Source organism: Phaseolus vulgaris, chromosome 7, assembly GCF_000499845.2.
Source record: "Phaseolus vulgaris cultivar G19833 chromosome 7, P. vulgaris v2.0, whole genome shotgun sequence".
Lineage (NCBI taxonomy): Eukaryota > Viridiplantae > Streptophyta > Magnoliopsida > Fabales > Fabaceae > Phaseolus > Phaseolus vulgaris.
The window spans coordinates 8461715-8605893 of record NC_023753.2 but is presented as its reverse complement, the minus strand read 5'-3'; the positions used below and the strand labels follow the sequence as shown (position 1 = coordinate 8605893).

Below are 144179 nucleotides of genomic sequence, written 5' to 3'. Positions count from 1 at the left end.
CTTCTCGAGCGAAGTTTCATAAGCTCTGACATGCATCGTCTGTCACATCAGATCTGGGTTGCTTACAAGGAATCAAACTTCATTAGCTCAATTCTGTGGATTGTTTTGCTTGTTTGCTTTGGAAGGTATCATTTTCTATCGTTGTTTGATTTTATTTTAATTGAATAATAATATGTAATATTGCTTCACCCAGACTGTATTAATATGTAGAACATATTATGGGAGCTATGAGCAAAAACTTTTTACAAGATCTCTACTTTTACTATGACTTTTTCCAAATTCTATTACATTATTCGTCTATAACTGTCAGACAAAATAAAAATCCAATTAGATGTCATGGTTCCTTACTTTTGGTTTAAATATAACTCTCAGTGATATATAATTGTGTGAGGAACAAGTGGTTCAAGGATCTGATGGATAATGCTAATTTCTTCATCTTTGAAATGAATTTATGTAATGCATAATAACTTTTTTCTTATGACTCATCTAAAGATTAGTTAATCTTGGTTATTTGTGTTATACTAATAGTAAGTCACATTTATCTTTTCATATTTCGTACTTAAATTTTTTCTGAGGAGAGAAGAATAGTCTACTAGATTCATTTCTTTTTATGTTTTCCTATCATTTGTTACACCTATGGAGAAGCTGGCAACAATACTCTGATTTCATAATACAAATAAAATGTTAGGGTTCCTCTCATATGTATAAAAGCTCTGATTGATTATTAGTTTCTGTGTTGTTTCTTATCTTGTTTATGGTCATTCAAAAGAATCTCAGAAATGCTAATTCATCTTTTTGGTATGTTTTTCAATTGTTTCAGCATCACTACATCTGCCTATATTGTTGTGCAATTTTTGAAGCTGTCTTCTCAAGAATCTTCACAGGATCCTATGTATTATGTTCTGTTGCGGCATCCAAACAAGTATATCTACAGAATCACTAGTAAAGAGTCGAGTTATCTCAATATTTGCCATTCTTTTTTAAATCTTGTATATTTTCTTGATCATACATAATGGTGTCACTCTAGAGTCTAGCTGTCATCCAGCTTATGCTTCTATTTTTTTAGTAATCTTCTTGGATAGTCCGTTGATTCTGAAATGTATATATTAATTTTCTTCCTTTAATCAATATGAGGATAGTTAGGTTTCTTGAGTTTGATTAACAGTTAGTGAAGCCAAAAAAATGAACCAGAGTTTTTTCTTTCTGTTGCTAAAGTTAATTGTGTTATTAATTATTTTTGTTCCATGTCCAGTAAACTATACATATATGAATAAAGGGTGTTGGATGATATGTACAGAGGCCAGGTTCATGGTCTACTTAGCTGTGTGATTTTGTGTATAAATCTTTAGATTTTCATCATCGGTTCTAATTGACTCACATTTACTTAGGAATGACACAGCACCACAAAGAAAGCATTCTTCGGTCATGATTCTAAGAATACTTTTCAGCATTTTGGGTGCCGTCATGCTTGTAACTTTGGTGTACACTCTTGTCACTGATGGTTCTCCTTTCCGAGTAGAACTTTTAACTCCGTAAGTGCTTCATATTATTTGTCAACACAAGAATGATCGAACCTTCCTATATAAGCTCAAGTTGCATGAATGAGATATGTATCTCGTGAGATGAAACATTCCTTTTTCATCTGTTTTACTGGTTTAATTACCTCATTATCACTTTATTTGTGTTATCTTCTGCATTCATCAAGTTATTCTGTTTTCAATTTTGAGGTAATAGCTTCAGTTTTAAAGTAAGTTTATCATCATGCAACAAGAACCTTCTCAAGCCTTAGAAAAACAAGTTTTTTAGGAAGCTGAGGATATATTTGCTTGATGTGTGGTAATCTTCATTATTTGAGTTTAGTGCCAAAATGCATAGTTATATGTTAACTTGATCTCAGCGTAATCCAAATACAGATAGTAAAGCAGTAACAAAATAACTTGCTCATGTAAGCAATGTATCTGATGTAACTGTAATGCTTATGCATAGAGGCGGACTACATTATTTTGAAATATACAAATCTAAGAGGTGTTTTTTGGTCTTCATTTCCTAAATTAAATATTCACCAAGACTACTTGCTGTGTCTTATTCAAGCATAGATATTTACATCTTTGCATTTGCATGCTCGTGTTAGAAAATTTTCTTTGAAGTTGCAGCTTGTCCAGTTATTTTTCATTAAAGTGAATATGATAAACTCCAAAATGTTTGCAGGTGGTTGGTAGCAACACTAGTTGACTTCTACATCAACGTTGTGGCTCTAGCAGTATGTCTACATTTTTTTTAATTTTAGCAGCTGTAAATCATACAGATGCAAATTTATTTCATAAAACAAAGAATTAAGGTTCAAGTAGGCAAAACAATTTCTAATAATATTTATATTGATATGCTTGGAATCACATTTTTTATAATAAAAAGTCTAAAACTCTATATGAAAAATTTTGTTGGTAAAAAACATATGTTTGGTCTCCCTATTCTATAATAAAATCACATCTCACTCTTATAATCTGGTTGGTTAGAAGCATTTATGCCCCATTTAAAGTTAAAGTAGGTGTATTCTCTTTGTTTACTGATTAAACAAGTATTGTTCTAGAGAATTATTCTCGAAGACCTTTTAAATGACTCTTAATTACTTTCACACATTCAAGGGCATGTATTGGTGTTACATTCTGTTAGATGTATTCAAGTTAATTGGTTTTATCCGTTCTGAGTGTATAACTATCAAACTTTCCGAACTCAGCTATTTGATTTTCTGCATTCTGTTTATTGTAGTAAGATAGGACAAGATTCAAGAGAATGTAAGGAAGTGGTCTGTTTCTTCTGGAAATCATAAGTTAATTGTGGGAAAAGAGATTTGTTTTGATTTCCTAATTTGAGGCCATTTGATTATGTAAAATTACCTGCAATGGGGTTTCTGCTTGGTTTCATTTAATGCCTACCTGAGAAGTCAGCCATCTAGATATATAAGCTACCAATTGCATTTTGGAGCTATAGCAGAAAGATTTTAATAAGTTGAGGAGTAGTAGTTTTCATTGGCAGTAGTCCTGAAAATGATCTATTTGAGCACTCTAAAAAATGTTGAGATTATCAGCGTCAAAATATTTTTGCATGCAAAGATGTTCAATTCTATAATGCTGAAGTTTAATTTCCGTAATCTTGTCTTGGATCAATTTAGGTATCCTATTCCTAATTATTCAATGCAATATCAGGTCTGGGTTGCCTACAAAGAATCTAGTTGGATTTCTGCAATCTTCTGGATAATTCTATTGATATGTTTTGGCAGGTTTGTTCTCACAATTTTAATTTTGCTCATTGGTTGGTAATTAAAACTAGTTACCATTAGAAAATACCTTTCAAGAATTTTAACTAGCCGTAGTTTTATGACAGATTCCAATTGTCAATGAACAACCGTTTAATTTTTATCTATACATTGATTTTGATATCAAAACTAGTCTTTTGGAGAAACGTGTGTATAATTTATATATTTTAATAAAAATGTGATTGTACAGTGTATTAGTGCTTATTAGTGGGATATTCCAGAAAATACACAAAATAAGGAAAGATTGATTTATATTTTTCTTGTTGAGATTATGGTAGACCTGATTACTTCTTTACTTTCATGAACGGTTTATGCCAGTTAACAACACATACACATAGACTCATACATTTTTTGTGGTTGACATTTAATTTACTTTCCAAAATTTTCAGCATTACTACTTGCTTCTACATTGCATGGCAGCTGTTTCAGATATCTGCTCAAGATCCTGCTTACCTTGTTTTAGTGCAACACGGGGACAGGCAAGCAAGCACATGGCACTCTGTTCTTTTTATTTTTGAACATTTTGTATTGGGACTGGAGTAGGCATGAAGTAATATTTTTGGGGTGGCAAAATCCTTTAACTGTTAAGAAGTTAGTGTTCTGTCTCACTGATACTGTTATCACTGGTTACCTCACTATTATAAAGTTTATCAGAATGAGCTAGAACAATAATGTGTAAAATTGAAATAGTGGTGGTTAAGGTTAACGTTTCTTCATTATGTAAAACCCAAGATTCTTGCCAAGAATTTTTACACAATCCATCAAACACTGAATCCGCTATGTCAGCCACGTGTTTCAGATGTTTATTGTCTTCATACTCATTTTTCGCAAAATTATTCTTCAGCGAGTTATCTCCTGTCGTGCTGTCTTTTCCCCATCATCAAGCTTTTGAAAAATGTTAGTTTCTGTCGTGGTGTCTTTTCATTATGTTATTATATTTTTTACCAAAACAAATTGTAAAATTAAAAAATTCTTGATATTGTAATATAAGAACGGTATAATTTTCCTAATTTATATCTAGTAGCGGAACGTAGGTGCTGCGCTTCTGTATCTTTTATTTTATCGTAGGTGTTGCGCTTCTGTATCTTTTCTTTTATTATTTATATATAATAATGTTTAATATTAAAAATTAAATAAAAGAGATTATATATATCTATTATATATTTAATAAGATTTATTAAAACTAAATCTTTAATTAAATATACAAATAATTTTTTTTTTAATAACTTTAGTAATCATATTCCAGTAATCTTTTCTCTTAATTCAATTAACAGACCAAACTTAATGCGCTTGATGATGACATATGTAAACCAATACAAAATCTTATATACAAAAACGCAATGCAGGTAAAAAAGATGAAAAAAATTAGAATGAGAATAGTGAGAAGTTTTTGATACAGAGGATATGCAAAAAAAACTATTTATATATATAGGTATAAATATTTAAAGTTTAAAATGAAATAAAAAATATAATTCCAACATGAATGTAAATTAATATATGCAAAATTATTCTGAATTTAAAAATTAATTTTAAGTTAAAACAATTTTAAAATATTTTATGCAAAAATAAAATAAATTATATGTTTATTTTTTTTAATTATATCATTAAATATAAATGAAATCATTTTAAAAGTAATTTTAGTTAAGGAGGATTACTTTCTTAAAACATGTCTCAATTTGTCTTATCCTTATTTCCCACATTACCCCTCACTATTTCAGTGACTTCACCTCATCAATGGGCCCTCACCACATTCTATATAAATCCAGCTGTTTGTGTTTCAATTTTTTTTTTCTGTTTATTTCTACACCCTGCATTTCATACCTAATCACGCTTCTCCCATGCAAACCACACAACAGAGAGACTGTTGCATAGAATTAAAGATAGTTAAATAACAAACAAAAATTAAAGAGAGAAACAAATTAACAAACAAAGATAGTTAAATAGAATCTCCCATATCATTGAAGTATTCTATGTACCTAAGCTAAAAATCAACTTATTGAGTATTGGACATTTGCAAAAGAAGGGATTCACAATCCTCTTCCAACATGGAAGATGTAAGGTCTATCACTAAGAGAAAGGCTTAATCATGGAAGTAAGAATGTACTCAAATAGAATGTTCATTTTATCTGTTAAGCCTCAATCAAATGCGATAGCTTGTTTTAATACAATTACAGAAGATTCAACTCAGTTATGACACTGTAAATATGAACATTTGGGCTTTAAAGACCTGAAGACTCTTGAGCAACAAAAAATGGTGAATGACATGCCACCACTCATGATGTGATTCCACTAGCCATATAGAGAATGATTCTTGACATTCTTAGGAATCACCTTGAGCTGGACATTATAGAAGCACTTTTCTTAGAGTTGGATCATTGTTCTAAGACAAGAACTCACCAAAAACTAGTACCAAATCCCAAACTCATTTGGATGCTCCACATATTGTCAAATTGAATCAACAAAGAGAGGTACAATTAAAGGAACCGAACAGAATTGAATAAGCAAACATTTGAACCGAACAAAAGTGTAATTAAAAGGCAAGAACAGAACATAGGTGCTGGAAAAAATAGAAAAGCCGAACCAAACAACTCAAGAACACAAGACAACATGAACAATTGAAAGAGAAGGAAGGAAGGAGAAGAGAGTGCTCATGAAGATGGAAGGATGTTGGATGATCTCGCCACTAGAAGTGTGGAATGCTCCTAGATAAGAGTGATGCCGCCACTTGAGGACTCCATTGATCCATCAAGATAAGACTAGAGAAGAAGGCTCCAAAAGCTCTCCAAAGTTCACTCAAAATTTGAGTAGAGTTTTCTTAGATTAATTCCAATCTCCAATTTACAAAGAGAGCACCTCTATTTATAGCCTAAGGTGCTGAAATGTAAGCTACACAAATTCAAAAAACTCCCTCCCAAAAAGCTTCTAGAATTTGCGCCTAAAACAAAGCATGAGGAAGGTGTGATCCTTTCTCTCACTTTGGCACCTCCTTATTTACTCCTACACCTATCTACTAACACCCCCCCCCCTAAGACTCTTAACTAAAGACTAAAAGATGCTTTAACAATAGAAGTTTCTAATGTTTCCCTCTAAGCACCTTTCTAAACAATATTTATTTAAAACTTGGCCTTGCCCTTCATGGGATGGTCTTTGGGCTTTTGTGGGCTTTGGCCTTCTTGGGCTTGGGCTTTATCTTTTGCAAAGATTAACAAGAAAAACTTTAAATGTGAAGGCGAATGATCTTGTTCTTCATTATAAAAAGTCACCTTTAGTTGATTCTCATCAACTCAAGTCCCTCTCCAAAATTTGTAAAGACTATCTAGCGAGAAAACTAACAAAGGGATCGATTTCCAAAAGAGAGCACATGGAGAGCTTCTCAAAACCTTTGGTACATGCTGGCATATGCAACCCTATTACACCCATTTCCAAAAAGGTAGCTAACTACTTTCATTGATAATTATAGTCGTAAAACTTGGATATATTTCTTAGCAGAAAAATTAGATGTTTTTTATACTTTCAAAAGCTGTGTAGAGAAAGAAACAGGTACATTCATAATGTATAAGTACTTATAGAAATGGTGAATTTACTAATTTTTGCAAGAAAAATGGTATAATGGTATAAGTAGAAATTTACACAAGTATCAATCCAATTATCCCCGAATCTTTCTTTGTCTAAATCACCATAATCTCTTCAGGATAAGGAATAACAAATCTCTATATTTTGACAAAGCAATATGTCATTCAAGGACGGGTCTTTCAACATGAAGGATAATAGGTGAACCTTAATGTCATCATTATGGATGAGAAAGAGATTATCATATTTATATAACCAATGATTTAAATTATCACCATTAAAAATAGGAAATTGGATTCTTGATGTTGTATTTTTTTGGAACGCCTCTACCCATGCAAGAATTATATTCGACTAAAGAATATTGATAAATAAGTCGTAGTCGCATCTCTTTCAAAGACTCGAGACTTCTTAGAACAGATATTGTTGATTCAGCCAATCTTACTGGTTCAGAACTGTTCTTCCATTTCTTTTAACATTCTTTAAATAACACTTCAAAATTAGTCATTGTTCTCGACATTCACTCCTCATATTGTTGAAGCATACTTTGCGGAGTATTACTTACTACGTCTACTCTCGTCAATGGAGTTTAAATCTTTTATCCTTCCACGAGGAGAACTATCTTGGGAGGCCAATTCCGTCATATATTTTAATATATATATATATATATATATATTTAATTATATAATAGAAAAAAATAAATTATTGTTTTATTTTTAATTAAAAAATGGATCAACAGATTTTGCCTTAGAAACTTGAACTGAACTGATGGACAAAATGTGTTAACCTATTCTGTAAAATTAGTGACAAACTAACCTTTTAAGTATGATTCACATTAGCAGCACCCTTGATAAACATTGATAAAAGAAAAACAATAAAAAATAAACTTGACAATCACTTTTTAAAAAATAATTAGTTATGTAGCATGGAATGGTTATTTTTTTTTAACTATTTTATAAGAGTTAATTTATATTAATCACGAAAAGAACTTCAACTTATTGTTAAGAGTTCATTCCTTTAATTTATTAAATATATTATTTTTGAACATTTATAAATCTAAAATATAATGAGCGCAAAAGATTAAGTTAAAAATATAGTAAAATGTTTAAACAATCAAATTCGTAATAATATAAACGTATGTTCATAAGCCTTTAAAAAATGAAAAATTACAGAAAAAAATATTCCAACACTATTTTTAAGACATAAATAATAATTATATCATAAAAATGTTAAAATTATACTCTCATATTGAATATATTTCGTAATATTAATTTTATGCTGCATAAAAAAAGTTTTTTTTATATTATATTAAACGAAGTTCAAGACTATAAAAATAATTAACTTAGAGTTGAAGTTTGATAAAGTTGTCATGAGAAACTCTCATACAAAATAATAACAAGCTTTTCTCATACAAAATAATAACAAGCTTGCAGACATGACATGTAAGTTGTTTGTAATAAAAAAATGTGTTTTGATCTGATTTTATATTTTTCAAGTTTAATATGTAGATAACATATTTGATTAAAAATTATAAATTTATTTAATTTTGAAAAACAAATATAATCAAATTAGTTTAATTCTATTTTCAATGATTCCAAATATATTTAAAATATTAATATTAGATTTAAGATATCATATTCAAGATGCATATTTTGAATATGAGTTCTGAATAATGATCTTACGTATATCCTATTTTAATTAGTTATATTATCATAAGTGGTGGATTTTAGGTTTTAGTAACAGTATAATCCAATATTCGAATCACGCCAATAGCAACAGCTAATGCTAATAATATAATATATCATTTTTATTATTTTGTGTACTAATATGCATACTAATTTTAATAATTATTCATCATAATAAGTATTATTTTTATCATACATATATTATTTAATTGATTAGATTTGATGACTCATAAAATCGTTGTAGATGTGCTAAAAGAAAACTTATTAAGATAAAACCTAATTCAGTCAGTTGAATTTAAGGATGGAACATCCTAATTTCAACTTTAACCTAAATCGTTTAAATATTTATTTATTTTATATTCTTTTTTTTTTCAAATAACTAAATCGCCTGAATTTTTTTACATAAATAGTATCACATCTTTTTATATCCTTTTCTTCAATTTTTCAGATTTATTTTAATATTAATAACAAAGAAAGTTTTATATACTTTTCTATTCATTATATTAATTTTGAGAATTTAAAATATTCATAAATTTACAATAGTTACCTTATCTACCTTAATTCGATGAGTCAAATTCAAATGATGTATTTACTTTATTAATTCGATGAGTCAAATTCAAATGATGTATTTACTTTATTAATTCGATGAGTCAAATTCAAATGATGTAGTTTACTTTATGGTTTATTCAGTCTTGTGTGGTCACATTTAAACCACAAATTGCATCTTTGTTCTTAATTTTCTTCGCTGTTATTTGCAATTGCTTCTCTCTGTGAATCTCAATGGCGAAAATTTCAGTGGCAACCGGTTTGAGAACTCTCTTCACTGTTGTGGGACTTCTCATGCTTGCTACCCTTCTTTACACTCTCTTCACCGATGGTCTTCCGTTTCATAAAGAACTCCTCAAACCGTAACCTCTCTCTATATTTCTTTAGTACCGGAATACAACGATCATAGAATTATGTTTTCATATCATAAACACGAAAACATAAATTATTTTTTAAATATTAAATCAATTTATGTATCTTAATTTTTTGAAGTTAGACGAAGTTTGTTTAATTTTGGTTTTTCTTGTGATTGCCATTGGGAAAGTTCATCCAATCGGTACTTATTTTCTGTATTTTAGTTCACTGTTTTCTCTCGGAATGAACAAAGTTTTGGTTCAGGTGGATGGGAGCAACTTTGATTGATTTCTACATCAACGTTGTAGCTTTGGGTGTAAGTCAACGAACTACTTGACTTCGTTAATTGCTTCAGTATTTTATTTAGACTGCGAGTGACAACACGTATTACGTTTATGATTTTAATTGAAACTGCGATATTTTACTCCATGAGGAATCTATACATTATTTAAAGTGATTACTGCAATGACAGAATAAACTAAGATATTTAGTGATGCTAAGATACCAACAGCAGTTTTAGATAGAGAAAGGGACATGACTAATGATAAACTTTTGCGAAGAGAAGTTATTAAATTCTAATTTAAAATATGTGCTGCACTGGATTTGTCAGTGGACTGATCTTGTGTTGAGTGAGAAATAAAGTTGACACTTCATGTCTGGTTTTAATTGTGCTAATGCGAAATTTCAATTGTACAACTTCCTCTGAAAAGTTCAGTGCAGTTTCTCCTGGAAACTCATCACTTGTGCTATGCACTCTTATAATTTTTCGTAGGAATTCAAGTCAAGTTGGGGAGACCTTTATAATGTATTTCCTACTCTTTTTTTTTTTTTGTATATTATGTCACTTATCTTTAAAACAAATGACTAGCAATTTTCTAATTATGTGCATTTGTTGGGTTGTTTTTGGAGAAATGACCACTTATTTCTCAGAATGTCTCATGAAGCTAACAAAAGTTTGATTGTTTCTCCAAAATAAGCTGACTAAATATGGACTTAAAATCACTCTAATACATGCGTAATGCTTAAAAGAACTTAGCCTAATTGATATTATGTTAAAATCACTTCTCGAGCGAAGATTCATAAGCTCTGACATGCATCGTCTGTCACATCAGATCTGGGTTGCTTACAAGGAATCAAACTTCATTAGCTCAATTCTATGGATTGTTTTGCTTGTTTTCCTTGGAAGGTATAATTTTCTATCGTTGTTTGATGTTATTTTAATTGAATAATATGTAATATTGCTTCACCCAGGCTAGTATTAATATGTAGAACATATTATCGGAGCAATGAGCAAAAACTTTTTACAAGATCTCTACTTTTTCTATGACTTTTTCCAAATTCTATTACCTTATTCGGCTATAACTGCCACACAAAATAAAAATCCAATTAGATGTCATGGTTCCTTACTTTTGGTTTAAATATAACCCTCAGTGCTATATAATTGTGTGTGGAACAAGTGGTTCAAGGATCTGATGATAATGCTAATTTTCTTCATCTTTGAAATAAATTTATGTAATGCGTAATAAATTTTTTCTTATGACTCATCTAAAGATTAGTTAATCTGGTTATTTGTTTTATACTAATAGTAAGTCACATTGTAGTTATCTTTTCATATTTCTTACTTAAATTTTTTCTGAGGAGAGAAGAATAGTCTACTAGATTCAATTTTTATTTTTTTTTTATTTTTTATGTTTTCCTATCATTTGTTACACCTATGGAGAAAACTGGCAACAATAATCTGATTTCATAATACGAATAAAATGTAAGGGTTCCTCTCATATGTATAAAAGCTCAGATTGATTATTAGTTTCTGTGTTGTTTCTTATCTTGTTTATGGTCATTCAAAAGAATCTCAGAAGTGCTAATTCATCTTTTTGGTATGTTTTTCAATTGTTTCAGCATCACTACATCTGCCTATATTGTTGTGCAATTTTTGAAGCTGTCATCTCAAGAATCTTCACAGGATCCTATTCAATATGTTCTGTTGCGGCATCCAAACAAGTATATCTACAGAATCACTAGTACAGAGTCGAGTTTTCAATATTTGCCATTCTTTTTTAAATCTTGTATATTTTCTTGATCAATGCATAATGGTGTCACTCTAGAGTCTAGCTGTCATCTAGCTTATGCTTCTAATTTTTTAATAATCTTCTTGGAGAGTCTGTTGATTCTGAAATGAATATATTAATTTTCTTCCTTTAATCCCTTAATCAATATGAGGATAGTTAGGTTTCTTGAGTTTGATTACAGTTAGTGAAAAAAAATGATAGAGTTCTTTCTTTCTGTTGCTGAAGTAAATTGTGTTATTAATTATTTTTTTTCCATGTCCTGTAAACTATACATATATATATGAATACTGATGATATATATAGAATCCAGGTTTATGGTCTACTTAGCTGTGTGATTTTTTGTATAATCTCTAGATTTTGATTTTCATCATCGGTTCTGATTGACTCACATTTACATAGGAATGACACAATACCACAAAGAAAGCATTCTTCGGTCATGACCCTGAGAATACTTTTCAGCATTTTGGGTGTCGTCATGCTTGGAACTTTGGTGTACACTTTTGTCACTGATGGTTCTCCTTTCCGAGTAGAGCTTTTAACTCCGTAAGTGCTTCATATTTGTTATTATTAAGCATTATTTGATGTTACTATCCTTGTTGTCAACACAAGAATGATTGAACCTTCCTATACAAGCTCAAGCTACATGAATGAGATATGTATTATTTTTGTACTTCTCGTGAGATGGAACATTCCTTTTTCATTTGTTTTACTTGTTTAATTAGGAGAAGTTTGATTACCTCATTATCACTTTATTTGTGGTATCTTCTGCATTGATCGAGTTATTCTGTTTTCAATTTTGATGTAATGGGTTCAATTTTAATTAAAGTTTATCATCATGCAACAAGAATCTTCTCAAGCCTTATAAAAACCAGTTTTTGAGGAAGCTGAGGATATATTTGCTTGATGTGTGGTAATCTTCATTATTTGATTTTAGTGCCAAAATGCATAGCTATATGTTAACTTGATGTCAGCATAATCCAAAAACAGATAATAAAGCACTAATAAAATTACTTGCTCATGTAAGCAATGTATTTGTAATGGTTATGCATAGCGGACTACATTATTTTCAAAGATGCAAATCTAACAGGATAACAGGTGTTTTTAGTCTTCATTTCCTAAATTATGCCTTGTAGATATTTACATCTTTGCATTTGCATGTTCATGTTAGAAAGTTTTCTTTGAAGTTGCAGTTTGTCCCGATTATTTTTCATTTAACTGAATATGATAAACTCCAAAATGTTTGCAGGTTGTTGGTAGCAACACTAGTTGACTTCTACCTCAACGTTGTGGCTCTAGCAGTATGTCTACAGTTTTTTAGTCTTAGTAAATCATACAAATGCAAATCTATTTCATAAAATAAAGGATTAAGGTCGTTCAAGGAGGCAAAACAATTTTAGTAATATTTATGTTGTTATGCTTGGAATCACATCTTTTATAATAAAAAGTCTAAAATTCTATACGAAAAATTTTGATGGTAAAAAATATATGTTTGGCCTCCCTATTGTTTAATAAAATCACATCTCACTCTTATAAAATTCTGCTTGGTTAGAAGCATTTATGCCCCTTTAAAGTTAAAATAGGTCTATTCTCTTTGTTTACAGAAATATTGTTCTAGAGAATTAGTCGAAGACCTTTTTAAATTACTCTTAATTACTTTCACACATTCAAGGGCATCGTAGTGGTGTTACATTCTGTTAGAAGTATTCAAGTTAATTGGTTTTATCCGTGCAGAGTGTATAACTATCTAACTTTCCGAACTCGCTATATGATTTTCTGCATTCTGCTTATTGTAGTAAGACGGGACAAGATTCAAGAGAATGTAAGGAAATGGTCTGTTTCTTCTGGAAACCATAAGTTAATTCTGGGAAAAGATATTTGTTTTGATTTCCTAATTTGAGGCCATTTGTTATGTAAAATGGGGTTTCTACTTGGTTAATTTAATGCCTACCAGAGAAGTCAAACATCTAGATATATATGCTACCAATTGCATTTTGGAGCTATAGCAGAAAGATTTTAATAAGTTAAGGAATAGTAGTTTTCGTTGGCAATGGTCCTGAAAATGATCTATTTGAGCACTCTAAATGTTGAGATAATCAACGTCAAAATATTTTTGCCTGCAAAGATGTTCAATTCTATAATGCTGAAGTTTAATTTCGGTTATCTTTTCTTGGATCAATTTAGGTATCCTATTCCTAACTATTCAATGCAATATCAGGTCTGGGTTGTCTACAAAGAATCTAGTTGGATTTCTGCAATCTTCTGGATAATTCTATTGATATGTTTTGGCAGGTTTGTTCTCACAATTTTAAAACTAATTACCATTATAAAATACCTTTCAAGAATTTTAACAAGCCATAGTTTTATGACAGATTCCAATTGTCAATGAACAACGGTTTAATTTTTAACTATACATTGATTTGGAAATGAAATCTAGTCTTTTGGAGAAAATTGTGTATAATTTATATATTTTAATAGAAATGTGACTGTACACTGCATTAGTGCTTATTAGTGGGGTATTTCAGAAAATACACAAAGTAAGAAAAGATTGATTTATATTTTTCTTGTTGAGATTATGGTAGACCTGATTACTTCTTTACTTTCATGAACGGTTTATGCCAGTTAACAACACATACACATAGACTCATACATTTTTTGTGGTTGACATTTAATTTACTTTCCAAAATTTTCAGCATTACTACTTGCTTCTACATTGCATGGCAGCTGTTTCAGATATCTGCTCAAGATCCTGCTTACCTTGTTTTAGTGCAACACGGGGACAGGCAAGCAAGCACATAGCACTCTTTTCTTTTTATTTTTGAACATTTTGTATAGGGACTGGAGTAGGCATATTGGGGGTGGCAAAATCCTTTAACTCTTAAGAAGTTAGTGTTCTGTCTCACTGAGACTGTTATCACTGGTTACCTCACTATTATAAAGTTTATCATATAACAGAGGAATGAAGGTCACCTCTATCGTTCTTTCACATTTTATAGTTTACTTAGAAACGTTAATAATTTTTTTATAACAGGGCAGAAAACAAATATATGGGGATTTCTGGTGAGGCAACATAGCAATGGTATTCAAGAACCAAAGGCATGTAAGAGGCTCATGTGGTATGTTCTAGCAGATGTGAGTGGATTGCCATAAAGCTTATGTTACGGCATTTACTTTGTTTGATAATTGCAGGAAATTAAAAAGGGTATGGGATAATCCCTGATCAGAGACAAGATCCCTTAATATGTGGATTCCAATGATTGTCTTTAATTGTGTGAATTCTTGTAATTATTGTAATGTCGTGTCGTGATACTGGGTATTAATTGTTATCTTATTTGTTGTTATCTTATTTGTTATCTTATTTGTTGTAGTGTCGTGATACTGGGTATTAATTGTAAGATTATATATTGTCAGGTTTTGACTATATATGTATATTGTAATCAACAAATTTAAATACAATATTCTTTCTCCTTTCATTACTCTTTTCTCACTTGATATCAGAGCTTTTGATCCAATTCAAATCATGACATCCGCTGCAGATTCAAAATCCCAAAATTGTCTTCCATTCACTGTATCTGTCAAGTTGGACAGAGACAACTATCCATCATGAAAATCCTTGGTGATTTCTACAGTCAAAGGTTGCAGGCTCGATGGGCACATGCTAGGAGATGGAGAAGTGCCTTCATGAATTGTAGAATTTGTTGATGATCGGCGAAAGCACAATGGAGGTTGACGTGCAAGGCCCTCCTAAGAGGTGTGGTGGCCTTGAAGGTGCATGTTAGGTAGGGAAGAAGAGTGGTTTGGCAAGGTGAGAATTGAAGATCAATAGCCTAACCTAAGAGCTTTTGGACAAGAAGTGAAATTGGCTCATATTTTGGGCAGCAATTCACTAATTATATTAATCTTGAATTTACATGACCCAAGCACCTCATTATATAGCAAGTGAGGGCTGGATTTGAACAAGAGAATTGGAGGGAAATTCAAATGAAAAAGAATTTGAAATCGGCGCCTAATTTCCACTTAGCACATGGAGCACATGAAGCATATTTAACATGTGATGGAAAACGTTTAGCACATGTTAAATATGGAACATGTGGAAAATGTGTCTTGGTTAATCATAACCGGCCTTGGTTAAAATTAGGTGTTTTAGAAATCCTAATTTAACCAAGGTTGGTTTTTAGGTGCCAAATTTCATCTAAGGAAAAATTACAAATAAAATTCTTAATATAATTTTGACAAGAAATTAAAGTCTACTCTACACTAGAGTTTTGGCCTCTTTGATCATGTATTGGGAAGTTTCTTTGTTGTCAATAGCCATATCCCAGTCTTCTTGGATCCTCTTGGCTTTAACTCTAGTGGTTGGCCCAAATCTACCCTTTGGTGGGCTTGCATGTGGCTTGTGCTTGGGCCTCTTCCGTCACTAGGGACAAAGGAGTGTCTTGAAGAATTCATAGTTTTTGCAGATTCAAGCAAGAAACCAAAACTCGCATTTGGAGATTGGCAGGCTCATGATTCACAACTCCTTGGATGGTTGATGAATTCAACGACTATTGAAATAGCAACACAATTGTTGCACTGTGAAACCTCAAAACAACTTTGGGATGAAACCCAAAGCCTAGCCGGTGCACACACAAGATCTCGAATCACCTACCTTAAATCTGAGTTTCACAGCATCTGGAAATGAGAAATGAAGATGGAGGAATATTTGGTCAAGATGAAGAATCTCGATGACAGACTTAAACTTGCAGGGAGTCCCATTTCCAACTCAGATCTAATCATTCAAACCCTAAATGGTTTGGATTCTGAATACAACCATGTGGTGGTCAAACTATCTGATCAAACTAGTCACTTGGGTTGATCTGCAGGCCCAATTACTAACCTTTGAGAGTATACTTGATCAACTGAATGGTCTTACCAAACTCTCTCTTGATGCATAAAAAATGTTGCTAATAAAATTGATTACAAAGATAACAAATTCAACACAAACAACAACGAGAGATGCTCTAACTTCAGAAGTTGGAGAGGAGGCAAAGGAAGAGGAAGAATGTCTAAACCAACATGCCAAGTTTGCAATAAGGTTAGGCACACAACTGTAAACTGTTGGTACATGTTTGATAAGTCTTATTCAAACTCAAATTATTCAGCAGACAGTGACAAACAAGGAGCACACAATGCCTTTCTAGCCTCACAAAGCGCTGCTCAAGATTATGATTGGTACTTTGACAGTGGTGCAAGCAATCATGTGACACACCAAACTGAAAAATTTGAGGATCTAGCAGATCATTGTGGTAAGAACTCGTTAATAGTTGGAAGTGGTGAGAAATTGTAGATTGTTGCCACAAGTTCCTCAAAACTAAACTCACTCAACTTACATGATGTCTTATATGTGCCCAACATTACAAAAAATCTATTAAGTGTGTCAAAATTAACTGTTGACAATAACATTCTTGTTGAGTTTGATGCAAATTGTTGCTTTGTGAAGGACAAGTTAACTCGGAAGCCAATTTTAAAAGGGACACTTAAAGATGGCTTGTATCAACTCTCAAGGACTGAAAGGGACTCGTGTGCTTATGTATCTGTCAAGGAGAGTTGACATAGAAGGCTTGGTCATCCAAATAATACAGTCCTAGATAGATTCTTGAAAAGTTGTAATGTGAAATTATCACTTAGAGATCATTTTAACTTTTGTGAGGCTTGTCAATATGGCAAAATGCATTTTTTACCCTTCAAAACATTCCTCTCATGCCAAGGAAATCCTTGAATTAGTTCATACTGTTGTCTGGGATCCTGCACCAATAATATCTTCTTCTGGTTTCAAATATTATGTTCACTTCATTGATGATTTTAGTAGATTTACTTGGATTTATCCTCTGAAACAGATATCGGATACTGTACAAACCTTTATTCAATTTTAGAACATGGTAGAAAGTTTTTTTAACAAGAGAATTAAGACAATCCAATGTGATGGTGGTAGTGAATACAAAGTTGTGCAAAATCGTGCAATAGAAGTATGCAATTCAGAATGTCATGCCCTTACACATCACAACAAAATGGTAAAGCTGAGAGAAAACACAGACACATTGCTGAATTTGGCTTGACATTGCTAGCACAAGCCAAAATGCCCTTACATTTTTTGTGGGAAGCTTTCTCCACAACAATTTATCTCATAAACAGATTGCTCTCTCTAGTCACTCAAAATGAAAGCCCTTACTCATTGCTTTTTCAAAAGGAACCTAACTACAATTCCTTAAAACCCTTTGGGTGTGCTTGCTATCCCTGTCTTAAACCCTATAATTAGCACAAACTACAATTCCACACAACCAGATGTGTGTTCTTGGGGTATAGTAACTCTCACAAAGGATACAAATGCATAAATTCTCATGGAAGAATCTTCACTTCAAGACATGTTGTTTTCAATGAAGAACATTTTCCATTCCATGATGGGTTTCTTAATACAAGAAGTCCCTTGAAAACACTAACTGAGAGTTCATCTCCCCCTTTTTCTTTGCATACTACAGGTAACCCACATATTGGAGCAGCCACACTTCCAGATGATAACAATCTTGGTGATGAACAAGAACAACCAATCCAACTGAGAGTGCAGTTAATTTTAGCAGAGATTAGGCTGCAAATAATTCAACAAGGAGCAGTCCAATTTTTGAAAATAATTCACCAAACAACATTCAAATTCCTGATCTCACAGAAACAGTTGCTGGAGATCACCAAGATTTTGTTGAACCAAACATCAACACTCATTGGACCAGGAGCAAAGCTGAAATGCATAAGGCAAAGAAGCCATGTGTCGGGTTTGTTGAAACTACCACAGATGAGAAGGAACCAGAAAATGTCACAGAAGCACTCAAGACCACAGTGAAAAGAAGTTATGGAAAAAAGAGTATCAGGCACTCATGTCAAATCAAACTTGGCTCTTGGTACCATATCAAGGCCAAAAACTCTTCTGATTTTGGCCAGCCATCGGGAAGACCAGCAAAAGCAACTTCCAAGTCAGCGGGTATTAGCCTGACAGCCCGACCTCACTCAGGAACATCATTGGTTCTAAATGGGTCTTCAAGACCAAGTACAAAGCAGATAGAACAATTGAAAGGAGAAATGTAAGATTAGTAGCAAAAGGATTTCAACAAGCAACTGGATTGGACTATGAAGAGACCTTCAGTCCAGTTGTCAAGGCCAGTACAGTTCGGATCATACTCTCAATTGCAGTACACCTCAATTAGGAGGTCAAATAGCTAGACATAAACAATGCATTTCTTAATGGCTATCTCAAAGAAACTGTGTTTATGCATCAACTAGAAGGATTTGTAGACTCAACTAAATCTGAACATGTTTGCAAGTTATCCAGGGCAATTTATGGATTGAAATAGGCTCCAAGAGTCTGGTTTGATAGCCTAAAAAATGCCTTAGTCAGCTGGGGTTTCAAGAACACATAAAGTGATTCCTCACTATTCACTTCAAGAGGTACAAATTACATTAACTTCCTACTTATATAAGTGAATGATATAATTATCACAGGGAACAACACCAAGTTCTTGGAATCCTTCATCAAACAACTCAATGATGTGTTTTCACTTAAAGATCTTGGTCCACTACACTACTTCTTAGGCATAGAAGTTCAAAGAGATGCATCTGGCATGTACTTGAAGCAATCAAAATACATAGGAGACATTATGAGAAAATTCAAAATGGAAAATACTTCATCTTGTCCAACACCTATGATAACCAGCAAGCAGTTTACAACTGAAGGGGAGAAATTACAAGACCCAACCATATTCAGACAAGCTATAGGAGCTTTGCAATACTTAATAAACACAAGACTCGATATAGCATTCTCAGTTAACAAGCTCAACCAATTCATGAGCTCTCCCACTATAGATCACTGGCGAGGCATAAAAAGAATATTGAGATATCTTCAAGGTACCATTCAACACTGCCTACACATCAAACCATCAACTGACTTGGACTTGGTAGGATTCTCAGATGCAGACTGGGCAACAAGTGTGGATGATAGAAAATCTATGGCTGGTCAATGTGTCTTCCTTGGTGAAACACTTGTTTCTTGGTCTTCGAGGAAGCAAAAGGTAGTCTCAAGATCCAGTACAGAGTCAGAATATAGAGCATTGGCTGACTTAGCTACTGAAATAACATGGACTCGTTCACTTCTTGCTGAATTGAAACTCTCCCTGCCAAGAAAACCAACATTGTGGTGTGATAACTTGAGAGTGCTAAGGCACTAGCTTCAAATCCAGTTATGCATACTCGATCCAAACACATTGAAATTGATGTGCACTACATCAGAGACCAAGTACTGCAAAATGAGATTGTTGTAGCCTATGTTCCATCAGTTGATCAAATAGCTGACTGTCTCACTAAAGCATTAACTCATACACGATTCAGCCAACTCAGAGACAAACTTGGGGTGACTCCCTCACCCATCAATTTGAAAGGGGAAATTAAAGACAAGATCTCTTAATATGTGGATTCCAATGATTACCTTTGATTGTGTTAATCCTTGTAATTATTGTAATTATCAATCAATGGTTATCAGCATTGATTGTTACCTTATTTGTTGTAGTGTCGTGATACCGAGTTTTAATTGTAGGATTATATACTGTCAGGTTTTGACTATAGATGTATATTGTAATCAACAAATTAAATACAATATTCTTTCACCTTTCATTACTCTTTTCTCACTCCCTGAACAGATATTGTAACACCAGAAGACAAAATTAAATTACTATACTAGTGCCATAGATGTAGTTTGGAGATCATCACTTCTGTCAACACTACTGTCGGGTGGACGATGTCGTTCTTCAAGCAGTAACTGTAGACTTATACTTTCTTGTCTCATAAATGCTCAATTTTTTCCTCTGTATAACGCTATAGTTGTAATTAATTATAAAGTTTAAATGTCAGAATCAGAGAAAAATGTTCAGATCACTAGTATCTATTCTTTTGTTAATTGCATGAATATCCATTTATTTAATTCTATGGCACTTCCTGTTAAGTGATTCAGATTGTAACTGTACACTCATATATAGGTCAAAAGGTCATTTCTTGATAGTTGTCGATTTATTGTTCGGCAACTTTAACGTTTCTATAACTGTCACTAATTTGAATCATGTTTTTTCTTTCCTGGGGCAAGTAGCATTTCACATGAATGAGCTGGAATAATAATGTGTAAAATTGAAATAGTGGTGGTTAAGGTTAACATTTCTTCATTACGTAAAACCCAAGATTCTTGCCAAGAATTTTTACACAATCTATCACCCTGAAGGCAATTTCTTCCTACACATATAATTTATGACATACACTCAACGCAAAATTTATAACTTAACATTAAATTTATAACTTAACATTGTCTTGATTTCATTTTTGCCTATGGATGCACAAATTTAAAAGTGATTTTTATACATTTCAGATTTTGAAATCTAAAAGGTTATTTTTGTATTTCATTTAAACTTCTAGATAATCATATCCGAAAGTGAGTTATGAGTTCTAGATTTTCATATTCAAAATGGTGTGCTATAAATGGTGCTAAGGATTGAGATCCGGAACTCATTTATGTTGTCTAGGTAAATTTTCGGATGCTAAAACCCATAAGTAACATATTAGTTCTGGATTTATATATCCGAAACTTTGTGATTTATCTTATAGATATAAATATTTAAAAAAACAAAAATTTTAATTCATTAAGAAAAAAAACAAACATTTCAGTCAGTACGTTGACTGCAAGTCTGAATTGATATGCTGCAGGGAGAATCAGCCAACACTGAATCCGCTTTGTCAACCATGGGCTTCAGATGAATATCGTCTTCATACTCACTTTTCGCAAAATTATTCTTGAGTGAGTTATCTACTGTCGTGTTGTCTTTTCCTCATCATCAAGCTTTTGAAAAAATATTAGTTTCTGTCGTGGTGTCTTTCCGTTATGTTATTATATTTTTTTTACTAGAACAAATTGTAAAATAAAAAAAATTCTTGATATTGTAACATAAGAACTACATAATTTTCCTAATTTGTGTATAGTAGCGGAAACGCAGGTGTTATGCTGCTGTATCCGTATCTTTTATTTTATTATTTATATATAATTATATTTAGTATTAAAAATTGAATAAAAGAGGTTATATATATTTATTATATATTTAATAAAATTTATTGAAACTAAATCTATCAATTAAATATACAAATGAGAAAAAATAAAAATATTTTAATAACTTTAGTAATCATATTTCAGTAATTTTTTTCCTTTACATAAAAAAGTCAATAAAAATAAATAAATAAATAAATAAGCACTCATGTTTCATGTTCATCTTTGTACTTTTACACCTTCTTATCTAAGAAGTCTGAGAACAAAACAGAAGCATGTAAATAAACTAAATAAAAACTAGTTGAGATGTCAAGTAGTATAGTGATGCTTAACATGAAAGTTTTTTATAAAAAAAAATAAAAATAAACTTAATAAAATATTTATCTCAAAAAGCTTAAAAAATTTATCTTTGAAGACATAAAAGAATTAGTGAATGGTTAATGTTTATAAAACAATCATTTTAGTATTTTGGATAAGAAAAAAAAAATCATTTGAGTCTTCAATAAAAAGAGTCTTTAATAAAAAGAAAAAAAAAATTAGGGAAAAATAGTGAAAAAAAATAAGCAACAAACGTCAGTGAGGACACAAAAAAAAAAAAAAACGTAGTTAGGTTTACCGTTATAGTGTCTTAGAAAAAAAAAATTGAGAAACTTACTCATTTCAGAGGAGAGTAAACGAAGTGAATGAGGGGAAGTGAAGAAGAAAACACATTGGACGAAGAGTCACTAGTCTGAATTTAACTAAAGGATCAAACTTTAGAGTCACTCGTCTTAATTCAACCAAGGAACCAAACTTAACGCGTTTGATGACAACAACATGGTAAAGCAATACAAAATCCTATATATAAAAACGCAATGCAAATGCATGTAAAGAAAATGTAACAATTAGAACAGGATCAGATAAGGATGTGGGAAATGGTTAAGAAAGTTACGTTTGTTTGGTTTGCAGATTATAAAATTAAAAAAATAGAGTGAATATAAAAAAAATGACAAAAATGTCCAAGATAATAATAAAATAAAATAAAAATTATTATTATATATTTTTAAAATAATAAAATAAAATATTGATATAAAGATAAAATGAAAAAGTAAATGTGCGCAACAAAAAGATATTTAAAGCTTAAAATGAAAAAAAAATATAATTCCAGCATGAATGTAAATTAATATATTGAAACAATTTTAAAATATTTTATGCAAAAATAAAATAAATTATATATTTATATTTTTAATTATAACATTAAATATAAATGAAATCATTTTAAAATTAATTTTAGTTAAAGTAGGAGGATTGATTTTTAAAAATATTTAAAGAGGATTACTTTTTTTAAAATTATGTTTATTTCTTATATTATAATATTTGTCTTTGTATTTTTCCTAAATTATTTGAAATTTTAAATAAATAAAAATCCTAAATTATTTAATGTCTTACTTAAATAAAATATCTGAAATAAATAAAATTCTTAAATTATTCAAAATATTAATAAATAATAATTCTAAATTATTTAATTCCCTGTTTAAAAGAAAAATTTAAAATAAAATAAAATATCTAAAATATCCAAAATACTAAATAAACAATGTGATACATACATACAATTTCAAAAGTTTTTAAAAATCCTAAATAAATACAAAATCAAAAATTATTTTATTTCCTACTTAAATAAAAATATAAAATAAATAAAATTTCTATGTTTTTCAAAATTTTAAATAAATAAAAATCCAAAACTTTATAAACATCAAAAATCAATAAAATTTCTAAATTAATCAAAATTTCTAAATAAATTCATATCCTAAATTATTTAATGTGATTTTCAGATAAAAATCTAAAATTAATAAATATCTAAGTTTCCAAAATTCTAAATAAATAAAAATACTAAATTATTTTATTTTCTGCTTAAATAATAATCTCAAATAAAATAAATATTGTAATAAAATAATATTTCCTAAATTATTTTACTTACCAGAATTATTGTCATTTGTTTTTATAAAATACCCGTGCCAGTGGGTACAGGGCTAATTTCCCACATTAGCCCTCATTATTTCAGTGACTTTACCTCATCAGTGGGCCCTCACCACATTCTATATAAACCCAGCTGTTTGTGTTTCAATTCTCTTTTTTCTGTTATTTCTACACCCTGCATTTCATGCCTATTCACGCTTCCCCCATGCAAACCACACAACAGAGAGACACAAATTAACAAACAAAAACTAAAGAGAAACAAATTAACAAACAAAGATAGTTTTGTATATTTTATTATCTCTTCCGATAAAGGGGGAAAGAAAAGTTCCTTTTTTATGGTATGTTATGTTTGTTTCGTCTGTAATCTGATTCCTCATACTGGTGTTGGAAAAATATTGAGGCAGGACTAGGATACCAATTGTGGTGTTGATGAAATGTGCAAAAGGGGTGTGAGGAAATTCGATCGTGGTGTGGTGGGTGGTTTTTGTTGAATTGAATCAAGTTTGAAGTTGAATTGAATCAAGTTTGAAGTTGAATTGAATTTTGAATTGAGGTTGGTATCGGGACATGTGATTGGAGTGGGAGTGAGAACGGGTAAGGGATGGCGCGGGATGGGATCGTCGTCCCTGCGGATCCGCAGGCAATGGCGGTTGTGAAGAAGAAGCCACAGTCTTCGAGAAGTTGGATTCTGTTCGATGCAACAGGGCGGGGTTCATTGCTCGACGTGGACAAATATGCAATCATGCATCGGGTTCAGATTAATGCGCGTGATCTCAGAATCATTGATCCTTTGCTCTCTTACCCCTCCACCATTCTCGGTCGTGAGAAGGCCATTGTTCTTAACTTGGAGGTCAACCATATATTTAGTTTTGTTTCTTTAATTTTTTGTTACAATTTTTTTTTTTGTTTTTTCATTTTGTTCTTTGTTTGTTCTGATTCTGTGTTTCAGCATATCAAGGCAATTATCACCGCTGAAGAGGTTAGTCAAGTTTTTATCCTTCAATATTTTTATTTCTCAAGGGGCGGGATTAGAGAACATGAACAAGAACATTATGAAATTAGTTTGGGAGACAAGATTTAACTCTTTTTGTTTTAGGCTAGCCATAATTGACAATCTGACATTTGACTGATTGAGATAAGAGAATAGGAGGGATGGTGGATGGGGTGTTGTTCTCTGAGCAGTTTATCCTACTCTTGTATTTAATGTCTTGGCTAATCAGAGGATTGATTGAAGTTTTGTTTTCGTTGTCAAGTTCATTGAATAAAATGGGTAGGAAGACAGTAAACTACATGTTGACTTCTTTTGCCTTGCTTAACATAGTGGCTCTTGTGCAAGAATATACCTTACATGACTTGCACAAGAATATCTCTCAGCAAAGGACATTTTTTTCATATAATTAGAATATTGCAGAGGCAGCCTCAAATGGTTCATTGGCTATCTCTCTGACCTGGTTTTTATATTTGTGAATTCCTATATCAAACCTGTGGTCCCTTGTAGAATGCATAATTGTATCTAGAAATTGAGATGCCATTGCTTCCACATCCTGAATTCCTGATTGTATCTAAATTATGGTATAGGTATTGTTGAGAGATCCAACAGATGAAAATGTGATTCCTGTTGTCGAGGAACTGCAAAGGCGGTTGCCTCAATTAATTTCCAGTTTTCAACATCAAGGAGATGGTAAAGAGTATCTTGGTGGCCAACATGATGCTGAAGCAGCTGAAGAGGATGGTATGTTATAATGATGACGAACCATAAGTAATGAATAAACTCAATGATTGCATTTATTCTTATAAATATTTCTTTTTATTTTGCATTATCTATTGCCCTTGTTATCTGAGTGGTCTAAATTATGCAATGTAGAGTCACCCTTTGAATTTCGGGCCCTGGAAGTTGCTTTAGAAGCCATTTGCAGTTTTCTTGCTGCGCGTACAACAGAATTGGAGATGGCTGCTTATCCTGCATTAGATGAACTTACCTCCAAGGTACATATATTATTTAATTCTTTCTCTTCATGTCTACTTTTTAATCTGGGATCCCCTGGCCCGTACCGTATAACACAGGCTAACAAATTATGAAGCTGCTTGAAAGTGGCTGAAGGAAAATTTATTTCCTCCATCTCAGTTACTATCCTTTTCATTTGTTATAACTCATCATCGCCTGAGGTGTTCATTCTAGTTATGCCTGCTTCTTAATGATTTTTTTTGTTGTTGTCTGGTTTAAATGTGGATGCTCTGCTCCCCTTTCTTCCTTTTATTTCTTGACCTTTTCGGTTCTGTCATGTACTTTAGTTTAATGTAATCTGCAGATTAGTAGTCGTAATTTGGACAGAGTTCGTAAACTGAAGAGTGCAATGACAAGACTGACAGCTAGAGTACAAAAGGTTTGTCAAGTTTTCCTGTCAAGCCTGTGAAAAATTTTCACCTGGAAAAAGCCTATTTTCTTTATGTAAATAGAATTGATTTAATGTGACCACTGTAAACGGCCTTGATCAGTTTTAAGTAGAAAACATGTATCCCTTTTTCCTCTCCCATCACCAATTCTTCTTATCTGGAACAGGTCAGAGATGAGCTTGAACAATTGCTGGATGATGATGATGATATGGCTGACCTATACCTGTCAAGAAAAGCAGGTTCCTCGTCACCAGCCAGTGGAACAGGTGCTGCAAATTGGTTTGCTGCCTCCCCCACCTTAGGATCAAGGACATCTAGGGCAAGTAGGGCAAGTCTAGCAACAGTTCGTTTAGATGAAAATGATGTGGAAGAGCTTGAAATGTTACTTGAGGTTATAAACTTGCTTTAGAAAATAGTAGGAAAATATCTTCCATTGTTTTAATGAGGAAAACTTGCTATTAATGGTCTTTATACATTTTGCAGGCTTATTTTAGTGAAATTGATCATACGTTGAACAAATTAACCACAGTAAGTATCATGTATGTGTAAACTTGTGCAATAGGGAGCCGTAAATGTTGAATTAACTATTTGGGAAGATTGTTTCTTTGTAAATATGGGAAAAAATGGTTTCTTATTAATTTAGAAGCCATGATTTGTTAAGTATTCTAATTATTAGACAGTTAACTCAAGACTTTTAGTTTCAAACTAGTAAGTTTGTTAATGTTTGGAAACGTTAATACTACACTTTGGAATTTTTTTTATTAATAAAGCAGATTTTCATTTTGCTCTCTTCCTTCTTCCATCTACTGCTGTTTTAAGTTGAACTTTGTGGTTTATATTCAAAATCTTGATTTGGAAGTATTTTGTGCAACCTTTTAAAATTCACCACATTAGTTTTAAGAACTTGTGAGATGATATACTCTTTGTTGGATTCCTTGATTGAGTGATTTGTGCTATTTTTCCTTTTGGATCAAGTAGACCATCTTTGCTGTACCACTTTTGTCTTTGAAATTAAATGTTATGATAATTGTGATTCAATGTCTAATTCACGTTGTCAAGATCCCTGAATTTTGTGGTGGGATGTGTTAAGAGACTCTAGGCCAATTAGACCAAACTCTAGTGTACTGTTTTCATATTTGTTTGGTCTCTTTAAAAGTCTGTGTTATTTACTTGAAAAAGTTTACTTACTCTGAATCTTCTGTTTAGGGTAGCTTTATTTTTACCTAACTATTTCTCTTTTTTTTTCTTTTCATTTAAAGCTGCGAGAGTATATTGATGATACTGAAGATTATATTAATATTCAGGTAAGTGGCAAGCAATTTTCTGAAAATATCTATCAGTATATGTTGAATGACACCAAAATCAAGTGATATTTTTCCATTTTGCAGCTTGACAGCCACCGTAATCAGCTGATTCAGGTGCTTTTTGTATTTCTGCACTTGCATGAAATATCTACCAGTATTTTGTTATGTTTTTTTTAATAAAATTGCTAAATGGTCTTCAACTCTCATGCAGTTAGAGCTCTTTCTTAGCTCTGGAACATTTTGTCTAGCTTTCTACTCTTTGGTTACCGCTATATTTGGCATGAATATCCCATATACTTGGAACGACGACCATGATTACTTGTTCAAATGGGTATGCAAATGATTACTGTTTACGCATGTGCATATATATATATATAGGATTTGCTAACTTGCAACAATTTGTTTTCTTAGAAAGAATATATTATAACAAGCTGTAATCAAGATTATCTTAAAATACATCAAAGATGTAACTTGTTAATAGATTCCTTCTTAAAAAACAAGGACTTATATGTTAATAAATACTTGTATGGAGTTTGTCAATATACGATTATGCCTTGTTGCAGGTAGTTATTATCTCAGGAGCACTTTCTGCTTTGATGTTTGTCATGATAACAGCCTATGCTCGCAAAAAGGGATTAGTTGGATCGTGAAAATAATTTACTGGGAAAGTTGTACATAATAGTCTAATAATTATGTTGTGCAGCATTTTTTTAGAGTTAGTTCAACATATGGATGAGGTATGGGTATGCTTTATTACCAATAACTGGAATCTATATATTTGTTTTGATATCTGATTCACTCATTGTCATGACAGATTGTAAATACTGTCTGCAGAGTCCTAGTTGATTCTTCTTTTGAATAATTTTAAGTAATTTTAAGTTCTTTATACTTAATTAAATTATAATTAAGTTGAATATAGTGATTTTTACATGATTTATGTTGATCTACTACTATTTTGTTTCTGTTCACTTCTAACTTTTATGTAAATAAGGATAACATGGCGATCCCAAACTCTCTAAACACAAACCATTTCAAAGGTTTAATTTTCTTTAGATTTCCAATTTTAGTCGGAGAAATAATAGGTATTACGTTCGAACATGGGATAAATTCCCTATCTAGCACCATTTACATTTTTATTTCCCTAAATAACATCTTTTTGCTTTTATTTCTCTATCTAGCACATTTTTTTTATTTCCCTATCTAGCACCCTTTTATTTTTTATTTCTCTATCTAGCCCCATTTCAAAAATAAATAAATAAATAATAAATTATATTTTTTTTGATAATTTTAATTTGGAATGCATTAAAAAATAAGTATTTTTAATGTTTAAAATAGTTAGAAATATAATTAATAAATAAAGAAATGAGATTTTACAAAAAAAAAATTAAAAATGTTTAGTTTAAATTTTTTTTTTTTTAAGAATGAAGAAAATAAGAAATTAAACCCTACAACAACATAAAAGTTGAATCTATAAACATAAATTAATATTTATTTTATTATTATTGATGATGTAATCATGTTAATTTCAAGTGAAAAATACAGGACATAATTATAAAAAAACAAAAGTCAATTAGTATTAATTAAGGACACACAACTAATATTGAGGTGACTATCCTAAATGCAAAATCCTAAAAAAAAAACTAATGCAAATACAACACTTAATGCTTAAAAATGAGAAGAAGAAAAAATACAAAAATAAATAAGTATAGAAAATAAAAACAGCAATAATAAAATAAAAACAAAAATAAATAAACAATGGCAGAAAAAAATAATAACTAAAAACATAAATATACGAGATATAAAAAGAAAATTCAAACAAGATAAAGATAAGAGATATAAGACGATATTAGATAAGTAGATGTTGATCATAAAAAGAAAAATAAATGAAAGATGATCATTTATTTAATATTTTCTTCAATGGTACATTAAATAGTTTGTGTCAAAATTTATGATCATTTTTTTGTTCGATCATGTTATTCTCTTATGTACATATCAGTCCTTATTTGACTTGACTTAAGTCTCCCATTTGAGGTTATTTTCATGTCGGGACTTGGACATAGTATTTGACCAGTGTATGCAGGCCAATACTCTTCATTTATGAGTTCCATCAAATAGTATTTCGTAACATGCATGAATATCCGGGAGGAAAGAAAGATCTATTGCAATGTTGTTGTTTTTATTTTCTATATTGATTTATTTTTACATTTTTCTTCTTCTCATTTTTAAGCATTAAGTGTAGCAATTGCATTAGTTTTTTTTAGGATTTTGCATTTAGGGTAGATAGACACTTTAATATTGATTGATAAAGTAGTACAGTGTATAGTAATACTTAATAAATGAATTAGGAAAATAAGATAAGGATGATAGATAATAAAATAATAAAGATGATAGATAATGAAAGAACAAAAAAATATAATGTAAAAGATAAATTAATTATTACTATTAAAAATATAATATATTAACTTATTTAATTAATTTAATAATAAAAAAGATATATGCGCATTCTGTATACAATTTCTTTAATCATAATTTAAGTTAAACTTTTGTCCTCATTAGAGCACATTTGTTATGCATATATTAACTTAATATTCAATGTGGGGTTATTAATACAATTTTATGATTTATGTAAATATAAGAACTCAAACATAACATTGTGATGAAAAAATAGGATAAAAACATCAAAAGTATGATTTTATAAATTTATTTTTAATTTTTATTATGCTCACTGAATCGTTTTTATATTTTAATTACTTTAAAAGTCATGATTTTTGTAACGACATTTTTTTTTTTAAAAAAAAAGGCAGAAACAGCGTGCCCACACTATCACTTTCTTCTCCATTCTTCCAAATCACTTTCTCTCTCTACCAACTTCTCTCCTCTCCCTTTTCTCTTAATTTCTCACTTCATACCTCATTTATTTTAGAATTTGATCATACCACGCTGTAGCAGAGGAGTTAAGGAACATTTCTACCCGATCAGATTTTCAAACAGAGTAAGTTCATTTTTACTATAAATATCCTTTGTTCTCTGTTTTTCCTTAGGATTTAGTCATCAATCTTGGTGGGGTCAGTTGAGAAGTTTAATCCTCTCAACTTATTCTATTATATACTGAAATTTTGTTCTGTTTGGATAATTTGCATTAGGCCCGTAAATCTTGAAGCTTATCCAAACAGTGGGGAATAAAATTCTAAAAGTTGCTTGGAAAGCAAGCAATTAAGGTAAGGGAAGCTAAATTTAATTTTTAATAGCACCTAGGATAGAAGATCTGAATGCGGAAGGGACGTGGTCTCAATATTCAATTTCTCTTGCAGGAATGTTGTGTGTTTATATATTGGGTTGTTTGTTTGTATATTATTTAAATTTGTAAAAATATTATATGGAGACATTTTCTTTACGGAGTTAGTTTTAATGTGTTTAGTGATCATAAAAGCTTGAAGTATTTGTTTGATCAGAAGGAGTTAAATATGAGGCAGAGGAGATGGATTGAATTTTTAAAAGACTATGATTTCCAGCTAATATATCATCCTGGGAAGGCAAATGTTGTTGCAGATGCGTTGAGTTGTAAAAAGATACAAATGTCTTCGATTATGATTAAAGAGTTAGCATTGATTGAAGATTTCAGGGGTATGAATTTGGAGGTTTCCATGTCTTCAAATTGCATTAGTTGTAATACCCTTGTTATAACTAATGAATTTCTAGAGAAGGTGAAGGAGAAGCAGTTGGAAGATTCAAAATTGAAGAACTTCATGGGCTTATTAAATACTAACAAAGCTAAAGACTTCTCTTTAGGAGTGGATGGTATTTTGAGATTCAAAAATAGAATATGCATACCAGAGGATAATGAACTAAAGCAAACAGTATTATCTGAAGGTCATAAAAGCAAACTCAGTTTACATCCAGGAATGACCAAGATGTATCAAGATCTCAAGAAGTCTTATTGGTGGCATGGCCTGAAGAATGATGTAGCTAAGTTTGTAGCTGCTTGCTTGACTTGTCAGAAATCAAAGATTGAACATCAATGACCTAGAGGCATGTTAACTTAGTTAAACATTCCAGTGTGGAAGTGGGATAGTATCTCAATGGATTTTGTTACCCACTTACCACGTACTTTGAGGAAGCATGACTCTGTTTGGGTCATAGTGGACAGGTTGACAAAGACGACACACTTCCTACCTATAGACTTGAGAATCTATGCGGAAGTTGGCCCAGATTTACATAGATGAAATAGTCAGATTGCATGGTGTACCCTCCAGCATAGTTTCAGATAGAGATCCCAGATTCACCTCCAGATTTTGGCAAACGCTTCAAGAAGCTTTGGGGACTAAACTCAGACTTAGTTCAGCATATCATCCTCAGACTGATGGACAAACAGAGAGAACTATACAGTCGTTAGAGGATTTGCTTAGGAATTGTGTGTTAGATCATTTGGGCAGTTGGGATGAAATTCTACCTTTGGTAGAGTTCACTTACAATAACAGTTACCAAGCTAGCATAGGAATGGCTCCTTTCGAGGCATTGTATGGAAGAAAGTGCAGGACACCTCTTTGCTAGTTTCAGGATGGTGAAAGTGTGTTAATTGGACCAGAATTAATACAACAAACCAATGAGAAAGTCAAAATGATTCAAGAAAGATTGAAAACATCTCTCAGCAGGCAAAAATCTTATGCAGATCAAAGAAGAAGACCTTTAGAATTCTCTGCGGGTGAACATGTCTTTTTAAGAGTTACACCATTCACTGGTGTAGGAAGAGCACTAAAATCCAAGAAATTGACTCCTAAGTTCATAGGACCTTATCAAACTCTCAGGAGAATAGGCCCTGTGGCTTATGAAATTGCTTTGCCTCCTTCTTTAGCTAACATTCACAATATTTTCCATGTATCGCAGCTAAGAAAGTATGTACCTGATCCTAGCCACATTCTAGAGTCTGATTCCATCCAGGTCAAAGAAAATTTGTCGTTTGAAGTGAAGCCAATCAGAATTTTAGATTCACAAGTGAAACAACTTCGTGGAAGAAGTATTCCCATGGTGAAAGTATTGTGGGATCTCACCTCTGGAGATTCCACTTGGGAAATTGAAGAGGTGATACGAACATCATACCCTAATCTCTTTCTTGGTAAGTTCATTTTCGATGACGAAAATTTTTGTAGTTGAAGATAATGTAACGACACTTTTTTTAAAAAAAAAAACAGAAACAACGTGCCCACACTATCACTTTCTTCTTCATTCTTCCAAATCACTTTCTCTCTCTACCAACTTCTCTCCTTTCCCTTCTCTCTTAATTTCTCACTTCATACCTCATCTTAGAATCTGATCATACCATGCTGTAGCAGAGGAGTTAAGGAACATTTCTACCCGATCAGATTTTCAAACAGAGTAAGTTCATTTTTACTCTAAATATCCATTGTTCTCTGTCTTTCCTTAGGATTTAGTCATCAATCTTGGTGGGGTCAGTTGAGAAGTTTAATCCTCTCAACTTATTCTATTATATACTGAAATTTTGTTCTGTTTGGATAATTTGCATTAGGCCCGTAAATCTTGAAGTTTATCCAAATTGTGGGGAATAAAATTCTAAAAGTTGCTTGGAAAGCAAGCAATTGAGGTAAGGGAAGCTAAATTTAATTTTTAATAGCACCCTAGGATAGAAGATCTGAATGCGGAAGGGACGTGGTCCCAATATTCAATTTCTCTTGCAGGAATGTTGTGTGTTTATATATTGGGTTGTTTGTTTGTATATTATTTAAATTTGTAAAAATATTATATTTTGATGATTTAGTATTAAAGTGTTATTTTTTTCATGCCAAATAGACTTTTGAATATTGTGGATCAATTTTTGAATGATATTGTATGATGAAATGGTGTGGAATTGAATTCATACATTTGGGATAATGTATGGACTGATGTTTGATGTGTATTAAGTATTGATGCCTATGTGGTAACAGAGATCTCCGAGCTTCACTGATGATCTAAGTCATATAGACTAAGATATCAGGTGGTGAGAAGCTGATGGGGGAGTTCATGCACACCGTGACATATGAGATGCACGACTTGGGTTGTATTGAACTTACCCTGATCCTTTCTGTTGGATTCGCTGGTAATCTTTGGATCAGGTGTTAGTCTCTGGTAGGACTTACTTAATACGGGTCTTCCGGAAGACGTTGTTTGTTGAATATCTTGGATGTGTAGATCCATGTGAGATCTATGTGATTGTTTTAATGTTGGGATTTGAAGAAGATTGTATAATTTGAGAAATTGATCATGTAACTTGGTTTTCTCTTTTGATTTAATTGCGTATATTATAAAATTCTATTTTCACTAGCTTACCCTTGTTTTTCTTGTTGTGTTTGAACTGCGATGACTGTACTACGTACACAAGCAGATGATCTTATAGGTGTCTGATGATCAGAAGAGTTTTAAGGCGTTGATTTTGAAACTTATATTGTAAATATTTGTATTTCTATATGTCCTAATCACGTATTAGGAATGTTTTGAAAAACTGTAAGCTTGTATAGAAATATGTAAAACCGGTATTGTAATAGTTATATGTAAATTATGGGTGTTACAATTTTTATTTTATGTTATTTTCATGATTACGAGTGTCCACATACATAAACTTATCATAATTTTGTTTTTGTTTTTTAATTTCTCCATAAACTTTAAATTAAATGAGTTAGACTTTGTAAGAATTTTGTGTGTAAGTATGAATTCTTTTACTTTAGTTTTTATCTTAAAAAATGAATATATTTAATAATTCCATCTATTATAAAGATACTTTATGTTTTCTCCATTTATTTTCTTAAGTCTAATTTAGTTTTATAATTTTAATTTATTGTACGTTCTTATTTAGTCAAAAACTTTTTAAATTATTATTTTTAATCTCAACTCAGTTGAGATAGTATTATTAAGTTAATTATTTTATTTGAAATATTTTGTATTTTGAAATTTGGAATTTCGTTACAATTTGATTTTGTTAAAAAACGTTTAAGTGTGTAAAAATAAACTAAACTTACTTTGATCTTATTCCTATTCTAAGCGTAATTATATTGAAAATATCAAAATACCTATTTTTAGAATTTACATTATTGAAAATATTATTTTTAAGTTCACAACAATACTTATTTAAAATTCATTCATATTAAACGTGGAAAAAATATACATAGTTTAGTTTGAAAAAAAAATCTGAATCAAGCTAAACCAACTTTTGTGGTTTAGTTACGATCAAATTTTATGATTTTTAATTTTTAATTATATTTTTTTATTAAAAATATTCTTTCTTTTTATCTTTTAAAATAAAATAATACCAAAAAATACAATCAATTTGAAAGTTGCAATGAAAAGAATAATATAAAATTAAAAAACAAAATTTGGAAGTTATAATTCGAAATTCTCAAAAGAGAGAGGGATGAGGGAGGTAGGAAACTATTCTAGCTATAGATGGAAAGGTTTGAAGATTTTTATTACAAGTTTCATTTTGTAATGAGATTTTTTTTTTGGTTACACAGCTATAACAGCAAAAAGCTACATGATTATATTTCCAACTAGTGTTCCTTTTTTTCTACAAGTGTTATATAAAATTTATATTATTCTATTTTCCTTTCATATTCCAATATATAGGATATTGTTTGAATGTTTCATATTCCTAAATATAGGATATTGTTTTAAAGCCTTATTTATTTATTTATTTTTTGGGTTAAAAGTTAATTGGAACAAAATCCAAATCTTCCTCCCTAACTTTCTCCTTTTCCTCGTTTCTTTATTTTGAGAAGCAAAAAAAATAATGAAAGAAAAAAAATCCTAAAAGGATAAAAAGAATCCAAATTATATAATATATTGGTTCTCATATTTTCACTTCTTTTAAAAATCATAATTCTTATCCCTTATTTTCAGTTCATTTTAGTTGAGTATCAGTTATTTCTTTTGCGAAAGAATAGTGATACGTGGATTCTCTTTATATTTAATTGAATTATAAAAAGAAAGTTTATTAATATTATTGTAACATTCTGTTGCGTGAAAATTGCACTAAACTTTCCTTTTTCTTCCTAGTTTAGACTAGTCTGGATGATTGATTCTGCCAGGATAATGGCTCATTTTGTTTAGACTAGTTGTTAATTAAATGTCTATAAATATCTCCTTGTTAATTACAAATAGATTATAAAAATAAATTTATTGCACAATTTGCAATTTAGTCTCATAAGTTAAAAAAAAGTTTAATCTGTCAAAATTCTTTTATTGGATCACATATTTCTTTTATTCAACTATAACTCAGTTTTTTTTTTTTCAATTTGGTTTGTGAAATATTCTTGATTAGTTCTAAACAAAAAAAAAATGTAAGTTTTCATTGTTAATTTTAATTTTAGTCTATGTAGTTTACAAAATTTGTAAATATTTTTTTTTTCTTAATTTTATTCTTGGATTTTATTTTATTCAATATTGATAATTTAATTTTTAATTAATTATAATTTTGTTTCAATTTAATTATTCATACCATTTTTAAAAAAAAATTAGGACATTTCAATTGCAAAATCATCCATAATATCATAAACTTCAAATTTTCTCGTTAAAGTATATTGATATAACATAACAGTTAATATCTGAAAGCATAAAATAAATATCTTTGGAACACACATTTCTTCTTACAACAAATAAATCATTAATTAAAATATATGTTTTATAAGATTTTGCATTAAAATAAAAATTAAAAAAATACTTTAATAAATATATGTGATAATAAAACCTCCCGAATTAAATTAAAATATTATCAGAAACACCTTCCCAATATAAATGACCTAATAAACTTTAAAAAGAAAGTACAATATTCTCACTATATGATTAGAAAATATGTCATTTAGATAAATTATTATCACAATAATGATTAAATATAACTTTTTTTTCAATTTCCAAAATTGAACAAAGTAAATAATGATTAAATTGAAGAGATTTAAATTGGGTTAATAAAATTTATAAATCAAACTTATGAATAATGTTAAACAATTCTAATTTATTTGAGGTAAAAGTAATTTTTCTTCTCAATGATTTTAAGAGATAAAATGGAGTACCTTAGTTCTCATATAATTATTTAAGCATAAAATAGTGAAATACAAAATATTGATATAATAGAACTTCTTAATCACATTGTATTCATTTGATTAAATGGAGAGATAAACCACTGACCTAAATTGGTTAGACTAATCCACTTTTTCGTAAGTTATATATTTATTTATATAGTTTTTTTAATTATAAATTTAATTAATTTAATGTTATTTGAGGTGTCAGTCGTTGATATATTAAGTTATATAATGATATCTAACATGAAAATTTTTATAAAAAAATTGGTTAATTTCATTATTTATTATATATATATCTAGTAAGAATATAATTTTATTGAGTATTTGAATATTGAGATTTTACTCGACACTTTGGCATCTCGACACATCACACAAACTCACAGAAAACTTATGAAGTTTAACTAGGAGTGGCAAAGCGGTCCGACCCAGCTCGCTTAGTCCCGCCAAATGCAGGTCGGGTTGGCCCATCTCGCATGTGGGTTGGCCCACCTAACTTTTATAAGTTGAAGACACCATATAAGTGAAGACCAAGAAAACAAAGATGACTCTCAACAAAACTAGACATTTTGCATAATGCAAGCTCAACCCAACATACACTTACATACATAGGATTTGCATTTTCTAGCATCCATAACAAATTATCAAGGAGGAAGGGATAAAACCTGGAGGAAGATGGTGGTGTTCGCGGTGGAGGACGATTCGCGGTGGAGGAATCTGGTGGACGACGATCGCAGTCGCAGAGATGGTGGTGTCCGCGTCCCAGTGGAGGACGAAATCGAGGTGCTGGAGGAATTGTGGTGGTGGTTTGCGGTGGTGGTTCGCGATGGTTGTTATCGAAATCGAGATCTGGCAGTATGCTACGGATTCATCAATCCAAAACTGAATATATTTTTTTCTAGATGAGGGAGTGTTTCAGAAGCAAATTTTGCATAAATTATTGATTTTTGATTGCTGAATCTGGAAGCTTAATTTTGTTACGAATTGGTGAATCCAAAATGCTTTTTTTTAATTATGAATTTCTGAATCCAAAATGCATATTTCTGTTATGGATTGGTGGATCCGAAATACTTTTTTTGAATGATGAATTTTTGAATGTGAAATTCATATTTTGAATTACGGATTGGTGAATCCGAAAATTTACGGAAAGTGTCAATTCAAAAATTTTCCGAATTCAATAATCCAGAATGCAAAAAAATAAATACAGTTCAAGTGCATTTTAGAGTTTTTAAGAAATAATAGAGACAATTTGATCTTTGCATAACATTATGGGGGTGCAGTAAGAAAAATGTAGGGGTGCAAAAAGAACCTGCCCACATTTTTTCGTACGGGCTACGGGTTGACCTACACCGTCTGTCCCGTTTTGCGAATCCTAAGTTTTTTTTTTTTTTAAATAAAAGCTTTCATGTTAGGTATCACTATGCCACTTAAGATCTCAGTTAGGCCGACACCTCAAGTAACAACAATCATTTACCATCACATGAAAAAAAATATTATTAAACAAAAAAAAAGAAAAAATACAAAAATACGGAGGAACTAGACCAAAATCCATATGTTAACAAAAACGATACATAGGTAGACTATACCTATTCATAAAGAATTATAAGAACATGCGAATCCTAAGTTTAACACCCATATTTACTACCATTTCACATTAAACACCTAACAACTTATAATTAGAGACATTTGAACCTATCAACTTAATCATCCGTACAAATAAATACTAACATAATCACTATAAATAAAACACCCAGTAATGAAAGATAATAAAATTATGATTTTAAATATATATCTTAAACTAACTTGAAGTATAATCACAAATACCACCAAAAACATTCGAGAGATTGAAGACTTAAAAACTCCAAAGATCCAGTACCAATAACATGAAAAGAAAAAAAAAATCTAATTCTACAGGAACAAACATAAATTATTTATTCTTAATCACAAGTTAAAATTAGAGTTACAATAAAAGCTAATATATTGTTGTGTTTTGCTATCACAACTAATAAAAATAGACAATCCCCAAATATGAAATCTTCTTGAAAAAAAAAAAAGACTTTTTCTCATGAGATATTATAATAGTGCTATGGGAGTGACATCTAACAAAGGTTTTGAAGATTTTTAATATAGATGAAAAGTAAATATATCTTCTACAATAACATTTAATGAGATTAAAAAAATATAAATTGTAATTTCATTTTGTTAGTTAAACAGTTATGACACCAATATTATTCTAATTTCCATTCATATTCCTAACTATAGGATATTGTTTTAATGCCTTATTTATTTTCATTTTTTTAGTTAAAGCTTAATTGGAATCAATGACACTAACTAGAATAAAATAAAATAAATCCATAAATAATATTAATGTTAGATTTGAATTATAAATTAGATGAGAAATCATAAATCAAATCACTAAATATTTTAAAATTAAATCAATAAAACTCAATTATAAAAGGGAAATATTTTAAAATTATTGACTGATTTTTTTTAATCACTAAATATTTTAAAATTAAATCAATAAAACTCAATTATAAAAGGGAAATATTTTAAAATTATTGACTGATTTTGTTTTCAAATACAAAAGATCCTTCAAGTAATGATATAATATTAATAATGTACTTGATTTAGTAATTTACTTTACCATCTACTTAATGCAACTAATTATTTAATATTTATACATATCCTATAATAATAATAATAATAACAATGATAATAACAAAACAATTAATAATATAGATGATTTTGAAAATTAATAGGAGAAAGGAGTGAAAGTAGTTGTAACAATGTTTTGGTATTAGGATAACAGTACGAGTAATATATTTTACTACAACGTTTTAAAAAATTATTTATAAAATTCTGAAATTATATTTTAAATTATTTTAAAGAGAACAACAACTACAAACCATTATCTTTAATTTAAACTCTAAACTATAATTTTTTTTTTAATTTTACAAAATTAAAAAATATAATTTAATAAATTAAATATTTATCTTAAATTATTGATATTAAAAATTATTAATAACATAATCCATTAGAGAATGGTTGAAAAATATCTATATAAATTTATTCTAATTTTATTTTTTAACAATAATTTACATAATAAGGATGACAACTCATAAGTTGGAATTCACTATTCAATCTCTATTATCAAAGTAAAATTTCATCTTCATCTCCATTATCTCCATGCACGTCTACAATATCTTCATTTCTGTCGGGAACCATTTCTATTCCAAATATTTGAAAAAAAAATAAAGATCATAACAAAGAAAATAACAAAGAAAATATGATATTAGCAATTGTTTAATTTCAAAAGATACATCTCTTCTTTTATCCACGTCAAATGTTAAAAAAAATTATAATCGTATAAATATCAAATAAAGTATATATAAATGTCAAATGATTATATAAAAAAGTAAAAATCATCAAATGTGAAACCTAAAAATTATTATATAAAAGAGTAAAAATCATCAAATGTGAAATCTAAAAATAAATTACAAAACTAAGAAATTAATATAAATTTATTAAGTTATATTATAAATTAAATGTATTTTAGTAATTTAAAATAGTATTTATACGCACAAACATCTTTCAATAAAAAAATTGAATATTATATTTGTATCCGTACCATTCAAACACACATTCCCCTTAAAATCAAAACATGTTCGGACAATTTCCAGAAACAATGATAAAACTTTTGTTACCCCAATTTTTATATATATATATATATATATAATAATAATAAATTAACAAATAAATAAAATAATTTTATTGGCCATTATTTTTCATCCCAAATTATTCTATGAATACAACATCTAAATAAACACTTTTGGTATTTTTTTAAAATTAAAAAATGATAACAAACCAAAACTTATCACCAAAAGTATTTTTTTTTATAAAGTTATAATGTTAGACACCACTATGAAATTTGACATCTTAGTTAGGTTGACACCTCAAATATCAATAACCATTTGTTATCACTTGAAAAAAAGTATTATTAAAAAAAGGAAAAAAAAAAAGAAATACAAACAAATATGGAGCGATGAAGACAAAATCCATATATAAAAAATCTAATAAAAACTATATTTAGGTAATTTGTACTTGTTAATAAATAATTTTAAGATAAACTAGATAAAAGTCTATTATATCAATAAAATTATTTTCTATGAATGAACCTAAGGTAAAAAAACTTGTAAGTACATGCATTACCTCCATGAAAGATGTGAGAAATCTTAAACCTGATTTTTTTAACCTATTTCACCTATTATGAAAAATAAAAATATTTGATAGAGATTCAATTTACTTTTATAATTAATATCTTCTCATAACAATTACACCAAACCAAAATGTATTCTTCATATATTAATAATATTCATGAGTTACTTATAATATTTACATGAGATCTTTCTATATAATCCTATAAGGTCAGGTGAGAGGCACAATTAATACTGTTCCTGCACCATACACCCTGTACCAGAATGGCCCCTTAAAACATGCCTATAAAAACAAATATTATTTTCCTTTTGAAGATCCCTTGCTCAATTCCAAGAGGTTATACCTACAACCAGTTATCAATCCCACCATACAATAAAACCATCACCCTATTTCTAGCAGCAGCTTATCATGATCACAGTAGTTATCAACGAATTGTGTTACTACCACCATTCGTCATATACTAATAATATTCATATGAGTTACTTATAATACTCACATAAGATCTTTCTATATAATCCTGGTCAGGTGAGAGGCACAATTAATACTGTTCTTGCACCATACACCCTGTACCAGAATGGCCCCTTAAAACATGCCTATAAAAACAAATATTATTTTCCTTTTGAAGATCCCTTGCTCAATTCCAAGAGGTTATACCTACAACCAGTTATCAATACCACCATACAATAAAACCATCACCCTATTTCTAGCAGCAGCTTATCATGATCACAGTAGTTATCAACGAATTGCGTTAGCCATGTCATTCCACCATCTTCTCCTATCCATTCATTTGACTCCAAAAACACTTTCGAAAATATGATTTCACCCTCCACAGTGAGGGCAAACTCTTCACACATTCACCAATCATTTCATCAACACCTCATCAATACCTTCCACCCTTTCCAACTTTCCACCCTTTCCAACCTTTTATCTGGCATCCTCCCCTCAAAAGATATTTCTAGCAGTAACCGTGCCACGACTTCTTTCTTCATGTGGCACTTCTTTCTTCATACGCACTTCAATTGTGCTTAAACAAGCAATCTTTGCTCCATAAGACTTTGAGCACCTTACTTCATCCACCTTTCAACCTTCTGTAGTTCAGACCAGTACCACCACTTTGACCAGTTGGCATAGTCTCCTTATTCTAGACTCCAACATGCCAATCACACATCACCACTGTATATTTAATCACTGTTGCAGCAAGGCTCGTGCACCTACCTCCAGTGCCTACAACCATGTAACTTCCTGTACCATTCCTTGTTGCCAACACCACTCACCTATACCATCTGCTTTGCCAAATTACTGGATTAGGGGAGCCCCAAACCTGCACCTACACATCCTGTAATTCTCCACATCAGCTCCTTACCAGGTCACCCTACCAGCATCCAACCAATGTGAGCTGCCTTCTGATGCTTCTGCATAGCTCCAGATTAAGTAGTCATTATCTTTTCCAACTTGATAATCTCTAGTCTTTCTTCATACCTGTACTTTTCGTCTAAACATTCCACAGCAAGGCCTGTACCCAGCCATACATGGGCTTAGGCTAAGGATACTTTGAGTTACACTAGTTATAGCTTCTGATACATAATAATAGATTCAATACCCACTCTGCAAATGAGTGACTAAAGAATTGACCCCTATGCTTTAACCACATCCAAGACTTGAGGTGCGCCATTTGAAGGATCTCCTCCACGTCTACTACTCCTTGTTTAAACACTATAAAGGACGGTTGATAAGTTATAACAGACAATTTGACAAGTTATAAAGGATCGTTGACAAGTTATAAAATACAATTGAAATTATCTTCTATGTATACATTTAAGTTAAAAAAACTTGTGAGCACATGCATTACCTCCACGAAAGATGTGAGAAATTTAAACCTGTTTTTTCACATATTCCAACTATTATGAAAAATAAAAATATTTGATAGAGATTCAATTTACTTTTATAATTAATATCTTCTCATAACAATTGCACCAAACCAAAATGTATTCTTCATATACTAATAATATTCATATGAGTTACTTATAATATTCACATGAGATCTTTCTATATAATCCTAATAAGGTCAGGTGAGAGGCACAATTAATACGGTTCTTGCAGAGGATTTGTTGTAACATAACTTTCGACAAGAAAGCAGATGATGATTTTAGTCTAAATGACCACAACTCTAAAATGGTGATCACTACCACATTAGCCAACATTCAATTTAAAAAGTTCTTATTCATCAGGAAACCTTATTTAACATTTTATATCGGTCTGCCTTTCAAAAGTTGGTATCCCTTTCTCTCACCAGCCCTATTCATAACCTTTGATTTAGGTAGCAGGAAATCAGTTGGAAACAAGAGGATGTGTTAGTTTGCTAACAACATTCGGTACCAAATAAAAAAAATTAAAACTTTAAACAAAGTAAATAATAATGAAAAATTAAGAAAGTAATGTCTAAAAATGTAGAATTAAAACTATAAATTTATAAAACTAAATCATAGACAATTACTTAAATATTGATAAATCAATAAATTTATTTTAATTATTGAAATAAATTTTGCATTCAATATATATTTATTGAGGATCCCAAATTATTTTATATATCCTTAGATAAGTTATAACGGACAGTAGATAAGTTATAACGAACAGTTGATAAGTTATAACGGACAATTGATAAGTTATTACGGACAATATATAAGTTATAACGGACAGTTGATAAAAGTTATAACGGACAGTAGATAAGTTATAACGAACAGTAGATAAGTTATAACGAACAGTTGATAAGTTATAACGGACAATTGATAAGTTATTACGGACAATATATAAGTTATAACGGACAGTTGATAAAAGTTATAACGGACAGTTGATAAGTTATAACGGACAATTGATAAGTTATTACGGACAATATATAAGTTATAACGGACAGTTGATAAAAGTTATAACAGACAGTGTTGATAAGTTATAACAGACAGTTGATAGTTATAACGAACAATTAATAAGTTATAACGGACAGTTGATAAAAGTTATAACGGACAGTTCATAGTTATAACAGACAGTGTTGATAAGTTATAACGGACAATATTGATAAGTTATAACGGACAGTTGATAAAAGTTATAACGGACAGTTCATAGTTATAACAGACAGTGTTGATAAGTTATAACGGACAATATTGATAAGTTATAACGGACACTGTTGATAAGTTGTAACGAACAGTGTTGATAAGTTATAATGGACTATTTTGATAAGTTATAACAGACAGTTGATACTTATAATTGACAATTGATAAGTTATAACAGACAGTTGATAAAAGTTATAACGGACAGTGTTGATAAGTTATAATGGACAGTTGATAGTTATAACAGACAGTGTTGATAACTTGTAACGGACAATATTGATAAGTTATTATGGAAACTGTTGATAAGTTATAACAGACAATGTTAATAAGTTATAACGGACAATGTTGATAATTTATAACAGAGAGGGTTGAAAAGTTCTAAAAGACTATGTTGATAAGTTATAACAAACAATTAATAATTTATAACGGACCATTGATAAGCTATAACAGACTATTGACAAGTTATAACAGACCGTGTATAAGTTATAAGTTATAACAGATAATTGACAAGTTATAAAGGATCGTTGACAAGTTATAAGATACAATTGAAATTATCTTATATTAAAAAACTTGTGAGCACATGCATTACCTCCACGAAAGATATGAGAAATCTTAAACCTGTTTTTTTTACATATTCCACCTATTATGAAAAATAAAAATATTTGATAGAGATTCAATTTACTTTTATAATTAATATCTTCTCATAATATTGCACCAACCCAAAAATGTATTCTTCATATACTAATAATATTCACATGAGTTACTTATAATATTCATACTATATAATCCTAACAATGTCAGGTGAGAGACACAATTAATACTGTTCTTGCAGAGGATTTGTTGTAACTTTCGGCAAGAAAACAGATGATGATTTTAGCCTAAATGACCACAACTCTAAAATGGTGATCACGATCACATTAGCCAACATTCAATTTAAAAAAAAATTTATTCATTAGGAAAACTTATTTTACATTTTATATTGGTCTGCCTTTCAAAAGCTGATATCCTCTTTGTCTCACCAGCCCTATTCATAACCTTTGATTTTGGTAGGAAGAAATCAGTTGGAAACAAGATGATGAGTTAGTTTGCTAACAACATTCGGTACCAAATAAAATAATTTTAAACTTTAAACAAAGTAAATAATAATGAAAAATTAAAAAAATAATGTCTAAAAATATAGAATTAAAAATATAAATTTATAAAACTAAATCATAGACAATTACTTAAATATTGATAAATCAATAAATTTATTTTAATTATTCAAATAAATTTTGCTTTGAATATATATTTATTGAGTATCTCAAATTATTTTATATATCCTGAGATAAGTTATAACGGACTATTGATAAATTATAATTATAATGGACAATAGATAAGCTATAATAAACAGTGGATAAGTTATAACGGACAATTGATAAGTTATTACAAACAATTGATAAGTTATAACGGAAAATTGATAAAAGTTATAACGGACAGTGTTGATAAGTTATAATGGACAATTGATAAGTTATAACAGACAGTTGATAAAAGTTATAACGGACATTGTTGATAAGTTATAATTGATAGTTATAACAGACAGTGTTAATAAGTTATAACGGACAATATTGATAAGTTATAACGGACACTGTTGATAAGTTATAACGAACAATGTTGATAAGTTATAATGGACAAATTTTGATAAGTTATAACGGACAATGTTGTTAAGTTATAACGGACAATGTTGATAAGTTATAATGCACAATTTTGATAAGTTATAACGGACAATGTTGATAATTTATAATAGAGAGGGTTGAAAAGTTATAAAAGACAATGTTGATAAGTTATAACGGACAATTGATAAGTTTTAACATACAATTGACAAGTTATAACGGACCGTGTATAAGTTAGAACAAACCGTTTGATAACTTATAACAGACAGTTGACAAGTTATAAAAGATCGTTGACAAGTTATAAGATACAATTGAAATTATCTTCTATGAATACACTTAAGTTAAAAAACTTGTGAACATATGCATTACCTCCACGAAAGATGTGAGAAATCTTAAACCTGTTTTTTTCACATATTCCACCTATTATGAAAAATAAAAATATTTGATAGAGATTCAATTTACTTTTATAATTAATATCTTCTCGTAACAATTGCATTAAACCAAAATGCATTCTTCATTTATTAATAATATTCACATAGTTACTTATAATATTCACATGAGATCTTTCTATATAATCCTAACAAGGTTAGGTCAGAGGCACAATTAATACTGTTGTTGCAAAGGATTTGCTATAACATAACTTTCGGCAAGAAAGCAGATGATGATTTTAGCCTAAATGACCACAACTCTAAAATGGTGATTACTGCCACATTAGCCAACATTCAATTTAAAAAAGTTCTTATTAATCAGTTTTAACATTTTATACTAGTCTACCTTTCAAAATGTGGTATCTCATTTCTCTCATCAGCCCTATTGATAACCTTTAGTTTTGGTAAGAGGAAAAAAGTTGGAAACAAGAAGATGTGTTAGTTTCCTAACAACCTTTGTACCAAATAAAAAAAATGTAAACTTTAAACAAAGTTAATAATAATGAAAAATTAAGAAAATAATGCCTAAAAATGTAGAATTAAAACTATAAATTTATAAAACTAAATCATAGACAATTACTTAAATATTGATAAATCAATAAATTTATTTTAATTATTCAATTAAATTTTGCATTGAATATATATTTATTGATGATCCCAAATTATTTTATATATCCTGAGATAAGTTATAACGGACAATTGATAAGTTATCACAGACAGTTGTTAAGTTATAACGGACAGTTGATAAGTTATAATGGACAATAGATAAGTTATAACGAGCAGTTGATAAATTATAACGGACAATAGATAAGTTATTACGAACAATTGATAAGTTATAACAGATAGTGTTGATAAGTTATAACTGACAGTTGATAAAAGTTATAATGGAGAGTGTTGATAAGTTATAACGGATAATATTGATAAATTATAACGGACACGGTTGATAAGTCATAACGGACACTGTTGATAAGTTATCATGGACAGTTTTAATAAGTTATAACGGACAATTATGATAAGTTATAACGGACATATCAATAACGAATAATGTTGATGAGTTATAACGGACAATGTTGATGAGTTATAACGAATAATGTTGATAAGTTATAACACACAATATTTATAAGTTATAATGGACAATTTTGATAAGTTATAATGGACAATGTTGATAGTTTATAACAAAGAGGGTTGATAAGTTATAACGAATAATTAATAAGTTATAACGGATAATTGATAAATTATAACAGACAATTGACAAGTTATAACATATTGTTGATAAGTTATAACAGATTGTTGATAAGTTATAACAGACAATTCAACTTATTTTCTATGAAAACCTCCTAAGTTAAAAAACTTTTGAGCACATGCATTACCTCCATGAAAGGTGTGAGAAATCTTAAACTTCATTTTTTTCACCTATTCCACCTATTATGAAAAATAAAAATATGTGATAAAGATTCAATTTACTTTTATAATTAATATCTTTTCATAAAAATTGCACCAAAGCAAAATGCATACTTCATTTACTAATAATATTCACATGAGTTACTTATAATATTAAGCAAGAAAGCAGATCATGATTTTAGTCTAAATGACCACAACTCTAAAATAATGATCCGGCCACATTAGCCAACATTCAGTTTAAAAAAGTTCTTATTCAACAGGAAAACTTATTTAACATTTTATATTGGTCTACCTTTCAAAAGTTGGTATCCCTTCCTCTCACCAGCCTTATTTATAACCTTTGGTTTTGGTAGGAGGAAATCAGTTGGAAACTAGAGGATGTGTTAGTTTGCTAACAACATTCGATACCAAATAAAAAAAAATTAAACTTTAAAAAAAGTTAATAATAATGAAAAATTAAGAAAATAATGCCTATAAATGTAAAATTAAAACTATAAATTTATAAAATTAAAGCATAGACAATTATTTAAATATTGATAAATCAATAAATTTATTTTAATTATTCAATTAAATTTTGCATTGAATATATAATTATTGAGGATCCCAAATTATTTTATATATCATGATGAGATATGTTAGGTGAGAGAAAAAAAAATTGTCATTACAAAAGCTAAAAAGAAGGTATCACGTTGTACAAAAGCCAAATCTTTCTCGCTAATTTCTTCCTCTTCTTCAGTTCTGTATTTTGAGTGGCGAAAAAAGAGAAGAATTTTTTTTTCCTAAAAGTCAATTTTTTTTATCTTGACACATATATTAGTTTTATATATCTGATATAAAGAAAGGAGAAAAAAAATAAGAAAATGATATATTTTATTAATCAATAATGGTTAGTTATAACTGACACTATATAAGTTATAACGGATAGTAGATAAATGATAACGAACGGTTGATAAGTTATAATGGACAGTAGATAAGTTATAACGGACAATTGATAAACGGACAATTGATAAGTTATTACGGACGGTTGATAAGTTATAACGGACACGATTTATAAGTTATAACAGACACTGTTGATAAGTTATAACCAACAGTGTTGATAAGTTATAACGGACAATGTTGATAAGTTGTAATGGACAATTTTGATAAGTTATAACGAACAGTGTTGATAATTTATAACAGACTGGGTTTGATAAGTTATAATGAACAATTAATAAGTTATAACGGACAATTAACAAGTTATAACAGACCGTTGACAAGTTATAACAGACAATTGATAAATTATAATGGACAATTGATAAGTTATAATGAACAGTTGATAAGTTATAACAGATAATCTTGATAAGTTATAACAGATCGGGTTGATAAGTTATAACGGAGAGTGTTGATAAGCTATAACGGATCGTGTAGATAAGTTATAACGAACCGTGTTGATAAGTTATAACGAACCGTGTTGATAAGTTATAACGGACAATTAATAAGTTATAACAGACAATTGATAGGTTAAAATGGACAGTAGATAAGTTATAACACACTATTGATAAGTTATAACGGACAATTGATAAGTTATTACGGACAATTGATAAGTTATAACAGACAGGGTTAATAAGTTATAACGGACAATGTTGATAAGTTGTAATGGACAATTTTTATAAGTTATATGATAATTTATAACCGACTGGGTTTGATAAGTTATAATGAACAATTAATAACTTATAACGAACAATTAATAAGTTATAACGGACCATTAACAAGTTATAGCAGACAATTGATAAGTTATAATGGACAATTGATAAGTTATAATGGGCAGTTGATAAGTTATAACAGACCATCTTGATAAGTTATAACATATCGGGTTGATAAGTTATAATGGAGAGTGTTGATAAGTTATAACGAACCGTGTTGATAAGTTATAACGGACAGTGTTTATAAGTTATAATAAATAGTTGAAAAGTTATAACGAAAAGTTAAGAAGTTATAATAGACAATTGTCAAGTTACAAGGGACAATTGATAAATTATAATCGTTGATAAGTTATAACGAACATTTGATAAATTTGATAAGTTATAAATAAGTTGTCACATAATAACCGATGATGGAGAGGTTTAGTCTGAAATCAATTGAATTCCAATTTATTTGTGGTAAAAGAATTTTTTCTCCTAAAATGGAGTAAATTAGTTCTCATAATGATTGAAGTATAAAATAGTTAAGAATAAGAGATTGATATAATAGAGTTTTTTAATCACATTTTACTATTAAGATTTTAAGGAGTACATTCAACTCTTAGACATCACATCACATAAGCAATTTTAGTCAGATACGAAGTATAACAACATTAAAGAGCATTTCGCGTTAAACACCTTACCAATCATAATTAAGTACATTTAAGTCTAATTGAAATCAACTTATCTCCCACATATCACAATAGGTGAATCTTAAGATGAAAGATAATAAATATGATTTTTTAACCTATATACATATATCATAAACTAGCTTGAAGGTTGAAGTGTACAAATATGAGAAATTGAAGACCTAATGACTTCATATACTCAATACTAATAACATGTAAAAAAAAATTCTAATTATATAGAAACAAACATAAATTATTTATTTTTAATTGTAAAAGTAAAGTTAAAGTTAGAGTTACAATATATTTTGTGTTTTGCAATCACAATTAATAAAAATAAAAGAGAAAGTCAAATAGAAAAAATCTTATTGCAAAAAACAGTTTTTTCTCACTAGAGAATGACACCTAACAAAGGTTTGAAGATTTTTACTATAGATAAAAAGTAAATATATTTTTCTATCCTCACATTTAATGAGATTTTAAAAAATATAAATGGTATATTATTCGATTTTCTGTTCATATTCCTAAATATAAGATATTGTTTTAATTTCTTAATTATTTTTTAGTTAAAAAATAGAACCAATGATACTAACTAGAATAAAATAAAATAAAACCATAAATAATATTAATGTTAGATTTGAATTATGAGAAATCATAAATCAAATCACTAAATATTTTAAAATTAAATCATTAAAATCATAGAAATATAAAAATAAAATCAATTATAAAAGCAAAATATTTTAAAATCATTGACTGATTTGTTTTTTCAAATACAAAGATCTTTCAAATAATGATATAATATTATAATGTACTTGATTTAGTAATTTACTTTACTATCTATTTAATGTAAGTAATTATTTAATATTTACACATATATATTTTATGTTAATAATTAAGGATTATATAATAATAGTAGTTATAGCAACAATAATATAAACAATAATATAGATGATTTTGAGAATGAAAAGGAGAATGGAATGGGAGTAGTTGTAAGTTAATATCAGGATGATAATAGGAGTAGTATATTTTACAAAAAAAAAGTTTTCAAAAAATTAAAATTATTTTTAAAATTCTGAAATTATATTTTAAATTATTTTAAAGATAACGACAACTACACATCATTATCTTTAATTTAAACTATAACCTATAGTAAACCAATTAAAGTTGTAATTTTACGAAATTAAAAAAAATATCATTTAATAAATTAAATATTTATCTATAATTATATATATTCAAAATTATTAGTAACTTAATCAAACATTTATTCTAGTTTTAATTTATAACAATAATTTACAGAGTAGGATTAAGTGTGAGATTCACTATTCCATCCCAATTATCAAAGTTAAAATTCATTTTTGTTTAATGGTATGAATATTTTGTTTTACTCCCATTTTTTATGGAGGAATGATGTATTTGTACTTATACTTATAAACAATAAACATGATATTATAATTTTTTATATCAAAATATACATTTTTTTCTTTTTCATATGTCAAATATCAAGAAATAAAAAATTATAATCATATAAATATTAAATAAAAATATTAACAAATATCAAATAATTAGATAAAAAAATAAAAATATCAAATATATGACTTAAAAATAAATTATAATCAAATGTATAATCGAACATATAAATTACGAAACCAAGAACTAAATAATAATAATTAATATAAACATTTTAAATTACATAATAACTTAAAGATGTTTTTGTAATTTAAATATGAGATAAGTATTTAAATAAACAAATAAATATGTACATAATTATTCTTGTTTCCATAAAATAATTGAATATTATACTTGTACCTATATTCAGCCAATACAAATATTTTCTGTTAAAATTAAAACAGGTACGGAAAATATAAATAAAAATAATTTTATCTCCGATTATATTTTCATCCATAAGTATGCATTGCATGACTACAACATCTAAATAGAAAAAAATGCAAACTTTTTAATGATTAGGAAAGATAACAATTTAAATTAATAATAATGAAAAATTAAGATGTAGAATTAAAACTATAAATTTATAAAATTAAATCATAGACAATTACTTAAATATTGATAAATCAATAAATTTATTTTAATTATTGAATTAAATTTTGCATTGAATATATATTTATTAAGGATTCAATTATTTTATATATGATACGTTACTGAGAGAGAAAAAGAGAGAGAAAAAAAAAAAAAAGTTGTGATTACAAAAACTAAGCAGACGTTCTACAAAAGCCAAATCTTTCTCCCTAACTTCCTCCTCTTCCTCAGTTCTCTATTTTGAGTGGCGAAAAAAAGAGAAGAAAAAAAAAATCCTAAAAAGGAGAATGATATCTCCAAATTATAACAACTAGAATTCATTTATATTAATTTTTTCACAAATTTTCATCTCTCTTCAAATTTATACTTGCTATCCCTTTTTATCATCTCCTTTCCATTGAGTATCAGTTATTTATTTTATTTTTGCCAAAGAATAGTGAATGGCAGCAGCGGTTGTTTCCTCACCGATGACTCAGTCTGTGACTGCAACAGCGGCTCCGTCAACAGCATTGGGCGGAGGACCATTTTCGAATGCCTCGCTGTACGTGGGTGATCTCGATGGCAATGTGAATGAGGAGCAACTTTATGATCTTTTCAGTCAGGTTGCTCAGATTGTTTCAATTAGGGTTTGCAGGGATCAGAGCAAGCGATCCTCTCTCGGTTACGCTTATGTCAATTTTTCGACCGCTCAGGATGGTTAGTTTTATTCTAAACTTATTTATTTTTTATAATCTTTTGTATGATATGTGGATTCTCTTTATATTTAGTTTTTATCATGATCGGTATTGAGGGGAAATTGATTTCTTTGCATCGAAATGTAAATCATTTAATATATACATATATATGTGTGTAAGATATAAAAAATAAATGAATTAATGTTCGATCTTTTTTCATACTAAAAGAGATGTCCTTAGTGTTCATGTTGGAGTCGATGTTTTATAGGATAGAAGATTCATCATATCATAAGAACAACTGATAGAATAGTTGTAAATGTGTAAGATTGGCTTGTTGTTTGACAGTTTGAAGGACGTACACTTACCTGCATTGAAATGTTTTTGCTGTTTTTTTTTTTCTTAATCTGTATTTTTTATCCCGAGGCTGTCTAACTTTTTGACAATTTTATCACAGCATCCAATGCCATGGAACTTTTGAACTTCACTCCTGTTAATGGAAAACCGATTCGAATTATGTTTTCTCAACGTGATCCAAGCATTCGGAAAAGTGGACATGGCAATGTGTTCATCAAAAACCTGGATACCTCAATTGATAACAAAGCATTGCATGACACTTTTGCTGCTTTTGGCACTGTACTTTCTTGTAAGGTGGCTACTGATACCGTTACTGGCCAGTCAAAAGGGTATGGATTTGTTCAGTTTGACAACGAAGATGCTGCTCAGAATGCAATCAAACAGTTGAATGGCATGTTGATCAATGACAAGCAAGTTTATGTTGGACTCTTTATTCGGCGTCAGGTTCGGACAAATGGATCACCCAAATTTACTAATGTCTATGTGAAAAATTTTTCTGAAACATTCACTGATGACGACCTTACTAAGTTATTTGGATCATATGGTACGATAACTAGTGCCACTCTCATGAAAGATATGAATGGGAAGTCTAGAGGTTTTGGTTTTGTAAATTTCCAGAGTCCAGATTCAGCAGCTGCTGCAGTTGAAGTGCTAAATGGCTCTACCATTGATGACAAGGTTTTATACGTAGGGAGAGCTCAGAAGAAAGCAGAAAGAGAGGCCGAGTTGAAAGCTAAAATTGAGCAAGAAAGAATAAGTAGATATGAAAAATTACAAGGTGCTAATTTGTATTTGAAAAATCTTGATGACAACTTCAGTAATGAGAAACTGAGAGATCTTTTTTCTGAGTTTGGGACTATAACATCTTGCAAGGTATGTGACATGAAAAATATTCATATTGTGTATGTCTTGTTTTATATGTGCAGTGTCAAATACTACACAACATTTTTGTTCATCCTTATTTTTGTCTATCTCATGCATCCACTTAGCTTTTTATTTGTTGTTTTTTTTATATTATTTAACTGAATGGTCATTATTAAACGAATGTTAATATTGGTTCATTTTATCATTATTATTTGAGCAAATGGAAATTCCTGTTGATTTTATCTGTACTATTTGAGCTTATCATTACTATTTGAGCGGATGACAATACTGATTGATTTTATCATTATAATATAATTTGAGCAAATGATTGTACATTGAATTTGTTAGGTGACTGTGGATTCAAATGGACATAGCAAGGGGTCTGGTTTTGTTGCTTTTTCTACTCCGGAGGAAGCAAGTAAAGCTGTAAGTCATAATTTTGTTTGGTTAAAAAAATCTAGCATATAGATTAGGTGATGCTACCTGTTATATTTTGTTATTGGATGGGTAACCTTTTTATCATGTGTTGTCTAGTTGAATGAAATGAATGGCAAGTTGATTGGACGAAAGCCTCTTTATGTTGCTGTGGCACAACGTAAAGAAGAGAGGAAAGCTCATTTACAGGTTACACTTTCCTTTAATCTTATTGTTAATTATTCTTATATGTTTTAAATTTTAAATACTTTCTTATTGAGTAAATCACAGTGGTAGTTAACTGGCTTTTTTTAATTGTATTTGTTGAAATATTCATCTGTGCTTTATGATGTATGTGCCTTATGATGTTAGTGTCTTATTTTGGTTCTTTGAGTTTTTCTGTTTTGCTGTTTTTATTTATTTATTTTGAATCAGCATGTTGTATCCTAAAAAAATATTATTCTTTTTATAATCATCTTAGCAGTTTTCCTTGAATTTGATGGACGGTAACAAATTGATTTTGTTCAGGCTCATTTTGCTCAAATCCGAACATCGGGTGGAATGACACCTCTGCCTGCTGGCATTCCTGTGTATCATCCAGGGGCACCAAGACTTGCTCCTCAACAATTATATTTTGGTCAAGGCACCCCTGGCTTCATACCACCACAGCCTGCTGGATATTCATTCCAACAGCAAATTTTGCCTGGTATGCGGCCTGGATTTGCCCCCAATTTCATTACTCCTTACCACCTTCAAAGGCAGGGTCAGTCTGGACACAGGACAGGAGTTCGACGAAATGGAAACTTTCAACCGGTGCAACAGAACCAGGTGATTATTCTATAATTCTTTTGGAACTAAATAGTTGTAATCTTACAATTATGTTGTCATTATTGAAAACAATTCATTGTTTCAAAGCTGATGCTACATCGTAATTCCAACCAAGGGTTTCGATACATGTCTAATGGTCGAAATGGTCCAACTACTATGCACTTTGATGGTTCTGGAATTAATGCAGCACCTAATGATGGTCAGCGTTCTGGAGCAGTGTCTACTACACTTGCATCCGCTCTTGCATCTGCCACTCCAGAAAACCAACGCATGGTATGTATAAATTGTATTTTTAGTTTGAATATGTAAAGGACAAATCACACCCACTAGTTAAATCTATGAATAAATATAGGATTGAAATTCAGTTCCTCTAAAGATGAACTAAATTTGAATTGAAGTGTTATCTATAAACACATGTATGAAAATAACAGATTTCATATGCCCACTTTAACTAGTTAATTCAGTGAACATTTTGTAGGATTAAACTGTCTTTTATTAATTTATCTGTTTGCTTTAAAAGGATAAGTTTACAATGACGTTGACTTGCTATTCAATTTATAACTACAATTTTTGTAATAATACTTGTTTGATAAGTGTACTGATTGGTTTAAATTGTTGAATTTAACAGATGTTGGGGGAACATTTATACCCTCTTGTGGAGCGTCTCACATTAAACCAATACACAGCGAAGGTGACTGGAATGTTGCTGGAAATGGACCAGTCAGAAGTAATCAATCTCATTGAATCTCCTGAGGACCTGAAGACAAAGGTGTCTGAGGCAATGCAGGTATTGTATGAGGCTACACCTGATTCTGCAGTTGGTGATCAGATTGGATCATTGTCTGTGAATGAATGAAGCAACATCAGGTCTAACGAGTAGACATTTTCACCAATATCATATCATTTTTTTGTGGGATTATTAATTTTTCAGATGATATAGGGGGTGATGATATTGGAGGGTTTTAAGGTTTTGTTTTGGTAGTAGACTTTTTAGCAATTTTGTCTCGGTATTTAGCATTTTTTCGACTTTTTCATCATTATTTTTATTTAGGACTGAGTTTGCAGTAGAGTTCGTTTTATTAGCTTTGGAAACAATTTTGGCTTTTCAGACAATTGAAATGGGATTTTGTTAGACTCATCCTTCACTCTTTTAATTTATTAAGTTATTGATTTTATGTGTTTCAATTGGAAAATCCAACTAAGGTGGATTCTGTGGTGATGAATTACAAATGCAACTTAGGTTTATAGTCTGGTACTATCATTATAGCAGCAATGGTTTATACGGATTCGTCATTACTATTTATCAGTGTATTTTGTGCCTTAACCTTTTCTGCAATAGTTGTGCGTATTTACCGTAACGAGTTATTCGCAATAGTTGTTTATATATAAAAGTTATTTTAATATAGATCATGTACGTATATAAAGTGTAGAGATATTTATATAAGTTTTTTTTTATTATTTAAACAATTATTTTATTAGAATAATATTCTTATTTATAAGAAACTTTCAATCAAAATGGTGTAATAACATCCCAAAGGCTTTACTGAACTCTATCGGGTGCCTATTTCACAATTCGTTTCACCTTTTTCTTTAGGCACCCGATCAACTCTAACCTGCATCCTATAATTTTTGAAATTTAAGAATTGCTTGTGTTTCATGCTATCTGGAATTGAAAATTATGTTCTGAAAAAAGAAATTCAGAATAGTTTTTTTTTTTTATGTTTTAGAAATGAAATTATGGAATAGAATTGGAAAATCAAAATCTCATTCTAGAAAGACAAATTCAACATATAAATAATAAATTATAATTTTTTTTTTCTAGAAACATATTTCAGAAAAGGAATTATTGAAAAACAAAATTCGAAAACATATTATAAAAAGACTTACACCCCATACCCCTATTTAAAAATTAAAGATGACATTCTATCATTTCACATTAGCATTAGTGATAGGGTATAGGTTAGAATTATTACGTGCATGAAACAAAAGCATATACAATTTGATTTAAAATGTTTTTTCGGAGAACTAATTCCTCCCATTTATTTAAATCTCATCATAGTTCGATAGTATCTTATAGTTGTTGGAGAGTCAAGGGACTGTTTAGTTTTGCTGAAAGTTATATTGGATGATCTTTGCTGATGAATTTAGAATAGGATGTATTTTAGCTAATAGTGCTTGTGTGGTATGTATAGTCTAAAGTTCGAATAGGATGTATTTTAGCTAATAGTGCTTGTGTGGTATGTATAGTCTAAAGTTCTTCCTTTACATGTTGAGTCTAAAATTTTCTCTTTTCATGTATTTGAAATTCTCCTTTTGAATTAGTAAGATAAATTCATTGATTTTATTTTGTAAGAAATAATGTTATGTACTGTAGTAAGATTGCTCTTTTGAGTTAAAATGTAGTAGATTTTTGAAATTGTCTTGGTGTTGATGCATAAGTATCTTTTGAGTCATTTAAGTAAGTGTATCATTTAATACTCTTATTCTGTGAAATTATGGTTATTTACAAAAATGTATCAGGTATTGTTTAAACGAGTGTGTCATCTAATACCATCACTTACAATTGGCTCTATAAGGGTGGTTGAATGAAGCCTAAAACTCAATTCGCTTAATAAAAAACACAATCAATCACAAATTATAATAGGCAAGGGATAGAGAAAAGTATGCACACTGGTTCACCCCAAAACACTAGAACTACATCAAATCCCCTTAAGCAACCAGCATAAGAGTCTTTACTAACACAAGTATTATACACCTTTTTTGGGAGTATTCTCAACCTCTTCAGGTAGAGTATTCTACATCTCTTTAGGTAACAAGTATTTTTCACCTCTCCAGGTAACAAATATTCTCCACTTCTCTAGATAATGAGTATTCTCACCTCTCCAGGTAACAAGTATTAATCACCTCTCCAGGTAATAAATCTTAATCTCCCTCTGAGACAACAACTTTTCAACAAGTGAGAAACATTCTCAAACAGAGAGCAACAATAAAAGCACACAAGGTTATCTTCACACAACGAAGGATTTACTGTGCAAGACTCATTCCCCAAACAATAAGTGTTTTAAACAACAAATATACAAAATTTTCGCACAAAAGATTACACACTACAATAACTTTGATTGCTTTGTATTCTCTTGTATCTAGTGTAGTTGTGTGTTGTCTTTTTCATCTTCAATGTCTTTATATAGTATTTAGATTATGACCGTTGAAGCTTTGACTCTTCTCCTTATTCACATGACTGTTAGACGCTAGATATGGGAATTCTTCAATCTGATTGATTCTTTTGTGTCTTGGTCTTTAATGTAATTTGATTTGTTTCTTCTTTGATTCCAAATGTGAACGTTGATACTTAAATATTATGATCTTGAATATCTTTAATGATATCCTTCATCATAATGTATTGTTCATCATCTTCTTATTGTTAGACGTTGAATATGACAACTTCTGCTTTGATTTGATTATGCACGTCTTTGACACCTTATAATGTTTTGTTATAATCAAAACTCTTAGACTCTCAGTCTAACTATCGTATGTTATCTTTTAAAACAAAATTATGGTTGTTTAAGCAAATGTATCGACTGAGTTGCTCAAATGTATGTATCCAATGATATTGTCACTCAAAAAAAGGTATTGTATGATATCTTTATTCACGTGAGAATAGCATATGTCATATGAATTACGACATCTAGTGGCTTCATTAAAGAAGAGTTTATTACACATTTAACACGTCACGAGTTGTGAATTTTGGATGTCTTAAACTTATCGTATAATGGAGCTAAAGTATGTAATGCTAATATGAGAAACAATTTAGTTTTTGATAGAATTTGTTTAATTTGTGTCTAAAAAAACATCAATATATATATTTTTATAAATATTCTTAAGAATTAATTTAAGAATTTTGGTATGAAGATAGAAAAAGATAAATACGGAAGAAAATTTCAGGACAAAAAGAATGACAATATAATTTATTTTCTAAATTATTCAAGAAAAACACACACAACACACATGTTTTTATTTTAAAAAAAAATTAAAATAAAGCTTCCCTTCTCATATGGAATCAAAATATATACATATACACATTTTTAAGAAAAGGAAATAAAAACTTCAAAAATACACACACACGCACAAATATCTATTAGAAATCAAATGTTTATTTCACAACAAAATTGTTACATCTCATGCTATGATCTACTAACATCATACATCATAGACTGTTGACTCTACTCCTGAAAGACTCATGCATTGAATTTGACTCAAAGATTTGCATCTGTCATACTACATTCACTAAGTTGTTACCATAACAAAGCTACAAAATAGGAATTCAATCCACTCATATGATAGAGTAAATCCATATAACCCACCAAACACAATTCTTTTTCACACCGCAGACTAGGTCATAGAATTTTTCATCATCTCTCACCACCTAATATTTTTCTCTATATGAGTCCGATATCAGTACAGTCGGGATCATTTTCATCAAAATCTCAAATTCAATACATGACTTCTCAACATAGTATTTTATCCTTAAAAATAAGTGTGTTTACCACACATCGACATTTAAAAACATGTATTTTCAAAGTTAAGAAAACATTGTCTCGCTCAATCAATACATGACTCGCTAAACGAATTTGCAATTTGCCTAGCCACCATTCTCCTCTTTCAGACAAAGGTGTCAACATGTTCAATGAATTTTAGTCTTCCAACGAAAACTATGCTAATCCAACGACCAAAGTATTTGCCCAATGGCTAAACCATTGAAACTTTTCATAAAAGCAACACATTGATCAAGAATTTACTCGTCCAACAACCAAAACTATCAAGTTTTTAATTAAATAAATTTTGTTCAGTGACCAAATCACTAGGATTTTTTATTTAAATGACTCATTCAACGACCAAAACTCTTAAGTTTTCAATTGCTTAAATTTCGCCCAACGAAAGTTTTGTTTGTCCAACAACTCTCCTTAACTCAAAAATTTTGCATAATTCAAAAATTCTATAAAATATAACAAGGAAACCAATTTGTTCAAACTAAGATTTTTCTTCAATTCTTATGCCTAACATGAAATATTTTGTTATAAAAGAATAAGAAGATGATTCACTTTGACTCAATTGAAATATTATACTTTTCACAACTAAAATATAAAACATAACCCATTTAAAATCTATTCACTCAAATTATACAAATTTTATCTTAAACACTTCCAACTCTTTATATCTCAAACATACCATACATAACTAATCATTATCTACAACAACAAAAAAACATTTATTCATAGTACACCACAAACATCTTAAAATTTAAACAATTTGAATATATTCAAACAACACACATTTCATGCATAAAATCAAATATTGTGACCACGTCACTTGCACATCTAGATCATCTACCCTGAGATACTATCAAAACTTAATTAACTTTTCTTACTTGTTATAAGTTGTTTAAATTTAAACTAACTATCACACAGGAAAGCTAAACATGTATTTAAAATACTTTTATTCATGATCTGAACATATCTTTATGATCCTGAACTAACAAAAAATTAAAAAAATAAATATATATATATATATATATATATCCTAGAAGGACCACATATAAGACCCTTAATCTCTATACATGCAAAACATCCTAAAACCAACTCAAGACTTCCTAAAACCAACTCAAGAAGATGGACAAAGAGTAATTTATTCTAAAACAAATTATAATCAAGCAAACTTGTTCTCTTTACAATTTTTTTTTTTTGGTATGGATAAATCTTTCATAAATATAAAGAAAAGATAGAGGTAAAATATTATAGAAAAATAGTGAATTAAAGTACACCATTTTTATATTTTATTAAAAATATAATAATTGATATTAAGTAAATTATTTTTTACTATAAAATTAAGTATTAAGATTTTTATGCATTTATTCTTTTTAAAATATTATACTAAATCTTTTTGTTTTTATAACATTTTCAGTCAAACATTTTTCTCTATTAATTTTGACATCATTTCAGGCCTTCTATTATACTTCACCAAAATGTTGATTAAACATTTTATTATTGTATATTCTTAAAATATTTACTTTTTGAGTTCGAAAATAATAGTATTTTAATGTTACAGTACACTGGCTGAAAATTTTTTGTTATACAAATTTAATAGAAAATACTTTTGTTAATATTGTTAAAAATTAGGAACTAATTGAAGAAAATAAAAAAGGCAAAAGGTTGTAGCAACTGTAATTGCATAAAATTGTAAAACTAATCTTATTCATTTTGATTTACTCAATCATATATATATATTAAAATTACAATTACTGGAAGTTATATAATAGGAATACTAAGAGTTATACAAATAGAAATACTAACCTGTAAAAAATAATTTAAGAGTAATAAAATCTAAATTAATAATAATAAAATCTGAATTAATAAAAAAAAAAGTCAGCCAAAAAAAAGAAAGATAAAAATAAGTCATCGATTTTGTAAAAAAGACTACTATTTTAAAATGAAAGAAATATTTACGAAAAAAAAACTTTAGAACATTGAGTGAGTTAATTAAGACTTGTGAGTAATTTGGTAAGTTAAAATTTTCATATATTTTGAGGTAAAAATAAATAAAATATTTTAAATAAATGATAGAAAATAAAGTATATAAAAAAGAAAGGCTTACTTATGTATTTTCAATTGATTTTCTATAAAATAAATGTAGTCTATTGTTTACCCAAAAATTTCTTTTATATTTTTTAATTCACTTATTTTTATTTGATTGCTTTATTATATAGAGTAGGTGATTATTATCATGTTTTATTATTTTGTTTACTTGTGTTATGTATTATTAAAAGATATAAGGTTTTGTTGTAAGACAAGTAATTTTTATTTTTTTAATTAAATGAAAAATATTTTTCTCATCATCTATATAAATGAGGATGACGAAGACAATTCATTTCAACACGTTTTTAATTTAATTAATAAAAATTATTTATCATTTTACGTTAAAATTTTGAAAAATTTACTACTTAATTAAGAAAAAAAATTAAAGGAATATCTAAGGTTTATTCCAATAGAATGAGAAACGGCACGGAATTAAAAACCCTAGTGTGGGTGGAAAGCATATCAGAAACCCTATCTGTTGAACATGGCCATGCATTCCCACATTGAGAGGATTCTGTGGAGCGAGGACCAAATTTCTCGCCGTGTCTCCGAGCTCGCAGCCGAAGTCTCCGCCGACTTTGCAGGTTGTTCTCTACCGCCCATAGTCGTCGGTGTGGCCACTGGTGCCTTCCTCTTCTTGGCAGATATTGTTCGCAAAATCGAATTCTCTGTACCCGTTGATTTTGTCCGAGCTGAATCCTACGGCTCCGGAACCGAGTCCAATGGTGCACCCACCCTTTCCTTCGATTTGAAGGTGGACATCAACGCTCGTCACGTCATCTTGGTATTCCCACTATTTTGCACTCGCGACACTGTTTTCAAATTGCTGAAATAAACTAATACTTTTTATTTTCAAATGAAAGTAATTAGCTAATTCACTCTTCTTCTCAATTGAATCTGTGCTTTTAATTTCCGATTTTCTTATTTCTCGATTTCTTTTTCTATTGGTTGATACCCCTATGTTGTGTTTTATATTGGACATGATTGTAGGAGCTTTAATGGAGGAAAATGAAAAAAAAAATAGTAAATTTGAATTTTACTTGAGCTAGTAAAATTAGTCTATGTATAAGTTAAAAGTAAAAAAAAAATCAAATAAGCCACACAACAATTTTTTTACAAATTAGTTATAATTTTAACATAATTTTTTTTAATTTTTATTTGATTTTTCAAAGAAAGAGATTGTGGAGAAACTGCTCCAAATTGTTATCCATGTTTTAATCATTAAGATTGGATTGAGAACTAGGTTGAAGACATTGTAGATACTGGTCATACCTTGTCTAGTGTCATTAAGCACTTGAAATCAAAAGGAGCATCCTCTGTTTCTGTGTGCACTTTCCTTGACAAACCTGCAAGGAGAAAAGTCAAAGTTCAGCTGGTGGGTGAAGGAAAATTCTACCGGGGATTTGAGGTATGATGCTTGTTTTTGGTTATTACAAGTATGGATTTTTTTTATGCACAACAACACATGCCAATGAGCTTCTTTCATATCTTATAGCTGTTGAACTTAAACAGTGTTCTTAACTTCTATGAGACTTGCTTTGATAAACTTGTCTAGTATAAAAGTAAAAAGGTAAGAATGTAAAGTCAATCAAATTTATCTCATACCTTAAAATTAGTTATGCAACTCAACTTTTGTAGAGGTTCTCTCATCCAATTTTTCTTAAAAATGTCGTGAATAACTTTATTTTAACTTATGAAAGAAATTTTATATATTTTAGTTTTTTATTTTGAGTTTTTTTTTTAAGAAATTTATCCAATAGTTTACTCTCTATTTTCTTCTTTATTTACATGGTATGATAGAAAAGTACATACCTTGTTCTGGTATCAATGGCTAGTTGACCTTTGGGGTGGAAATGTATTATAGATATGCAACAGTTATGATAATTTTTGTTTTCAAATTTTCTGCTTAAGCTGATTCTTTATTCCCTAGATAACACTTTTAGCACGAGTCTAGATATTATGTTGTAAGCAGCAATAGTGTCTATATTTATGGTACTGACATGAAGTGCTATGGTCTAACTGCGAAACAGAATGAGTTGGGAGTGATATCTATTGATTCTGTCTACATTTGTTTTGTATGCAGTGCCCAGACTATTTTGTTGTAGGTTATGGAATGGATTTTGCCGAACAGTATAGAAATTTGCCTTACGTTGGTGTTTTGAAGCCTGAACTTTACAAGTGATCTTATATCTCTTAAGCTTTCTGGATTGAGGAGTAGATTTGAGGGTGAGGAAAAAAATTGATTTAAGGGAAAATAAAGCGGAAAGGAAGGGAAATGAAGAAAATATTTATGAAAGTTTGTGAAAGGATATGATTGAAATTTTTGTTTTTTTTAATTGATACAAAATTAAAATTATAAATTTGCCCTTGGGATTATTAAAAATAATTAAAAAAATAAATATAATTTATTTATTTGTGTATTTTAGTAGTTTGCAATTAAAACATTGTTTTTGGTATTTTTCAAGAATTTTTTCTGTTTGAATTAAAAATAAAATTATAATATTCATAATTTTAAAAGATGTCTCCCAAAATTTGGAAATGTAATAATATATATATATATATAATATAAAGAATAGGAAAAAAATTGATATTAGAATAATGTTTCATAAAATAATAACAATCATTTGTTGTTTGGTTGTGTGAATTAAGATAAATAAATTTAGAATGTGTGTTTGGTTGTTTGGAATAAGATAAATAAATTTGAAAAGTGAAAAGGAAAGAAGAAAAATAAATAAAAAATTTATGAAAGTTTTATAAATGGTTTAATGAATATGATTGAAATTTTACTTTTTTAATTTGATAAAAAATTTAAGATTATAAATTTGTTCCTGTATTTATTATTAACAAAATATGATTTATTTATGTGTATTTTAGTTGTTTTCAATTAAAACATTCTTTTCAGCACATGATTTTGAAAAAAATTCGTTACATAGTTGGATCATGCAAAATTATTAAACTTTTTCCGGTTTGAATTAATATAAAATTTTAATATTTTTAATTTTAAAAGATGTTTACCAAAATTTGAAAATGTAATAAATTTTAATAAGTTAAAGCACAATTGATTCACAACGTTTCTGCGTAACGAATATTAAAGAATGTCCTATTTCAATTCAATGCGCATCAAGAATAGAAAAAAAACTAATATTAAAATAGTGTTCCATAAAAAATAAGAATCATACTTTCAAATTTCTATCATTCAATTCAAAGAAATTCGTCTTTATCATTCATCTGTAATCAAAAGAATATTTCTCTTAATTATTGTATAAAAATCAGATTTAGTGTTACTTATATTTTTTGTGAAGAGAATGCATATACTGATAAATTGACTAATTTAAAATTTATTCATAAAGAATTATTTCATTAGTATATAAGTTTCCATTTAGTCCTAAAAGTATTTATGAATAAATATAATCTACTTATATATCGTTTTTGTTAAATATATAAGTTTTGGTTTAATCTTTCCTTATTTTTGTATTTTCTTTATTTTTTTAATAATACTTTTTTCATGTGATGGCAGATGATGGTTATTATTTGAAGTGTCAACTTATCTTGTAAACTTACTATGTTTAACATGAAAACTTTATAAAAAAAATATCTGTCATTCAAAAGATTCTTCAAAGTTATTTACTAAATTTGTTAAAAAACTATTATTATTTTTATATCTTTTAGTACTTTTGAATAATTTTTGTATATTTTAGATTTTTAGTTTAAATTTTAAAGTTTAAAGTTTTATGTAAAAAAATCAATAAAGTTTGTACCATGATTTCAGGGTAATCTTTAAAAAAAATTGTTAATCAAAATCGTAAAGTTGTGTTACTTATAACTAAAATTATGTTACTTTGACACAATTTTTCTCTACACAATTTTTCCAACTATTTTTTTCTAAATCAGTTCCATTTCGATAATAAGCTTGTAAAAATTGTCCCCAACATGTAAAAAAACCTAATAATGATGGGGTTGTTACGCTTCTTACACAATTCTGCTATGTATTAAATATATAATAGAGCCTAGGCATAATATTTGGAATATATTTTGTGTGGCTGGGCATAGTGAATTTTGATAATTTCTTTCAGACGCGGGTTTAAACCATGCACGGGTTTAATCTTGAGATACTAAGGCAGTAGTAATAAAGTTTAATTTTTATAAAATGAGAAAATTTGTATACTCTCAAGCTCTTTAAAGAGACTCTCATGTATGCTATTCAAGATAGTAAGTGTAAAAAATAAATAAGATTACTGCGTATAATAATTTTGTAATTTGGTGACAATAAAAATAACATTAATATTTGAGTGTAATTTAATTAAATTCATAGAAATAAAAACACAAAAATAATAGATAAAGGAATAGATAAAGAAATAAGGCATATAGATCCATAACTTTATTTGTCTGATTATATAGTCACGTTCTAATTTGACTTATATATGTAATTTATGTCTCACTTCAAATCCAAAAGTATAAAAAAAAAAAATGAATATTTATCAAAGTATTTATATATATATATATATATATATATTACAAAATTTTGATACAATATGGATATGGAGAGATACATATAATTTTTAAAATGTAAAATACCAGAACACAAGTCTATATATTATATAAATATAAACTATATAAATTTACAGTAAAGATTTATCTGTACAACTATGTTTTAACTTCTTTTGAGTAAATAAATGTTTTTTATGGCGGGTTCCAATAATTGTAATTTTATTATATATATTATTGAAGTAAATCAAAATAAATAAGAATCAGCACAACAGTAATCTGGTGCAATTATCTTCAATTAGTTTCTACAACCTGTTGTCTTATCTTATTTTCTTTAATTAGTTCCTACAGAAAGGGATTTGTTTCTTATTTTTATAATTATACTAAAATTTATACTAAGTTTGAATTTTTAGAAAATTAATGTATTTCTCCGTTTTAAAATTATGTTAGAATCATGCTAAAATTGTTAGAAATTCAATAAATATTTTTTGAATTTGACACTTCATCGATACGTGTCCTATGAGTGTTGTACAAGTCGGTGTCTAATATCGGACACAAACACATCAGTTAAGAGGAGTGTTTAAGTACACTTATTTTTATTTTCTTTTATTATATAAAATCCAATAGTTCTATATAGTGCAGCCATAAATAAATAAATTTAAGGGATAAATTTTTCAAATTAAACATTGAATATCATGTTTAGTAATTAAGACAACAATAATCACCAAATATGTTTTTTTTTTTTTTTTAATCAGCAAATATGTGGTTTCAGAAACAACATAATTAGAATAGAGAATGAAATATTGTTTTTTTTTGCAGTGCTTTGATCTGTTAGAACTTCAACTCAACTTTTTTTCCATCTTTGTCTTTTCTTTTGTAAGATGTCTAACAAGAGTGAATTATCTGATAGATTGAATAGGGTGAATTATGTTTATTGAATGATATATATAGTTGTATTAGATTGGTTGGTAGATTAGATCCAATCACATTGCATTGCCTCACTTTTAGATTTTAGCTGTAATCTCCATTGGTCAACCACTATTTCTGATTAACATGCATCTGCCATGTCCTTCATAATATCTCCTATAATAAAACTTTAATTGTCTGATGAATTCTGCTACAGCTAATCACCCTTAAGTTTTGTGTTGCACATGTTATATATACTTCCCATGAAAGACGAAACAAAACAATTATTAAGCATTTGGTTTTAATATTATAATTCTCCTTCATTAAGTCAATGTCTATTCTGAAAAACACAGATTTCATCACCTTCTCAGTTTTAACTCTAGCATATTACAACAAGAGAGAAGTTTACAAGATTGACCAAATATGCAAATGTACCAAAATCATTTGTTATACAACTCAATTTGGCATTATACATAAACCATTTTGCTATAACAAAAGCTTAAAAGCAAAGTCTGTATTTCTGATCCCATACCCAGGAAAAGAACAAAATGAAAAGGGAAAATTTTGTAACAACCTGAAATTAATTATATGAAGATAACTTCATTCTGAAGAATTGTAACAACCTGCCCCCCCACCTAAAACTTAGGACAAAAAGTGGTTGGTGATACAATTAGATGCTCTTGAAGGAAAGGTTTTTTTGCTTTGATTTTCAGTATTTTACTGATTTACTCTCATCATTACTACATTATAAGCATTGAAAGAGACTCAAAGAGTCATGTTTTCTCTATCTAATTATCCATTCCCTTTCCAGACTGTCTGTGACAAACCTTCTCTCTTTTTAGCTTTTCTACCATTATGGAACCAATATCCAATTTACCTTTAAATTTTTCTAATCAAGTCAAAGTGATTTGTATTCCCTTAAATTCAGCAATCATCACGAATTTGATGTTCTATTTACACCTCAATCTACTACACGGCATTGACAACCATAAACAATTAGAGAGAGAGGGATGAGAGTGGGTGGCTATTACAAATTTAGTGTCACTAGTTGCTTCACATGGGACACAGTTCATATGTACCCATTATGTTGTATTTTTGACCAATGGGGCATGTAATTACAATGTATTTCAGTGCCAGGTTAACTTAAGAACGGTAAATAGAAATAGAGAAACCCATGCGCTGAAATAGTGAAAAAAAGTTACTAAGAATTAGACTTTATTAAGTTTAACTCAACCTTCTAAAATCAAACTAAAGTCGGTTCATATAAGATGAGGTTTGCACCTACTTATATATTATGAAATGTTTTTATCTTTAATTGATCTGAGATCTTTAACATATTCCTTCACACAAAGACTTTCCAACTCTTGCATGAGATTATATTTTTATGGGTGATCCGCTAGCAGTCCAATAACGGGTGACCGGATAAGCCAACAAACTCTTGAAATGATAGGTTCTAAATGACTCTGTTAACATATTAAGAAGTAGACTATGCATAAAATCTGGTTGCACCTGTTATAACTCAACCTTATAAGCCTAGCTATAAGTCTATATATGAAATATCGTTACCTCTAATCGATGTAAGATCTCTAACAATCAATTTTTCCTTCAAAACAATGCACATCATATGTCTTTGATTATATGGTTCTTTTTTCATTTTTTTCATCACTAGTTTTGAAAATTAAGGGAATGAGATTTAATCCGTAGAGATAGTATTACTAGAATCAATCACTACATTCGAAATATTATCCATGATTTTATTCTTAAAAACTTTTTATATAAATTGTTATTATCATCGATTCATGATAAACTATATTAAACTTATTGAAAGAGTTTTTTTTTTATCGATAAAATATTGAAAGGTTACTTACCATATACAAATATAAGTGCTTTCCTCCGCTAGGGACTAGAGCTATTTTTAGTTGGCAAATGCTTAGTTGTTGCATTATATTATATTATCATACAGGGCCAAACGCAATTTCATAAGGGAGCAATAGTGTGCACGTTTCATTCATTTATGTCACAATTATTGATTATTGATGTTAAAAAATAGTGTTAAAAGGCGACATTGATCAATTCCTAAAACCAATGCCTCTCACAAAGATTAATTTTATCTATAATTGGCGAATGCATAGTTGCCAACTATACGCTTCTCATGAAAAAATTACGCGGCAACTTGAAGTTCATGCCAATTTGACAACATCACATGTTAATCTCATCATCGATGAACCACATGGCTCACAAAAATCTTGAAGAAAGAGAAAGAAGGTAGTAAGGTGAACCAAAGCTGGTGATGAAATTGTCCTCTTCTCATTCTCATTCTTTGTGTCTGTCCTTCTTCGTGACAAAATATTCAACCAAACAAAGTAATTTATGTGCAAGTGAATGATTATGTATAAACTATTTTTTTGGTAATATTGGAGATAACATAATGAATGATAATTTATAACATTGGACTAAGTTTTATTTGTATAGCAACACGTGGACCTGTAGCAGAATAAGGCAAATTTGGATTATATTCTTTATCATAGAGCTCATGTTCAAAATATGGTGAAAAAAAATAACAGCCTAAATAATATCTTCACTCATTAACGAAAGAGGATTTGATCCAAAGCTTGTGAGTGTCATAAAATATCATGACTGCTGAAAAGTTCAAAATGATTGAAAGAAAAAGAGAAAAAAAAAAGAGCATTTTGGAGTTACCTTTGGTCAAGATAGGCAACTGAGAAGAGAAGAGGAACTAGGAAGGAATGGTGATTGTGGCCATGTGGAGGAAAACATATAAGAAAGAGTTTACAAAAATTGAGAAGGCCAGCTAGGGACTCTTCTTTTATAGAATTAAAAAGCAATTGAACATTTTGAATTCTCTCATGACAGCTCTTCTTTCACCACTCACTCTCACTATAAATATTTCATGCATGCAGCTTTTTCTCACCACTCATTTACACCAAACCCTCTTCCCTCTCTTCTCTCAACTTCAAAGAAGATCTTTGCTGCATTGGCAGAGGTGGAAAGCTTTTTCCTTCTACACATGACTTCCAAGGGCAACGACCCCACAAGGGGTCGTCTTTTGCCACAAATGATCATGGCATTGGCCATTGCTTTCATTTCTACTACTCTGGTTTCTGTTAATGCTGATGCTTACCCTTACTTTTCTCCACCACCACCACCATCCCCTTCTCCATCACCACCTCCTCCTTATGAATACAACTCACCACCTCCACCTTCACCATCACCTCCACCTCCTTATCAGTACAACTCACCTCCTCCTCCATCACCTTCACCACCACCTCCTTATCAGTATAAGTCTCCTCCACCACCCTCCCCCTCACCTCCTCCTCCATACTATTACAAGTCTCCTCCACCACCCTCCCCCTCACCACCTCCTCCATACTATTACAAATCTCCTCCTCCACCTTCTCCCTCACCACCTCCTCCATACTATTACAAACATCCTCCGCCACCATCCCCCTCACCTCCTCCTCCATACTACTACAAATCTCCTCCACCACCTTCCCCCTCACCACCTCCTCCATACTATTACAAATCTCCTCCGCCACCCTCCCCCTCACCACCTCCCCCATACTATTACAAATCTCCTCCGCCACCATATGAGCACAAGGATCCACCCTACTATTACAAGTCACCACCTCCTCCTTCCTCGTCACCCCCACCTCCCTACTATTACAAGTCTCCTCCACCGCCCTCTCCCTCACCTCCACCCCCTTACTATTACAACTCCCCACCACCACCTTCACCATCTCCTCCACCACCCTACTATTACAAGTCTCCACCTCCACCTGAAAAATCTCCATCTCCAACCCCATACTACTACAAATCCCCTCCACCACCATCCCCAACACCTTCTCCACCACCCTACTACTACAAATCTCCTCCTCCTCCATCTCCATTACCCCATCCACCTTACTACTACAAGTCTCCTCCTCCCCCTTCACCCACTCCTTACTACTACAACTCTCCACCACCTCCATACTATTATAACTCTCCTCCTCCACCAGCTGCATATCCCACACACCCCTACCCACATCATTACGACCACGCATTGACTGTGAAGGTAGTAGGTAAAGTTTACAGCTACAAGTGCTATGACTGGAACCACATCGAGAAGTCTCATAACAAGAAACACCTCAAAGGTACATCATATTCATTTCATTATCTTTTTGTTTAGATATATCATTTTATTATTGGCTAAAAGTTAAGACTAATTAAGAAAACTTTTATATTTCCAACATCTTACGAGCACTTTTTTTTGGTTATTTTAAAGTTAAATGAGAATATTGATTATTACATCTTTAATATCTTACAAATTATACATAAACAGAAATAAATAAACAACAATATGATAAAGAAAAGAATTGAGAGAAAGATAATTAACATAGTATCTTATCCAATATATAGTGCGTTTGCTTACAAGAATAATTTAACTTATGTATCGTAATGAATCGTTTTTGGGGGGCATGTAGGTGCTGTTGTGGAGGTGAAATGCAAAGCAGGGTGGAAAGTGATCAAGGCCTATGGTGAAACTAAGAGCAATGGAAAGTATAGTATCACAGTTAAGGATTTCGATTACGTCAAGTATGGAGCCACAGTGTGCAAGGCCAAGCTTTTTGCTCCACCTAAAGACTCACCCTTCAGCATACCTACTAAATTGAATGAAGGAACCAACTTGAAGGTGAAATCTAAGGACAAGTACGAAGTTGTGCTTAAGGCTAAGCCATTTGCTTATGCTTCAAAGAAGCATTTTAAAGAATGTGAAAAACCTTCTCCAACTCCTTACTACTATAAGTCACCTCCTCCTCCAACTCCCGTTTACAAATACAACTCTCCACCTCCACCATCCCCCTCTCCTCCCCCACCATACTATTATAAATCACCACCCCCACCTTCACCATCCCCTCCTCCTCCATACTATTATAAATCTCCTCCACCTCCCTCTCCATCTCCACCACCTCCCTATTACTATAAATCACCTCCACCACCATCTCCATCACCACCACCTCCTTACTATTACAAATCCCCACCACCACCATCTCCATCACCACCACCTCCATACTATTACAAATCCCCTCCACCTCCCTCTCCATCACCACCTCCTCCTTACTATTACAAATCCCCACCACCACCATCCCCATCACCACCACCTCCATACTATTACAAATCCCCTCCACCTCCCTCTCCATCACCACCTCCTCCTTACTATTACAAATCCCCACCACCACCATCCCCATCACCACCACCTCCATACTATTACAAATCCCCTCCACCTCCCTCTCCATCTCCACCACCTCCCTACTACTACAAATCACCTCCACCACCATCTCCATCACCTCCACCTCCTTACTATTACAAATCCCCACCACCACCATCCCCATCACCACCACCTCCATACTATTATAAATCCCCTCCACCTCCTTCTCCATCTCCACCACCTCCCTATTACTATAAATCACCTCCACCACCATCTCCATCACCCCCACCTCCTTACTATTACAAATCCCCTCCCCCACCATCCCCATCACCGCCACCTCCTTACTATTACAAATCCCCTCCCCCACCTTCCCCATCACCACCACCTCCTTATTACTATAAAAGCCCTCCTCCACCATCTCCCACTCTTCTTCCTCCCTACTATTACAAATCCCCTCCACCACCAACGTCGCACCCTCCTCCTCCTTACCATTACGTGAGTCCCCCACCACCTTCTCCATCTCCTCCTCCACCATACCATTACACATCACCACCTCCTCCCTCCCCAGCTCCCGCTCCCAAATACATTTACAAATCACCTCCTCCACCAGTAAAATCACCGCCACCTCCAGTTTACATTTATGCTTCCCCACCTCCACCTATCTACAAATAAGCTCCGAATGGGGAAGCACCACTCCTGATAAATCATGTAAGCTACGATCCTTACTTCCTTACATTCTAGAAATAAATCCATTATGTACATGTATAATTTTAGTAATAAAATTTGTTGTTTAATTTCTTACAGATTCTTGTTTTCATTGAGGAATAAAGACAATCTCCATTAGAGCCAAGTGATCTATCTTCTTTTTTGAATAAAAGTCTGAAGGTGTATATGCACTTCAATACTCGTGATTCAGACCCGAGTGATTCTATTTGTTTGATGGTGGTCTTGCACCTCCCGATCTTATTGTGTTCAAGCAGATAAGAACAAGAGATTTGAAATGTAAATGACAAGTGAAAGTGGAAAGTATAGTACACTTTTAATTTATTTGTTCATAGATTAATTGGCCATATGTATGATTGGTTTTCATTTATGCGGCATTTCCGTATTCTACCATGTAGTGTTTGCAATAAGAATATTATTAAATTACAAATAAAGCATCACATTCAGTTTTTCTTTCTCTTTCCAACTGCTAGTCTTCTAACATTTTGAATAGGAAAAGATAAATCGGTGATAAAATTTTAGTCCTTTTCAAATTAACTTGTGAACAATTTAAAAATGGAAAACGTTGATTTCATTACTAATTACGCAAAATAACTAAATAACAACATCAGTAGCAGTGAACTGCGGAGAAAACTTTATCTAGTTTTCTCAAATCTCCCATCCTTTGTCTTGGAGATCACAGACATACAGTAGTAGTGTTGTTCCAACCAGATCTCATAGAATAGAAGTACAATCGGAAGGATTGTCTACCCGTTGAAGTGTTTGGTTATGATTAAAATATATCTTTTCTCCTTTATATAAAATTAAATTAGTCATCTATTTTGTTAAAATTTACGGCAAAATTCATCTAACAAAATTATTCAAAACTTTGTATCTTTCTTATTATTAACTTTTTTATAAACTAATAGGACGGAGAGGTATAACCGAAAGAATATACCGAGAGTTATGCCGAAAAATATATATAAAGGATCAAATAAATATATATAATCACTATAGTGAAGCCCAAATTAATAAAGTTCAAATTAATGGGTGGGTTTAAAATAATAAGTGGTGCAGAAAGAAATGCTTAAATAAGGTATAAGTCCAATAAGAAAGTCTTATAAATAGAGGATCAAAAGGTAAGTAAGAATGAATTTTATCTGATGAATGCATAAATTATTTCTGATTTTGGCATCAGAGCGCCTTCCAGGTACACACTCAACTGTGAGAGGAGAAGTCGAAAACTCAATCTGGAGAACCCAATCGAGAGAGGAGAAGCCGAAAGTCCAATCCGAGATATCAACCTGTGAAGATTGTGTCATCAGCTTGAACCAGAGTTCTCAACCCTTTTTGCAAGAAGAAACTGCTCAAGAATTTCAAATGAAAGTTCCACCTTAAAAAAAATTACAAAATGAAATATCACAAAGCATGTGATATATTTTTATACCTTTTACAAAACCCTAGACTGAATTAATATAAAATCTTCTTTCAACAAAAAATAATTCTTTTACTGCAATTCACCTGTAAATTACTAATTTAGTTCCTCAATTGTGTTTAGTTGGATTGAGAACGAGATTGGATTGATCTAATAAATGTATAATTTAAATAAAACTAATTAAATTTCATGTTAGTTTGGTTAATCGATTAGTTCTGGTTAAAATTTGAATAAATCAATTGTAATTAATTCAGATATTTAAATTATCTCTACTGAATTGAATAAACGAATACTAAACTATAAATACAATTGTTTATGCAATGCCTGTTTTCTGTTAGCTGATATATCACTCTGAATACTTTTAACTCATATCAAATAAATAATAATAATTTCATTCACGTTGATCTGACATGCTAAAAAAGTAATTTTTGTTGATATTAGTAAAAAAAAACTCTTATTAACTATTTTTTTATCAGCACTCTTATTAATTATTGACATTAGTGAAAAACAACAATAATTGGAAATAAAATTTCTTAATATTGACAGAAAAATTTGGGTTTCACATTCATAAAAAACAGTATTGATGTTATAAAAACACGGTAGAGAAATAACATTACTTGGTTTATGTTTGCAAAATAATAACGATGGTAATTAAAAAATTATTATGATTCATTTTAATTAAAAAAAAAACTCATGTCAAATCAATTGAAAAAACGATATATGTAATATAAATTTCAAAGCGAAGTTTACAATATTTTGATAGAGATAAATTTGGAATAAGAATATATGAAGATCATAAGTAATATATATTTGAAATACAAGAGAATGTAAAGAATTTTAAATTTTTGCTTCTAAAATGAAATTTATTTATTTTTAAATTTTTAAGTAATTAAATTGTTTTAAACAAATTAAATTTTTATTTATTTTTAAATTATATATTCAAATTATACATTTTTTATAAAATATTTTTAATTCTTCTATAAAATAAATTATCCTTTAAAATTTTGCATTCAAAATTTGCTTAAATTTATTATAAATTTGTTATTGAGTTATTGTTGGTTTTGAAACGAGAAATTAATTTTGTTACGATTGTTTCTAAAAAGACATTTGAGTTATGGAAATGTATTTTGTTTTGATCTCAGACTCTTAAACGATAGAAACACAACATAAATTTTTTTCATTTTTTATTAAATACAATTTAACTTAATTTACTCGGTATATTAAGTTTTAAAAAAAAAATTAATTTAAAATATTTTAAAAAGTAAATTATATTATGGAATGTTTAAAAATATATAATGAAGTATATTAAATAATAATTACATTATTATTATATAATCAATTAAGAAAAAATCAACTAAATTTATTTAAGTTATTTGATTAACAAAAAACCTAAATAAAATTAAGTAACTCATAGTAGAGACTTGCTAGAGAGAAAAAATTGGAAAGTATAGTGAAATAAAAGTGACAATATCAATATTGTTTAGCTAACTAACATACCATATAATAATCATCCCACTTTTGTATTAATATTTCAATTTAATTAAACCCAAACTTATCAATGAACCCAACAATATACTCATTTAAGACTTAGTAATTGAATTTACACCGAATTCGAATTAAAAAAATTATAATTAAAAACATTAAATAATATATAATATTACTAAAATTATAAATTTAATTAAAATCTGATTATATTAAGTTATATTAATTCAAATATATTGAAAACGTGTTAAATTACACAACTTATTCATTATATTAATTTTTTAAAATTTTAACTAGTTTAATAATTAAAGTATAAAATTAAAAGATTCATCAATCTAGTCTTAATTAACTGAGAATTATTTTCATTAAATAAAAAATATTAAATATTAAAATTTCAATAATATATATGTATATTTAATAAATGTTTGTTACATAGAATAAAATAATCATAATTGACGAAAAAAATCATTTGAAAAAAGTAAAAGTAAAAAAAGGCTGAAATTACATATAAAGATAATTATTTTAATTTAATGTTGTAAAGGAGCTAGGGATCCTTGATCTCTGGCAGAATCGTATTGGAATTTTTGCGAAGCTATGAATGTAAGTTGAAGTTCCATTTCAGACTCTGTTGCTTATTCTTCCACTTTGAGGTTTAAGCGCCACCCTGTCTCTCTTTGTCGCCGCCGCAGCTGCAACCGCAACTTTTGTTGTCACCAAAAGCAAAATGAATGGCCGCACGAGGCTTTCCCTCTTCTACGCGTTCTTCAGAACCCGACACCCTTTTCGCCAATCCCCAATTGCTCCCTTCACTTCATCCACCCACCTTGCCTCCACCTCAAAGTTCCACTCTTTTTCCTCCATCCCGACCACCCACTACCCGATTCGGCACAATCCAAGGAGTTTCAGTGGTGGGTCGGGCGAGTTGGACCACACCAAGGAGGTGGACACCATCAACCTTAAGTTTGCAGAGGCGAGGGAAGAGATAGAGATGGCGTTGGAGTCCAAAGACACCGTTTATTTCGACGAGGAAGCTGAGTGTGCTCGCGACGCCGTCAATGAGGTTTTGGGCTTGTTCGAGGGGTTGTTGGCCAAGTTGCCGGAGAAAGAAAGAGGGGCTTTGCAGAGGTCTATGGGTCTCAAGATTGAACAATTGAAGGCTGAAATTGCACAATTAGATGAGTAAGAGGTTTTGGTATTTGATGGTTGTGACTTGTGCTCAACATTTTTTTAACACTGTATGGCTGGTTGAATATTTTTAAGGTGTTTCATTGGCTCTAGTTTTGAATATTAAATTGGAAGCCAAACCAGCTCTTTATGACTTATTTGGGAGGACTGACTATTGCTGTTCTTTTCATTTAAAGGGATGTTCGTTTTGTTATACCAACTATTGGATTTTGTGATAGTGTGAGGAAACTAGTTTATTGAGGTGCTTATAAGATATTAGGAAACTGAAAGTAACAATCAATAATCTTATTTTAGTAATGATAATAACTCTTAATGTTGCTTGCACTTCTCTCATCCTCTGCTAGATACTTGTTGTTCTGCTTAGCTGTGGGATGAAAATTTTGGATAATCTCCTTTCAAGTTAGGACATATCAGCATTTTATATTTTATACCATCTTAATGTAGTTTTTTAACATTTTTAGAAAGTGGCACATTGCATAATACTAATAAATAGCCAAACATTTTTCAAGCCTCAAGTCTTCACTTCACGCTTCCACTTGTAGCTGTTTAGGTTGTTGCTACATAACTGATTCAATGTGATGATTACCATATTAAAGTTATACAGACAGTGGGTCTGAACGAATTGTATTTATATGAAGAAGTTGTTAGTCTGGTGCTATTCTTATAGGCATAGCTTAACTCAGACATCTCTGCACCCTTTATAAGGTTATAAAGAAAGACAAGTGTGACTTGCATGAAATCTTAATCCCACTTGCGTTGCCATTCCCTAAAGCAATAAAGTGAATAAACCACGGCTGCTTACTACAGATAGGCTTTATGGCTAAAGGAGTTCTTGTATCTGATTTCGGTTGATTATGGCAATGCTAATTCAACTGACTTAAATTATGGATAATTGGTGGTTGTCAACTTTTTCTTTGGCGTAATTTGATGTGTTTGATGGCTAATAATGCGAAGAAAGCAAGATGTTTAGTAAGTCATGTTAGAAGTAAGAGATACTGATCTTGACAAGACTTTGCGCCACAGTAGTAGCATTGCCACTGTTTGCAGTGTCGATACCCTTTCCTTCTTTCTGAGTTAGCTTTGTTTCTATTGCAAGACATAATCCTTGTAGAAAATAAATAATATCCTAATCTGAAAACTATTTTTTTGATTTATTTTTTACTTCGATTATTTGTTTGAGCCTAGTGTGTAAATTGATTTTTTTGCTGGGAAACTTGAGAGCTAATCCTTGGATGTTATGAATATTTATGATCAACTTAAATAAAATTGTCTCCCATGGTCTAAATTAAAAAATAAATACGTATTCAATTTATATGTGAACCATTTCACAATAGCTGCTCTACAGGAGCCCCTTTTGTTGCATGTGATCCATTCACTTTAAATAACTATTTTATAGGTCTAGTTTTTGGATTCAAATAAACCAGAAAATTCTCGATGTAGAAAAATTTATGCAAAAAATGTTCATCTAACCTGTGGCGGCTCAGAATACCAGGCCCGCGCTCGAATGTGTAGGTTTCTCTAGTAGACTGCAACTTTGTTGAGCATGATGGATGGAGGCCATGTCCCCCGTAGAACCTTCAAAACTCTAAGTTAGCAGAAATTCCAATAGAGTAACAATATTAGGATGAAGAAGATAATTCTCTGGGAATAGTTATAATTTCTATAGCCAGAGTTATTCATTGGCTCCCTTATCTCTGGGTAAAAGGTGCCAGATGGTGAGTCATTAAATGTCTACAAATCTGGCCTTGGACTGGCAGTAAGGTTGATCTCGTTGTTTTCTGGAATTGTGTGATGTGACAGAGTACAAGATGATGTACATTGATGATTCTAAAGGTGCATTTTTTTAAGAGTGTTATTCAGTACGAAAATCATAAGTATGAACTCACACGAATTTAAAAATATCCAATCAAAGTATTACATAACCGTTCAGCAAATAAAAGGAGAGAATTGACTCCTATATATATATATATATATATATATATATATATATATATATATATATATATATTAGCAGAAAATGGAAAATATAAGAACGGATATACTTGTGTCATTCAAAAGATAATGAATTCGGTAGTGACCACGTGATGCTAATCTGAAATGAGAAGGTTAAAATATTGTAATAGAACTATAGATATTTCTTTTAAACTACAACTTAGGAGGAAATATTACGGAAAGGATTGTCGAATCAGAAAATCAAGACGAGATTTCTGTCATCATCGCAGTTCCACTGATAGAGAATGAAGGTATAAAAAATGGAATGTAATCCCTTGTGTCAAGAATCCATTTCTTAAGTCAGTATTTTTTAAATACAGTTACTGTATGGTCTAAGCATGAAGGAACAAATGTTGAAGACTCAAGACATGCCAACTTCTTGATAAGTTTAAGATTAGCATGGGAAATTATCCTTACAAGAAAATTGACAGATAGTCCCAAGCTCATGAATGAAAACATTTTAGAAGGAACATGATTAATTTCCAACAGTCACGGGCCAAATTCAGGACCATATCAGGTTACATTACTGATGACGAATACAATGAATACTCAACCCAAAAACAGTCTTAGAGAACAATCCAAATAAACCAGCCGAGACACAATTTCAAATAATAGTGTTGTATTCTTGAAGAGTAAAACAGAAAAAAATTCTAAAATAACACCTTTTTACTGTTGACAAAATTTGCTATCCTACAAAAATGATGGAGGTCCTTGGAGGGGATGAATAAAATATAAAATGAAGAAGGGAGACTCGCAGAGGAAACTGATGAGCATGACGATTCTGCCTTTTGACGAACATTGTCTGACAAATCAACGCGCAATGTAGTGTCTGATAACATATGGAAGAAGGAGGGGAAGCAAGACTTTGTTTCCTTTTGTCTCCTTACACGCTGCTATCTTGGCCCCCACACCTAAGCCTCCCCATATGGCTCCTGCCTCTGTAATGTAAGCCTGTGACATTCTTAAAATTCAATGGTGCATGCATGTTCTACAAATATTAACTGAAAAATTAATGAACAAGTTCTGGTTAGAATTTATGATAAACAAAATATGTTACTGTTTCAGAGTAAGGCCTAATCCTAAAAGTATGATTCTCCAAAGTAAAAAATAAGGCTTCTATTATTCTACTCCCTACTTGATGATATGATAACCATTCCAACTCCAAGATGTCTCAAGCCATTGAAGGCCTTTGGGTCTCGTCCATGATAAATATCAAGACTCCACTTACATTCATGATAATGTTCTTTTGTTAAAATCACTTCTAATATGAGCATCGAAATCTTTACAGCTATCACTTGTTCACCATTGGAAAAGTACTTCATTAAAGAAAATAAATCACTATAAACTTGTCATTTGGGTCATCTTGGATCGGTTACTAACATTAAATCTTACATTTTTTTTATATATAAACTGTCTGATCTCAGCTTTCTCTAAATTTAATTTAAACAAGAAGTACTTCTTTCAACATTGAGCAATAATTGAATGAAATTCAACAAATGCGATGGCATGATGTGTAAACTTTAAAAAATCAGTTCTTTCATGATTGAAGCATTAATTTTCTCTGCAGAAAAGCATGCGCTTTGTCTATAGCCACTATTATTGTTCAAGGAAACTTCCAGGCTAATGGGCCATAAGGTTCCGAGTTTTCCTATCAGGTCACCTCACACCTTTCGGCTCTCTCTCGTCTCTTGTACCCTTTTGTTGATGTGAAAACTAATGTCGCCAAAGAAATTATTTACATAGAATCAGAATCTGATCTAAAATATTTTTTTAAAATAAATAAATGGGTGTGTATTTAATTTTTTGGTGTTGGAACGTTGGAACTGACATGCACCATGCACATAGTGGAGGCAGATAAATTCGGTTAAGTTCCAAGTGCTTGATTTCTTTGTTTACAAGAACTTGAAACAGTGCCTAATGGAAACGAGGCTATTCGCCACTTAAATAAAAGTAAAAACCTTGTACTTTCTTAAGATTGGAAGCTTTATAACTCTATAACTTTCTCCTATAATTCTCAACTTTGTAAAAAATTCATTCATTTTAGTTATATTTTACTGTCGTTCTGCAACGAAAAACATTAAAGTGAATTACAAAATTTGGAAAGGGTGTTTTGCTCAAATTTATGTATTACTTTTGGTTCCTACCTTAAACCAATTTATGGAAGAAAATATCAGCAGAATTTCAAGCAGATAAACTGGTACCATTCAACAAGCATAAGTGACAAATTTTCTGTACCATGTGAAGTCCACGCAGCCAACTATACAGGCTTCAGCAAATCATAATAACATGGATAAGAAACTTGAAAAGATGGCATGTAAATCATAATTATTCAGTAGTAAATGGTGTCGAAACACAAATATTACTGCTTCACAATCACATGATGTGGATAACTGACATCTGTATTTCTAAAACTGTACAACAGTAGCCGTTTCAGCGAAACATTAGTTCCTCTCTAGCTCCCTACTCTCAAATTTCCACGTTAGCAGCATCCTTGTTTTCATCTTGGAAGAGATGAAAATCAATCACTAACCATTGGAGTTTAGAAGTAAAAGAAATAAAGAAAAAATAAAGGGGTGGAATCAACTTTGATTTAAGGACTGTTTTATTAGAGGTTGAGAGGTCTTGCCCATCTCCTCAGGTTGGCTCTTCACTTCCATTAGTAGTGCAACCACTTCTTTCATTGTGGGGCGCTCCGATGGGGAAGAGTTCACACAAAACATAGCAATTCCAAGTGTTTGAAGCATCTCTTGCACCATTTGATCTGGTAGACCTTGCAGCTTTGTGTCTAGTATTGATACAGCCGGTTCAAAGCTTCCCATCTTCCTCTTCACCCATTCCACTATGTGTTGGCCATCTCCAACATGAGATTCAACAGCACTGCGACCACTTAGTATCTCTAGCAAAACCACCCCATAACTATAGACATCACTCTTCTCTGTTATGTTCATGGAGTAGCCATATTCTGCGTTAGCGATAAAACATGGTTAGTTTTAAACCAATAGTACTGAATGACCAAATATGGATCTCCACTAATTCCTGGGCTTGAATTGAATGTGTGCACATTGTTTGTACTATGGATCTCCTCAATGTATGCACATTGTTTGTACATTAAACCAATAGCACTAAATAACAAATTAAGGGCATTGATTTTGTCAATTATGTAAAGGATGTAAGAAAGGTTCAAAAAAAGTAAAGAAAGCTAAGCGGACTTGCCTGGGGCAATATAACCGTAGGAACCGGCAACTCTGGACATTGCATGATGATAATTTGGCGAATGCATTAGCTTTGCAAGACCAAAATCTGCCAGATATGCCTCAAATTTGGAGTCTAGAAGTATGTTATTGCACTTGACATCTCTATGGAGAATTGTAGGGACGCAATCATGATGAAGGTAAGCTAAACCTTGAGCTGATCCAACTGCAATCTTGTATCTTGTTTCCCAGTCTAAGTTCCTGTTCCCTTGTAAAAGTTGTCGCAGATTTCCATTTGGGATGTACTTATAAAGAAGAAGATTAACACTCCTGTTAGAACAATAACCTATGAGCCTCACTATGTTCCTATGCCGAATGTATCCAAGAATCTGTATCTCTGCAGCAAAAGAATCCAGTATTTCATCTGCTTTGCTTGCTTTCCAAAGCTTCTTTACGGCAATCAACTCCCCATTTGGCATCTCTGCCTTGTACACAACACCTGAGCAGCCCTTTCCAATCACATTTTCATCCTTCAAGCAATCCAAGATATTATCGATGCTGAAGTTTACTTTCTGAAATGGGATGAAAGTCCAAGGATAAGAGAAATCCTCAGCTCCTGATGCGGAAGTTGATGCTCCCAATGTTTTTTCAACCTTGTATACATGATTACGAGTCACTAGAATCCAGGATGCAATTAGAATTATAGTAACAGAGGCTAGAATGACTGTGATCATAGCAATGGTTTTTGCAGATTGTAGACCATTTTTTCGAATCAGACTAGAAGAACAGGTAGCCCCATCAATGGACTGACAAAGCTCAGGGTTCTGAATATATGAATTGAAGGATAGAGTTCTGAAGAATGGAGTTACTGGGATAGGACCTGAGAAGTTGTTGTAGGAGATATTGAGAGAGGTGAGGCTAGTCAGAGACCCCAGAACCTTGATTTCTCCATAAAGCATGTTATGAGAAAGATCAAGTGATTGTAACTGTGTCAAAGCAGACACTGATTCTGGGATTTCTCCTGTAAATGAATTGGAGCTCAAGTCCAAACTGATGGTTAAGCTTGTAACATGACCAATCTCAGGGGGTATGCCACCAGAGAGACTGTTGTAACTCAAATCCAGAAGAGTTAACTTCTGCAAATTTCTAATGGATTTTGGGATTGATCCTGTCAGTAAGTTATTATTGAGGATGAGCTTGTTTAAATAGCTGAAGTTTCCGAAGCTCCAAGGAATTTTTCCCGTCAAACTGTTTCTACTGAGATCAAGCTGCTCCAAATTTTCAAGCTCCCCAATCACAGATGGAATTTCCCCAGTGAGGTAGTTGTTGTGCACATCTAACAGCTCAAGAACTGTAATATTAGCAACCTCCACTGGTATGCTTCCAGAGAAATGATTCATGTACAGGTCAAGAAACACCAAATTCTGCAATTGACCTATCTCTTTAGGAATCTGGCCTGAAAGCTGGTTCTCTCCAACCCTCAACCTCACCAAAGACTGGCAATTTGCAACACTTGGTGGCAATCTTCCTGTTAATGAATTTCCCAGAAGCAGAAGCTTACTCAGCTTCTTCAAGCCGAAAATCTCTTCTGGTAAAGAACCTGTTAGGTTATTCCTTGAAAGATCAAGTGCATAGAGTTCTGAGCAGTTTCCAAAAGATGATGGTATAGTTCCAGACACTAGATTACCCCATAAGAAAAAGCTCTGTAGAACCGTTAATTTGCCTAACTCCCAGGGAATAGTACCTGATAACTGATTCTTGTCCAGCTGAACAGTGGAAAGGCTGGTACAGTTGCTCAACTGCCATGGTATTTTACCTGTGAGTGAATTATCTGATAGATGAAGCTGCTCCAGAACCACGAGCTTCCCAAAGTCCCCCGGTATTTCACCAGAGAGGTCATTAGAAGAGACATCAAATATAACAAGTGATGAACAGTTGGAAAGCTCTGCTGGGATTGGACCAGTTAAGGCATTGCCCCAAAGTAGCAAGCTAGTGAGTTTTTGCAACTTGCTCAATTGTGGAGGGATAGAGCCGGTGAGCTTATTCATGTGCAGATACAGATTTCTCAGCTCAGAACACAACCCAAGTTCTGGTGGCATTGAACCAGAAATTTCAGTATCATAAAGTGCTAGAGTCTGTAGATTGATCAAGTTGCCAAATGTAGATGGAATGGCACCGGAAAGTCCCGTGGCAGCTGCACCAAAAGTGGTGAGGTTGGTAAGTAGGCCTAAATGTGAAGGGATTTGTCCAGTGAGATATGGATTGCCCCCTATCCGAAACTGCTGCAGAGATGTCAAAGAGCCTAACTGTGATGGGATTGAGCCGTTGAGAAGATTGTCTTGGAGGCAGAGAACTTCAAGTAAAGTAAGATTAGAAAGATGTTGAGGAATGCTTCCTGTCAGTCTGTTGGAGTTCAAGAAAAGGAATTGAAGTAAAGAGAGGCTTCCAAGTTCAGCAGGTATGGGTCCAGTGAGAGAGTTTGAGGAGAGGTCAAGTAGCTGAAGATGGGAAAGTTGACCAAAAGAGGGTGGAATGGAGCCAGAGACATTGGTGGAAGAGAGATTGAGAAGTTGCAGCATTGATAAAGAGGATAGCTGAGGAGGTAAAGAGGAGAGGTTGAGAAAAGTATCTGGAATAGAGAGGGAGATTACTCTACCTTGAGGGGAGCAAGTGATACCTTTCCATGAACATGGTGTTGAGCTTGATGGCTTCCATGAGGAGAGAACAGGTGATGATTTTGCAGCAGGACCTGCTGCAGGAAGAAGAGAAAGAAGGGCTTGTCCATCTGGTGAGAGACAAGTGACTCTTATCTTTGTCAGGGTGAGGCAGAAAAATATCATGGAAAATAACAAAGTGGTAACACTCCGGGAAACAATGTTTTCCATTTGGACTGCGAAAATGGCTTGGTTTTGGAGATTAAGAACTTGGTCTAATGGAGTGTGGGTTATAGGGTCACCACGTCAGTCTTCCAGCTGTTGAATAATGGTGATTGGTGAAGCTGAAGCTGAAAAAAAGTCCACTCTAGGAGACCAAGTGCATGTGAAAGAGGGTCTCTATTGCTTAAGTTTCACACTAACATTTTCAATACTAGCATGTGAAACAAAAGAGACTGCATCATTATCTTTAGGAAGATTGTATAGCTAAGATAGACAGTGAAGAAAGCAATCTATTTCCCTCTTACCCCAAAAAGTGGCTCTGCTCTCACTACTACCAAATGGTAGAATCAAAGCTAGGCTTCTGATGATGCTTATTGTTTACTATGCTGCGGTTCCAGCATTTCTGATGCTATGCAAATGGTGTGGGAATGGTGGCATGGCCATCTAAGTTCTGGCACTTGTGGTGCATCCACCGTTCTTGGTTTCCATGATTCGCGTGACTGCTTACAGGTAATAATAACAAAGGAGAATACCTCAGCGGTGTAGTGCGGTGGCTGAGCTTTTTTGAGTTCAATGCACTTTGAAAACCTCCCCTTTCAATATATCTTTTACATTTAAATAGTAGTTAGTGTAGTTTTAATTTCATTGTTTTGGCTGTATTCATTGTTGTGTACATGTACCAAATTAGCCCTCCATTATGTAGAATATGAATATGTAGTTTGTGAATTGGGACATTGACAGTTTACAAAAAATCAAATTGTTCTCCTATCACTCACTGACACTCCCTCGCCCTTTCATTATCTTACTATTTAGGGAGGAGTGGGGCTTCCCTGTTTGTTCTTGAACCTGCTGTAGTGACTGACTTATTAAACAGACCAAAATTCTCACAACATTGATGAATCCTGTAACTACACAACCTGTAAATTTCAGTAATTTAATTCATAAAATTGCATGCCAAATATCTATTAAATGTAATTTGGATACACTTTCAACAGTGTCAATGTTCCAATTAAATTCATCTCTATTCACATGACTTAAAATTGAATCTGTATTCGTTAATGATAATGAATTTAAGCAGAGAGGTTTGTGACTTAAAATTGAATGTACAAAAGGTTTTTCAGTACATTAAAAAAATTAGAGTGAAAAACTGTGAGGCTTGTGACTATGAGAGCAACCTTGGAGTAAAGAAGTGATGCCTAAAAGGACAAAAGGCCCCTATGTAGACCTGCATGAATTTATCAAGGTTTTATATGAAATGCAAAACAGTACTTGCATTACATCAATGTGACAAAATTAGGGATTGTGGATAAGTTCCCTCTATCTCAATCCTGCTGGTAAGGGCTCGGATTGGGACAATGCAAGAGATTCAGAGCTGTGTGTTTATGTGCAAATGTGTCCATGGCGTTGGCATGGCACACACAGTAAGATTGGCTTCTTGGGAACAGAAAGAGCACTTTGATGAGTGAGGGAACTTAGGAGATTGTGAAAGGTTAAAAGAGTAGAGTAGGCAAAACAACTTCAATGTCTTTTTCTTTGCATAAACCAAGCATCATTAAACGTGGTCTTGGTTTTAAGCAAGTAACACTTGTTATTTAAAAGACATGGAGGGTAAGGTAGCGTAGTTATAGAGGAATTCCTACGTGGGAGGGGTGAAATTGGTAGTGTAAATTTTGTAAGTTTTACTTTTTGTTTGTAAGTGTGAGTGATTAGTGTTTTGAAGATTGAATTAAGAAAGGGTAGAGTGATTTGGTTACCGAGGAGAAGGAGGTGGGTTTGTTTTGGGAGTGGAGCAAAAGAAAATTGTATGTCACATGACAGAGAGGGGTTTTGGAATAAATTAGGGCACAGGTAACGATTAGGGTTTTTATTTTAGCTTTAGGTTTTCACTGTTTTCTTATATTTCAGCTGCACGAGGCTTGTCTCTCATAAATGTCGCAAAATTTTAGAATTGGGAACCTTTTGGAATGGTAACTATGATTCTCAGATAACCAGTGCGGTTGCACCACCGGCCACGACTACAGAGCTTCATAACATAACATGCCAAATTCTTAAACTGAGCCAGAATACAAAAAAAATAAAAATATTAAATCTTTTATTCTGTAACCTTTTTAAAAAATTAATTGTGTTAGTTTTTCTTTTATTTACAATTATTTTTTTAATTTCATGTACTGCCCAACATTCGGCGCACTGCTCATATATGACTCAATAGAACTGGGTCAAATACATTAAGGATTGCTTCCCTACAAGATAAAACAAATTAAGATTAATTATAATTAAATGATTAATCACTCTTTAAGTAAAGTTAAGGAAGCATTAGACTTTTATGAATTTGAGATAATTCTTCTGACAAGAAAAAGTTCGATAGGAAAATTATAATTAGGTTAATGCTTCGAAGATACACTAAAAGAAATAATGATGGTAGAGTTTTCAAAAAAAGCGATGCAAAAAATAAAAGAGATACGCTATATGAAGTTAGTGTGGGCTTAGTGTTCCAATAGAAATGGAAACTAATCTTTTGGTGCATTAGAGACAGTCTTCAGGGGGCACAAATTTACAAGGTAGTGTTGACTAAGTTTACCTAAAGAAAAATATATTATTTAACTATAGTGTAAAGTTGGAAGACACTAAAATGGATATAAAATTAAATAATTATTAAGAAGTGAACTTTAAGTCTAACTTTAACCTCATAAAACCAGTGAGGTTTGCACTTACTTATATACTATGAAATGTCTTAATTTCTAGTGTGACTATAATATGGGTGGTTTGATAACGACCTGATAGCGGATCGCCTGATAAAACCAACAAAACTAAGATAGGCTCGAAAGGACTCTGATACCATATTAAGAAGTGGACTTTAAGCCTAACTAAACTTCATAAAATCGGCTTATAAGGTGAGGTTTGCACTCATTTATATACTATGAAATGTCTTAATGTTTAGTTTATGTAAGATCTCCAACAATAATTAACTTAGTGTGGGCTAAAAGTGACAATAAACGTCCATGTCATCTTAGTGTCGCCTAGACTTATGCTAAATGTAATAAAATATTAACTTGCATTTACTTTTTGTCTTCATTATATACGCTAACTTATTATTATTATTTTAATAATTTTTAGTGTGAGTTAAAGGTCTCTATTGTGCACACAATATTTAACATTTATTTTTGTGTTCAACTTGAGTAGACTTCACCTATGCTAGTGACTTCGTTTTTATAACCCTCACTTTTTGTTGGTAGCTAAAATGGATTTTTCTTGTAGTAGTAGAAGGTAATGATTGTTTCAACTATAACACATGTAATCTTGCTAACTTGAGCATCATAATGTCTTTGTAGGTACTCCCAATTAATCGAGGAATCGAGAGATCGGAATGAATCACTTGAGATCAAACCCTAAACAGATAACTTGATAAAGAAAATTCAACCTTATAAGAATACTTCATTTTATCCAAATTTAAATCATTGATTTTTTTTATAAAAAACAATCATGTTAGACATAACTATGAAACTTAACATCTCAATTAGGTTGATACCTCATATTTTAAAAATCATCTATCATCACATCACATGATATTTTTTTTTAATCAATTTATCTATAGTATAACTTTTTCTTTCTTGTTTATTACCATCATAAAAATAATAATAATAAAGTTTGGCACACTAAAAGTTCATTCTATTCCTCATTCTATTTTATATAAATCATTATTGTTCTCTACATCATACCTCATAATGCAATTATTTGTTTATTTATTTTTCCTATATATAATTAAGAACTTTGTTTATCTTCTAAGGAATTTCCTGTTTTCATATATTTTCTTAATTAATTAAGCGGCACTATTAGGCTTGGGTTTATGTGGGTTGAACACTGTTTCAGTTATGTTAATTAATAATTTAATTAAAATAATTATCATTATTATCACTTTATCACTAACCTTCAACACCAGTACTTTCATTAGAATAATACTATGATCCTTGATGTCATCAAATATCATTAAAAAAATATGTTTAACTAATTTTATCAAAACGAAAAATATTTAAACTTATATTTTTAATCTTAAAATTAAAAAAAAAACATTTTAAATATTTTTAAAACTTATAAGTTCTTCTTGTATATTCACTAATTGGAATAATAATAAGTAATTCAAAAGTAATAATTAGAATAATGATAAGTAATTCAAGTAATAATTAAGTAATATGATTATATATTTATTTTCTTGTTCATTTCATTCTCACTTGTTTCTTTCTTTATTATTTTATTTTTTATTATATGGTAGATTTATCATTTGTTTTTTATTTTTATCTCTCTTTTTTACACTCAAATCTATTAAAAAAAAAATATGTATCATAAATATTCGTAAAGTGAGGTAGTTGACATGGTTTTTATAGATTCAACAAATATTCATTAACACAATATGACTAATGTAATCACGATAGAAAATATTATCATAGATCTTTCACGATGTTATAAATGTGCACACCAAACAAAAACGCATTAAATCAAATTTAGTAAATTAAATATATTATACTATTATCAATTAGGTTAAGAGTATAACAAGATAGAGAAAATACAAAAACTTTTAAAAAGAGAATAAATATCGTTTTTTTTCTTTGGTAACCTACCAAAAGTTGAAACAATATGTTGGAAAGTAATTAATGTTTCAAAACTTATGCAAAATGTAAGATTGCATGAGACCATATTATCCATTACAAAAACGTTGCTGTCAAAGTAGCCAAAGCACCCTTTTGCATTTCTTAAGGTAAAAGCATATGATTGACTCAATGGTTGAGTTATTCGTGAAAAAATGTTAGTGTGTGCGTACCTCTTTTAACGTATATTGTAAACCAAGATCTTCATATTTAATGTACATCATAATTACGTCTTCTTTTCGCCCTTTTGGGGCTACGCCAATTTAAATAACGATGATCAAAGACAATAAATAATTTAGGGAAAAAATAATTTGACCCTGCAACTAAGAGTCACTTGAAAAATATTCGAATACTTTAATGCGCCGCTATGTACAACAACTACGAATACAAAAAGTAGTTTCAATTTTACAAACAAAACTTTATTTGAATTGTGATTCATAATGGTGTATATATAATTAGTTTAGTTTATGAAAGTTTTATTTATTAAGTTATGTGGCATATCCCGATAGGACATGATGAATCCATTAAACCTAGGCTTCTGCACTCTGCACTGAAACTACACAGGGAACAAGAATCTATTATTTTATGAGCTTTTGTATTTAAAAATATATGCGTAAAAAAATAAATTTTTTATCCATTAAAGTATATATAATAAGCATTTTTATAGTAGCTCATAAATGCAATAGGCTAAAAACCCTAGCTAGAGAATGGATGTATATGGAGTGTGTAGGGTTCCCTTGTTTTCCGGGGTCCTAGCTACTTCATATGTTTATTAAGGGTAAAGAAAAAACAAAGAAAATGGGATATATGTGATTTTGTAGTCCCTTCTAGTTGTACTTCACAATAAATTCCATGGTGATGTGCAAAGGAAGATTTTGAATGCTCATATGTAAGCATATATTCTAATCATAGTTAAGTTCATAGAGCCCCAAACCCTATCATGATGTAAAGGGGGTGCCAATATGATCTCCTTAAAATTATTTTTAGGATCAATTCTTCTATTAATTAGTTAATTGTCCATATATTGTTGCCTCTTAGAAATGGAGAGAAATCATACATGTGTTATTTTTTTAAACGTAAAAAAACAATATAATTTATACTTAAGAGTTTTTCATTGTATACTCTTATTCTTCTTATTTTCATGATGAATGAAGATCAATAGATTTTTAATTATTTATATTTATATTTAAATAACAAGATATGAAAAGTATAGCTAAATGTCTACCTTGAATAATGTATTAGAGAATTAATATTTAATTATTAAATTAGAAAATTTAATATGATCGAATGATTATTAATTTTAAATAGAATATATGTATATTTTTAGTAGCACTTAAAATATCATAAATATGTGTTAAAAAACAAATTTATTTATATATATATATGTATATTATAAATTATATTGAGATTTTCTAATTAATTTGTTAACAATAGAAAATAGTAAATGTTGTTACAAATTTTATTATGATTTTTTTATTAATTTGTTAACAAATAACAAATGTTGTTATACGTTTAAAAATAGAGCACATTGTAACTTTCTTAACTAAGAAATGACAAGTGTTATTATATATTTTAGAAATAAAATGTACTGTGATTTTTTAATTAGTTTTGATTGTCTAGTTGTTTTTCTTCAAAACATTATAAGAGTAATTTTACATTTTGGACATGGAGTTATCACTTTTTTATCCTCCTCTCATAGAAAATGGATATCAAAATATTTGAAGAGGTTTTCTCTATTTTCATAGGGTGTAATCTGCATGCACATAAAGTCTTTACATTATTGCTTAATTTTTATGCTTTAAAAGTTCATCAATAAATACATACCCATGTGTATTATTTGTGAATCTTTTATTTTATATAATTTAAATATAAAATAGATTATTCATTTATTTTTGTTGTATGATTATGGTTATATTGTATTATCAATTGTTATCAAATTTTTGGGTGTTTTATATTTAAATTATGTAAATTTTGTTTGTTTTCTTGTAAATGTTTATTTCTCGTGTAAAGTGTTGTAGTGCAACAAGTTGTAGTTGTTTGATTCATTAAATGTTTCCATGGATCTGCATTTGAAAATGTAATAAAATATGAAGATTATATATATTTGTTCAATTTGAGCTAATGATTTTCTTCCAAAAGAACGTCTTTAATTTGAATAAATATAAATAAATTACATACTATTGGTTTTTTTAAAAAATATATATGATATATGTTGTGACCTTATGTTTATTGAGATAATATCAGTAGAATTAATCATCGTATCTGAAGTATTGTTCTTGACTTCGACCTCGGAAAGACTATATTTTTTATTTTTTTATCAATAAATAATAAATGAATAAAAAAAGATATTTCAGGAGTGTCTAAACTCTTATAAGTATAAAAAAATCTTACAACATGACTTAGAAATTCAACTAGCAAACGATAAAAGTCAACAAAAAAACAATATAGTCTTAGGTTCCTTTAACACATCTTACACTGCACTTACATGATAGATTTATGCAGAGCACTGATTTTGAATACACATATAAATAAATTAGATACTATTATACATGTTCTCTTTGAAAGATGAATATGATATATGTTCTGATCTTATGTTCGTTAAGATAATATTCGCAAGGTTAATAACTGCATTTGAGATATTGTCCTTAAAAGACGTCTCTTCGAATTAAGAGAAAAATGTGTATTTAAATTTCCTTTGAACTTAACTTCTAAAAGATGATTTGAAATTATTAGACGTACTAGAACAAATATAAATATATATTAATATTTGTTTAAGTAGACAAATGATACTAAAATATATATATATATATATATATATATATATCAACAAATAATAATATGTAGAAATTAATGTAAGTATCATTAAATGTACACTCAATCACACACAAATTCTTAGATGTATTTATAATAATAATATATATAATTTTTGTTCTTTTTCATATTTTTATATTATTAGTTTAATTTTTTAATTATATTTTAAAATTATAATATAAAAAATCTACAATAATATATAAAGAAGATAAATATTTAATGTTTTATTTTATTCATAATTACATATTAAAAACTAAAAAAAATCCAAATACTAAAAGTGACTGGATTGTAATTGTTATTTTTTATATAACTATTATTATTAATATATTTTAAAAAATATATAAAAACACGAAGTACTTCTTTTTCCCTGGTTTATTATTATATTAATACTATATTTTTAAATTACATGGATATTTTCAATGTTTCACATTGATATTATTTAGTTTTTATTCATATTTTGATTAATTACATACAGCTTAAAATGTGTTATTTAAAATGCAGAATAATAAATAATTTTAATTATATGTAGAAATTGTTTTTAAGATAAAACTGGAAGTAACTTTTATATATATATATATATATGATAGTTGTGTAGAAAATGAATTGGAAGAGGTGGAGAGAGACGTGTAAAATACTGGACATAAGAAGTTTACACCTCCATACCTTCTTGTGTCACCCCCATAAATTTTTCTTATTCCAAAAATACCCTTTTCAATATTTCGGATTACACTGGAAGTCTTTTTTTATATTCAAAATTAGCTTCCGGATTATGTAATCCAGAAGTCTTTTGTGATTAGCTTCTGGATTACATAATCCGGAAGTCTATTCTATACATAAGATTAGCTTCCGGATTATGTAATCCGGAAGTCTTTTTTTCATATGTGTTATTAGCTTCCGGATTACATAATCTGGAAGTCTTTTCTAAATATGAAATTGACTTCCGAATTATGTAATCTGGAATTTATCCGGATTACATAATCCATAGGCTTATTATTTCAAATCCAAGGGGGTGAAAAAAAAGGATAAAATGGTATTTTCATATTTAGTATGGGGGTGGCACAAGAAGGTATGGAGGTGTAGGAAGAAAGAGTCCCTCAACACGTGTAATTTTATTTGTTAGCGTTGGGAGAGAAAAAAAAATGTCTGGGCCCAACGTTTTGGATTGCAGCATAAAAACATAAATATTTTTGGTTTATCCTTTTCCCATCCCATTTGTGCTAAGTTCACCTATCATTTTTGTGACAAAATTTTAGAAATAGCATTAAGAACAAATTACTCATCTACTCACTTTACATTATTACTCCCTCCATCTTTTTGCAGCAATTTCTTCCTGCACCTCCATGCTTTCTTCTTATATTCTAAAATTTAGAATACAATTTCATATTTAAAATTTGAGAGTTTGAAAAGTATATAGATTATATAATTTAAAAATGAATAAAGAAAATCCTACACTTTAACCGAAGAGTAATTTTAGAATTAAAATATTTATGGAGGTGTAGGATGAAAATATGGAGGAGGAAGAAGAAATTCCTGTAAAACTTTCTTCAAATTCATAATAACGTGGCATTTTATGTTTTGTTTGGAGATTTTTTTATTGGTATAAAATAATCATTAAGATGTACATATTGGTTTGATAATATTAAATTCTTCAATTATCACACTGGAACATGTTTCGGAATATGTATGGAAGAAAATTCCAAAAGTTACACACTCATAATTATCTATGAATAATTTTATGTAAGAGAAGACATAAGAGTAACATCAATAGCAGGTAGTAACAACATTGTTTGAGAATAATAATGATAAAAGTGTTGATAATTTTAGTATCAAAGTATAAGGACAAAAGAATAAAAAAAATATATTATTTTTCTCTTTACTCAATTATTTTTTTCTTAATAAAATCATTATAAATTTATGAATTCAATGACAGGTTTAAATACGCGTCATTGTAATTATTGTAATTTACCTAATAAAATAATATAATTAAAGAGTTCAAATAGTTACTATAACTTTATGTTTATATTTGGTGAATTTTTATGAAAGTATAAACTAATATTATTCCATAAAAAAAATCAAGAAGTTTACTGTAGGAATGACAATATAGGTAAACTCATTTCAATTAACTAAAATTGAGTTGGAGTGAACAGGTCCATCAGGTCCATGCGGGTTTCTAATCTTGAATTGCACAATTTTTTTAAAAAACATAGTTATTGTATAATTTTTCATTTAAAATTTTAGTATCTCATAAAAATTGAATATTTATTATAAATATAACAATTAAAAAAATGTAAAGATTAACATTTACAATTTACTATAAGTAAATAAAAGTGTATTTGAATTAGGGCTAAATATGTTTTTTTTTTTACAATATTACGAAATTGGTTTATTTTCCTTAATTCAAATTTTAGACACTCAAGGTGCTTGTAGTATATGAATGATAGGAATGGGTCCCTAATAGTAGATGACGTTATTTTTTGTTTTGATGTGACAAACATAGTTCTAGCGTAGATTATATTATAATATTAAACCGTCTACTTCAACAATGAGTCATAAGTAAGTTGGATTACTATTATTTTCCACACCAACATCATCATATATCTATCTGAACCTACTAATCTTCTAACCATTTTTTTGCTGAAATGTGCATAGACATTAAGAAATGGAAACCTAATTTTTATATGTTTAACTGATATTTCAGATAAATCCCAAACTTCAAGCAAGACGATAACACCTTGTACCGATCAAGCACAACGTTGTTTTTATTGTCTCAAATTGGTCACACATAAATTACACTTGTCGCTAACTCATTATTGACGTAGATGATATGATATTATAATACAATCCAATATATAACTTTGTTTGCCATGTCAAAAATAAAATGATCATTCCAATAGTTTTCATACTACAAGTACTTCGAAAGACTAAAATTTGAATCAGAAACAAAAACAAATCTCACGTTAAAAAAAAAACATGTTTAACCATTTGAATTATTATTATTCAAAAATTAAATAAACTAAAAGATAAAAAAAAATACATTTAAGTTTTTAAAACCATCATCTAAATATACATTGAAATTATTTTCCTTTCCAACAAGGTTGTGCGACTGAAATTCGATTTATATATTTGATGTAAGTACAATCTAATTATTCATACAAATATAAATTTTAATTGTAAATTATAAATTTTAATAATGAAAACAAATAAATATTTAAAGAAGTTGATAAAAGAACGGTGTCCTTATAAATTCTTTATAGAAAAAATCATATATTTAACTTCCTGATTGATATCTTTGTCTGCATGTGAATCCCTCCTTTAGTAAATATCAAGTATAACTAAAAAATTTAAGTCAAAAGAATAAGAAGATGAGATAATGACTTTAAAGAAAAAAATTTGGTTGAAAAAACTTGCTCAAAGATTAGCATTGTAGAAGAGAAAGTGTCAAGTCAATTTACGATTTCATTCCGTTATAAAGGTTAATGCAAATATATTTTTGTTTCTTTGTAATAAGTATGTTGGTGTATTTTTTTAATCTCATTCATTTGTATTTGTATTTAACTTGATGAAACACATTTTGTGTTTGTCCTATATGCATATGCATATTTATTAATTAGTGGTTTGAAGGTTATAGTTATTGTTTAAAGTTGTTTATATTGAATTTGTTTATAAATGTTTTGTATATAAATGCTTTGTATGTTGTCTTTAAAGTTGTTTGTGAGTGATATTATTTATAAACTCGTTGTTCATTTCTCCTTATTGTGTTGATTGCATGGTCAAATATTGAATCTTTATATTATGTATGACTCATTGATTTGAGTAAATACATTTAGAGTAATTAAGGGTTTATTTTTAATTATGAATTGTTTGTATAATTATTTGCAAACTTTAATTTCGTTTTGCGTTATGGTTATGGTTATGGTGGAAGGTTCATAATAAATGTTGTCAATACTTGATTAGATATGTTGTAAAAAATACAAGGAGATTAGGGACATGTATTTTGTAATGGCAAAATGAGAATGGAGGATGGGTTGCACCTTAAAAGTGGATGATGTTGATATCATAATGCTTCTAAATACTTGTCTAAACAATCATAAGATGTGATCATGAACCAAGAAAAACATGTTTAAGGAGTCATTAAAGAAGCAAAACAAAAAATCCAAGAAGAAGAGACAAGACTCTAGGACCTACTAAAAGAGATTTCAAGAGAGTTTTAACATAACGACAAGCTAATGAGCTACAAAAATAACTTAAAGAAAGCTATTCTAGAAATGAAGACTCTTAATTTTCAAAACACATGTAAAAACTACCTTTGTTTTTATACTTCCTATAGTTAATTTAATTGTTTGGATAAAAAATAACTACACATGGGAAGAAATAAGAATAAGGGAATGTGCATGCACCCGTAGGATTAGGATTCCAAGCCCTACATGAGTAAGAGGGATTAGAATTTCTTGGTTAATACCCTATATCAATACACTAAGTGAACTTGGTGAATATGGTGGCAAATAACCTCTAACAAACACATGGACACAAGGAACAAAATGTGGCATGAACACCTTTTGAAAAATGTTATAAACTTGTTGCAAGACCTATTACTAAACCTGCACAAGAGCATGTTGCAGCACATATTATTGAACCTTCTTGATTGTTGCATAACTTGCCAAAGAGAGAACCCAATTCACAAAGGAGTGGATGGTGTTGAAAAACACATTAATATATTAGTGTGCTGAAAATATTTTGCACCAACTTATCACCAATACTTTATGAAGAGGTTAGTGATATTTATATAATTGGTAGTGACCTTAGGTAAGAGGAAAAGAAGAAATACAACATCATAATCACCCTTTAAGAAAAAAATGCAAAAAATCCTATAAAAGGACTCAAGCATCGAAGAGAAAATGAGAGCTTGATAAAGTTTTCTTAGTTTCTTTTCTTATTTGTAATTCTTTTTTTTTTGCCTTCGCATGGAAAGCTAAACCTTTTTGGTTGATTCCTTTGTAATTTCCTATCGAGTTTTGAGGTATTGGTCAATAAAAGCTTTGATTTTTAATTCTCTAAAACAGTTGTTTTAATAGTCTAATCCTGGAAAACTGGTTTTTGTGAGAGGTTGTACTTGAACGCATGATTGAGAGTCTTCCTTATCTTAAACTTTGGTTTTTTAGTTAGTTTGCATTGTTCCAATTAATTTCTTGGGCGCATGATTCAAGAGATAGGAGATAAGCATTCCCATGGAGTATACGCATGGAACAAAGTGGGTATTGATTAAACAAATAGACGCATGATTTACTGGTGAGTTTCAGTTGAATAGATTAACGGATGTTCAATCTAGTTTAGCCCTGTTGGAGGATTGAGAAAGGAATAATCTTTAGAGAACCTGTGAAGAATTCAATGGTGGAAGAACTTGGGATCAACCGCGTTTTATTTGTTGTTTTAATCTCTTTTATATTTTCTGCACAACTATCTCAAACTCCCTTTTTATCTTTATTGTTATTGCTTGCGGATAAATTTTAAACACCGATTTACTGATTTTACTATTGGATTAGTTGGGAGATGACTTAGGGTCATCTGACCACAATTACACTATCATCTCTCTAACGTTAGACAGATTTACGTCGGAATCATTTTAATTTGACAGCAAAACGACAACTATGAAATTTGACGAGCCCAGGCTCGAGGCCAAGGAAGAGCTACGCCAAGTTCCTCTTCTCAACGAGGAACATAGTACCTGTGTTGTTACGACCATAGCAACAACCGAGGCCGAGTTGGTACACCAGACGCTGAAGAATAATGTAGATCTCTTCATCTGAACGACTTTCAATATGCCGGGGGTAAGCCCATATATCATCTCCCACAAGCTCTCAGTCTACAAGGAGGAGCGCCCGATCGCACAGAAGAAGAGAAAGCTTGGTGAGGAGAAGAGATTGGCAGTGAAAGAGGAGACCAAAAAGATTCTATCGATTGGGTTCATACGAGAGGCCTGGTATACCACCTAGTTGACCAATGTGATTATGGTCACCAAGGCCAACAATAAGTGGAGGATGTGTGTAGACTACACAAACCTCAACAAAACCTGCCCTAAGGACTCGTACCCCCTTCCCAGCATTGACCGATTAGTGGATGTAGCCGCCGACCATAAAATGCTCAGTTTCCTAGACGCTTATTCTGGCTACAACCAAATAAGCATGCATCTTAAGGGCAAGGAGAAGACCTCTTTCATGACGGTGATAATTACTACTATGAAATAATGTCGTTCGACTTGAAGAACGTTGGAGCGACCTACCAACGACTTATGGACAAAGTCTTCAAGGAACTTATCGGTTAGAATGTTGAGGCCCTGTGGACGACATAGTGGTAAAGTCAGACTCATTCGACCAACACATCAAAGATTTGGAGGAGGTTTTCGAGGCATTAAGGCAGACAAATATGAGGTTCAATCCAGAGAAGTGCGCGTTTGGCGTTAAAGGCGACAAGTTCTTGGGTTTCATGATAACCCATCGGGTAATTGAAGCCAACCCGGAAAAATGTAGGGCGATAACTGAGATGCGAAGCCCTTAGAACGTGAAAAAGGTGCAACAACTTATAGGGTGTCTCATCGCCCTCTCTAGATTTGTCCCTCAGCTGGCCGAACAGACACGACAAATGGTACAGCTGCTCCGTAAGGCAGCCAAGTTCAGCTGGGACGACAAGTGTGAAGAAATTTTCCAGCAGCTGAAGAAGTTTTTGTCCTCGCTGGCAGTGATTTAGAAGTCGAGACCGGATCAACCAATAGTTATTTTCTTGTCGGTCTCGGAGGTGTGCAACCCTCGTGCAAGAGGTGGAAAAGGAAGAACGTCCCGTGTATTTTGTCAGTCAGACGCTCCATGCGGCCGAGACGAGTTATCAAATGATCGAGAAGGTTGCACTCGCTCTCGTCCTAATGACCAGACGGATGAGACCGTACTTCCAAAACCACGTCATAACGGTAATAACTGACTATCCAATCTTTAAGATTTTGTCTAAACTTGATCTTGCAGGACGCATGATAGGATGGTCGATGGAGCTCTCAGAGTTTGACATCATCTATAAGCTTAGGGGTGCAATCAAACCTCAATGCTTAGACGACTTCTCCGTTGCGCTAACTCCTCAGCAAGACCTTTCGACCGAATGAATGATATATGTGGATGGTTCATCCCACACGACCGAGACCATATCTTGGACCCGATTATTATGTCGATCGACACTACACAACCAGCTACGCATAAGCAGAATTAGTGAGTCTAATCAACAATCAAGAGCTAGGTAATACACTTCTAAACATGATCTAACTCTCTAATCTGGCCCAATAAAAAAGGCCGACCATAATAATATAAATAACACAAATTCCAATAATCAAGTACGTCATTATACAATACTCAGGATACCGAGTGCTAAATACTAAATCTGACTTGAGCGTCAAAGTGTCTTTTGTAGGTACCATCCGAGTCTAGACTACGTGAAGACCGAGGAGTAGAGTTAACAGAGGAGAGGAAGAAACTTGTTTGGAGAGGAACTGAAGTTCAAACCGACCGGCCAACCAAGGAAGCAGAGGAGTAGTTCTAATAGTTCTCTAGGCCCCAACCCCGTTCGAGAACATAAAATTTTTAGAGGAATAATATTGTGTTGCATATATATGTGACACATTAAACTATAAACCAAAAATTCATCCTCAATTGTTCAATCAACTTTAATCATGAAAAATATTATATATAAAAGAAGAAAATGCAATGAAATCTGCTTCTCTTTTCTTCGTCTTGGACCCGTATAAATACTCATTTAAATTGTTTCTATCTTTCGCACCAAATCTAGGTTAAACGTCGTCGCTCTTAACAATGTTCCTTCGTTAAAACCTTGCGATTGGGGGAGTGAACGCGACAATGAAACTCTTGTTGCTTCAGAAGTTTTTCCTTCTCTTATTCCTCTATTTTGCTATGAATATTAATTCTCTACAATTAAAAAATAAAAAACAAACAAAATATCAATATAGCATGTAAAAAGTAAAGTTAAGAACATAATGACATACCTTTTCTACATAATGCTCTTTCGTGACCAAACCTATTTTGAAGGTGGTCTCTAAAATCATGAGCAAAGATAGAGAAATGGTGATGATAGAAAACTAAAAAAAAAACAAATTGGAAGTAACTTTTTTGTAAAATATGAGGAAATGAGAATATAGTTTTGTTAATGCTCTGTATGATTTTATTTAAATCCATAAAATTGTTACAGATTGTTGTGATGGTGCGCACAACTCCTTTTGTTGAGTCTTTCCCCTCCCTCTACTCACAAACTTCAATTATAATATCATAAAACAAAGGTCAAATAAGGGTTTCACAAATATTAATCAAAACATAGAAAGAGAAAGAGAAGTGAGAATGAAAGTATGATTTTACATGAAAGAGGAAAGGAAAGAGAAAAGAAAGTGAGAAGTAGGATAAAAAAATGTGGGAAGTAGGGTAAAAAAGGATGTGGGAAATAGGGTAAAAAAAGAATGTGGGGAGTAGGAACGTGTGAAAAGGAGAGAGAGAGAGTCGGAAGTGACAATGCGAGCTGATTTTTCTAACCCGCCCTGCATAAGGGTTGGCTCGCGGGCCTGCGAGCTTTATTAAAAAAAATATTTTTTAAATAAAAAATTTGATTTTTTTTATTTAGATGCATTAGGTAAATGGTCTCATAATATTATTTTCATAAAACTTGCGTAATAAGATGTTAATAAAAATTTCAAAATGTAAAATATGAGGCTACATGAAGAAAATATAGGAGTGTAAAAAAAATTATACATTTTAAAATTATATGGGTTATGCGGGCCAACCCGCCCCAACCTGCACTTGGCCCGCGCGGGCTGCGTGTTATGCGGGACAGGCCTAAGCGGGTCAGCGAGTTGAAATAAGCAACTCGTCCTGCGTTTTTTTCAGCGGCCCGACCCACTTTGCCATCCCTAGTGGGAAGTATGATACATGGGTGTGAGTAATGTGTACTGGAGAATCATAAAATTTATTTCTTAAATCAATTTTAAAATTGCTACAATAGTGAATAGTAATTAGGAAATAACAAAAAAAGTTCTTTCAAAATTCAAACAAGAGTAAGGGTAACAATAATAAAATATATTTTTTGATGAGGAAGTTAAAGTAAAAGTAAATGTCCATCAACCCACGTTTCTCCTACTAAAGCAGTACAAATATTAATAAATATCTTTAATATTTTATTTTATAGAGAAGAAGAACTTTAAGAAATAAAAGAATGACTACAAATAAAATAAATTTAAAAATTTAAAAAATGTTTTATTAACTTCTGAAATTATAAATTCTTTAAATAATGAAAATAAATTAATAAAATAAAATATTAAATAAGAATAAATATATATAAATAAATATTTAGAGCAGTTTAAAGAAATTCCGTTTATATATATATAAATAGGTATAGATAAAATGAAAATACCCATATATTAATATTAGAGTGAGAAGTAATATAAAAAAAAAGCCTTGTTGAAATAAAATTATAAAAGAATATCAAGAGACTAGTAAATTTAACACAATTAATTATTATTTTTAATCAGTAAAGTTTATTACTTTTCCAATTAAAAATTATAAATAATTGAAAACACAGAATAATAGTACCAAATTACTTTTTCTAAAAGGTTTAAAATAACCCTCACACCACACACTCCATTCACGTTCACTTGGGCACACAAACCAGCTGCACTCAAACCCTTCCTCACTTTCCAAACCCTAGCGGCAGCACCACACACGTTCTCTTTTTCCAAAGATGTCGAGCGCCGATCCCGAGCACCGAGAGGAGGAGGAGGTACCCGCCGCCGGAGATGACGAGGACACCGGAGCTAACATCGCTCCTATAGTCAAACTCGAGGAGGTTGCTGTAACCACCGGCGAGGAGGACGAAGATCCAATCCTAGATCTGTACGTTATTTACTCCTCTCATTTTTCTCTACTTTTACATTTCGATTTAGCGGTTTGTACACTGATCGGTGCGGTTTATACTTGTATATCTCTGATCACAGCAAATCGAAATTGTACCGTTTTGACAAAGATGGGAACCAGTGGAAGGAGCGAGGCGCAGGCACCGTGAAGTTCCTGAAGCATAAGGTTACCGGCAAGGTTAGGCTTCTCATGAGGCAGTCCAAGACTCTCAAGATCTGTGCCAATCATCTCAGTACGTTCTTTTTTTTTTCTTTTACATATTTTTTATTTCGAATTTCGCTTTTGAGGTTTAATTTTTTTGTTTTATTTGTTCTCGATTGTTTCAGTTTTGGCCACGATGTCTGTGCAAGAGCACGCTGGGAACGAGAAATCCTGCGTTTGGCATGCTAGGGATTATGCTGACGGTGAACTTAAGGACGAACTTTTCTGCATCCGATTTCCTTCTATTGAAAGTAAGTTGTTCGATTTGTAACTTTACATCTACATACCTTGAGTTATCTGTTGTCACCCGGTTGATATTCACAGTTTTGGCAATTTCTGTTTGATGATAGATGTGATGGTAGCAAAATAAATCTTTGAAAGTGTGAAGTTCCTCTTCAGTCTTCGCTATTTTTATGCAGTAGATCTTGTCTATTTCATTCTAAGCAGTGTCTTGCCTCCACTTGCTCTTTGAACCTTCATCATAGAGTTGGATTTGATGCATCCCTACTAAAACACTAATGCAAAGTTTGTATGAACTCGTCTGATCAGTTCAGGGTTTTGTGATCTAGGAAATTTAGTTAGGGTGCCTTTTCTATCCAAATATATTATGATTTTGTGTGCTTGCAATATTTCATAATTTTTTTTTACCAGAAACATTGATTTTAATGTATAGAACCCGAGGAAGGTTAAGTGACCTGACTAATATTCTCATCATCTGTTCATTTTGATATCTCTTTGCCATCAAAATTTGGCCCGAAGTTTTTTGATAAAATATCCATGTTGTGTATTGTCTTGAATTCTTGTTTTAGTGAAATTATCTGCATATATTCCCAGTTTCAATAGAAATCTGGTTCAGTAAGCAAAAATGACTTGGGTACATTTTCTGGCTTTAATAGTTGCATATTTATAATGTTTTTGATTGGGTTCAAACACTAAAATATTATATACGGTTCGTGCATCCTACTATAAATACTTACTCATTCTATCCTTTAGATTTTTACATGGGTGATGAATATCTGACCTAACTTGAACTATATTCATGTGTCAGTAAATTGATTTGATGTCTTTTGTAATGCCATGTTAAGTTTATGAAATTGTTTTTGTCATATTGTATTTCATAGCCTTTGATTTTAAGAAATTTAGTAAATCAATAGACTTTGGTTGTTTGGTGTATTTCATAACTTAGGTACAGAACAATAGATTTTAACTTGCCTATGTTTCTTGGTTTTTAAAATTTGAATAATGAGCTATATCTCCATGATATAATCATGTTTATAAACTTATAATTACATGCATTCGGTAACTCTTGTATGGATTTCTTTTCAATCTTTTAATTTACTTTTACTTGGATTCCGTGTTACATGATCTTCTGTTCTGAAAATCTTCTAAAGACTTTGAGATCACAAATGACATGTAATAATATATTTTAATCAATAACTAATGTTATTTCCTGTGCTCTTTTGGGCTGAGGGATATTTTCTTTGTATGTAATGATATATTTTAGACAATCACTAATGTTCTTTCTTGTGCTCTTTTTGGTCGAGGGATATTTTATATTTTTGTATTGAACGTCTATTTCTCCCAACAAATATCGTTGTTGTGCTTGCCATAATTGTAGTGATTGATGTATTTTAAGCATATTCTGTTTTCTTGTCTCTGTTAGATTGCAAAAGCTTCATGGAAACATTCCAAGAAGTTGCTGAATCCCAGAAGACAGAGGATGACAATGAATCATCTGCAGCAGCTGGTCTTATTGAGAAATTAAGTGTTGAAGAGAAGACAGAGAAGAAAGAAGCTGAAGAGAAGTCTGATGACAAAACAGAGATAGAATCTGAAAAGGAAAGCAAGGCAGTTGAAGATAAGAAAGCTGTAGAACCTGCATCCTCAGCTTGAGTATTTCTTATTCATGTTCTATACTTGGCAATCTGACAAGGTTAGGTGGTTGTTGTTTTTGCCGCCCATATCTTGGAATATTCTCAAATTTAATAGTTGCCAGATTGTGTCACTGAACTGAGCTGTTTGTGTCCTCGTGAGTTTTTTGTCAGCTGGCAAAGTTAGGGTTGGGTTTGAATTTTGAGGCTTGAATGGTTGAGCTTTCGGGGTCTTGGGAGTCTATTAGTCTTGGGAGTCTATTATTATTGTTATTTTCATTCTACATGTGTATTTGTTGCGAGTAAGGAGTCATGTTGGTTGGGGAGGGTGCAGTCAAGAAATAGTCAAAATTATAAACAAAGGTTTTGGTACAAATTGTCTGAGTTTCACATTTCTTTTTCAGGACTGAACTAATTTTTTTTTCGGCTGTTCTTTCTCTACATAGTTTTCTTTGTAGACTTGACGTTAGAGCTAGCATTTTTATCATAGTGCTTCTGAGAGAAATAAATAGTGTGAAAATAGGCGGACTATCGGTAATAGACTTTTTGGATCATTGAGAATAATATAGAATGGAAGAAGTTTACAAACTATTTTTAGAAAGCACATGCTGATACTCTGACAAAAAAACTAGGAAATGGACAAATGTAAAAACTATTTTTAGAAAGCACACTACTCCCTGAATATATAAATAAGAATAGCTTCCAAGCTTTTGAGAGCATTTTTATTATGTTTGGATGTTGCCTTTTAAAATGCTTTTAGACCATAGCAAAAGCTATAGGGTACATGATTATGTGATGTACATGATAAGTTGGTTTATTCATTTTACCAAAATATTCTTTTCCTTTTTTCATCTCCCTTTCCTATCTCCGTTCCAAATTATTTTAATGTGTACAAGTCTCAAGCTTCCCTCATGTCCATTCACTCATGCCCGAGTTCATCGGTGGTGGACTTTAGGCATCAACAAAAAACTTTATGCAGATTGTGCAGTGTACATATTTAAAGGCACAATCGTTGTGCTTGACAATTGTGTTTCGGCTCTATTAGTGACGTTGGATTTTAAGCAATTGCGAACTGCTCACTTTTGGATATTTTGCTTCTTGTTGATACTCTTTGAATATTTTGTTATTAAACTTGGTACATAACTGCAAAGCTTTACATTGGTTTTGAAGAAACCGTTATATTAAGAGATATCTTGTTTCGGAATAAGGGATTGACGGGGTGGAGGATGAGGGGATCCAACTATTACAGTTGTCACAATTTTCTTGGGCATCTGTATTTTGGCAAATTCTCTTTTACATATCAACTTCAACATGTAATCAATTTGTTATTTGTTATTGAAAATGATAAAAATGTCCCTTCAACAAAATGACAATAATAATCTTAAAAAATTATATTCTGGAACTTTTTATTCGGAAATATTTTGGATTTGAATTTCTGAAATATATTTTTGAATTTTTGGAAACTTTTACTTTGTGTTTTAATTTTTTTTTAAATGTATCTTTTTAGTTTTTGAATTATATTTATTATTTCATAATTTTAAATTTGGAATAAGAATAATTTTGGAAATTAAAAAAAATATAAAGTGCAGGTTAAAATTGATTTGGTAGATGAAGAAGGGTTGGAAGTTACGAGGTTCGGATATTTCTTTTAATGCATTCATGTTGGATACACATATTCTAACAATGCTACATATGTTTTGGAAGTTAAAAGAAGAAAGAGTTGGAAAGTGCGTTATTGCCGGGAGGAAAAGGAGAAGAAAGTGAGAAAAATAGAAAAAGGAAAAAATAGTTTTAATACTAGCTGTACCAAATTATCATACTCCTCACGTGGCGGACGAATATGAGAATGTGAGAGTGTAAACTGTTTGCATCAACAGATGTACAGATAAATAATTTATGGTGTTTTGCATTATTAAAGAGAAACATCAATGAGTCACATAAGCACTTACAAACACTTAATTTTATTTAATTTTATTCCAAATAAACTTATATATCTAAAAAATATTTAATATATTCATAATAAAAATAAAAATATTAAATATACTTTTAATAATAAAAAATACTTATATACCTAAAAATATAAATATATTTATAATAAAAATATTATTAATATTAATATAAATATTCAAATAATAATAATATTTTAATTAATTTACTTTTTAAAGGAAAGTATAATCGATTAGCCTTCTGAAAACAGTAGGTTATGTTGTTTTTTTTAAGACAAAATATAATACTTCATTTTTCTTTCAAATTTTTCAATTTTTATTTTTTATGGTTTTTCTTTGATTTTTTTGGGTGTTTTCTTTTTGTAATTTAATATTTTGTTTGTATTTTTTTTAGAAATATTAAAAAATATTTTTTTCATCAGAATTAATAAAATACATTATTCGAAATTGTAGACTATTATTTTAGTAATTTTATTTATATTATATTATTTATAATTCAATTATATATTATAGTAATTTAGATTTAGATTTATTAATAAGATAGAAAATCCATTTAAATTATAAAAGTATAAATAATAGAATTCAATTATATAATCAAAATTTTGATTTATAAATAAAAATACAAAATTCATTTAAATATTTAAATTCTAAAAGCATAAATAATAGAATATTTAGAATTTAAATATTTAAATGATATAACTAGCTTTTTTATTTTTAATGTTAAATAGTTATAATAATAAAACGTACCTATTGAAAATGGTTTGATATGATTTGATTACTGCAAATGCATGGATGGGTAGAGCACATTTACCTTATAAAGGTGCTGTAGTGATTTTCTTTTAAAACTTAGTAAAATTGAAAATTTCTACTTTGCTTCTCCTGGGTTTCCTTATTCTTAGGAATACCATGTGTAGTTTGAATATAAAAACATGGGGCATTTATAATTTTTTTAATAAAGGAAATTATATGTTTTCTTTTTCATTTTTTGAACAGGGACATTTGAAGAAAACAGCAGACAGAAAATGAAAAATATTATATCGCAACTGTTTTTATTTCTTAGTTTCTATTTTTTTTTATAAATTTTAGAAAGGAATTGGCTTATGAATATTAAAAAATAGTCCCTTAAAATGAAATGAGAAAAAAAAAATACATTTTTACAAAAGCCTTTGTCATTATATTTATTTTTATGCGGTTAAAGTTCTAATTTTTGTAGGGAATTGAGCTCAAATGTAGGTAAAAATAATGAAGTTTATCTATGTTAAGTTTTTAATAAAATGAAGTTTATATCTTTTTAGTTTTTAAATAAAGATTCACTTTCTATGTAGGTAAAAAAATAAAGTGTTAACACAATACTATGATAGTGCAAAAAGATTTCCTGAGTGTTCATCAAAATTTATCCCAGAATTTACATAAAGCTACATGAATCTATCTATAAATAGATACCCCACAAGAGAAAAAATTAAGATAAAATGGAAAGAAAGAATAGAAGTTAATTATGCTCTGACTGACCCTTTTGATCTCACAGTGCCTGTAATCTTTATGGTATTCATGAGGAGAACAATGACAGCATCAAAACGAAAACCACAGTCTTTTCATGTGTTCTTCCAGAGAGGCACACCCCCATGCAATGTCAAGTTCTCTTAGTTGAGTTTCTGTCAGCAACTAATATCATGCTTTTTTGTCAACTTGTTTCATCATTATTTTTCAAACTTAAACCACTTCCAGTTTGCATAAAGTGCTTCATTTTCAAAAGGTAGGGTACTGGTTGGTATGGGTTCTAATCGTTGAGTTTTGACAGAAGGTGGTAGATTTTGCTTGTATTTCTTTGACATCATATCTGCCTCCAGATAAACTCTCTTTTCATGACCAAAAATATCATTAGACATCTATCAGTATCAGTCCAACTAAATCAAAGACAGCTTTGACTTTGTTTGGATAAACTTCTCAATAATCACTAATAGAAAAAGAAATTAAGAGAACAAAATAAATTAAAACACCTTTAAAAGAACTTAAATGAGATCACTTTTATAAACATTAAGGTGCATGGGATGATTTTAGCTTATGGGTTACCATCTTATTTCCTTCTCTTACAAGAACTTATTGAGAAGTTTATCAAAACAGGGTCTTTATTAAGAAAATAATAAATATACCTCTTTATTTGATATAAAAAGGCCAGGTTCACTTTCAAGGTCAGCAATGCTGCATAGAAAGAAAAGCAAAAGGAGTTAAAGTTGGCTATTACAGAAACAGGAATCAACTGAATGTACCAACAATTACAGAAGTTAAAGTCAGTAATCCATTACCTTAAAGAAATTTTATCAGGAAACATTGACCTCACAACAAGAACTTTGACATTCTCATCAACAGATAGTATGTCACTGACAGAAGTAATTTCACCTCTAGAGATATTTGAAACATGCAGCAATCCACTGAAAGGCATCAAATAGGTACATTTAAATTTCAAAATGTCAGGTTGATGTAAGCCAGCTTAATCCAACTTTAAGAATAGAAGTCATGAAGTTGATATATAAATCTTCAAGATGATAAAAATGCCTAAGAAGCCTCTTCAAAACAAAGCAGCCAAGCCATAGTGGCAGATGAGAGAGAACAGCGATATAATGGACCAGAATGGGAATAATATAAAACTATGAAAGATAGGGAAATAACAAAAGTCATGCAAGGATAGATAGAAACCTTATTTTTGTTCCCTTCATTTAGTAAGAGAATCGAGGTTCAGTGCAAGTTGCACCAATACCAATTAAATTTACATTTATGCTGCGTCTACTTTGGGTTTAAAACAATACAATGCTTAATAGTCTAGATAAAAGCAATGCAAACAATTTGAGGAAATATTTACATCTCTTGTGTTGTTTTGAAATTTAAAGGAAAACAATTCTTATGAAGTAGACGGTAAAAGCCCTAAAACTGCTAACTAGTGCTGCTGATCAAAACTTCAAATGTTTCTTTTGGAGCTTCAACTTTTCTTTTTATGCAAAGTACTTACACAATTGTGCTCTTATGGGTTAAAATATCTTTTTCTTATTGGGGTTCAAGGTTTTTATTTTGCATCTTTTCCCTACAGGTGAGCTCTGAAGCATGAATTTCTACTTTTGCAGGCTAGGCTGTGAAGAATCTTTTTAAGACAAATGGAAGCAACAAGTCCCAAAGGTTAAACATTGGTTTCTTTAGGCAGGTCAGAAATGTTATGGAATACCCTTCAATAGATCCGTAAGATGGGGCACACTAGGTTCTCTTATATACCTTTTATATTAAAGATCTCACTCTAGGATCTAGTCAGAAAGTGATTCATGAATCGCTCCCCCCATTAGTACCCAGAATCTATGCATGTTCCAGCATAATATCATCTGCAGCAGAGCTATTATTCACCTATTGATCATGTCAAAAGATTATAAAAACATGTTATTTTCTAAGGCAAATCATAGGTTTTTAGTTAAGCAAACACTTGTAGCTACCCATTTATAAGGTATATCATATGTTTTCAGTTAAAAGCTCTTCTTTACAAATGTGTTATTCTCTATCTTTTCTATCAGCCATGTATAGGAAACGGACTTGAATAGAGTTTTCATTTCTTCAAACTGGAACCATCCAATGATTCTCTACGACAGGATTACCCTTTGAAAAAAGAATAATACCTCGCGGAATCCCTTTGAAGAAAGTTGTGATTTATCAAACAAGATAAAAAAAATGGCCAAATCCATACATTTCCAAACGGTGACTGACCTTCTGTTACTCTTTCCTAGCTTAATTTGGGCTCCATAAGGTAGGATCTTTTTCACAGTCCCATCTAGAAGTGTTCCCTCACGAAGATTCAGTTTTTCCTGAAATATATTGTGCACTGGAAATTTCAGAAGACCAAGAAGAAAATGAAAGGCCTAAAAAACATATCTTGAAAAAATAAAGCAAAAGAACAAGGAAGAATAGGAAATAGGAAGAGTTGAATACTAACCCAAGCTTCCTTTTCACTAAGTATAAAATTGTTTTTGGTTTCATCTATCAGAGTAATTTGTACATACATGCGGCGCCCCACCTACGTCATTGTAATCAAGTGGTGGTAAGATGCATAGGAAACCAAATAAAGACTGACAATAGCAGAAACAAATGTGTTTTGTCATACTAATGAGTCTTCCATGTGTAAAAAGAAACCATAAATACAAGAAAGAAATTGAAATTGTAATGTATAGGAAGCTCATAAAGCAAAAACGTATTATGGAAGACAACTTTTAGATCACACTTTTTACAATGTGAACCCCATAATAATATATGCGAATTAAGATTGGGGTATGTTAAAGAATACAGAACAACAGAAAACATCATTCTGACTACTAGGTCAGAACTTCCTTAGATGCTTAATCACTAATCACTATGAAGTAGTCAAAATCTTTAGCTACTCACTCGAGGAACAAACCTGTATAAAACTTAAAAAAAAAACTAGTTTCACTTAAAGAATAACTGAAAATTGAAAGGATAGATCATATAGGATAAATTTACACTCAGACAGCAGCTATATAGGAATTAAACTTAGTGCAATGATACTGTTTGTGAAGCTGTACATATTGTTATCAATCAACAGATCTAACAAATAACAGATAATAAAATAAGAATATTGCAGAAGCCATCCCAATAAGAAAAATGTTATTTTTTTCATGGATTGGAGGAAAGTTCCAAGGCTTGCAACTTACATTTTCTTTCAATTCTGTAAAGCTAGTTGCTCTTTTTACAAGCTCAGCTTTGGGTAGAAAAGCTCGCAAACCCTGCCCATACAAATTCAAAAAGAGATAAGCATTTACCTGAATGCCGCATGAACATAAATTTCAAGTCAATGGCACAAACCTCGACCCTTGTTAGCAGGCCCCCAGTATTCCACTCGGTAATTCTAACCTCTATAGGTTCATTGAACTGTTTTATCTGCCCAAAACATTAAAAAGATTGTAAATTTAAATCTCACCAGCATTAGAAAGATGTTATTTGACTTTACATGGGATAAGATTGGAACAAAGATAAGACAACATTCGTGAGATCATGGGCATGGATTTTATTATTAGATCAAACTATGTTTTCCTTTGCACTACATTTTCAGGATAAATATGATGTAATATTTGCTTGACACTTTGATACAAAATAATTGAGTAACAGCCTGTTTGTTTCCTATTATCTTCTGTTTTTAGGGACAATAAACTTGTTTGATAAATAGTTTTTTAAAACTGTTTCCAAAAACAGTATTTCTTTCTCTGTTCTAAAATAAAAAAATAGAACATCCCTAAGTTGTTTTGGTTTTCTACTATCAAGTTTTCTATAATTCATGTTTTTCTTACATTGTCCCATCTTTTCACTCCTACTCTGCAAAAATTAGATTTGGAAAGTTGTTTCGTAAAAACTACCTCTGATCCTTTTTATAAGGACAGAAGGAAATAGTTTTTAGAAACTAAAACACAATCTAACACACCCTAACTATCTATTTTGGCCTGTCAAACATACACATTATGTATTCGTCCTCAATTTGTAATACATTAATATCAAAATTGATCATGCCAATACACAAAGCAAAATTGAGCCTTCAATCTCGTATTTGTTCCATCAAATTAGTCATTAAAATCACACAGATTGACCTTGACAGACAAAATTGGCATCAATTATCATAGAAGGACCAATTTCTTGTAACTATTAAATGGAGGACAAATGGCAATTCATGAATATTATATTTTTACAATTAAGTAGCCATAAGAACTGTCAAACCCAGAAGGAAGCATGGATAAGGCGAATCTCAAATACCATGTGTATACTATTTTTAAGATATAAAGGACATCATACGTGCAACACACACATATAGATATGCATAAAAATCATAAAACATAATAAATAATTAATTGCAGTTCAACAAATGCAAACTAAGCATGCTTCACGAACATTACTAAAAATAGAATGAAAATTATAGATTATGTTGTCATAAATCACTGCCCATTGCCAACAAGCAGTAGTATCAATCTTATTTCCTCCTAGAAAATCATTCATAATAGAAAAAGGAAATTTTCTTTGTTTTGCTCGTAATATGACTGCAACTTTGCTCTGTCCAGTGACCAAGTTCTAATTGTTGATCTCATGAAAGAAGAGAAAAAAACAAGTTTTGATATAGGCAACATCTCATGCCATATAGTGAGAGGAAAATGAAAAATCAGAAATTGAAGGATCCATATGATACATATCCAACCACCCTCTTGCTAGCCATACTGCGGAGTATTCAGCCATCTCAGATTTTCAAAACAACTAAAATAAAAGGTTTGCACATTTCACGAACATGCATAGGTAAGGTATCCAAATGTGTCCAATATGTATCCATTGCAGATACACGAAGCAAATGCAAGTATGTATAATGCCTCACATAAAAAAATTCTAGCATAGAAATTGGAATATCCATTAAGAACAATTTCTGTTAAAAGGTAAACTTTAAACTAACTAAACCTTAAAAATAAAATCAGCTAAAACCAGTTGATAAGCTCAGGTTTTCACTCATTTATATACATACTTATGTATTTATGCGTCACATAAAAGTTTCTCCATTTCGGATGTGATCCAACAATATCTACTAAACTAAACATAGTGGTGTGGAAAAAACGGAAGAAAAGATAGAGAAAAACCTGCCTCACTCGATGCCAGGCAATCCGGCGAAAGTATCTTCTGGTGGAAAGCAATGGCCGGCCACTAAATGTCCTACCTAAAACCTCAGCAAACAAAATGGTTCCAATCTCCACAACAGGCCTTCCGAGTACTGGTACTCCACTTATTGCCTCCTCATTCTTCACAATTCCCATCTTCCCCTGAACCATGAAATCCTCAGCATCCCTGTTCACATCAAACAACAAGTTCTCCATTTCCTTACCATATAAGGGAAGCACTTCCTTGGTCAACATTGTACCTAGCAAGTCTGCCCCTACATTGACATCAAGCTTGTTTTCATTACCTGAAACAACAACACCCACCACAAAATCTCCAGGTTTTGGGTCATAGTACTCAACATTAATCTTCTTATCTCCCTCTTCATTCTCAACCTCCAACCCCTCACCCTCTTCCTCAACATTCTCCCCGGAATCCTTACCTTTGAAAAACTTCAAGAAAGGTGCCAAAGCCTCCTCTTCCGAGGGCTTTTCTTGCTCTTCCACTTCTTCAACTTCAGATGAAGGCTCTTCCGTAACAAGCACAGGAGAAGGCTTGTTTAGCAACTCAAGCTTCTCAAGTTCTTGAGTGGTGGTTCCATCATCAATAGCCTCCTGAGACACATCAGTGGAAAAGCCATCAAACCCATCATTCCTGGAGCAAAGTGTGAAGTGGGTATATCCCAAAATTGAATCTTTCTTAGAAACTATGGAAGCACGGGGAGTGGAAAGAGTAATCTTAGCAAAAGAACGGAACTTTTGGTTCTTATCGAGATTGGTCTGTGGTTTCTTGATGAAGATGTTAGCGGAAAGAGTGGTGTCCTTAACTGGTATTATTGTGCAGTTGGAAGAGCAAAGAAATTTAGAAGGATGAAGAATAAATGGCATCTTGGAATGGTGGTGCACACAGCATCACCTTTGGTTTTCAGACAGACACAAAACAAGAATATTGATTTTTGTTTTATCCTTTTCAGGTTTGATATCATGTGTCTTCCTCTCTGCCTTTCTTCTCCATGATATTTTTAACCTTTAAATTAAATTTTGGAATCTCAAATTCTCAGTAGATTTTCCCTGGCCAAAGGAGAAAATTTTCAAGCTATTCAAATTAGGAGCTCAGCTATTAACTGTTTATATCAGAACAAATTAACTATTAATTCAGTATGGCAGAATAATTTTTTTACATAACTATAATTAATAAATAATATGTATTCTTAAATTATATTTTTTTTATATAATTTATAATAAAGAAATACTTAGTAATATAGATTATATTTTTAAATTTAAAATAAAATTTATAAATTGTAGTATTAAATTAATTTTAAATCAAAGTAACAGAATCTCCACTCTATTATATTTTTACATATTTGTATTGTATTCCTATCTTTTAAAATTAAATATCTTTAATTTGTTTTTATGTTTTACCATTTATAGTTACCTATTTTAAATATCTTTATCTTTTTATTGAAAATTCAATTTGCTTACAAAATTATAAAAATGTACTTTCAATGGTTGCAGTGCTTTTTAATACCCACTATTTCAAGTTATGTTTTTTAAATACTAAATTATAGTTTCTTTTCTTTTGAATATTCATTAAAAAAAATTAAAATTCACGTAAGGAAAACTTTCATTTTTATTTATTGTTTTTCTTGTATCACTCATTATGTAAGATTTATTTATTTGTATTAAGTAGGGTGTTATAATTATTTTTATTACGTAAGATATTATAATGATAAATAATAGGCATGTTTTATTTTAATTTTGTTATTAATTTTATATTTTTATATTAAATTATTTATTTTAATCACTGTTCTACTTTTAATATTTATTTCATTATTTTAGCATTATAATTCAAGATATTGATAATAATAAATAATACATTTATTTACTTATTTATATTTTATTTAATGTTTATATTTCCCTGTTCATTTTAGTTATTCTTCTAAATAATTTAAGAGTAAATTACATTATCATTCTTAATATACTTTTTTTCAAATTACACATACATCTATATTCTTTTTATTATTATAGTAATCTTTGTGAGAAAGTATAAGCAAATGTTTCTAAAATTTAAGCAAACTATTTCCTTTGCATCCATTAGATTGTCTCTAACTTCAATAAAAAGTTTTAAAATGTAGTTAAAAGGACAACATAAATATGGGTATTTATATTTCATACTTTTTTTTTTTAGCAAAGAATAAAATTAAATTAAAAAAAACATTTCAGAGGTGTATCAACCCTTATACAAACTGAAAAAAGATAAATAAAAATAGAACAAAACAACAACAAACTTAAAAAAAAAAAGTTTGCCATGTTTGCTGCAAAATAATGCAAAAAACAGATAAAAAAAATACAGCAACAAATGCTAAAACCCATATAGCAGATGACCATTCAAATTCATCTTCCTCTCCAAATCTGCATATACCCTATCATCATTGCACCACAGATGTTGTTGTTGATTTTAGTTCCAAAGCCTTGTTCTGATGACATATTTGTAGTAAAGCACTTCTCATTCATAACATACCTTGTATCATAAAACTCAACCTTTCAAAGGTACCAAAGCATAACCAGAACTATTTCACAACAATGACACATGCTACAAAAATCTCATTCAAAACCATTAACACCAAACAAAAAAAAACAAGCAAATATGGAGCAAATAAAGCTTTTAATACAAAAAATTATTTTGTTACCATGTTAATAAAGGTTAAGGGACATAAGATCCAATCAGAAAAAGAGAACTTGACTTTCCTTACTTTATGACTCATCCATGCCCAAGATTGAACTTGTGTCATGGTAAGAATTTCCACTGCATCTATCTTTGCTTGATTGAAGATAACCTTGCTTTTATGTGTCCAGATACACCATATCACATATACCCATAGGCTTTTCCACAAACTATTTCCTTCTTTATTAAAGCAGATATATGAGAACTGTTCAAAATGATTAGTCAACTCATTATGGTTCACCGAGCTAATTCCAAGCCAATTATTACACAAGTTCCGGACTGTAGTTGATACCTTACATGAGACAAGAATGTGTGAAGTTGATTCCTCTTCCCTTCCACATAACGCACATAATGTATCCCTCAACGTCAAACCCCTTTTGTGCATATCCAACTTAGTTGTTATCCTATCCGATAAGGCCCTCTACATGAAAAACTAAGCCGATAGCATAACCTTTAGATTCCAAAGATATGCAAACGACTAATTTTTACCCTCAATTCCGTGGTTTGCTAACTTTTCGTAAGTAGATTTTACCGAGAAACTGTAAGACGGGGGATCGTTCCATAACCATAAATCCTCCTTCTCTGGGAGTAGGGAAACCTGTGACAAGCTTGACATAAACTCTTCTACCACCGGTTTTTCCCACTCGAACCACTCCCTTCTCCAGCAGAAATCCCATTCCCACCTCTCGTTAGACCATCTTCTGAAGCAACCAATAGGACTATCTTTAAGCAAGGAATTATTGTAGATTCTGGGGTATTTCTCTTTGAGTTGAGAGTTTGTTAACCACTCATTTTTCCAGAATTTGAACTTTTCCCCGGACCCTACTTGCCAAACCAAATTTGATTTGAACCATCTACTTCCCTAATTTGAGATGCTAACTTTGGATAAATCATTCCATCATCTAGATCTATACTTTATATGGACCAGTGTACTTGAGTTTACCATCCTCCCAGGATCCATATTTGGACTCAAGGACATCCTTACTACACATATTGTTTACTTATCGTGATTTTTCTAATTTGTTTTATAAACTTGTATTAGGTTATGAAATGAAACAACTATTCTTGACAAAGTTATCCATTATGTGAGCTAAATTATGTTATGTTGTTGCGTGAATAAATCAAATCTCATTGGAGAAGTGAACTCAGGCTTAACAATCAACCAATTTTCATTTTTTATTTTTTAATAATATGAAATTTTATTAAAAAAATAATACAACTGAAGTCGTGTTGAAGTAATAAGTAAATATACGACTTCACTTAGTGAAATTTTAATATATATTATTATAATGGGTTATGAATGTGTATTTTATAAATTAAATATTACTTTGTATAAATTATTATCCAAGATTAGTTAGAATTAGAAGTCTAAAAAAATAATGAGTTTAAAATTATATATATATATATATTATTTTAAGGTTTTATATCTATAAGAGTTTTCTTCATGTTTTATATGAATTTGTTCAAAAAAATTTAAAGAGAGATCCCTGGTAAGAAGAGTAGGGTTAATCCTGAGAACATAGTCTGAATTTTCTTCTCTCACTGCTAAAGACTTTGCATGTGGTGATGATTCAAACATTGTGAAGAACAGTGATAATGCATAGACTCTGATTCCACCACTAATATTTTACGTTACTCGCATGTTGCCACACAGTCTCAGTAAATTTCTTCAACAAAATCAAATTAAAAACAGAAGAAGAAAAAACCACATTGAGTTATATATTTAAATTTAAATTATATTATATTTTCTTGAGTACTATTCATATAATTTTAAATTGCATTGTCAGATAGAAAATTAGTAATTTAAAGTGTAATAAATTAATTTATCCCTGATGTATATGAAATAACACTTGCAGCGAGTTCAATTTTTCATGCTAAATTTTTGGAACTCCACTGCCAACCAAGCATGTGCTTCATAGATTTGAAATTTGAAACAATTCGAATAATCTCAAAGGATAACATTTACTTAAAAAATTCAGGAAGTCAATTACTTTCCAAAAAAAAAATAAAAAAATCACACTGTACCGAACTTAAAATTACCTGGATATACACAAATTCTCTCAATACTCGAAATACTATTTTTTTTTATCAGCACTCGTAATACATTTGCGAATTTTCAGATTATTTTGATTTTGTTATAGTTTTTACTTTTATTCAAAAGAAAAAATTCATTTAACTACAGATACCATAATAAATAAATATGTATAAAAGTATAAACAGAATAATTAATGTGAGAAGCTTTTATTTTTGTCCTATTTAATGCTAAAAGCATTAAAAACGTGTAAAGCACTAGCACGTTTTTCAAAAATATTATATATCTTCGGAGATTTTTTAATGATGATAGTTCGTGTTTTATTATATTTATTTACTAGCGCTTCACAGAAATTATCAATTTATTATGAATAACTATTCCTAAGGTCGATTATTTATCCTAAAAAGAAAATTGAAAGAAAAAAAAAAAGTTCAGCCCACTACACCCAACAAAAAGTTTTTGGGCCGCTGTTCTCAAACAAACAAGGCAATTTCTCCTGCACCATATCAATTTGAATGTGCACCCAACAAAGTTTTTAAAACTCCATTTTGCTCCTGTCTTCTTTGTTCTAAAAGGTATAGGGGTGAGGTGCAGAGGAAGTTGATGTTCATTTGAGGTATAGAGGAGGTGTTGTTGGTGTGGTGGTGGAGGAACCGTTTCACTCTTAGCTCCAGCTCACCTTCTGCGATTCGTCTCCTTTTTTGGTGACTTCGTTTGCTGTTGTCGCGGTGCCTCAAAGCTGCTTTCGTCGCGGTGTCTGTATGATTCCGTCGTTGACTCAGTCACGAGAACAATGAACGTGCTTGTACTGCTCTTCATTTAAGTCTGTAAGCTTTCGCGCTGGCTCACTAACCAGAGAATAATGAAGAGTGATTGGCGGCTACTGAATTGAGTGCACATTTTACTCAAACTCTAATTTTCATTTCATTAAGAATATTTTGATCTTTTTCTCTTGTTTATATTGAGTTCAGTTCAAAATGATCTGGTGTAGGAAGAATATGCCAACAAACAAACACACAGTAAAGCAATAAAGACAAATTCTTCCTGCCTCCATATAAATTTGAAAAACTAAATATATCTTTAATAATATATTGGGTTGGTGAATTCAAACACTTTTTTATTTTAAATAGTAATTTATACAATCAGAAAATTTTATAAATCAATTTGTTTTTGTCATTTACATACAATTCCATATACAAGTTCAAATCCGATTTCAACTACCGGAATGGCCAAACATGAAAAACAAATTGTCGGCATTGACTTCCCATCACATAGACCCACTTTTTCTAATGGCTTAAACATTCTTGACCTTATCAGTATGAATTAATTAATTTCTCACATGCTCGCAAAAGGAAATCAACATGTTTTCGCTAATGTTATACACTTGCTCATCCCTGCTTAACGTTTCTATCTTTTGCATGGTCATAACTAGTTTTTGTAACGGGTACAAAACCAATGGGGTGTGTTCCTGCGGAATTAGCCATGAGAAGCAGAACAGGTATTTGCAACGTAGAATTCCAAAGAGCTGCTGCATTATTCAACTTCCAACTCGTTCAAAATGTTAAACAGACTGAATCAAGTTGATTTCAAAGTTTTCATTGTTTCTTGAAAACCAACTTTTTGATTCAGTTTGTTTAACATTTTGTGTTAAACAGATGATTCCTAAGCTGTAATGGAAACTTAGAAACCAATTTCTTGATTTAATGTGTTATTGCATGCACATGGATTTTGTTTCCAACCCTCGAGGTTATGGTATGAGACACCTGCATGTAACACTTATAAACCACCTTTTAAATGTCAAATTAGAAAAGATAGATTACTATTAGTAAGTAAGTGGACAATACATTGTTTAATAGTTCCTATAAATAGCTTTTAAAAGTTGTCTTCAATTTCAATTTTAAAAAGAAAATACATTTTTTTTCATACAACTTTTTTTATTTGAATATTGATTTATACTAATAGTTGAAATTGAATGCAAACTTGTATATTGAATTGTAGAAACCAACTTGTAAATTATAAAAATTTTTGATTTGGTACAATTCAATATATAATTCTAGATCTGGTTTCACTATTGAATTGTAAAAGTTGATATTGAAAATAGAAAAAAAAAAGTGCTTGAATTGTCCAATTTGCTATACTATCAAAAATATATTTAAATTTTTAAAATTATATGGAGGTTCCAGGAGAATTTTCTACATTAAATGTGTGAACTGTTATAGTTTTAATTTGTGGCATTGAAAATATTAAAATTAATTTATAAAATATCATTTTAATTTCCAGTAAACATATTAAAATATCATTACTTAATTATTTTTAATTTTATATAAATTTATTTAGTAAATTGTATAAGTATAAAACTAATATCACAAAGAAATGCAATTTTTAAAAAATAAATCTAGAATAGGATTTTTGTATTCCAAAAATAAAATTTTGTAATAAAAACTGGAAAACCAAAATCTCATTCTAAAAAAAGTTCTGGAATAAAAAAAAATATTTCAAAAAATATTCTAAAAAATAAAATCCAAAAACATATTATAAAAAAAATCCAAAATCTTTTTTTTAAACCCAAATTCATAATATATTCAGAATATTAAATCCATAATACATTTTGAACTGTACATATTTTTATTTAAAAATTACAGAAAATATTTTGTTCATTTCATTGACTGATAGGATGCAAGTTGACATTTGTTAGCAATTCCCTAATTTAAGCATCATCTTTTGAATTTTTTCCTCATCATTTTCTTTTCTCCATATTCTTTATCCACTTCCTCTTTTCACCTTTTATGAATCAAATCAAACATATATGACAAACTTTTGCAGTGTTGTTCAATCAAAATTTTAAAATGTATAACAAAAAATAATAAAAGATTTTACAAAAATAATTTAAAACAATTTTATTGCATATGGTACGCTATTTTTACTTTTATAATGATTATCTTAAAAATCATATCAATAGTAATTTATGATTGAGTGATGATTTAAAATTATTTTATATCTTTAGTACATGGTTACTATTAAAGTTTTTAAATTTATTATATATTACAACAATTACTTAACGGTCATACTACCTTTTTTATTTATTGATGTTTTAAAGTTATACTGTGAACATATGATCATTAAACCCTTACAAATATTTTAAAGAGATTTAAATAAATTAGTGAGAATAGAAATTAAATAAACTCATAATTTATGAATTAACGTGGCAGCCGAAGTAACCTATGAAGGTAAGGTATAAACTACTAAATAATTCATTCTCCTACTTATTGTTATTATATGGGTCTACAAACAAATTTCTTCTTTCTTCTGTATCGGTTAACTTCTTGGTCTTTTATCTCGATTTAGGCTTTCGGCTTACTATTCTTTTGATTTAGGTTTGCGTTTGGGTATAATTTGTGGACTCTCACTAGTTGGACTCGGTCAATTGGATCTCTCAGTCTTTGGTCCCGCTATTCGCTCACGGATAGGTGTGTATCTGCAAGGAGTTCCGATGATAAAGTCAGAATTGATTTCAGTTAATTATCAAATAAAATTCACTCTTATTGAACTTTTATTCTTTGTACCTAATTTTCGTTAAACATATTTTCTATGTTTTTGGCCTATTGAATGGGCTTTGCTACAATAATGTATTATTTATTCATTTCTTATTTGATTTTTCAATTTTACCGTTGATTTTCCTACTTCTGAATCAATCTTTCGACCTTTTAATTTTTCGATCTTTCACTCAATCTTTCGACCTTTTAAATTTTTATCTTTCACTAATCTTTCGACCTTTTAATCTTTCGACTAAAAAATACACCTATTTAATTTATTATTCCATAGTATGTTGTAGAATGTTGTCTCAATCAAGTTATTACCTTAAAGCACACATTTCTCTCCCGTCATAAATTGTTTGTAATTGCAAATTAAAGAATGAATTATTCATTCTTCTTAAGCATGATGGTAATAAATTTTTTATGCAAAAAGTGAACTTTTGGATAGTATGGACAACTATGTTGACCTTAATCATGTGTAACAATCATTTTTACATAGAATAGGATTTGGTATAGTATTTAAATAATGGAAAATGTACACGAATAGTGACTTTTCTTACTCAAGACAAAATCGATCCATCATCTTTCTTATTTTTCTAAGATTAATTTTTTTAATTTATTATTGTTTAACCTCCTTGTGAAAAATATTACTTTTGAAGGATTTTACTCTTTCACTATACAAATCCAACTAATTATCTATTTTATGTTGTTGAATATAGGTCAATTTGACATAAAGCTTTAGAATCCTCCTTCAATACAAAATTACCCTCCTTGATTCTTAGTATTTTTCCTTTTCTAATGATAATAATATAGTAATACTTTCCTAAAACAAAGAGATTCATTCACCTAAAGAACCTCAATTTCCATAAGTCTTTTATCCACTTGCGTTATTTTTGTTTTAAAATAAGGTAAAATCTATTAAAATTATCTGACAATCAATTAGTACCTTTCCATTTTCAAACTAAAATTTAATCTGAGTCATCTTCTAATTTTCTAAAGTTAAACCATTTTATCTCACCTTTTCACCTCCACACACCTTTCTTAAATTTCTCCACCAAATTAAAGTATTTTTATTTGTATCCTCACCAATGAAATTTCTTTGGTCTCCATATTTAAAAAGTAAGAATCCTACACTATAAAGAGTTACTCTAGTTCTAAAAAAGTCGTCTCTATTTTTTCAAGAAGAACCTCATTAAATTAAAATAGATATTTCATTACTAGATCTCCATGTTACTTTGAATAATAAGCTTTCTCAAAACTTATCTAAATATATTCTTTTGTTCTTCATTGGTGCCCTGTAAAACTTATTTTGAATCTCTATAAACTTCTTAATATCCTTATGAGGTATCTTAAAGAACTAAAAGTAAAATTGTAACACCAAATTTAACAAACCCAATCTTCCTACAAAGGATATTTTTATTTTTTTTGTAAATTTCAAAATAATAGGATTTTATATCTCCTCCCTTCTTAAATTAGCCAATTGAGAATCTCTAAATAACTAAAAGAAAATTTTATAATCCTACAATTTTACGTTTCTGCATAATTTTCCATAGTCTCCCACTCTAATCCAAAGATTGCCAAATTGCTTTTAAAAAAAGTTGACTTTAAGTTCCAATACTAATTTAAAACTTCTCATGGTGCTTGTAATGACCATTCCATTTTCCTTCTTAGCCTCCCTAAAATGATTATATAATTTGAATATGGTAAAACACCCACTTTCACCTTATTCATCCTCACTTTACACTATAAAAATAATTTTCTTTGTTTTCTTCATTAGCCCACTCAAACACTCCCATATAATAGTAAAAATGAACAAAGCTAATAGATATCTTTGTCTCAAACCTATATTTATACGTATTTCTTTGTGGACTATCATTAGCTAGAATTAATATTGTATCCAAGTTATTTGTTTCTCACAAAAAATAAGTTTAATCTTTTAAGCAGGTACATTAACTTGTACAGTCTTATGGAAACCATTAACCAACTTTAAAAACACCAACATATTTTTCTCTTCCTCCTAGCCTCATTTATAATCGTGTTTGCTACTAATAAATTTCTCACTCCTAAAAAACACGCCTAAAAAACACTTTGAGACTCATTAATAATATATATTAACACTTCTCATTTATATGGTTAAATTTGTGATTAATATAGATTAAGGTATGTATATATTTTACTGTTTTCTTAAAATATATTAATACATTATAACTCATCTTAGTCAATGTTCAATGTTAATTAAACATGTCATTTTCTTAAATTTATAGTTGGTCTTTTTTAAATAATATTTTTAATAGTGAATAACAATTTAGTCATTATTGATAAAGTTATATCATGTGGACTAATTCAAACAAATTAGTTATAAATTTTTGTTTTGACCTCAAGTTCATTAAAATAATATTATTATGACTCATCACTATATCTAAGGTATTGTCCGCTTTGAAGTTTGAAACTATGTTACAATCTTGTCCTTAAAAAATATCTTAAAGGGTTAAGGGAAAATATATATTTAAAGGCCTCAACTCCTGAGTGATAGGAGGCTATTGGGCGTACTGGAACAAGCTCCCAATTTAGGGTTCAGGGTTCGTCGTCTTTGGAACCTCATTTCTAAGCGCCAATATTCTGATATCAAGTCTGTTGATATGAAATCATTAGGATCAATCACCACATCTAAAGTATTGCCCGCTTTAGAGCTCAGAACTCCATCACGGTTTTATTTTTAAAAAAAAAGTCTCGATAAGTTAAGAGAAAAATATGTATTTAAATACCATTGATCTCAAATATTTCGACATCAAATTCTTGAAAAGATATCACTATAATCAATCATCACATTCAAGATATTATTCACATTAGAACTCGAAATTATTCTAAACAAAAACACAGTATTGAACAAGATTGAAATATTTTCAAACATATGAATTTCAATGTTAAAACTCCTATCATTAACAAAAACTCTCGCTATTCAATAATTATATATAATAGATTAAAATATATTTTTTATCAGCAGATTAAAATATTTTCAACATATGAATGTTAAAACTCCTATCATTAGGAAATGTTTATTTGAAATCGCAATTCAGTAATCTAACAAGTGTAATGTCAAATGCTCTCACTAGTAACAAGAAGCAATGCCATCTAATATTGCCCTTAATTAACATTTTGGAACACTTCCATTTTCGTGGACAGTCGTCACAAATCAAACCAACCTTGATTGGCGTAAAACAATCGAACAATTGACTTTGTCACATGCTAATGAATACGAATGCCATGATTAAAGAAAACCAGTACGTTTCTTTGTAACACTTGGCAAGCGTTTACACGTACATAGATTAATTAATGGAATTAAGCATAGCAAATATAATAAATTCATTATTTTTTAAAACCTAGGGAATCATATCCAAAGTAATAAACAAAAAGTTTCATTGTTTTTGATCTAGCAAATTGTTAGTTACATTTATAAAATGGTGTAAAGCTTAAACAATGAAGAGAGGTTCGCGGGCTTTGTGACACTTGTTAATGAGGAAACTTATTTTTTTTCCTCTCACTCGAAATTAATAAAAACAAACAAACATTTGCTGTTATGTCATGGAATATGACAACCCCTCACTTTCTATTATATAAAATTTATTATTATTATTGTTGTTTAATAACAATTATTTGGAGTAGAATTCAAGCGATTTTTTCATAGGTTCACTGCATCATATTCATATATTAGTTTTGAAATATTTTTTTCTAATGTATGATACAAAGTTTTCTACATGTGAATATTTCGGTAAAACTAGCCAGAGATATTATCATGACGTTCAACTTCTAAATATCTAAGAGAATTATTGATTAGAAACTAATTTTATATATAAAAAATAATTAATTGTTAGTGACTAATAGACATTTTGAATTTTTTTTTTAAATTAGTTTCTATTATTGTTATATGGTTTCTAAATTAATATAATTAGCTATCCAGATTTTAACTACCAATTATTTATATTCTTGGTAGCTAATTAAATATCAATTTAAGAATTATTTAACAAGAAACTAATTTAGAAATTATAAAATTTTTTAGTCTTTAAAATGATTTCTAATTTGGTTACTATAACAACTAATTATTTTTTGTTTCTAAAATTAATTTATAATCAATGATTTTCTTGTAGTGATTAATCACAGTGAATTTATTTTAATATTTTTAAAATATTAAATAATTAAAACAAAATTATTTGAAAGAAAAATATAAATTATTAAATATTTTTTATAATTTAATTATATATAGACCTATAAAATTAAAATTATTTTAATTTTTTAAATTTAATATTTATGGTCACTCATATAAATTTATTTAGAAAAATTAAACTTATTTATACTAATATTTTATTATCCAATTTTATTTAAATTTATTTTTTTATTTGAGTTTATATTTTAAAGAATTAATTTTAAATAATTTGATTTAAAATTTATAAACTTATAAATATTTTTTGACAGATAACCAACTTGTTACATAACGAGTAACGAGACATTGTAAACGGAAGGCACACCCTACTCATGTTTTATGGGTTATGGTAATTATGGTAACATTATACCTTAATTTTGTGAAGCCAGGTCCAAATTATTTTTTAAAAATCCAAAACAATAACAATAATTATAGCTACTTTAGTCAATAAAAGTTTTCTAATGTTAATTATAGAAGTAGAAAATAAGTATTGGCTTCATTTATTATTTTTCTTTGATATTACAAGTGGAAATCAATTAACTTTTGAATTTCAGAATATCCCATGAATATGACTTTTTTTCTTAAACATTGAAAAAAAATGGAAACTCTGAGAAACTTGTCTCACAGATCATGAATGAGAAGATTGTTTAGTGATGATTGTAGCAATTAAGATTTGTTGAGAACATTAGACATGTGTGTTGCTTCTGTGAGTAGGATTCCTTGCCTGGTGCTGTCATCATGTTCAAATCTTGTGTCTCTCTTCATGCTTCCACCTTCAAAGATGATGAAGAACCACATTCAAAAACTACCACACATTTATTTTGTATTCATTTGTCTCAATTTACATTTATGACACAAAGCAAGGCCACGTGTACCAACATCCTCGGGTCAAATCGACAAGATGTTGAAAGAAAGAGACCCTCCCACTCCCTTACTCATTTTCATTACTTAATAATTACGCCAAACATTTTCTTCTGCACACACAAACATTAGCTGCAAGAGAGAAAACACTGGACCGACAAGAGTAATTTTTCTCTACGTGTGTATATATATGTTACACAGCCACCTAGCAATACAATTTTAAGCAGTATAAACCTTTTGGTTTCTCTGAAGAAGCTTGAAAGTAACGATAGCAGCAACAGCAGAAGAAGCAGCACTTCCTCGGTCTGTCGATTGATCTCATATTCAGAGGTACGATGATACTTACTGTTCTTTTTTCTCTGTTTTCTTCTTCATAATCTTCTCTTTTTCTGTATCAATGTTTTACATCTGTAAAATATAAACTTTTGTGCTTTATCAGTTTATCTGTCGGTGAAGCAATTAATGAATACATGATTGAATATGGAGAGTAGAACTTTGGTTCTTCGAAAATCATTCATCATGCAAATTACCAGGATAGTTAGAATTACAACAACAATGTGATTTAAATTCAAGATTTTATACAAACATTGCTGACCCTGTTAATTGGTTAGATGATTTATTTTTATACAAATTTTCTAGAAAACACTTTTTTAGAAAATAAAACTAAAAACTATTATTGTTAGCATACACATAAGAATATGTACATAAGTACTAAAATTATAAAATTTGAATATATCTCATCAAATAAACTTCATAACCTTTGTATCAAAAGATAAGTAGACTTCATAACTTATAATTTAAAAGATAAAAACTGGTAAGCAGTGAATGAAAATATGTAAAAATAAAGGAGAAAAAAATGCCAAAAATCAATATATTTAACTGCAATACTGTCAAAGAGATATTCTGCTCCTTAACTATAAATATGTGAATTAGAGATGGGTATATTTAGTGATAACTTAAATTTATAGGAGAGAGGAGATATATGAAAAATTATTAAGATAGTGTTTGTTTCGTGGATTTGAGAGATTGAAAAAAAATGAAATGAGAAAAAAATTTAGAAAATAAAGCTGTTTGGATTTAAAAAAAAAAATCGAAACAATTTGTGAGTAAATTGATGATGGGGTGATAAATACGAAAATATTTTAATTGATAAACCATTTTATTTTTATATTTTAAAAAATCATAAATAAGTTATTTATATTGGTTAAAACACTATTCTCATTTGATTAACTCCGACTACAAAAATTATTAATTATGTAGCATTTAAAAATGTAAAAGAAATTTTTTCACAAAATTAAATTAAAATTAATTTTTTTTATAATATTATTATTTTATGAATTCATTTATTTTTATTTTTTACTATTATTATTCTATAATTTTATTATTTTATTTGTTATAATTATTATTCATATTTTTTTTATTAGTATTATTTTAAAATAATATATTTATAATATTTAAATTATTATTATAAATAATTAAATATTGAATTTTAATTTTATTAATATTATTATTTTATTTATTTTTATTATTATAATTAATACTATTATTTATTATTGTTATTATATAATTTTTTTATTATAAATAGTTATAGTTATATTTATATTTATTGTTATTTTTATTATTTTTACTATTATTATTTCTTATTTTATTAATAATATTATTAAATACTTTTATAATATAATTTATTTAATATTTAATATTATTATTATTATTATTATTTATTTAATATTATTTATTGTTATTTTTTATATTATATTATATTATATAATTGATTAATAATCAATTAATGTTACGTATAATGTACATATAATTAATTATATTATAAAATCATCTTTTATATGTTACTAATTGATGATATTATAATATAATTGAGTGTGTACTTTTAATTATATAGTAAAAAGTAATAAAAGAATTCTAATTTTTTTTTATGTATATCAACTATTTTTTTTTAATTTAATTAGACACCACGAACTTTTTCTCCTATAAATCTTTGCTTTTATTTGTTTACATACTAATAAATATATAAATACTTATATATCTTTTTATCAAAAGTTTAGGTGCACATATCCTAGCAGAAAAAGAAAGCTAATAATGACACCCAGGTCCAAAGTTTCATTTCAGATAAAATAGTAAACTAGAAACAGGGTTGTCCTTTTCATTATAGTTTTACGTCCTTTATATTATGGTGGTTTACAAATATAAAATTGTGTATAAATTACACACACAAAAAACACTATGATTAAAAATAAGAAGTGATATTAGTAAAGTATGATTTATAATAATATCATTACTATTTTTCAAATACTAAGTAAAATTGATAATTTTAAAAGCAATCTTTATGGATAACAAAGATGAAAAAGTTATATCTTTAACAAGTGCATGGACACGAATGAGTTACACATCTTTATCAATATTATGGCATCAAATTGACATTGTCCCACCACTCTTTTTCAGTTGTTCCTAATCACCCCTACTTATGGGTAATACTATCATTATACCACTTTCTTATATTTTTATGGGTTTTCAAAATTAAAGTAAAACTCATCAATAACATAGCCATGTATGTGTGAACCCTTTTATGTTCATTCTGCCTTCAGAACATTAAAACTGTAGTAGAAGTCAACTTTTCACATGCCAGACACAATAATGGTGCCAAAGTTACGAGCCAAATACTCCTTCTATCGTGGATCTTCCACATAAAGTTCATAAAAAAATTTCCAAAACAAAAACTATATGATAGACACTGGGATTATGTAATTGTTTTTTTGTTACAAATTAGATTACATACACTCTACCTCTCATGTGATGCATACACACATTTCAAATTCGATTACACAGAGTCGGTTACTTCAATGATTTATACATTCATCATTGTCTTTTTATTTTTATTTTATTATTATAATATCATAACCAATTATGTGAGCCATTTGTGTTTTCCACTATAAAAAAGTATGACAGTTACAAAAAACCAAAGAACTAGAAAGAGACGACAAAGATTGGCTTTTATGTCAAACACAATTGGTCAGTTTGTTATGTAAAAATTGCAGTTTTGGACCAATTTTGTTTTGGGAATGAATGGCATGGTGGCTATGGATATGAAAAAATGATTGTGTCTAGTACATGTCTAAGTCAATGTCTGAATGTAACATGCATGTGCCTTCTCTGAATCTTTGTGGGTTTCTTCATGTAATGGATTATAACTTAAGAAGACACAAAATAGATATGAGAACAAAATATTCCACTTTTTCCCAGCAAAGAATTTTTTTTTACGAGTTTTTACAAATGTTTATTTAAAATTAGATGAAAATTTAATACTTTTTAGTTTCCTTTTCTTTTCCAATCCTTTTATTTTTAAGATTCCAAACAAAGGCAAGTCATGGCCTTTTAATTTGCTTACTGTCGATCAAACTTAATTTTCATATTATTAGTTGTATTATTATAACTTTCAATTCATATTATTACTGCATTAATAATGAAAAATCAAAATAATGTTGAAAACTTATCAGCTTTTAGTGCCGGAATATGTTTTAGAAAACAAAACTTACATCAATTCATAAACTAAACTATAAGAAAAGAATTGTTTTGTTCTATAAAATAATCAATTAATTGAAGTAAACTGGTTTTACAGAAAATTGGATCAAACTACTACATGTGGATCCATTATAGTTTCTGGTCCTCGACATTAAGTCTCTGGGTACTTTAATTTGTATTCATCGTAAGGTTTTTTTTTTTTTTTTAATTTGGTTCTTTCTTGTTTCAAGAGTGATGTAAAACAAAAGAAAAAATAGATGTCAGAAAGTGTATTTTTAAAATAAATATATATTCAATTTTTGTCAGTGTCTTTCCTTAAATTTAAAAGCAAGCATTAACACTATTAGTATAATAATGCATATAAAATAGCTATTCAAAAGATAATCACCGTCCATTTGAAAACAGAAATGATTACTACAGACAATTAGTGTTGTTTCTTTCAACATCATTAATCTATAATTGAAAAAATATACATGTGACTCTTATCGTGCAACTTCCACTAATTCCAAAATTGAATAACAAAAATGTCTTTACGCATTTTAGTTGCTTTTCTGGTTTACTTTTTCTACTAGGTTTAATATATAATAACTCAATAATTACTGAGACGTTCTCCAATCTTGTTTTTTTTTTAACTACTTGTTGGTACCTTCATTGAAAGTGTGATGTGATTGAAATGGTGGGTTGATTTAATCTCATGATGAGTTATATTGTTTAGCACTTTCTAAGTCTATTCTTGAACCTAATTGGTCGAAGAAGAATGCAAAACTAATTTGTCCTTTGCCATGGACTCACCCATTAGTTGGGTGGTTGCTTTTCACGCGTACTAATTAATCCACAGATAATGAGTCTGAAAGAGAATTAACTTAATTAAACCAGTCAGTGTCAATTCTACCTGAAAACTAGTGGATCAATAGTGGTGATTGATGCCAAACAAGGTATTAGGACTTTGGTCCACCCTCTTAAACATTATTACTTCTCTCTTATTTATAGAACTTTCTTCCTTTACTTTACTCATACGAGCCTTATAAACATATTTAAAACTTCTCATACGAAGAAAGTCACTTTCTTTTTTCCAATAAAACAAGAATTCAACGTGAAAATATAATTTAATGTCATACATACAAATAATTTCATTAATGAATTGGCTGGTTGCATATAATGTTTTGGCCATCAATTTAAGTATTTTTAACTAAATTTGTTTTAAATACTCAATTTTTATATTTTAGATTAATACAAGATATAGAATAATAAGTAATTTTTATTGTTTTGATTGAAAATATATTAGATAATAAATAACTCCTCATTTATATCATTTATATCAATCACAATGATAATTTCTTTTGGTCACTATGGATAATGATGTGTAAGTGACTAAAGATTCAATATGAAAAAGAATAAAAGTTACTAGTCCTTTACATAAAAAGTTACTAGATCTATTAAATAATGAAGAGATATATAAATGTTTTAAATAGTCTTTAAAACAAAAAGAATTTAATAAAAAGGAATAAAAAGTATCAAAACTTATAAGCACATGAAAGATAAATAGACCTAATGTTTTTAGTGTAAGATTTTTCTCCTTGGCATGCCGTGTTAGGGAGGTTTGACATGTGCGAGTACGGTTGATCTAATTTATAAGCACAACCTCCAACTGACAACCTGTTAATGTCTGCAACTTGCTAAAGTCCCGTGGTTTTGGCCACGGACCACATTTTTCCATCTTTGGTCACGACGAAGTTTAATTCAACTATTATTATTTATTTTTCATTTTCGTGTGAAAGTGAAATAGATAAATATGAGCCATTAGATAACGATCCAATGATGTCATTTTTCGACTGAATGGATCCTCATTACTTCTTACGGAATAATCTCTAATGATGTGTGAATAGTCATGTTTTAAGTAGCAGTATTTGTTTTTCTTTCGAAGAATTCTATGTGAAAGTAAGCAATAATTATCAAAATAAAGTACCCTGTTTTTCTGCTTCAAGATCAACTAACTGATTTGACAATGTTTGCAACTGCTTTGATTTGTTTTCTTATGTTCCCATTCTAACCTTTCTATTTCTAGGTACTTCAGTTCATTTTTTGTCTTCCTTTTCTCTTTCTCCTCCATCCAAATATAGCCGATTTTAAAGTGATGAAGCAAGGATCAGAAGCAAACAATCAACAGGTATGTGTTTTTGTTTGTGTGTGTCTACTCTGAGCCTGTGCATGGCTTGTTTCTGCATGCTTGTGCGAGTGTGTCTTTGGTGTGTTGGGGTTAGTTGATCTTGAGAAAATGAGGCACAGTGCAAAGGGCTTCGGCTGAAATGTGCTTTTTGGGTTGGTGTTGCATGCAGCCCTTGTGGGCTAGAGTGGTTATGCGGAAATGGCTTAACATGGGTAGCAACGAGCCTGATTACCGTGCTGACCCTGATGATGATAATGAGGATGACCCTCAGAGTGAATCAGACGATGAAGGTGAGTCTATACAACTATCTTTCTATTGTTTTGAATATCTCTGTGAGTTTGTGTTTCTCTGTGTTGGGTTGAATTTTCTTAGAATATGGAAATGGAGCATTATGATTATGTCAAAATTATCAGAAACTTTAGAATTGAGACTGTACAACTCCTTTTCAGTTTGTCTGTTTCTGTGATCTGTCTGTGCAGGGTGGGGAAAACAGACACGGTTTGGGGACAGCAGAGGAGAAGAAGCTCCAATTGAGTCAAATGGTTATTATTAGTTTCTCCTTCTCATATATGCAATTGTAGCTTCTGAATTTCTTCCAATCTGAGAATTGCAAAGATTAGGATGCTGCTTTTCTTGTTCGTCTTTAACACACCGTCTAAATATCTAATGAACTGCAGAATTTCTTCCAAGGTTAAGGAGGCAAAAATCGTTAACTTTTAGGTCTCAATATATAAGCAAGAAGGAACTGAGGTGAGGCACTAGTCTTGTGTTTTAGCAAGAAAAGACTCTAATTGCTATGAATTGAAAGAGTAGAAAACATAGTTCGTTTGTTGGTATTTCTCATCTGGATTCTGGTGAATATTTGTCTCTCAGAGTATGTGTCGGAACATGGAATGTTGGAGGAAAGCTTCCACCTGATGATCTTGATATTGATGATTGGGTAGGCATTAACGAACCAGCTGATATCTATGTTCTTGGGTAAGTTGTACACTGTCCTTTATCATTCTTTTTATGGTTCTATAATATTTTGTATGTTCACATGAATACACATTCTTTACACAGATATTTTACTCTTCATATATGCATACGAATATTTGTTCCCCTTGTTTGACTAGAACATAACAAATTACAATGCCGCAGTCTTCAGGAGATTGTACCATTAAATCCTGGTAACATTTTTGGTGCTGGAGATACTCGGCCAGTACCAAAATGGGAAAACATTATTCGAGATACACTGAATAGAGTTAGACCAAAAGTTCCAAAGATGAAATCCTTCAGTGATCCTCCATCTCCATCAAAATTTAAGCCATCAGATGATGTGGCAGACATAGAAGAAGAAATTTTACTTGAAAGCGACAGTGACATTGGTGAGGAAGTGCATCATGTGGATGAAGAAGATCACAATGTTTATGATGGAGGGAGGGATAAGCCAAGCACGGATGAAGAAGTCTTGGCTTCAGATGCCGCTGATATTGGCAATGATTTACAGAGACAGTTTTCTGATGGAAAGAGGTTGAGTAGGCTAAATTGTTTCCGTGACGAAAATTTGTCCCAGAAAACGGAAACATCATCTTCTGAACAGACAAATAAGCTATCCAGAATGATTAGTGGTTCTGATAGGATTGGTTTGAGTTGGCCAGAGCCACCACTGCATTTGATATCTCGACAATTTGATAGACCAACTTCTTTTAGCTCCATCAGATCCTTTTCAGCATCAAAGTCTTTCAGAACATGTCATTCTTTCAAGCCAACCATGGATGACATAGCTTTTCTTGCTGAAATTGACCTCGAAGCTTTGATGAAGCGGAAAAGGAGATCGTCATATGTAAGGATAGTGAGCAAACAGATGGTTGGGATTTTCATCACCATATGGGTTCGTCGTAGCTTGCGTAAACATATTCAGAATTTAAAGGTGTCAAGTGTTGGTGTCGGTATTATGGGCTATATTGGTAACAAGGTCTTTATCCCTTTCTTTAGAATATCTTTTTTTTTCTTTTCTGCTTGACTTTCTAATGTTTGTCCCAGACACCTTTCTCTTGTTCCCTTCCTTATATAAAGTTTTCTGCATTACTAGCTTTCCATATTAGGCTCTTGTATATATTTTTGGCATCAATTGTGGACTGGAATACAGCAGGTATGTTTGGTGGTGCCACTGCCACATAAAGTAATATAGTGTTGTTAATATATGGTGTGCTCACCAATCAATGATAGGTATATTAGTCATGTTTTTGTTGAGTGATCTTGGCATCTGATCAGTGTTGATGTAATTATTAGATGATGAGAGACTTCTACAAATTTTCAGGGATCAATATCTATCAGCATGTCTATATACCAGACACTCTTTTGTTTCATATGCACCCACCTTACGGCAGGTGAAAGGGAAGTAGATGAACTTAAAAGAAATGCTGATGTTCGCGAAATACATCAAAGAACCCAATTTTATACTCTTGCTGATATTGGGGTTCCCAGAAAGATCCTTGACCATGAGTGAGTGCATGTTTTACATACCAAGATAAACTAAAATGTTTCTAGTTCCTGGAACTGATGCAGCGCTCCACCCTCATGCTCTATTTACCAAGTGCACTAAATTATCTGGTTGTAGGTTTTTCCATTTAGCACCATTACTGCTGTTGTTTTACCAAATTTCTGTATCCTTGAATTATATCATGCCCCAACATGGGTGTTGACATTGTTAATGTTAATGTCCACTCACACCTAAATTATTTATTCTCCTAGGTGAGAATTATAAGTGGTTTAGAGAATATGTAGTGAGAGAGATGGAGAAGTTTGAATGTTGAAATTGCTAACTTGATTTAAGCTAGGCTCATGTGTATTCCTTTTGGTGTTTAGTCGATGGAGTTCAAAAGGATGATTATTTGACTTTTTTCAATGGGATTGTTTTCATGATGATTATTCCCTTTAATTCTGTATTTACAAGTTTGGTCTAAAAGAACTATAACCACTTGATTGATTCCAATTTATTTGCACTTTGCAGAAGAATAATTTGGTTGGGTGATCTGAATTATCGTATCAACTTGTCATATGAGAAAACCAGAGATTTTATCTCAAAAAAGCAATGGTCCAAATTGATTGAGAAAGACCAGGTAATAGTTTTTTATATACTCTTACCCGATGTGAACTGCACAATCATATGCTCCATATCTGCACCTTTGATCAGAATATGGTTCCCAGATTTCTCTAGTAAGCCTTTGTTACTGATATAACCAACTTTTCTATTACCTGATTGGGTAATTTAGAGATTTATTTTACTTATGTGAAACAAGTATTCCAAAAACAAAGTACATCAAAATTTATTTGTTTCAAACTGTTGTTTACACTATTCTGAGTTAGATTTTTATTAAATTATCTATATTTATGTAGGTGACTTTACCCTATTGTTTGTTTGACACTCTTTTTGCGATAAGTGTGATGACCGTATAGTTTGTCATAGTTTATTAGCTTTGGCATCCTTTATCTAAAAGTGAACATTTGTGTCAGTTAGGACTTTTTTTAGCGATTTTATGAAAATAAAAATGTATGGTGATGATATTTAATCATGTATCCTTGTTGTAACTTAGATAACAGTATTCAAATGACAACAATATCTAATAACATGACATAGTGAACAATTAACATGTTAAGAAATGTTTAAGTTTAACTTAATCTTATAAAACTAATTTATAAAATAAAATTTGTATTCATTTATTATTAATAAATGAACTTTAAAAAGCGGCTTATCTCCAACAAATTATACAATTCTGAATGCTTCCAAGTTGGAGCAAGTTATCCTTGCCATTTTTCATTTTGGTATCACAAGATAGATTGATGTTGAAAGTTAGGAGCATAAAAAATGAACTTGAGTAGTAAGGTAGGTCTGACTGTGTATTTTTATTGACATCTTATTATGATAGCTTACAAAAGAATTGGAGAAAGGTGTATTTCATGGATGGTCAGAAGGTGCATTAAACTTCCCACCAACTTATAAGTATGAGATTAATTCAGACAAATACTGCGGTGAAGACCCAAAGGTTGGGAGGCGAATACCATCATGGTATGCTTCAAATTCTGTCAATGTCTGTTTGTATAGTTATGAGTTCAGTTCTTTTTTTTTTTCTCTTAATAATTAGAAAAGTACTTAATATGGTGTATTTACCAATCTCTTAACAATCTTGTTGGCAAAATCTTTCTTTATATAAGTGATCCTGCTTTGTAAAATTTGCAATTACTTTCAGGTGTGATCGTATTCTTTCATACGGCTTGGGAATGAGATTACTTAGATATGGAAGGAATGAACTCAAGTTTTCAGACCACAGACCAGTGACGGCCACATACATGATTGAGGTTGAGGTGTTCTCTCCAAGGAAGCTGCAGAAAGCCCTGACTTTCACTGATGCAGAGATTGAAAATGAAGAAGTCATGGCAAATTTAGGTATAGTTGAAATTTAGCCAAATAATCTAGACAAGTTTCTTTTCATATATAAACATACCTCACTTGCCTGAAATTTGAATGAACTGAGATTGCAACAACTATCTTTTGTCGAGGCTTCATGTTTTTTTCATTAAGATGAATATATTGAAAAGCTATAAAATAATACTCCTGTCCTGACATACACTTTTAGTCCATAATCTCTATTTTCTGGTGCAGGGCCACTGTATGAGTTCTGAAGCATTTATTGAATTTGAAGGAACAACATTGCAGCTTCATATTGGATTTTTCATTTTACTTTTACTCAACATTTTACAGAAAATAGTTGTATGATTTTTGTAAAGTATATGATGAATAAGATGTAAAGCTTGTTGATAAATTGGGTATATCCAATTCAACCGAGTCAGCCTACTAACAGTGAGGGTTTGGATTAGTTTGCATAAAGTTACAAACTTCACTGCAGGCATTGCATTAAAAAGAAGATATCTGCAGTGTGATTAGCATTGTATGTAAGACCTTTAGTGGGAAGATTTCTGTATGCTTACTAAAATAAACAGAATACAAATATGTGTTAGATCAATGGCAATTGCAACACGCAATCAGATGATACATATGCAGAATGCATAAGATAAACTTTCTTGTGTTTTATCTAAAATTATACATTAATTATATTTATATTTTATCTTTTATTTAAGTAATGGGAAAGAGAAAGTTAAGTTTGACAAAGTAGAAATGCGATTGTGATGATGAGATCCCTATGATGTTGCTTCTTCATTATTATTATTTTTATTTTACATTTATTTGTAGGCTTTGTATTGTGTGGGGTAGAAGAAAAAGGCGAGTTGGGTTTCATAAAATAAGAATATAGTTGTGATGGATGGAACTCATTATCATACTGATATCTAAGATTGAGTTTTAAATTTTAAAATTCAAATAATTTTATTAAAATAAATTAGCGTGATAAAAAATACATCCAACTCCACTTTTCTTTATTAATATATAAAGAGACAATATTTTTTATAATTACTAGTGGAAACCATCCTTCATTCGTTTGTGTATCTACATTTTTCTCTTTTATTCGACTTTTATAATGATAGAAATTTAACATACGTACAATTTTGGATGAGTCGAAATTGAAAAACAAAAATTAACATGTAAAAGAAAAATGATGAATTAATTAAACAACCTCTTTTTTTCTTTTTCTCTAGTTTAAATCTCTCTTCTTTTTCAAGCTTTTTCTCTTGACAATTTTGAGTGTCATGATGTTCACGTTGAAGTTAGGATTAACTTGATGGTAGATAAAAAAAATGACTTTATCAAATAATATAGTTGCTTTAATGGAGTGAAGAAAATGATTGAAAGTGAATGTTATTTTATTTGATATGTTAGATTTGATGCGAAAATAGGTGTGAGTATGTTTCTCTTTCTTTATGTTATTACTTTAAAATAAAAAATTAAATGAAGAGGAAAGGAGTTAATTCACATATAAACATTAATATTAATTTAAAAGTTATTTTAGTTTACTTTTAAGTAATTTATATGAAATTATAAAATATTCTATTATACTAATAAAATGAGATATATTAAATAAAAATAAAATTAAATAAAAATTGTGTACTCTAAAAAACAGTTATAATATAAATTTTGATCCAATTTTTTTTAAACCTTTATCTTTATTGTTATAATTATTATAGTGACTAATTTTAAATTTAAATTTAAAGTTTTTACTTAAATCAAAATAATTTTGTTTTAATTGATACGAAGAGCCGAAAATCATGAAAAGAATAAGAATTGGCAAATAGTTGGCCACAAAACTCGCTTACATGATATGATTTGATGGTGTTTCTGATTGTTGGAATCATGCGACGAACAAACTTAATGTCTCCACATGCTCTCCATTACAACCAAACCTTATTTTAAGTAAAAGCCTAAAATTGTTGCTTTATTACTTTACTATTTCTGTTCGATAACCACTAAGACATTCAATGTAGTGGAAGTGGGGCACTACAATTCAATCAAATCATTTGTGACACTTTTGCAGAAGATCTTAGTTTTACGTTTTGAAACATTGAAAAAAAATTAATTTGTAAGGGATATTTACACTGTCAACTAATAAAATTACTTTTAAGATAGGTAAAGTCAATACTTTATGCCGTTTTGTTTTTAACCAAGGTCGAATAAGGTTGGGTGGAATGAAAAAAAAAATACTTTGACAATTGAACAATAAAAGGTATTATTTTATATATTTTTTAAAAATTCATTTAATCGCATGAGTTTATATTTAAATAAAATATTTTTTTATATATTTTTAATCGTTGTAATATGAAATAATGCACTATAAACACATCATTACTAGTAAAAAAGTTAATGTTGTAAGTATAAATATTCTAGTTAAGAAGGATGTTTTTTAATTAAAATATTTAATTTAATGAAAAACAATTATTTTTAATTGAGTTGTTCTCTTCTAATCGGTTATTTTTTTTATAATTTTTTTTTTCTTTATACTATTCGATATTTGGTTTACTTTTCAATTACATTCTATAATATATATTTTCCATCCCATAATCATTGTTTCTTTTAGAAAAAAAAAATATGTGATTTCACTAATTCAACCTATTTTTCTTAGAAAATGTTTTTTCACCTAATTGGATTTGTTCTAGACAGACCAAAAGACGACCTAAATTCAGAACATTCAAGATAATTAATAACAAGTGTGTTCTTAATCTAATTTGTGATTTGTCTATTTGTGAGGTTTTACTTAGTATATATGGAGTGAGTATTAATCTCGTGTCTGTCGTTATGATTCTCCCTTTACTGTTTGGTTAATGCTAATTAATCCAAATCCCTTGTTCCACGTTATTTTCATTGTATTATTCATGTAGATCGGATCCCTGAGTTACTGATGATGGGTCGGTCCAGACCCATAACCCAACATCTCTCCCAACCTTATGCGCTGGCAAATAAGATTACTGTTAACTTAAAGTTGTACTCGATCACCAGATTGAACTACCCCACGATAATTAGATCGACATCCTTCCTTAATCATCAAGAGTTAGCCCAAGCCCATAACTCAACAAAATTTAATTTGATTTATGACTTCAGAATCCTTAGCTTCAGGTAAATGAAGCTTATAAATTCACATCATCCATCGTCTTAAAGAAACATTTCACTACCTAATTGTGTCGAACCATCATGAACTCACAATAAACATTTTTCTTTTCATTCTTAAGCATCATCCTACGTGAATGAGTAGAAGAATAAGAAAGTTACAGAAGAGAAATGAGATTTGGCATTGTAGTTTCTTGATGAGTTGCAGTTATGGCATAGAATAATGTAATTCAATGATTCTTGGAACGCAAAAGATGATGCAGGTGAGAACTGGGAAGGTGGTGGCAAGTGGCGCACGCTATGGGTGACCCATGAACATTATTATTATTATTTGAGCAAATTGCAGAAAAATGAACCCTATATTTCTTTTGGGCTATGCTTGCAGTGACCCACACCAAAACACTTATATGCCTCCATCTATTTATTTCAATCATCAAGTCAACCAACATTTCCCGACAGCTACAGTTCTAACCTAACCATCAACCATTCATTTCTAATTTAATTTCTTTCTGTATATATAATATATGATCATTATACATTGCATGTACCCACATTAATCACTCATTCCCCCATAACATATCAATGCATAATACTTAGTCAAAAAGCTCATGTTTAATTAAACTACCCTTGTATTCAATTTGTCTTCGCATGGTTAAAGTAAAGCTATAACTAATGATTAGATGATAGATTTGTTTCATTAATGTAAACGTATATTATAAGTTTGCACTAATCATGTCATGTATTGTGTTAACTTGCAATTGGGTTAGAATAAAAACACTGTGTTCTATTAATATATTGCTGGTAATATATATTCATATAAAGTTATTAAAATAGGTTAATGCGTGACTTTATTTGGTCCATTAAGAACTCGATTTAATCAGGTTGAACCGGTGGTGTGCATTATCATTATGTGCATATTGCTGACAAATTTTGTTACAATTATTCTAGTAATTTAGAATTTGATTTCGATTTGAAGAAAAAAAATAAAACAGAAAAATTACACTTTATAAAAAAAAAAATCAAATGAGTCCACCCGTTTAACCCACCAAGTGACGATGAATCAAACAAAGTAACTCATTTTAATAACTTTAATTCATGTGATGAGATATTAATATATATTATATTAATGAGTTAATGTCCATTAAATAAGATAATGTTGAAAAAATAATAGCTAGTAGTAACAAATTTTCATCAATAATTTTTGGGGATAATATATTCAAATTAACTATAATTTTAATATATAATTTCCATGCAAAATTACTATAGTCTATATTTTAATCGGTCACAAGTAACTTTGGACAATATATCTATCAACGTTCTCAAAATGACAAAAAGATTTTTATAAGAGAGAATAATAAATAAAATCTAATATAAAAAATATTTACATTATTTTTACCTTTATATAAATATATTTAGACAATGTTTCTTAAGTAACATACTCCCACTTGAAAAAAAATCAGAAAAAAAGTGTTTCCTTTAATTTTGCTTGAGCTAAGATGGTATTGCTTAAATGAAAATCACAATCAACTCAAATTTCAAATTGCGCAACAACTAAAACATATAATATAAATTCCAACAATATTCAATTTAGAAGATTTTAACCACTTAGCCATGGTTCCATATGCACATTTTTTGCATTCTGATCCATTTTGAATACTTAATCTCAAATTTAACATTACGTTCAAATATCTCACATTTTCTTCTCAAAACCAACTATTCTTAAAAGTTTAGACCATAAATTCTCATAAATAACAATAATTTCAATTCAACACGTTTGATATAATATCTATATAAAAACTAAATGCTCTCATTATATTTTATTTCAACTATTAAATTATCATCAATTTATGATAATTGAAATTTTTCTTACAAAATTTAATACGAAGTAATATAACTTCACTTTTCTCCTCCTCTTACAGCCTCCCGATATATTGTGGATGATCTGGACTTTTATTCTCGATCTAGTTGACTTGGACTCTTTCGATTAGGTGAATGTATCTGCAAGATGTTAAATAATAAATTCAGAATCAATTGGATTAAATTGTAATCTTACATAAAACACTCTACTTACTTGTTAACCAGATAACCTATTATAGTGCTCGTAATCGGGCTTTTACTTTTATACCTTATAATTATTAAATGTATTCTTAATGTTTTGGTTTTATTCGTTGGGTCTTGATACAATATTAAAACTATTTTATTATTCTTTTATCTTTTTTCTGATTTCACTTGTCTTTAGTACGATAATGGTGTTTAAGTCTTTCGACCTTTTGACCATATATTTTCATGGCCAGTACACTAGCCCCCAAGAATAAGGTGTTCTTACAGGGCTTAATACTAAGTAATATAACTTCAACTCTTCTCCTCCTCATTGCCTTCTAGTATATTGTGGATGATCTCGGCTTTCACTCTCGACTTGGATGGACTTTGGCTCTCTCGGTTGGATTGACTTAAGCTCTCTCAGTTTGATGGATGTACTTGCAAGATGTTCCGATGATAAGTCATAACAATTGGATTAAGTTATAATCTTATATAAAACATTCTACTTATCTGTTAATCAAATAACCTATTTATTGTGTTCGTTGTTGGATTTCTATCAATTTTATTGAACTTTTACTTTTTTATACCTTACAATTACTAAATATATTCCTAATATTTTGGACTTATTTATTGGACTTTGATATCGTATTAAAATTGTTTTATTATTCCTTTATTTTTTTATTTTACTTATTTTAATATAACGGTTTTTCGGCCTCTCAACTTTTCTACCATGTATTTTCCTAATCAGTATAAAAATTAATAAAATTTATTATTTTTTTCTTAGAAAGAAGAAAAAATAGTCACAAGATTAATAAAGTTATAACTTACTCCCAAATATCATAATTTACAAAACAGAACAAATCTTACATCAACCGAAGAAACCTCGATCATACATAAAAAAAAAAATATAAATTAGAAAAAGAAAAAACTTACTCAAAAAATACAATTTGATTTGGTTATATTGTTATAAACCTTACTGTTTCCTAAATTGTAGCTTGTACCATGTGAGACAAAGTCAAATCCTAAAAAAAGTCAAAGAAAATAATAAGAATACAAAATGAATCATTAAAATTCTAATATGTATATATATATAACATATTTTATAATTTTAATCTGTATTCTTTAAGAAATCATCTCAATTGAATTTTAAAAACCATTCTTACCATTGACAAATTTTTAGCCATGCAAAATTTTGTAATGCCCTCTAATTTGCACGTCAAAATTATTTTAAAAACAGTTGTGCAGAAGTCAAGATGGTTTTGTTATTGCTGGCTGCATTATTTGGAAAAAAATATAGTTTTTTTTTTAATATAGAGTATTATTTGTTGTTGGGTATGGTTGTGAGGTTTTGAAACATTAAAAAATGAATTGAAAAGAAGAAAACAAAGTGTGACATTAAAAAATATACATTAGTTTATGATTGAAACGATGTTATTAGTTTTTTAAAATTGGTACGGCTTTGACGATAGGGTTATGGATTTTGGAAGCATGATAACTCAAAAATGCCAGGCTGCTATGGAATGTTGCATTCGTCATTATCTGCTAAAATAAAGTTGTGTACATTATAACTTCATTCAACCAAACAGCCCCTTGTGTAACATAGGAGAGGGTCGTCACGTACCCACGTGGAAAAGTGATTAACTAAATTACTTGTTTATTGAAATGGCCACCACATTAACTCTTAAATAAATCACAAATCTTCAACCTAATTACCTCCTATTTTATACACTAAAGTGAATACATTCATTAAAATTCACGCCACACTAACATGCATCCTTGCAAACATAACTTCACTATGTATCCTCCTTTTTAATTAATTAAACAATAACTTTTTTTAACTTAACATTAACGTAAACAACACACATTTTTAAGTTCAAATTTTAAAATTTATATTACGAAAATCATAAAATAAAAATCAATTTTTAAAAATAAAAAATAATTAATTATTATAGTGATTAAATTAGATATCGTTTTAGAAATTAAAAAAATTGGTTTTCTAAATTAGTTTCTATTATTGTTAGATGATTTCTAAATTGGTGTCTAATTAAGAACTAAGTTTTTTCTACCAAATTTAAAATCTAAAATAATGAGTAGTTAAAACCTCGATTGTTAATTAGACACTAATTTAAAAATTATTTAACAATAATAGAAATTAATTTATAAATCAAAATATTTTTATTTCTAAAATGGTCTCTAATTTACTAATTATTTTTTGTTTTTAAAAAATAACTTCTATTTTATGATTTTCTAGTAGTAATGTGTTACTTATATGTTTTATCTTACTTAATTTAATAGTACAGTAATGAATAATTTCCTTTGAAACGTAAAGCTTTGCAGGATTAAGAATGAATTGAGGTTTCATTCTCCTAAATTTTAGTTCTAATTAAAATCATTTGTTCAGGTACTTTTCAATAATTTTAAGTTTAATAGTCTCACATTAATTAAAAATGAATTGAATAACAATTTATATATATATATATTATTTTCTTTATTCTTCAAAATGTTTTTTAAAAAAAATTGTAATAAAATTTTAAATTTAAAAATAGAGAATTCTTCAATTAGGTAATTACTCTCTAATAATACAAACAACATTATTTATAATCAAAAGCATAGACAAACGTAACTAATATCTCCTGCTAAAGAAAACAAACAAAATCATTATATATAATAATGTATAATATAATGTGAGGCAACACATCTCATGATTAACTTCTGCATATTGGAGTATTACAT

At 30.1% G+C, this 144179-nt stretch overlaps 11 protein-coding genes across 21 annotated transcripts in view; 9 read left to right on the top strand and 2 right to left on the bottom strand.

Moving 5' to 3' along the window:
• Positions 1-3921, top strand: part of LOC137828815 (uncharacterized) — a 5289-nt gene extending 1368 nt beyond the window's left edge. Inside the window, exons 3-8 of the mRNA XM_068635530.1 lie at positions 52-125; positions 821-922; positions 1389-1532; positions 2209-2260; positions 3204-3277; positions 3703-3921. Of these exons, the coding sequence (XP_068491631.1) occupies positions 52-125; positions 821-922; positions 1389-1532; positions 2209-2260; positions 3204-3277; positions 3703-3856 (600 nt within the window). The 3' untranslated portion in view covers positions 3857-3921. The remainder of the gene's footprint in view (positions 1-51; positions 126-820; positions 923-1388; positions 1533-2208; positions 2261-3203; positions 3278-3702) is intronic.
• A 5269-nt stretch (positions 3922-9190) lies between these two features.
• Positions 9191-20529, top strand: LOC137828816 (uncharacterized). 6 transcript variants are annotated; one of them, XR_011083979.1, is made up of 11 exons: positions 9257-9473; positions 9730-9781; positions 10578-10651; positions 11365-11466; positions 11934-12077; positions 12781-12832; positions 13750-13823; positions 14225-14314; positions 14563-14631; positions 14721-14751; positions 20245-20483. XR_011083979.1 is itself a non-coding variant. In XM_068635533.1 (10 exons), the coding sequence occupies exons 1-9, from the start codon at positions 9346-9348 to the stop codon at positions 14603-14605; spliced, it is 759 nt and encodes a 252-aa protein (XP_068491634.1). In that variant the 5' UTR covers positions 9257-9345; the 3' UTR covers positions 14606-14631; positions 14721-14877. The 6 variants fall into 6 exon arrangements, 4 of the variants coding, with proteins under 4 accessions (XP_068491632.1, XP_068491635.1, XP_068491634.1 ...); XR_011083978.1 differs by having other exon boundaries at positions 9258-9473; positions 14563-14647; positions 20245-20529; XM_068635533.1 differs by lacking the exon at positions 20245-20483 and having other exon boundaries at positions 14721-14877.
• A 3332-nt stretch (positions 20530-23861) lies between these two features.
• Positions 23862-28219, top strand: LOC137828814 (magnesium transporter MRS2-2-like). Its single transcript, XM_068635529.1, has 11 exons — positions 23862-24439; positions 24539-24568; positions 25168-25321; positions 25454-25575; positions 25899-25973; positions 26150-26374; positions 26467-26511; positions 27243-27287; positions 27372-27401; positions 27499-27618; positions 27851-28219. Exons 1-11 carry the CDS (start codon positions 24191-24193, stop codon positions 27935-27937), a joined length of 1182 nt encoding a protein of 393 aa, XP_068491630.1. The 5' UTR covers positions 23862-24190; the 3' UTR covers positions 27938-28219.
• Positions 28220-51706: 23487 nt separating this feature from the next.
• Positions 51707-55837, top strand: LOC137828375 (polyadenylate-binding protein 5). 2 transcript variants are annotated; one of them, XM_068634912.1, is made up of 7 exons: positions 51707-52214; positions 52647-53419; positions 53759-53836; positions 53945-54034; positions 54353-54652; positions 54743-54925; positions 55281-55837. In XM_068634912.1, exons 1-7 carry the CDS (start codon positions 51959-51961, stop codon positions 55506-55508), a joined length of 1908 nt encoding a protein of 635 aa, XP_068491013.1. In that variant the 5' UTR covers positions 51707-51958; the 3' UTR covers positions 55509-55837. The 2 variants fall into 2 exon arrangements, with proteins under 2 accessions (XP_068491013.1, XP_068491012.1); XM_068634911.1 differs by having other exon boundaries at positions 54740-54925.
• A 5840-nt stretch (positions 55838-61677) lies between these two features.
• LOC137828698 (uncharacterized) lies at positions 61678-63641 on the top strand. Its single transcript, XM_068635380.1, has 3 exons — positions 61678-62065; positions 62525-62689; positions 63365-63641. Exons 1-3 carry the CDS (start codon positions 61766-61768, stop codon positions 63461-63463), a joined length of 564 nt encoding a protein of 187 aa, XP_068491481.1. The 5' UTR covers positions 61678-61765; the 3' UTR covers positions 63464-63641.
• A 5946-nt stretch (positions 63642-69587) lies between these two features.
• LOC137828796 (extensin-2-like) lies at positions 69588-73054 on the top strand. Its single transcript, XM_068635498.1, has 3 exons — positions 69588-70823; positions 71154-72586; positions 72683-73054. Exons 1-2 carry the CDS (start codon positions 69701-69703, stop codon positions 72548-72550), a joined length of 2520 nt encoding a protein of 839 aa, XP_068491599.1. The 5' UTR covers positions 69588-69700; the 3' UTR covers positions 72551-72586; positions 72683-73054.
• A 2994-nt stretch (positions 73055-76048) lies between these two features.
• On the top strand, positions 76049-77006 carry LOC137828603 (embryogenesis-like protein). The gene has a single exon (XM_068635244.1). It carries the CDS (start codon positions 76222-76224, stop codon positions 76678-76680), a length of 459 nt encoding a protein of 152 aa, XP_068491345.1. The 5' UTR covers positions 76049-76221; the 3' UTR covers positions 76681-77006.
• Positions 77007-80982: 3976 nt separating this feature from the next.
• On the bottom strand, positions 80983-85329 carry LOC137828722 (LRR receptor-like serine/threonine-protein kinase RGI5). Its single transcript, XM_068635406.1, has 2 exons — positions 81888-85329; positions 80983-81636 (listed from the first exon to the last, which is right to left on the bottom strand). Exons 1-2 carry the CDS (start codon positions 84748-84750, stop codon positions 81254-81256), a joined length of 3246 nt encoding a protein of 1081 aa, XP_068491507.1. The 5' UTR covers positions 84751-85329; the 3' UTR covers positions 80983-81253.
• Positions 85330-101819: 16490 nt separating this feature from the next.
• On the top strand, positions 101820-104587 carry LOC137830395 (ran-binding protein 1 homolog b-like). Its single transcript, XM_068637705.1, has 4 exons — positions 101820-102118; positions 102220-102371; positions 102466-102591; positions 104004-104587. Exons 1-4 carry the CDS (start codon positions 101967-101969, stop codon positions 104231-104233), a joined length of 660 nt encoding a protein of 219 aa, XP_068493806.1. The 5' UTR covers positions 101820-101966; the 3' UTR covers positions 104234-104587.
• Positions 104588-107512: 2925 nt separating this feature from the next.
• On the bottom strand, positions 107513-113839 carry LOC137830394 (protein PIGMENT DEFECTIVE 338, chloroplastic). The gene is made up of 8 exons (XM_068637704.1): positions 112811-113839; positions 111009-111083; positions 110858-110929; positions 110125-110205; positions 109899-109996; positions 108461-108586; positions 108308-108356; positions 107513-108013 (listed from the first exon to the last, which is right to left on the bottom strand). The coding sequence occupies exons 1-8, from the start codon at positions 113711-113713 to the stop codon at positions 107855-107857; spliced, it is 1563 nt and encodes a 520-aa protein (XP_068493805.1). The 5' UTR covers positions 113714-113839; the 3' UTR covers positions 107513-107854.
• Positions 113840-126289: 12450 nt separating this feature from the next.
• On the top strand, positions 126290-136878 carry LOC137827935 (type IV inositol polyphosphate 5-phosphatase 3). Of its 5 annotated transcripts, none has more exons than XM_068634309.1 (12): positions 126290-126504; positions 131780-131872; positions 132042-132162; positions 132352-132414; positions 132550-132622; positions 132746-132850; positions 133013-133829; positions 134175-134359; positions 134868-134976; positions 135784-135923; positions 136105-136301; positions 136518-136878. In XM_068634309.1, the coding sequence occupies exons 2-12, from the start codon at positions 131840-131842 to the stop codon at positions 136535-136537; spliced, it is 1863 nt and encodes a 620-aa protein (XP_068490410.1). In that variant the 5' UTR covers positions 126290-126504; positions 131780-131839; the 3' UTR covers positions 136538-136878. The 5 variants fall into 5 exon arrangements, with proteins under 5 accessions (XP_068490410.1, XP_068490411.1, XP_068490412.1 ...); XM_068634310.1 differs by having other exon boundaries at positions 131771-131872; XM_068634311.1 differs by lacking the exon at positions 126290-126504 and adding an exon at positions 131370-131716 and having other exon boundaries at positions 131771-131872.
• The last annotated feature ends 7301 nt before the right edge of the window (positions 136879-144179 follow it).

Coding starts and splice junctions, on each gene's coding strand:
- LOC137828816 (XM_068635531.1), top strand. CDS start 9,346: ATGGCGAAAATTTCAGTGGCAACCGGTTTGAGAACTCTCTTCACTGTT. Junction 9,782..10,577: donor TCAACGTTGTAGCTTTGGGT/GTAAGTCAACGA, acceptor CTGTCACATCAG/ATCTGGGTTGCTTACAAGGA. Junction 11,467..11,933: donor CTGTTGCGGCATCCAAACAA/GTATATCTACAG, acceptor ACATTTACATAG/GAATGACACAATACCACAAA.
- LOC137828814 (XM_068635529.1), top strand. CDS start 24,191: ATGGCGCGGGATGGGATCGTCGTCCCTGCGGATCCGCAGGCAATGGCG. Junction 24,569..25,167: donor CAATTATCACCGCTGAAGAG/GTTAGTCAAGTT, acceptor ATTATGGTATAG/GTATTGTTGAGAGATCCAAC. Junction 25,322..25,453: donor TGAAGCAGCTGAAGAGGATG/GTATGTTATAAT, acceptor TATGCAATGTAG/AGTCACCCTTTGAATTTCGG.
- LOC137828375 (XM_068634911.1), top strand. CDS start 51,959: ATGGCAGCAGCGGTTGTTTCCTCACCGATGACTCAGTCTGTGACTGCA. Junction 53,837..53,944: donor CGGAGGAAGCAAGTAAAGCT/GTAAGTCATAAT, acceptor TGTGTTGTCTAG/TTGAATGAAATGAATGGCAA. Junction 54,926..55,280: donor CTCCAGAAAACCAACGCATG/GTATGTATAAAT, acceptor TGAATTTAACAG/ATGTTGGGGGAACATTTATA.
- LOC137828698 (XM_068635380.1), top strand. CDS start 61,766: ATGGCCATGCATTCCCACATTGAGAGGATTCTGTGGAGCGAGGACCAA. Junction 62,066..62,524: donor ACGCTCGTCACGTCATCTTG/GTATTCCCACTA, acceptor ATTGAGAACTAG/GTTGAAGACATTGTAGATAC. Junction 62,690..63,364: donor AATTCTACCGGGGATTTGAG/GTATGATGCTTG, acceptor TTTTGTATGCAG/TGCCCAGACTATTTTGTTGT.
- LOC137828796 (XM_068635498.1), top strand. CDS start 69,701: ATGACTTCCAAGGGCAACGACCCCACAAGGGGTCGTCTTTTGCCACAA. Junction 70,824..71,153: donor TAACAAGAAACACCTCAAAG/GTACATCATATT, acceptor GGGGGCATGTAG/GTGCTGTTGTGGAGGTGAAA.
- LOC137828603 (XM_068635244.1), top strand. CDS start 76,222: ATGAATGGCCGCACGAGGCTTTCCCTCTTCTACGCGTTCTTCAGAACC.
- LOC137828722 (XM_068635406.1), bottom strand. CDS start 84,750: ATGGAAAACATTGTTTCCCGGAGTGTTACCACTTTGTTATTTTCCATG. Junction 81,637..81,887: donor CTACGGTTATATTGCCCCAG/GCAAGTCCGCTT, acceptor TCGCTAACGCAG/AATATGGCTACTCCATGAAC.
- LOC137830395 (XM_068637705.1), top strand. CDS start 101,967: ATGTCGAGCGCCGATCCCGAGCACCGAGAGGAGGAGGAGGTACCCGCC. Junction 102,372..102,465: donor GATCTGTGCCAATCATCTCA/GTACGTTCTTTT, acceptor CGATTGTTTCAG/TTTTGGCCACGATGTCTGTG. Junction 102,592..104,003: donor CCGATTTCCTTCTATTGAAA/GTAAGTTGTTCG, acceptor TGTCTCTGTTAG/ATTGCAAAAGCTTCATGGAA.
- LOC137830394 (XM_068637704.1), bottom strand. CDS start 113,713: ATGCCATTTATTCTTCATCCTTCTAAATTTCTTTGCTCTTCCAACTGC. Junction 108,357..108,460: donor CCTGATAAAATTTCTTTAAG/GTAATGGATTAC, acceptor CTTTCTATGCAG/CATTGCTGACCTTGAAAGTG. Junction 108,014..108,307: donor TTTTTATATCAAATAAAGAG/GTATATTTATTA, acceptor GGTCATGAAAAG/AGAGTTTATCTGGAGGCAGA.
- LOC137827935 (XM_068634311.1), top strand. Junction 132,851..133,012: donor GCTGATATCTATGTTCTTGG/GTAAGTTGTACA, acceptor ACAATGCCGCAG/TCTTCAGGAGATTGTACCAT. Junction 134,977..135,783: donor AATTGATTGAGAAAGACCAG/GTAATAGTTTTT, acceptor TTATTATGATAG/CTTACAAAAGAATTGGAGAA.